The sequence below is a fragment of the Talpa occidentalis genome, unplaced genomic scaffold (assembly GCF_014898055.3).
Source record: "Talpa occidentalis isolate TD23 unplaced genomic scaffold, MPIMG_talOcc4v2.1 talOcc4.4, whole genome shotgun sequence".
Taxonomy (NCBI): domain Eukaryota; kingdom Metazoa; phylum Chordata; class Mammalia; order Eulipotyphla; family Talpidae; genus Talpa; species Talpa occidentalis.
Genome location: NW_023604295.1, coordinates 49,982,633 through 50,126,811, shown reverse-complemented (window position 1 = coordinate 50,126,811; position 144,179 = coordinate 49,982,633). Strand labels below are relative to the sequence as shown.

The following is a 144,179-nucleotide window of genomic DNA, read 5'->3' as shown; positions in this document are numbered from 1 at the left end:
ATGTGGTTTTGATTTGCGTTACCCTGATGATAAGGGATGTTGAACATTTTTTCATATGCCTGTTCACCATTTGCATTTCCTCTTTGGAGAAATGTCTTTAAGTTCTTCTGCCCATTTCTTGACTGAATTGTTTAATTGTTTATGTTGAATCATGCGAGTTCTTTACATATATTTGTGATCAGTCCCTTATCAGTTGAGTGGAGTGCAAAGGTTTTTTCTCAATCAGTGGGGTGTCTCTCTGTTTTGGTTAATGTCTCTTTTGCTGTACAGAAGCTTTTCAGTTTGATGTAATCCCAGGTGTTTATCTTTTCCTTGGCTATCTTTGCTTTGGGTGATGAGTCTTTAAAGATATTACTGAGATGTATGTCTTGTAGTGTTTTATCTATATTTTCTTCTATATATTTCAGGGTTTCACGTCTTATGTCCAGTTCTCTTATCCATTTTGAGTTGATTTTTGTGCACAGTCAGAGGTAGTGGTCTAGTTTCATTTTTTTGCGTGTGGTGGGCCAGTTTTCCCTGCACCATTTATTGAACAAACTGTCTGTGTTCCACTGCATGTTCTTTGGTCCTTTGTCCATTCACAGCAATGTGGATGGAGCTAGAAGGAATTATGCTCAGTGAAATAAGCCAGAAGGAAAAAGAAAAATATTGGATGCTTTCACTTATAGCAGGAATATAGAGGAACCAAATAAGACATCAGTGTAAAAAAATAATAACAGTACAAAACACAACAAAGCAAAAACAGACAATTATAAATCAGAGACATCCTTCAGGGGAGGAGGCGGGAGAGGGATCAGAGGGAGGGAGGGAGGAGCACAGGGGACTGAGGTGATGGTGCACGGGTGCATTGGTGAAGGAAATTCTTTGGGGACTACACCTGAGGGGGTGGGGGAAGCAAATATTGTTTAAAAATGAACAGTGATGTAAAAAAATAATAAAAAAAGAAAAAAGACAAAATTGTAAAAAGAAAGGACCGAATAGCAAATGTCTCACTTTCAATATTTTTGAAATGTGTATCTATTATATATACATATATATGTTAATTTCATTTATGTAACTTTTTGCTTGCTGGCTTTCTATCTTGCTTATAATTTTCTTAACTCCTAAGTAGTCCCCTCAACCGCTGCAATAATTTGGTTGAACCAGAGAATCCACACACTTCACACTGGGTGTGAATGGACCAAGTCAAGCTCGTATAGAACAAAAACAATTTTTAATTCAAGTACATAAATGGAATTGGGCTGAGTGTTTTTCCAAAGGGAAATGAGAACAAGAGAAGGCTTGAGAGCAGGAACCAGAGGAGAACAAAAATAGAAAGGAGCACAAAGTTCAGTGGACTCAAGTCGAACAGGATGTTGGATTAAGTGACTGAGGAGATTCAGGCCACGCATAACGGGGAGACCCTTCAGGTTTTCAGTTTCCTGGGCCCCATCTATGACTTGGTGAACATAAGACACAATACAGGGATGATGGGGTGGGAGGAGGGAGTAGGATCAAAACAAGGGGGGTGGAAATTGTACGGGGACTATAACCATGACAAAAATGCATACATTGTGCAAAAATGAAAAATGATGTAAAAAATATATAAAATAACATAAAAATAAATAAAATTTAAAAAGTCAGGTTATTTCTAATTTGTGCATCTTTGAATAACCAAAGCATACAAGAGCTTGAAGAAGCCACTGCATTTTCCGAATATGAAAAAATCAAAAAGGCTACCTTGTTATGTTGTGCAGGCTGTGGGTCTACTTGCTGGAGATCTGAAATTGCTACCCACTTGTTGCCAATGTGTGACAGATTGAATGATTGTTTTAACTTCTCCATCTCTAAAACTGAGACACATTGAGCTCACTCTTACAACAAAGGAAGGCAAAAGCATATAAAGCTATTTGAGCATTTTGGTAGGTATCAACAATACCGCACAACATGAGTTCCACATTCCATTTATTTAACCTATATAAGTATGCTACCTTTTGCCCACTTTCATTGGTTTCCCAAAGTGTGTGCCTATTAGGAGGGATATAAACTTGATAGCTCTCTTCTCTCCTATTTCTTAAATTAACCAAATGATCCCTACAGTAGTTTGAGGAGGGTGGGGCAGGTGGATTAAAATATTAATCTGTTAATAATTCAGATTCTCAGGCCCCATTCTATACCAGTGGAATCATAACATTTGAATTGTGAAGTCTGCTTATCTGGTTTTTAACAGGCACCCCAGGAGATGAGCAATGAAGTTTAAGAACTACTGCTGTGGATTGTAATCCTTTAAAATAGAAACAGAAATACATTCATTATAGTAGCCTTTTCAGTGTATTGAATATAATAGGTGGTCAAATATGATCTATAGTAAACAAAGGCATGAAGAAAGGAATTATTTCATCTTTGATCCTTCTGGTGCATGTTTTCATAATCAGGAGCCTTAGCAGACTGTGTATAGGGTGGGGGGAAGAAAGCTTTAAGCTATACCCCCTGATGAGGAGAGATCTTTATATACAGGAAATGCCCCATTCAAAATGATCCAGAAGGGCTTTCAAGAAAAGCCTCTAGGGAGCTAATTAAAGTGCTAGAGGCAGACAGGCTGCTGAATTAGGTCTTTGGTGGGTCTCTGAACTCAGGGGTAAAAATCATAGACTGGGAATAGCCATGAAAAGCCTAGAGGCTGGGAGCTATATGCTGGTAACAAAAGATTAGGCAACAGAACCTGAGCAGTAAACTGGTATCTAGAAGGTATAAGGCAGCCATATGTCCAATTTCTAGAAAGCACTAAATCTCTATCTAAAGCAAGAGAGATAACTATAAAAATCCAAAGAAAAATACAAAGAATTTGAGATCAATTGAAAAATAATTCTATATACAAATGTATATACATACATATATCCACAAGACTTTCTAGCATATAAAAATTATGTAGATTTAGGACTCAGAGAAATTATGAGGCACTAAGATTTAGACTTAAAATTGTAAGGGTAAGGCAAGTTAAATCCTCCCATGTGAACTTATACCTTATTCTGGAGCTTGAAGCTGTGCAGATCTATTGCCTGGAATCCTTCTGTTTTCTTTTTTTTTTTTTTTTTTAATTAATAAATTTTATTTTTATATTCCCCATACAATTGCAATCCCCCCATTCTGACCCCAATCCCTCCCTCCCGCCCCCCTTGTTTTGTGAATAAAATTTCCTTTACACCCACAAAAAAAAAATTAAGATTTGTTCATAACCTTTAATCTTGAAGTATGTTGCTGATGTCATCCCCCCAAAAAAAGATAGATAGTAAAAAGATGTGTTTGAGAGGTTCAGTATAAAGGCTTATTTGTGTCTGATTGGTTTACATGAGGACTTGTGAAATAAGTTTCATCTTTAAAACAAAAATTTCATAAAGACTGAAAGAGTTGAATGATCTATTTTTATTAAATGTTAATAAAATTTTCAAGAGAATTTTGTTTTTTAAAAAAAAAAATAAAGCAAGAGAGAAAACTGGAACTTGGAACACTTCTGAATCTACCTTTAGTGAACCTTGGGTGATGGGGCAGGGGTAGTATGGGGCCAGTAGTGCAGCAGAAGGGAAGAAGTTAAGTGAAAAACTCGATGCTGTTGGCTCCCTAGTTGTAATATGACTTTCCCTATTTGTGGGTTGGTCCCTTTGAACAAACACTTACCGTTTCTGCAAGGCAAAGTGAAAATGGGCCTCCCTGATGTTAATTGTTACAAATTGCTCCTTATGATGATCATATAATCACATTTTCTGTGCTAATATTGTTATTTTTTAAGCCAAATTGTAGTGTTACCCCTAGTGAACTGTGTTCCATGCTGTTATCCCACATGTCCTCACATGCTTTAATATTTACCAAATACAGAAATGCTTTTCCTGCTTGTAGTTAGGTAGAAGCTTTATACAAACCAATGTAGCGGGAAGAATTTAGGAAATTCTTCTAAGAGTTAAGTGTAGCTGTATGCAAATGGCAGGGGACCGTGGCAGTCGGACCACACGTATTGCTTCATCCATCCCTTTGCAAAGCATTGTAGGAGTCCAGTAAGGGTGAATGATGTAATTACTCTGAAACAGGCAATAGACTCCCAACTTCCTTCATCCACCTGCTACTAGATCCTCCTTGACTTCAGATCTCTAATGCCTTCCAATACCATTAGAGAAACCCTAGAAAGGAGTAGATCTTCCCCAGAATTCCTTTAACATGCCCAGTCTTGTAGAAACCACACAGATCACACTCATACTGCCAAATAAAGCAGCAAATCCTTCTAATTAGAAAGGCCAATTAAAGAATTCAAAGGGAAATAGTGAATTCCTTATGGAAGGGGAAGGGTGTTTTCTCTTCTTTCAATAAAACATTAGTCATCTGTGTGGTATTATCCCAGGATAAGTGCCCTCAAGATCTCTCATGACCAGCATTATGACAGAGAGTGAGTCATCTAGGACTCAACCACACAGCCTGAGAAAGGACAATCTCCTTTTCTCTGTTTATCTAGGGTTCAGAAATTTTTGGTCAGTCTTCTGAACCAATTTTTTGCATGGTTTTCTAATAGATGGGAGTTAGTAAGGTGGATAAGTTAAGCAAACTATTGGTATTACCTGCTGGCAGTGAGTAAAATAAAACTAGAAGTAACTGGTGCATCAACCCATCTAAGGAATGGCTTCCTGACTGGGAGCTTAAGGAGATGCTTCCTATTGGCCCCATTTAGGTTCTCTGATAGGAAAAAATTACTAATTTGTCTTGTGAGGGAGCTGCAATGGAAATACATCCATTTGACATATTAGAATGATGCCGACCACTGTCTTTTTTTTTTTTAATTAATAAATTTTATTTTTATATTCCTCATACATTTGCAATCCCCCCATTCTGACCCCAATCCCTCCCCTCCCGCCCCCCTCACCCCCAAAAAGTGTCTCTGGTTCATAGTTTTTGTTGATTTTGATTTTCACTTTCTTATAGTTATTCATTTTCCTGGTCCCTTATTTAAGTATTCTAGATTCCTGCTATGAGTGAGACCATCCGGTATTTTTCTTTTTCTTTTTGGCTTATTTCGCTGAGCATGATCCCTTCCAGCGCCATCCATGTTGCTGCAAATGGCATGTGTTTATCTTTTTTGAATGCTGAGTAATATTCCATGGTATATATGTACCACATCTTCTTGATCCAGTCATCTATTTTTGGGCATTTGGGCTGTTTCCAAAGCTTAGCTATTGTAAATAGTGCTGCTATAAACATAGGGGTGCAGGTGTTCTTTGGAATTGATGTTTCTGTGTCCTTTGGGTAAATACCTAGGAGTGGAATTGCTGGATCCTGTGGAAGCTCTATGTTTAGTCACTGTCTTTGTTTTTTAAAGATTTATTTCATTTATGCATACAAGAACTGGGGTGTAGGCCTGAGGTGGGAGTGGTGAGAGGATTCACCAGAGACAGAGTAGGTCGCAGAACAGGCGGATCCACTGAAATACACTGCTGAGGGGAGCAGTAGGCGAGACAGGAGAGGTCTGTTGCGCCATGTGGGAAACTCCCTGGCCGGGGATCAAACTCATGCTGCAGTGGCTGCGGCTAGCTTCATAGTGCTGTTTCTTAACCCATTGTGCCACCAGGGAGGCCCTGACCTCTGTCTTTGATCCACTTTTATACTAGCTAATAAGATTTTTGAGCAGTTTACTGGGTACTAGACTCTGGTCTACACACTTTCCCTGAATTCTCTCCTTTCATCCTCACAAATTTTATATTTACATACTCTATAATCTTCTTTTGAAAGGTGATAAAAATGGAGGCCTAGAGAGGTTAAGTAATTTAGCTAAGGAAAGTCTAGTGAGCAGCAGAGAGAGGGCTTGTGCCTGGGCAGTGGGATGCCCAGCAGGTTCTCCTAATTAGCTAATGCACTATGCTACCTTGGATGGGAATACCTTTGCCAAGTGTTTGTAATATAAGGTCATATCCACGCATAAAATATTCTTCTTATTATTATTATAGCCCCCAGTACCCTGATTCACTGAGATGATGTAATAGACCTATCAGAATTTAGACATGAGAAAATATGAAACATATCAACATATTTCTAATGATAATGTATCTAAGTTCAGTCATTAAGGAATAGAATATTTGGTTGTGATTTCATCTCATTTTCATTTTATCTATAAAAACTAATCTAGACTCATTAGACCTATCCCCTACTGAAAATTAAAGAATGTATGATTCAAAATAGCAAGAAAGAAAAGAAATATAAGCAAAGCAGTTTGTAACATTATTTAATGCTTTCCTAAATCACTTGAATGATTCTGTATGAAGACAAATGATATGCCCTTCTTTGAAACAAATTTGTTTGTTTCCTTGATTCTGAGATTTGATTTTTTCACATCTTGATGTTTTTGAAATTAGTAGCTACCTTATAATCAATAAGAACATGTAATGTCGAATTCTTTATCCTCCTTCCACTTTCCACAAAGCCACTATTAAAACTATGCTGCATCTTAAAACAGGAGAAACACAGTACTTTGCATTTTATTAAGATTTATAACACCAAACCAATCACTATAGATTGCCCACTGTTTTGCTTGATGGATACATTTAACTTTCCCCAAAATGGCACTTCAGACATAACAGAAGAAACACTGAATAATCTTTTAAAGCATGTATTTTAAGATCTAATAGCGCCTCTACACTTGGGATTCTTTTTTTTTTTTTTGTCTAATTCTTTATTGTGGACTGCAAGAGATTCATCAGTGATCAGAGTACATATACTCTTTTTTTTTTTTTTAAGATTTTATTTTATTTATTTTTACAAGCACTGGGTACAGTCAGAAGCACAGGAGGGTGAGAGAATTCACCAGAGCCAGAGCGGGGAACAGAACAGGCAGACTGACGAAGAAATACACTGCTGAGGGGAGCAGTGGGCGGCAGGAGAGGTCTGCGCGCCATGTGGGACCCTCGCCCGGTGTCCGGGGATCGAACCGGAACTGCATAGGTTGCCGGCAGCCTCGCAACCCAGCACTCAACCGCTGTGCCACCGGGGAGGCCCCTACACTTGGGATCCTCAGTGCCATTCCTCCACTAAAAGAGACTAGAGCTCATTTTAGAGCTGGGGGAGAGAAAAACTATAAAATGAGCTTAGAACATCTGACTGTGCTCCAAAGTAAGGAAATGTTGGAAAAATGAAGAAGTCAGACAAAAGGACAGAAGCGCCAACTTGAAAGAGCTTCTGACCAAAACTGTAACAATTTGTGCTTTGAAATGGTGAATTATGATGATTTATAATAACCCATTGAAAAAATAAGAATCCATGAGTCCATATAGGTAACAAATAAATAGATAAATAAGCAATCAGGGAGAAGGGGAAGCTCTTCTTAGAGAAGAATCTTAAATAATGAATGAAGAAAGATTGATAGAAATTAAAAATCACTACCTTACAGTCATCCACAGTAATCAAATAAGAATCATATGTGATGTTATATTGATTGGCCACAGTTTGATAAGGAAAACATATTTGTATAGTCTCTAAATATCTCTCCCACAGATTTCTTGTTAATACAAAGGGGGAAATGGTACTCTTACAATGGAAAATCTGACATGGAGCGCCTCAACCAAGTGATCAAAGTTCATATCACCAGCAATGGGACAGCCTGATGCCATATACCTCCTGATGGGAAGCCTGGAAGGACACAGCATGTTTTTTTTTTTAAATAAGCCTCTTTTTTTGTGGGGAGGGGGGTTGCTGACAGGAGAGGTCTGCTGTGCCATGTGGGAATCTCCCTGGCCATTTGGGAATGGAACCGGCGCTGCAGAGGCTGCAGACAGCTTCGCGGCACTGTTCTCAACCTGCTGCGCCACCGGGGAGGCCCAGGACACAGCATTTTTCACACACTGTACCTGCTGAAAATGCAAAACCTGCATGGGAACATGAAGAAATATCAAACATACTCCACACAGCTGGTTGGTGTTCTTTTAAAAAGGTCAATATCATAAAAGACAATGAGAGCCTGAGAAACTGTTCCAGATTAAAGGAAACTAATGAAACATGACATCTAAATGAAATGTGTTACTTTGGGCTCAATTCTGAATTGGGGAATGAGTTGGAGAGGATTGCCATGATGGACGTTAGTGAGACAATCAGTAAAATTTGATAATGAACCTCCTATTAGGTAATAGTGCTGTGTGCGTAGTAAATGTCCAAATTAAATCATTGCCCTACGTTTACATAGGAACGTGCCCTTATGGACCGATATAAAGAACCCATAAAACTCCACAAAAACAAAAGAAATAATCACATCAAAAATGGGTAGAAGAACTAAACATATATTTCTCCAACGAAGGTATACGGACTGCAGAAAGGCACATGAAAAAATGTTCACCATCACTTATCAAGGAAATGCAAATCAAGACTACAATGAAATACCAGCTTATACCTGTGATAATGGCCCATATCAAAAAACAACAAGGGTGTAGAGAAAAGGGAACCAACCCTCCAATACTGCTGTTGGCATTGCAGACTGGTTCAGCCTTTATGGAAAGCAGTATGGAGAGGTCTCAAAACATTAAAAATGGATTCTCCTTATGACCCAGAAATTCCACTCCTAGGCATCTACCCAAAAAACTCAAAAACACTAATTTGAAAAGAAACTTGCACTCCCATGTTTATTACAGCACTATTTACTATAGCTAAGTTATGGAAACAACTTAAATAGTGTCCCAAACAGATTGAGTGGGTCAAGAAGATGATACACACACACACACACACACACACACACACACACACACACACACACACACTGGAATATTCCTCAGCAATCACAAAAGACAAACTCATGCCATTTTCTGCAACATGGACAGAGCTGGGAGGGATAATGCTAAGTGAAATCAGTCAGGAGAAAGATAAATACTGCCTGGTGTCATTAATATGTGGAATATAGGGTAAATAAGCTAAAAGTCAGATAAAGATAAGCTTAAAAACTAATCCTTAAAAGCTGACTATAGAACTGACACACCCAGATGGGTGAGAGGATGGAAGAGGAGTAAGAACAAAGAGGGAAGGAAACACAATGGACTGTGGTGTGTGGCTGTTGGTGACTTGGTGGTGGGTACACGACAGTGGCAATGCTGATGGGAGTATCCAAATATTACCTCAATTAAAAATAATTAAAAAAAGAAGATGCTCTTGTTCTTAAAATTGTAGTAGTTGGGGGTAAAAAGGCATGATTTTTACAGCATACTCAAATGATTCAGGACCATATCTATAATGTGGAAAGAGAAAGTGAGAGAAAGCAAATGTAGCAAATGTGTTAACAATAGTAAAGTTGGATTAAGAAAATATATGAGTTATTTATATTCTTAAAACTTCTGTAAACCTAAAATGATTTTAAAACGTAAGTTAAATTAAATCTATTTGTGTTCTGTTTAGTGTTTTTTTTTTTTTTTAAGATTTATTTATTTATTTATACAAGCACTGGGTACAGTCAAAAGTGCGGGAGGGTGAGAAAATTCACCAGAGCCAGAGCGGGGAGCAGAACAGGCAGAAGGACTGAAGCACACTGCCGAGGGGAACAGCAGGCGCAGCAGGAGAGGTCTGCGTGCCATGTGAGACCCTCGCCCGTGGCCGGGAATCGAACTGGCACTGCCGAGGCTGCGGGCAGCTTCGCAGCCCAGTGCTCAACCGCTGCGCCACCGGGGAGGCCCTGTTTAGTGTTTTTAAGTAACTTCTGAAGCATTTGTGTTAATGGATCTTTGAGAAACTGAGCTAGAAATTTGTAGTAAAAAAGTAATAACTAAACTTAATGTGTAAGTTGATGATCAGCCTTAGGTTTTAGAACAGATTCTTATGTAATGAAAAGCTGTTAGTGGAAGAAAATTCTATTTAGAAAGATCACATAACATAGTACCTTGGGGTCTTGTTGTGTGATTGTTCTTAATACCTGCTTTTGGAAGTTAAAAAAACAACATCTTGAAATATAAAGAATTTATACAGTAAACAACAACTAGAATATTAATGACAAAATCACTAAGCAAAATAGAGTCAAGTTCCTGTTGCAGACATTTGATAATAAGCCAATACATTGAAAAACAGAATGTAAATCCTAGAATGTTTTTGACTTTTGGATGTGCAGGGGAAATTTTCCTACCCTTCTGAGTTCTCAGGCTGGTGAAGCCAACAAATTAACATCAGACAAATTAGTAGGAGTAAAAGAACAAATTTATTTATATATATATGGAAATTTTATATGGATTCTAGAGTAAATGGGACAGACCAAGCATTTCTTATTCTTAAGCTAATGAGACAGGGGTCTGGGGCAATAAGATGAGAGAAAGGGACTTACATGATGAGGAAAGGCTGATTCAATATGAAACTAGGTGTTCTAGATGTATGTCCTATTTTAATATGTTTCTCCAATAAAAAGATTATTTCTGGGTAATCTTCATTCTTTAAGTTACTGACCTTAGCTCCACACCAAAGTGACAGGGATTGGTGAAAACCTGCTCTGGACATCTTGGGAAAAGATCTATGTGAACATTTTTTTTTGGGGGGGGGTCTATCCTTCAGTGTGTAAGAAAACATTTGGATTGATTGTTTTATAAGCATCCAGAACCAGAATTAAATTAAATACATGGATGATGGTATTTTAAGTGTCTTACTGCAGCATACATTTATATTTCTTAAGCTTTTTTTTTTTTAAGATTTTTTTTTAAATTTATTTATACAAGCACTGGGTACAGTCAGAAGCACGGGAGGGTGAGAGAATTCACCAGAGCCAGAGTGGGGAGCAGAACAGGCAGAAGGACCGAAGCACAATGCTGAGGGGAGCAGCGGGCGGCAGGAGAGGTCTGCGCGCCATGTGGGACCCTCCTCTGGTGGCCGGGTAGCAGCCAGGGATCGAACTGGCGCTGCAGAGACTGTGGGCAGCCTCACAACCCAGCGCTCAACCGCTGCGCCACCGGGGAGGCCCTGTATTTCTTAAGCTTTTATACTGTATAGACCTCCAAGTAGCCTATAACTTCCTATACTATCTTCTGCTTAATTTTTTGCATGCCATCATTTATTGTTTTTATATATTACTTCTTGTTCACTGTTTAACTCTGCTCTCACGATAAAGCTTTATTTCAAAGGAGAAAGCAAAATTGGCTGTAGCATGCACTATGGTATAGGTCCTTGATTATTCGTGATGATAGTCCAGGGAACCATCTAAAGATACTATCATTAACTTGTGAATGTTACCTGACATGTGCAAAAGTTGCAAAATAGTTTACTTTGGAAGTCAAATCTACAGAACACTGAGAAAATGTCATTGGCTCCTAGTGCTTAGAGGACATGACTTGCTCTATCTGGTACATGTTTCAAGGTCACACTCGTTTTTAACTCAGATCTTGCAAAACCAATGCTGGCATATGCAGGAACACCTTCACACTTTCCTTTGGTTATTGCTCATACCAGTGATTATGATAGGTATCTCTGGGGTCTTCGAAACAACTGACTTTTCTTTTTTAAAACCATATAAAGGTAAGAGTATAGAAAAGTATTCCCCTCCCACCCTCTTGGTAAAACCAAATAAATCCATCTAAAGTAGCAGATTTCTTATTCTAATCTCTAAATCTTAAGAACTCAAAATACTTTGTTGAATAATGAGGTTGATGTTGACACAGGCATTGAGAGCCATAGTTACAAACTCATCAGTCCATGACAGGTTATTGAATAGAATATGGGAAGTATTGTGCTAGCAGCTCTGGGGGAAATACAGTTAAAATAAATTTTGCATTTCTGGAGCTCAGCTCCACTTGGCAGATGATATATTCACAAAGTTAGCTGCAGCACATGTAATATATTCTGAGGGTGCTGGCAGTAGTGGAGGATTGTGACCAGTGAGTAGCAGGGCCACCCGTCCGTGCTGTATATCTCTGAACCCAGTTATATTATTAAGGGAAAGTCAAAGACCACTGATTACCAGCCCTGGAAGGAGCCCGCTATTACCACAAATGAGAAAACGAGACTCAGAGAGGTTGTTACTTGATAAGAAGGAATGTTACAATTCAAGCATCCTACTTCTGATATGAACAGAAAATTTTTCTTAGTCTGGTTTCTTAAAGAAGCTGGGGTGGTGGCAAAAGGAGTCTGGGGGTATGGGACACACTTCCAGAATGGTCTCTCTTTTATTATAATTATGACACTTAATCATTTACAAACTCATTTTTCTAATTGTAAAACTGAGTATAATACGATAGGCTTTGCATCTCATACCTGGTGGGTTGGTTAGCAGAAACATGTGAAACTGAGTGAAATTACTTTCAAAATAATTAAGTGCTATAAAAATGTAGAGAATTATTAATAGCATCTGACATTTATTAAGTACTTATTATGTGCCAGACATTGTGCTGACACTTAATATTCATTACCTCAGTTAACCCTTCTGCAACACTCTGAGGTAGATACTATTATCAACATCTCACTGAGAAAGAAACCAAGGTTTATAGTGATTAATTGCATAAGAGTAATTGCATAATTGCAGAGAGATCTCAGGCTCAGGCAACCTGATTCAAGAGTCCATATATAATCACTCTTTTTGCCAGCTCTCGATTATGGGAAAAGCCAAAATGGATGAGTGATCACGGTCTACAACTGGACCACAGTAAATTCTGCTTTTGCTGGGCAAACAAGGAGTGCCAGGAGATGGTAATTCCTGAGGAAAAGAGCATTTCTTGGGAGACTCATGACATCCCTTCCTCTCATGTATGCACAGGCATGCACACTTCAGCCCTTGGTGTTTAACCAAGCTAATTTCAAACTAATATTCAAGGCTCACAATGAAGATACTGATTAATCTATTAGCTGCCCTTGGTAACAAGCTCAGGAATTATTGCTTCAACTGCTCTTTTCCTGTTCAGAAGCCCAACAGGGCAGCTCCACGTGTTCTTCATTGCCCTGGATTCAATGGAAACCTCTGAGTGAACCAGGCCACTCTGAGACAGTGCTTGAGCCAAACAAAGAGAAGCTGGAAAGGCAGCAGCTGATTCATAGGGATTTTGGCTTCTGTTTATAAAGGTGAATAAGTACTGCTCTCACTCTCAAGTTTCTTTAAAAAGCCTGAAGCCCAGAGCAAAAGGTGAGATGACACTTGCAAATAGAACCTCGGTGGAAATGTACAGGTGACTTATGTATTGTGCTGGAGGAGGGAGGAGAGAGCAGACTGAAAGCTGACTGAGAGAGAGGGGGCTTTATGATTATTGTTGGGGTGGCAACATTTCCAGCTCTGATGGAGACTGACACCAAGAAAGCTTCTCACATTCAGAGTTCCTCTATCCTCAACTGTAAGATCTCCTCCTTCCAGGCCTCAAAAGAATCTAGACATCTTTCAGAAGTGTGCAGTGACCAGAGAAGTAACTAGAGATGAAGTAACTAGAGTTACTGTGCAATTAGATAACTGCCTCAATGCTATCCAGTCTGGAAGAGAAATCTCAGAAGATTCTTTTCAGTCTAGAACAACAAAAGCTCATCACCCATGATACTCTGCTTTGCCCATATCCCTAACCTTCCTAATGCCTGTTGAATAACTAAGGGAACAGAGGTGATGGAAGTGGATTGGGGTCCTCTGACTTCCCTCATACAAGCCAGGAGGCCTCCCAAGCTGCCCTGAAGCCTGCCGCCCTTAATTGGCTGTGTGTCAGGCATTGTATTAGGCACTCAATGTAGATTGTTTTAGGTAATCCTCACACATTCCTAAGAAATAGATGTTACTATCTTTTACAAGTTTGGAGATAAATCTCAAATAGATTAATGACATACATTAGGGCACACAGATACAGGAAATGAAGATCAGGGTTAGAACACATTTTGTCTAATTCCAGAGCTTGAGCACTCATCCATACAGCTTACTGCTGAACTGCCATGCTTTGAAGATGTCTCAAGCAAGATACTGAAAAGGAAATTTGATTGTGATGATCTCAGGTTGTGTGCACGTGTGCATGCATGTGCACACTTATGTGTAGTGTAGGCAAACATGGTGTGTGTAAGCACACACATTTTGATTGCCTTTTTTGTCTCTTTTGCCCACATTCCCACTTCTCTGTAGCTCATATGTATCTCTACTTACCTTGGAAGTTTTCTTATTCTCCATGTTCTTGACAACTGTCTAAGAAGTTCACTCACATACATGTGTCAGAAACTTAGCAATTTAACTCGGCCTTGAATATTTACATTTTAAGGAGAAATAAAGAAAGAATGACGCACTGATAAAAATGTGCCAGTCCTTCAAGCAGCAGTGGATCCAGATGTTTTCAGAAAGAAGGGAAAATGATATTCGGGGAACATAAATCCCCATCTCTGGCACAGAATGAGTGGCATAAAAACTCAGGCTATCATCAGAAGCGCATGTATTAGAAGCGGAAGAGCAGACTGGCCTGCTGCTACCTGAGATTGCCCAAATAAAAACAGAATCCTCATGGGGCCTAAGGAAGAGAGATCTCTCCATGGCTCTGTGACACACACCAGGCAGGGCTGATCTGCAAGGACTGAGCAAGGTGAGCACGTAGTCACCCCTGGCGATGATGTGGGGGCCTGCTGCCCGCACAACACTCCCAGGTCAGGTAGGCTCAGCCTCTCTCTCTGCCTGTGCCAGCCATTCCATGGCAGTCTGATGTTTTGGTTCAGGGCTTCTGTGAAAAGCCAGTCCTACAAGTCTTATAGCTTACAGAAAACATCCTTTCTACTCTCTCTTTCACTGTAGAAATGCAGGCACCACATAGGAGAGGGAGTGATGAAGGTTAGGGGACAACTAGAGTATTACCATGGTAACATTCTTTCCTGACATCATTTTTTTCTCCAGTCCAAACCCAACCTTAAAGCTCCTTTTTAGAGCTAAAGCCCTGTGCACAGAAGACCACGCAGAGTGCATGTCATATATCACATCAATTGGTCCGTCCCTCTGCCTCCAGTACATATGTTCTCGATGTGAGTCTAAGTGTGTGTTTGCCTATTCTCTTCTGTTAAATAGACCTAGTCTTGTTATTTTTCCCTTTTACCAAGCACACATTCCTCCCTAAATTGAATATAACAAGCCCTATAAGGACTAGAATTTTTGATAATGTTGTCAACTGCTGTATTCTAAGTGCCTAGAACTGTGCCTTCACATAATAGAGGCTCAGAAAACATTTGCCTAATAAGAAAAATAATGAATAAATAGGTTTCTCAGAAAGTATCTACTTTCATTTTAATATCTTCAGACACCCATCAACATAAAGTCAAATGTTACTAGAGGTTACTAGAGAAGTATTCAAAATTCCCCTTCGTGGGACAGAATCTCAGCCATGTTAGTTGCTTGCTAAGGTCAAAGCACAGGACAGGGGTTAACAAGCCTGGGAAGTCAGTTACCTTCCATGGATCCTTTACCCCAGATCTTCACTACCTTAGCTTCTGAGGTTCTGATCAGAGTCATAAAGCTAGCATGTAGTCTGCTCATTCATTTACTGAGTGAGAGCTGGTACACAGGTTCCAGGTACTGCAGCCTCAGCAGTGACCAAAACATAGACAAGGAGCATATAGTCTAGTGCTGCCATTTACAAAGAAGGGGTTTCCTCAATAAGATCGTCCTGACTCATTATTTATGGAAGATATTTGGCTAGTTGTATAACCAAGAGGTCATATTTTGTCTAATAACAAACATCTCACAGATGACTGAGGTGGAGAGGATACCACCCATTAATCTTTCATTCTTTGGTGCAACTAATTGGGAGGTGACTGAGGATTTGATTTAAAAGAACAAGAAAGATGCTTCTGATGGGTGGCTAGCATTGAAATTTCGGAAAAACAGAAGATGGCCAGAGGGCAGATGCTGAGGCATTCAAGCAAGTGAAAATGCAATACCCCTAACTTTGTGATGTGAATTTGTTTCTTACTGACAAGAAAGCAAATGTGAGAGCAAATCCTACTTCAACCTTTCCTTAGTTCCTGGTCTGGACAAATTCCCTAACCTCAATAAACCTCTATCCTCACTTGCAAAAATGGGAGAATGATATTATTACTCTCATACAGTATTTTGTGATGTCCAAGATCCTAGGTCATTGTGGGAGTTTGACAATGAAAATTATGCTGAACTACTGAAGAATAAGAGGGAGCAGAGATGGAAGGAAGATAAAAAATCCTCCAAAAATAAACCTTAGTCCTGAATTTTGCTCAAACAAAATTTTGTTCCTGCTCTAAGAAACCAAATATTAATATGACTTAAGAGATAATAGGTCTCACACTCTATTTCTGTCTATCCTGTTACAGTAGTGATATTTGAGCTTTAGAATACAAGTCACTCCATCAAGCCTGAGAAACTCACAGGTAGTAGATTTGGGACAAGACCCAGGGATCTATATTTTAAAATGATAACTAAAGTTAGGTCTTTTCATGAATGATGGATCTGTGGATCCTACTTTGAAAATTCTACCAAGGACTGCAAGGTAAGGATTATCTAAACAAATCCAGGACACAGAAGTAGCAATGCATCACAAACAGAAAGTGTAGGCACAGGTTAATATTAGCGTGTAGTAGTAATTATATTTGAAAGAAACCTGATTCAGGATCACATCTAAAATATATGGCTTGATGGACAGAGGCCCTGCTATTTTACAAACTCAATAAAGTGGCTATCAGTTTGTTTTTCTCTATGTGATTGAAAGCCCAAAGATAATCCCAAACATATATTGGTAGTCAGATGGTAATCTGATTGTAGATGAGAATTTTATCTCAATGATTCAGACTCATGTAGTTGACCGTAATCCCTAAGACTTCACAACAATTCTAGGCTTAAGTAAGTTATTTCTGTAATCAAGTAACTATTCACAAATAACCTATTTCACAAAATTAGAAAGAAGACAGGAAATAAGCAAGAGCAGACTGCCATAAGTAGCACATTTCCATGTAGATAATTGCTAAGGACTATCTCTTCTCAGAATGTCAATATAACCAAAGGAATCTATGTAGGAAAAAAGAACAGGAGCAATTATAATAATGAAGACAATTGTTTTTGAGTAGAAAGAAAATCTTATAGCCCAAAATAGAGTTAGTCAGGTCTCTTTAGTAGTGAGGGGATATCAGTTAAATAAAAGCTTACTGGCTGTGCATTGCCATTTAATTCTAAATTAAGATGTGTTCAAGACGAATGTAGTTTGTGTCCCAAGGATGCCAACATACCCAGTTGAATAGTGAAAAAATCAAATCCATCAGGATTGTGTTTTCTACATCCCCGTCTTGCAGGCCTTTTTTCTCTACCACATTACAACATGTATTTATTTTTTGCTTTAATTCATGAATTCTCCTTCAAAGGAAAAGGAAACTTGGAATGACGTTGTCATAGATGTGGGAGATTACATGGTGGCATCCCCTGAACCATACCTATTGCTATTCAGTCCCCCTCCTACAAAGATGTATGAATTAGTCGATGGTTTGGTCAATGAGATATTAGCAAGTATGACTCAGGAAGATGCTTGATAAATATTTGCATGTTGACAATTATCTTTTGGAGTGCTCAATTTTGGAAGTCAGCTGCTATGTTATAAGGAAGCTCAGTGTTGACTACTAAATAATCAGAAGACAAGTAGAAAGAGGCCCTGGAGGACCATTGGACATTTCAGTTCCAGCTGAATGCAACTCCCAGCATTCAGCTCAGGGTAGCCATTTGAGTCAAGGCAGCTCCAACACATGCAGCAGAAGAATGCTCAGCTGAGCTAGTCAACTCAAAGAATTGTGAGAAATAACAGAAAATTGATATTTTGAAGCCACTGGTAGGGAGTGACAGTTATGAAGCAACATATAGTCAACATAGAACTTAGCATCTAAAAGTAGAGTGCTACTGTAGCAAAAACCTAAAGCATATGACACTGGATTGCTTTCAAGGGTATCTAGGATTTATTTGTATTCAAGGATAATGAGATCAACAGATCAGATGATTGTCATTAAAAAGATACCTTGTTAATCAGTTATCAAGAGGGAAAAACACCACACTATGCAGGACCACAGATCTGTCGGGAAGCAGGAGTAAGTGCAAAGTGTAGAAAACAGCCTTTATTGTGGCTTTTGTGAGACAGAATGAGCAAGGCAGGTAATCATGCTAAGCAGGTTTAGCAATGAATAATTTCAGTAGGTTTGGGGGTATAAGGAATCGTCTTGAATTGTACAATAACTGGCTGTGGGAGTTATAAGAGAGCTCCGTAAATAAGGTAGTTGAAGGGTTTGGGATCTGAATTGGTCTGTCTGCATATGGAAGATGTGCCTGTGGGGACAGTCCTTTGCTATCTCTAAGAATTAGCTAGGCTTGGGAGGGACAGTCTCTCTTGGATCAGCAAGGCTATAAGATATCAAACCACCATGAAATACAGAAGATAAAAAAAAAATGATCAATGCAGGACTTAAGACTAGATGGAAGAGAAAACCTAGAAAAACAGAGAGAAGCATGAGAAAGTACCATTGTTAGTGAACAAAAAGAACAGAACCTCAGGAGACCCCCAAATCTTGGACTCTCCAAATGGGTCCACCATCCATTGCATAAAGACAAAACATACTTAGTGTGTAAGACCTTCAACCGAAGGGAACTTTAATAGAATTAGTGTGCAATAGAGAGAAGAGAAAAAGAGTAATCATTTCTAAAAATACCCCAAGTTACCCATCTTCTGATGGGAAAATGCCCAGCCAAACAGGGCTGGTCCAAAGTGGGGCTACTGAGGCTCAAAATCTTGACACAAGTCTAAATAAGGCACCTTCTGATGGAGAACTGTAGGAAAGGGGCAGAAGGGGTCAAGCAAGTTTGGAAGTAAAGGAGCATATCAAACTAGAAGTCAAGATAAAGGCTGCCATTGTCACCCTCCCCACAGATCCTAACTCACGTCTCTTCTAAGTGTCTCCTGCCATGATCCCCAAGTCCCTGGAGCAAGCGCAAGGCTGAGAAGCAAGCGTGGCTTCTTCTTCGTATGTCGTGGCTCCATGTTTCTCCCCCAAGTCTTCTCTCCTTACTCTTTCTCTCCCAAGTCCTTTTTAGTTTCTCCTCCATGCTCAGCTCCACCTTCCTTAGGTTGGGCAGGGAACCTGGAACCTCCCCTTTCTATGTGATTGTGCTGTTACACTATTCAGTTTTCAAGCAGAATTTAGAGGCAATATTTCCAACTCTGAATTTTGGGGGTTAGATAATATAACTGTTTCTCATTTCCAGTCTCTCAAGTAAGCAAAATAAGGTAAGAATTTCTCTTAAGAATAAAAATCATCTCCAACATAGTATCAGTAAAATAAATCTGAGGGTAAATATCAAAGCAAGGCTGCAGCTCTCCCCTTTATAGATAGATTTATGGAAGAGTGAATGCAATGCTTCATAGATCCCCTAGCCTAGACAAAATCACTTCTGAAAATCTTGTTTGTTTTACCACAGCTCACTTATTCTCAATTCTAAATAGGGAGAAACCTGTATCATGATATTTTGGGGTGTGGACTTTTGTCTAATAGAATGAATTTTAAGATATATATATATATATATATATATATCTTTATAAAGTCCTCTGCATTTGTCTGAGAGGAACAGGCCAACATGAAAAGAGGTCTTTGTGTCTCCTTACTATCAGCAAGAAACAGTCCGAGAGGGGCCTCCCCGGTGGCGCAGTGGTTGAGCCCTGGGTTGCGAAGCTGCCTGCAGCCTCTGCAGCACTGGTTCGATCACCTGCCACTGGTGAGGGTCCCACATGGTGCGACAGACCTCTCCTGCCGTGCCCGCTGCTCCTCCCAGAAGTGTATTTTGTCAGTCTGCCTGTTCTGCTCCCCGCTCTGGCTCTGGTGAATTCTCTCACCCTCCTGCACTTCTGACTGTACCCAGTGCTTGTATAAATAAATAAATAAATCTTTAAAAAAATCATTAAAAAAAAAGAAAGAAAGAAACAGTCTGAGAGACAGTCAGTTGCAAGCATAAGTCATTATTTCAGAAAGCGGAGCCAAAAACTCAAAAAGTAGAAACAAGTACCCAGGGAATCAAAGTCAAGGAGACTGATGGATTAATGAACCCCTTCCACGGAATACAGCAAATGTTTCCTTTTCCAAAATAAAGGCCTGTAAGGATTATAGAATTGCTATGGAGCAGTTATATACTCTCTGCCTCCTCCCCCTGCTGCCAGTTTTGGAAAGGTCCTGTCAGTGAATGTTATCCTTTCTTATTCTCACCATTGAATGTTGGCTGTATGGGGCAGATAAATCTTGTGATTTTTTTTTTTTTAAGATTTATTTATTTATGCATATAAGAACTAGGGTATAAGCCAGAGGTGTGGTGAGTGAGAGGATTCACCAGAGACAAAGTGGGGAACAGAATAGGCAGGTGTACTGAAATACACTGCTGAGGGGAGCAGTGGGTGAGCCAGGAGAGGTCTATGCACCATGTGGGCAGCTCCCTGGGCAGGGATCGAATTTGTGCTGCAGTAGCTGCGGATAGCTTCAGAGGTTCACCTTAACCCCTTGTGCCATCAGGGAGGCCAAGTCTTGTGATCTAAGGAACCAGTCCCATTGAAGCTCATCTATACCTAAAACTGATTTAGATGTCAAAATGCCATAATGGAATGATAGCATGTGGGTCTTGGAAAAGAGGGTCTCGCCTATATTCTGAATATAGGAGAGACAGAAAGAACATTGAGGGTCAAAAGGCAGACTGACCCTTATGTTGCAGTGGGAGGGTCCCAGTGATACATGCTTGAAGTACATGTCTATGTTATACTCTCCCACAGTATCTCTGGAATTGGTCATGTAAACTTTTTAAACAATGAGATTTTAGCAAAATGATGGAAGCAGAGGTATGATAAGTATTTCTATGCTAGGGCTTGACCTCTCAGTAAGCACCCTCTTGAAAACCCTATTCCATACTGTTAAAGAGCTCAGATTACACAATTGAATATGGAGAAGCTACGTGGAGAGAAGCCATTTTGGATGTTCCTCTAGTTGAACTATCAGCTAAATATAACCACATGAGTGATCTCAGTAACATCTGGTGGAAAAGGAAAACTGCCTTGTTGAGTCAATCAGCTCACAGAATCATGAGAAATGATTAAATCATTGGTTTAAGTAAAGGATCGGCAAACTACCACCTGCAGGCTAAATTTGGCCAACCACTGTTTGTAAATAAAGTTTTATTGAAATACAGCCATGACCATTTCTTTATATATCATCTGTGTTTGCTTTTGTACTGTAATGACAGAAACCATATGGTCTACAAAACTACAATGTTTACTACACAGACATCGCAAAAAAATGTCTCTGCCCTGTTTTAAGTCACCAACTTCAGCAGTGGTTTGTTATGCAGCAGTAAATAAATGAAATGTGTGGCTAGAGAAAAGTATAAGTTTGGACTGAAAGTATGTGTGACAACAAGAGAAGAGGCCAGAAGAAGAGAAGTAAAGATAGAAGAGAGGACAAAACACTAGAGAAAAAGATGAGATGTAAGGAGGAGAGTTGATGAAAAGAATGGGAAGACTAGAGAAAAGGATGAAAGGAATAGGTTTCTTGTGGAGTGAATAGTATAGACAAGAGCAGTGTTTGAATCTTGGAATTCTTTGTCTACTAGCTATGCAGTCATATATTTTTTTGTAGGATCAATCAGAGCTAGCTGTAAGCACAACATATATTTTCCCTTAATCTGCTGGAAAACTATGATTACATTAAGTATAAATATGCTCAGCTAAAATACTAGTGACCCCAGGTGAGCTTCAACAAGTAGTGTTCATGTGTCTTAGTTCCTTTCGGCATCTGTAACAAACACTGTCAACTGGGTGACGATAAATAACAAAAATTTATTTCTCACGATTCTGGAGGCTAAAAATCCCAAGATGAAAGCACCAGCAGATTTGGTGTCTGGTGAGACCCCCACCTTCTGGTTTATAAGATGTCATATTCTAGTTGTAACCTCACAGGGAAAAAAGCATTTTTTAAGGATACTAATTTCATTCTTGTGTGCGTTTTCCAGCCAACGAGCTGATGTGGACACCAACCTGAAAGCTCTGAATCTCCTTGTTCAACAGTTTTCATAACTCAGTCTCCAGTACTACCTCCTCTCCCCCTACAGAGTTTGGGGGTTTTGGGCTTAGTGTTCTGATCTCCAGTCACTTGCATGGTCCTGGTAACTATCAAGCCAATCTGAGGCATCTCATTAGCATAAACTCAGATGTGATCAAGAGGAGCTTCTTATGAAAAACGAGACATTTGTATCATATAGAAGGTCTGTACCAGAAACTGAGAAAAAGATCAGATACATATCTTGTTATACTATACCCCCCTTTCCTTTTGTTCCTCTAGCTAACACTGGCAATGACATATACACAAAATCTAGTGTATGTTCCTAAACTGGTGATGAGAGGAATACAAACGTCACAAAATCCTCAACTCTGACTCAATTTTCAAACACTGCTGATAATCCTTGATAAAAGTTGAAAGTTACATGTTCTTCCCTGTCTGACATTTCTACCTAAAGAGTCCAGGTTTTTCCCAGACAGATGGAAGAACATTTTTTATGGAGACGAGTATAAAGTTCCTTAATCTGGGCTAGTCTACCTTTACAGAGATGGATTTGTGAAAGATGGATCATCTGTTTAAGAAGCTTGCTAAGACTTGTTAAACCTTTCAGAGTCTTTGACATCTTTGAATAGCCCAGTTCAAGGCAGAAAAAAAAAAATGTGATTTCTATCCACGTGGCGATCAACTGCCCTTTAGATTATGGAGATGATTGCTTAGGTTCATGTGGACTAAAGATAAGAGGAAATCTATCCATCAGGACAAAGGTTTGAGTCAGCTTTGCTGCCACTATATTTGTACTCTCCAACAGAGACAACATCAGAAAGTCTAAGATTTTGAGACTAAAATAGCCTCTTTGAGTTTGTTAAAGCTACTCAGGGAGTGTCCCAAATCATGTTTCTGTCTAAAGTGCACTCTTGCTCACATATCCAGAGCCCACCCTCCTGACTGTCTGTCTGGAACTTTGTCTTCGACTTCAAGTACCCCAATAGCAGCTGCTTTCCCTGACCCCTATCACACCCTCACCTGCCCACCATTAATCCTTATAATCAGTTCTCTGCTCCAATTGGTTGGTCCTGACCTCACCTGACCTCAGCTACCATCTGTTCCTATAGCATAGCCTGCAGCTCGTGCCCACAGTATCTGTAATCTGGTTATTGTAGCGAGTCCCCCACCACTGCAATTTAACTGATAATTGTCAAGAAAAAATAAAATAGCACGAATCCACATACATATACTCATGCATATGCACATTCACAATACACACACATGTGCACACACAAGCTTAATGCTCAAAGCTTCTGCAAGTGTTAAAAAGCTAATCCCTGGGAAATAAGGATGATTCTGATCCTTTTTGTTAATATTTTTGAGAGAGCAATAATTTTGATATAAAATTTCCCTTCAGTGAAAATTCTTCAAGGAAACAAAAGCTTCATAATATTATTTTCTTTGCCCACATTTACCAAAGTATTTATTCAATTATGATAATTTCAGTAAGGAAATCACTAAAAAAGAGATCAGTCTTTTTTTTCTCAAATGCACACAAAAAGCAACTGTTAGACTGCTAAATACTCAGCTTTTGACTGATGAAATGTTGGGTAGGCTCAGCCTCTAAAAACTAAGAAGTCCAAAGTAATGGCAAAACTTAGCAGAATATGACCACTATAGAAAGAGAGGAAAATTAAAGCTGGATGTACAGTTAAGTAGATTCCAGAGAAAAAATAAATTCATTTGTAAGATATGACCATGCTATACTTAGAACAGATCCAGAAATACATAAACAGAGCCATAGATGAACTAAGTATCTAGTTAAATGCTTAAAAATCCTATGTATCTACTAAATTTCCGGGTATATATAAAATATAATTTATACTAATATTCTGTTTAATGCTTTTGAAAAATGTAAGGTGAACTGGAAGCCTTATAGTTCGGTGGCAGAAAAAACTGAAAGACAAGAAAATAGGCTTTTCAATATGGCATAATAAAAAAGCAAAGGTGTTAAATGAATGACTAAATATTGAAGTGCCGATTGCTTTAAAAATCTGTTACTAAGAATATAAATTGAAGAAAGTAGACAAATGAATAGCAGAGAGCAACTGGAGGTAGACACTTGGATAGTAGTCAGAGTGGAGTCAGTGCATCTAGACCACAAAAGGCATAAAATCTAGGAGGCAACACACACTGGCAGGTCTTGTCTGTGCAGCTTTACTGAACTGACCCAAAACACTGTCAATTTGTTTTATTTTGTTTTCTGCCATCATAATGGATAGTTACTGAGCCATTGATTGTATCGTTGTGCAGTTGGTTGGATTTGGTCATTAAGATGGATGAAATGATTGAACCAAGTGTTTCATGGTCTGGTGGTCATGGTCACCTTAACGACCCAGCTGTATTGACTGCAGAAACCTGACCACCGTGCATTCTCTTCATCTCTAATTGATATATTCTTATAATCCTTGTACTACCCTTATAGCTCTTTCTATGCCGTCTCTATCTTTTGAGTCTCAGAAAACTTAGTTGCGCTAAAGAAGATCTAAAATTAATACAAACCAACAATGTAACTATATTAAGACATACAAATCTGTAAACATATTGTAGATAATGAATTCATGAACACCACCTACTTCTGAAATGCATTTTAAAAAAGCTGCAAGACAAACTTTTCCTATGGAATTATTAAATTAAGGTTCGTATATCCTGACATGCCTTTGTCCATCCCCCAACCCAATATAATTTTAGGTCAAATCTTAAGGGTAAATTGGATTCTGGCAACTGTATAGTGTAATGCTCTGATATCCTGACTTATTCCTACTGAAAACCTATAGGCTTGATTCTGTCTCCCATTCTGGAGCAGTGTTGATGGAGTCTGGTGAGACCTTGAATTAAATCCTGACCTGAGACCTGACATCTGAAAATTTAACTATCATTCTTTGATTTGCTTCATACCTCTTGCTTTTCTTTATGTCATTTGCTGGCTTTCAGAAGCAGGCATTGAATTTCCAGGTTTAGCTCCAGGTGCCTGGGTAGCCTGAGCCCTAGTACCACCTCTGATATTGGCTGTGTCCATATTGTCTTATTTCTAAGTTCTTCCTTCTTGGTTTGCCATCACCCATCCAGAGACAGTCATTCCCTCCTGATGACCAGAGCCCCAGTCTGCTCTGGAGTATATCTGAGGGCCTGGATCCCACCTGGCATGTGTCAGCTCCCCACTCCAGGAACTGGAGCCTTGCCCAAACACAGCCTTCTGGCAGGGAACCTGCAACATATGGGCATATCTCCCAGTATCATGACTGCCACCTGCCTGGCTCCCAAGGGCTCACTCACTGCTGTGGCCTGTCCTACTGGATTGGACCTTATGCCCAAGATGCTTGAATGGTGCCCAAGCTTGTTCTATGATTTCTGGCTGGGCTTTGTGCCTTTCTGGGGCTAACTGCACTCCTCCTTGGTTCCTGCTCCACTTACCCCATGTCTCTAACATCTTTCTCATACCTAGTAAAGGGAATATCTAGCCCTTGGGGGCCAAGAAGCTAGGATTTCTAACATTGTCTTAAATGCTAACTAGTTGTTTTGACTTTTTCAATCTCAGTTATCAAAACTGTAAAAGCTGGTTTTTTTTGTTTGTTCTTTTGTTTTCTTTTTTAGTGCTGATCTGTCTTTTAGTTCTGATCTTCTTTAATTCTATAAAATAACTGGAGATTTGATTTAGAGGCGTGAAGACATTGTAAAGTGAGCATGTGTACATTTGATGAGAAATGTTTCCAATAAGATGACTCAAAGCCCAAATTACACATTCTGATTTGGTTCTATTTAGTATTATATTCAAGATCTAGAAATAAGAGTAAGCAGAATGCTAGTAAAAATTACAAATTATACACAGTTTTGAGTTATCATCACGGTAAAGACAAAATAATATGAATGGGCTTAAAGTGGTTAAAAATGAGTAAGGAAGATTAGGTTTTTACCTATAAAAATACTAATAACCATGGCAGGGAAACAGATTATTTAAAACACATCTGTGCAAGTAGGAAGGGCAGTGGAAATATTATCCAAATGATCCAGAGAGAAGTCTGGTAAAATTTTTGAATTAAGAACACAATGAAGTAAGATAAAAACCAATGTTGATTGGGGAACTCAGTGATAACTCAGACCTCAGACCTGACCTTAACTCCTAAGGCAAACAGGAGCTGGTTTCCAACTGCCTTCCCTTTTTCTCCCACTATAGAGGCTTAAAAAATAAATTTAAAAAGCAAGATGCTTACTTTTCTATTCAGTTCAGTTCTGGTCAATAAAGACATAGGACAAAACCTGCAGGGAGGATTCTGGGAAAGCTCTTAGTTATAAAAACCTGTTACTTGGGTCTCCCTGGTGGCTCAAGGGGTTAAGTCTCAGCACTGTTAAGCTATATCCAGCCACTGTGGCATGAGTTCAATCCTCAGCCAGTGAGCTAACCCACATGAATCCTTTCACCCACCCCACACCTCTGGCCTACACCCCAGCTCTTATATACATAAATAAATAAAAATGTTTTTTTTTTAAAAAAACAAACATATATAAAGGGACAGATGTCAGTGCAGACCCTTCCCCTCATACCTGTCTGGAAAGTATTCTTAATACTCTATTTTATCACCAGAAGCAATATACATAGAGAAGTTAGAGAGGGGAGCATTTAAAAGTAGCCAAGATGAAGAAAGAAACTGTGCACCTAATGACTCTGTCCTCAAGAAAAATGGATGCACCACCACAGTTCTTGTAGATTACAGCTCAGATTTTATTTTTTGAGTCATCATTAATTGAGTTTAGTTAGTTACTGATAGCTTGAAAACCTTCCTGATACAACCCTTTTGTCCCTGGTTTTATATCAGCACATATGTACACATTAATATATATATATATATACACATATACCCCCAACAATGGTGACTTATATAAATAGCAGAGTTGTATCTATAGTATCATTTCTAGTGCAGGAGAATTGGATTTGGAAAATGCTTATTTTTGTTTTTAAAAACTTAAATGAAGAGAACAAACTTTACCACATGAACTGAATATAATGTTGGCCCATTTCTCTATAGCTGAGTGTTGAAATTCTGCTTTGAGAATATAGATGAAAAAGTGCTGATCCCAACAAGCCAGCATCAGTTCACCAAAAACAACTCAGGAATTCTACATATCCTTCTTTGATTGGGGAATAAAATATTAAAGAAAGTTATTCATGAAGTGAAAATACATTTGGTTACCTAGGCTGTGCAGAGCCATGTGTTAAGAACTAGAAACACAGAGATCAGTAAAATGTAATTCTTTCTTTCAGAAAGTCTTTGTTAGTTTCCATGGAATGATGGAAACAGAGGGCCTCCCCTGGTGGCGCAGTGGTTGAGCGCTGGGCTGCAAGGCTGCCTGCAGCCTCTGCAGCGCCAGTTCGTTCCCCGGCCGCCGGCGAGGGCCCCACAAAAAAAAAAAAAAAAAAGAATGATGGAAATAGACAAGTAGATTAATACTGTCAATAACATGTGATAAGTGCTTGCCAGAGGCCTGCACAGGAAAGAATAGTAACATATAAGAAATGGTTACTTGAGGGATGTGGTCATGGTTCATATAAGAGTTTATTTTAGCTGTTACTTGGAAGGATGAGAATTTTATCATTAAATAGTAGGGGGGATTATTCTGTGAACTGAATTCAGTGCATGTAAATGTATAGAGATAATTAAGGCGCAGACCTTCGCAATGCAGTGAATTATGAACAATGCAGTGAATTAGGTGCTTAGGGATATCGATATCATTGAAGAGGTAGTGTGAGGGTTGTGTGAGGGTGAGACATATGGACTTCTTCCTGTATTTAACGGGGAGTGGCTGGAAAATTAGTAGATAGAAGACATTCATGATCTGTCAGTATTGTTTTAAATGAGGTAGAGGATCAATTAAAGAATTGAGAGACCTCAGGCAAGGGAGATAACTGGAAAACTATCACACAAAAAATAATCAGACGAGAAAGGAGAATTTAAAATACTAACAATGAAAGGGTTTCATGACTTCGTGAATGTGGGAAATGAAGAAGAAGGTGTTACCAGCATATTTTTGGCCTGGAAAAGTGGGTGAATGGCAGTATATAAACCAGAATAGGGATTCTAAGAGGAGGTGCACATTTTGGTGAGAGAAAGAGGTGGGAAGATGAGATGCTCATTTTGGGAGCGTGAATCATGCATATGGAGATCTGCATTTGTAGCAAGAAATTCCAACAAGCTCTGAACTGAAATATAAAATTGGGAGTCATACAGAAAGATGTGGTGGTTGTGGTGAAAGCTGTGGGCAGTGCTGACAATGCCCAGGCAAGTAGTGATTAAGAAAGAGAAATCTGACAGAAAGAAATAGAAGGCATCTAGAGATGGAGAAGGAAAATTATGTGAGTGAGAAATCCTTGAAACAAAGATCAAAGGAAAGGAAAGGAAAAACAAAACAGGAGTGTTTAGTCTTGAAGCTACAGAGAAGCCTTGGAAGGTAAGAAATAAAAGAGAAGAGAGAAAGACAGTGTGTATTTGTGTGTATGAGAGAGGGGAGAGAGAGTGTGCACGCACAGCTGTAAGAGCTATGAGATTCCTAGTAGCCTAATGAAAGCCAATGATTGGTGAGCACAAAAGACAAATTGCCAAGAACTGAGAACTGAAGAGGAGATGAAGTAAAGATGGAGGACAGAGAGATACAGTAAGCTACAGAGGTAGTGTTGAAGGAGGATCTTTTATTTATTAAGAGATGAAAGAAGTTAGTTTTTTTAAAAGATGAGACTAAGGAGTCATTTGAGAGGAAGACAATGATACAAGAAGGAATAGGGGGGCCAACTTCTCTGAGGAATTATGAAAAGATGATATTCCATATATGCAGGAGAAATTTACATCTCCACTTTGCCAGGTTCATGGTGCAAATAAGTCTGAAAGTGGCAAAGCAGCAAGTGGGTTGAGTTCCTCCCTGAATGCATCTGCTTTCTAAGTGGGAGCAAGGTCACGGTATTGGTCCTCTACTAAGAATAAAGGAGACAATGGAATAATAAGCACAGGGAAAGTGAAAATTTTGAAATATTCGGTGATCCAAATAGGAAAAATAGCAGGTAGAGAAATGAAGATTTTCAGGCACTGTCTATGTTATTGTGTATACTGGCAGCTGGGGTGGTGGGGAAGGTATAAGGAGAAGCAGATTGAAAAGACAAAAGGTAGTGAGTTTAACTGATGAATCCTGGGGAAAGTGATCACCTTTGCTTAGGAGCAGTATAATCTTTTTCTCTGATATGAGAAAGGAGAAAGCGAGGGCTTTTGGAATTCAGTCATGCATTTCATAAATAATCTCTTGAGAATCTTATGGACAAAGTGGAGAAATTTGGATTGGATACAAAGGTAACTCAGCAGACAAATAATATCTTGTTGAATCAATGTTGATTAATGGGCTGATGCTTGTATGGAGGGGAGAATTCTATTTGCATGGCCAAGGATTCTGTCCTTGGCCCTGTCCTGTCTGGCTTTTTTTTTTTTTTAAACTCAATGCCTTTGACAGAGATATATAAGACTTGCTCATCAAATGTGTAGTTGACATGAAGCCAGAAGTTCATAAAGATGACAGAAATGTGGGATGACAGAATTAGGATCTAAAGAGTTATTGACAGGGTAAAATGATTAGTTGGATGTAATAAGGCAAAAAATGAACAAGAATATATACACACAATGCTTTACCTGGATGAAAAAAAATTAACAAGATTAGACAACTTCTCAAAGGTGTGGAGGGTATTTAGTTTAGCAGGTCACATATAAATGTTTCAAAATTTTAGTTGGAAGAAATAAGTGGTACACTAGAGTGACTATATGAGATTTTATAAAGTAATTATTAAATTTTCAGGAATTTTATGAACTATTAAAATTTCAAGAACTAAAACACAGCCATTATTTAAAAATAAACAATAAAAAATAAACAAACATACAATATATTAAAAAAGCAAAAGTATTGAGTACTCAAAATACATCACTTTCTAATTATGTTATTTAACTTATCTGTACATTTGAGGTTATGTTTATTGTGTCTATTGTTGGATTATAGATACTATAGAATGTTGTTATGATGTGCATGTCATTCCAGCTTTGCATTTATTAATGCTACACTGGTTGAAATAGGCCATGGTGGAAGTGTTTACACCATGGAAATTGGCAAATACAGTATATCATATCATCCCCTCTGCCCCTGGAAAGCCAGTTATTAAATATTTACCAGCACACCACTATGGGATAGGTTCATAAGCAACTGGAATGGAAGTGAGACACACACACACACACACACACACACACACACACACACAGCTTTAGCAGTTCAATGATGCATTAATTGATTTAACATCTAAAATTGTGGCTGTGATTTATTCCTTCTTACTTCAAATATAATTATTGGCTAAGGATATTTTAAGGATATAGATAAGCTATAATATGGTGAAAAGACTCAAAATCTTGTTAACTGAAGAATAGGCCAAGAGATGCTTGGTGTATAGAAGACTTGGGGCAGATGAATGAATGAGATGTATTTAAACACTTACTGAAATAATATATGAAAGGAATATTATTTGTCACAGGCCCAAGGCATACAAACAGGACTAAAATGCAAGACTTATAGGGAGAAACATATCTGTTTTCACAGAAAATAATATCCCAACAGTTGTCAAAAATTAAAAATGAAAAGTTTTAGAAGCAACATGTCTTGCTTCAAGCCAGGATGCCTCAACATTTGGTAACATCAAATGGTGAACTTGGCCAGATGACCTGTGAGGTGTTATCCAACTTCTTTGAAGTTCAGGGGCATGGAATTCAAATGACTGAAGACACACAGAGCCCAATTTCTGTGAAACTGACTACTTGAAGACATTAAGAAGGAGCCTATATCCTCATTTTCCATAAGACCATTAAACATATCCTCTCTGATAAAGGCCCTCTCTGATAAAGGCCAACATATCCTTTCTGATAAAGGCTAACCTGAGAGAAAGGGAGTCCTAATATATCAGCTACTTGGAATGACATGAGCGACTCCCTCACTTAAAAAAAAGTAAACAAAGTCTTGGGGCCATCAGTCAGTGGTATGGCGATAGGCAATGTGACATTTATGAATGTCAATTAAATAATTTTAATTTTTGAATGTTGTATAGTTTAAAGAAATGGATTTAAAAGGTAAGCTAATATCATCTTCTAGTACTCAACTTTTATATGTCGATTAAAGAGACTGTGGTGTGGACTGAAGTATAGAGCAGTTGCTGAGATAGACAGCTTGCAGATAATCAGATGGGAGTGTTTTACTCAACAAGGAATCCTCAGAAGCATAAATGGTGGAATATTTTGTTGAATTTCAGACAAGTTTGAGATTTTGAGCTGGAGAAAGGAATAAAAAACTTGGAAATAGAAAACTGAATAATCGGCAGAGGAATTTGGAAGATTAACAGGTATTAAAAGGATTTTAAAGGAAGATCAGATGAGGATTATTGGGACTATATATATCAAAGTCTTAGGGACAGTGTATGGGGAAGGCTGTTCAAGAAAATTCTGAGGACAAGTGTACATTAGATACCCCTGGTGAGTTTTATCTGCCTTCACTGGAAAATTCTAATGTAAAGAAGGGTATACTTGGACTTCAGACAGAAGTAACAAGCTCGTTAAACAAACAAAAAGCCTAAGTTCCAGATTGACAGAATGAGTGTGGAATGGGGAATGGAAACAAGAGGGAAAATAAGCCAGATCAGATCAGAGAGCAACAAGAGAAGTTGCTCTCATTGAATTAGGATTGAAAATTAATAATGTTTAAGTGAAATCTGTTGATACTAAGATGAGCAAATGAAATAATGCGAAGCTATACATCTGAAATGTCTTTTACCATACACTATAATATATAGTATGTGAACCTTCCACTACCAACTCAATCTCTAGAAAACAGTGCAATTTAGAAAAAGGTATAATAACATCCTTGCAAAAGAAGTCTTACACAATAGAAGGTGATGAGTTTAGGGGTGCAGTCTTTGGAGAATAATTCCTCATGAGGTGGCCATCAGCATTTAATGAAACTCAAATAGGGAACTTCTCACTTAGAGCCCACCAGGAAGGCTGCATTTTGTAATTTCTCTAAGCCATGTGCTTTCCAGAAGAAAATTTCAAATGGGACATATTAAGGATATGACTGGGGATGGTGAGAAACAACCAAGTCTGTGGAGAACAGACTGAAACAATTGGGGGTCCTGAAAACCAGTGTTTGAAATTTCAAATAGCTTTTCTCCCCTCTTTTTCCCTTCTTCATTTCCTCTTTTCTTCGCTCCTGTCTGCCTTCTTTCCCTCTCTTCCATTCTCCTAGTTTTCTTTAACTATTTACTGAAGACTTAATGCCTCTGTACTCAATACCAGAAGCCAGAAGCAGATTTACCAAGATGCTAATTTGACTTTAGCTTCAGGGCCCTTTATTTTCATGGATCATATGCCACATATTGGTAGACTGGTATACAATTTGAAATAGTAAGAGATTTAAAGAGCAACACATCAAACTTCTATCTCTTTCCACTCTAACCTTGCTTCTGCAATACTTTATCCCCTCATGTCTGGGTGTGTTAAATGGCTGTGGGCAGTTGTGGAAAACAGGTAAGATGAGGCTGTGTTGGTGTTGCGTTTTGATTGGACTGAATGGGTATTTTTATGTGGGTTCTCAAGGGGTTTGTGTAAAGCTAAGTTATTGCTAGCCATCCAGAGCTTCAAGGAATATGGTCTGTCAATTCGCTGGGAATGGCCACCCAAAGTGCAGGACAAGAGGTTGAATTTCAGTATAAACATCATGTGCTACCAGAGTCAAGTGGTAAATTTGAGAAACAAAGGTTGAAAGGCACAAAGCCAGAAGCTAGCTCATGGGGAATTCTTCCTGTCATTAGCTGAATAAAATTTTAAGTGGGAGATTTAGTTCTCACCAAAGCTAAAGTTCTTTTTCTATAAGGAATAGATTTGATAATAACTATATAACTCAATTATAAATGTATCATACATTCTTTCTCTTTCTATAGCAATTTATTTGAGATAAAATTTCTCAGAATTCCTCTATCTTTGTTTTACTGCTAGTAACCTACACAAATATTACATATACAGATGAACTCTTATGTTTTAATCCTTCCAACTATTAATAATAATAAAAAAAAACAAATCCAATCAACTCTATTAGAGGAAAGACTAAATTATATTTCTATTCTTCTTCAGACTATTATATTACAAAGTCGTTACCATCCAAAATGATGATTAAAGAACTTGCAGCCCCTCTTTCCCCCATGCAGGAATTATGGGCATGTTTCAGGCAGTTATTTAAAAACATTTTTCTAAATTTTGTGATGTTGGTGGCATATATGAATTTTGAAACATATAAATTGTTCTGATTTCTTATCCCAAATAAATATACTTTCATATTTAACTTGTATTCCTTTTCTTAGAGAAGACCACCCCTGTCCCAATCATGAAAGATTTAGGTCCCATAAAATCTATACATTCTTCTGCTGAAAACACCAGAAACAAATAAAAAGGACCAAGACTTGGTGTTTGTCATCCAGAGATGTGCATTCCAAGGAGGAGGTAAGCTGGTAAACAAACTATTAAAGTACTTCCAGGATAATGGAAAAGAACCATGTGAGAAGTTCAGTGATTCCTTCAATGACTAAATCAAGAAATGCTCTAATTTTAGCCTCTGATGGCATGCTGATTGTGGATGTTGATGTCATCTGATGGAATTTTTCACATCAACTACTTAATAACCTATATTTTATTAGCAACTGAATTAGATTTATTCAATTAATCACAAACATCCTCAGTAACTGTGTGAAGTTGTGTCTTAGTTAATCAGCTACATCCCTTTTACCTCCTCTTTTGGTGCCACTAACACATGGTCCCCGCCCTGAGATTTCCTTTTTCTAGGATGTTGTCCACTTAAAGATGCAGAAGACCTCCAAGGTGTGTTGGAAGGAGGAACTCTGAAAAGATAGATGGAAGTTGGAGGATTCTAAAAATCATTAAGGTCCTGGCTTCAGACTCTTGTCTGGCTGAGAAAGCAGGATAAATATGCCATTGAGGCCATACTGAAATGCTCTGAGCCTAATTTATATGGTGATATCATATCATAAAGGCTTGCCTTTCCCTGGAACTGGATGCAGCCATATCTGCCTGGAAGCCTTTGGCAGACTTAGAAAACTTCTGAGTCTTTCTTATAACCTGATCCTTTGTTTCACTTGAACATTAGAATGCTTCCATAAAATGAGCACTTACAAAACTGACTCATCACCTCCCTCAAAGTACTAGATCCTTCTCTAGACTTATTCATGTCTGAGTTCTATATTCTCATTCTCCAGATTGCCCAGTTTCAATCTTCAAATCACTTTTGGTTCTTCCATTTTTTTTCTTTCCCCAAATATTCTGAGGTAAATGAGACTAAATATATAAGTCACAAAGAGTGTGATACCTGGAACATATTAGACACTCAACGAGTGATAGTGTTTCTTTTCTTCCACCTTCCTTTCCTGATTCATATTAGGACAATTCCATGTTCCTCTCACTGGGCCCCAGTGTATTCTTCTCCCCATTCCTTATTATATAGCATGACTGCAGGCATTCTCTGAAATGTTCCTACTCATAAATCATATGTGTAATCCCCTGTAGTGGGTTGACTAGTATTCCCCATAAAGTTATAGCTAAATTAAAACCCCTCTAAATCCTGACTTGACTTGGGAAAAGGGTCTTTGTAGATGTTATTAATTTAAGGATTTCATGATGAGTTCATCCTGGATTTAGAGTGAGGCCTACATTCAAAGACAGGTGACCTGATAAAAAGAGGGGAAAACCATCTGAAGATGGAGGCAAAGATTGGAGTGTTGCATCTTCAAATCAAGGAATGGCAAAGATTGCCCCCAACCACCAGAATCTAGGAGAAAGGAATGGAATGGATTTCCCCCCCTCCCAGAGTCTCCAAAGGAACTAACCCTACCAACACTTTGAATTTTGATTTTCAGAAATGTGAAACAACAAATTTCTGCTTTTAAGCTATCAAATTTGTAAAAATTTGTCCTGATAGTCCTAGAACACCGATACAATCACTTTGCTTCACCGTTCAGTTTCTTTCTGATTTGAATATATCCTTCTTCGGTCCTCTTTTAACTACTCTCCTTTACAACTTTCCCTCTTACTACGGTCCCTTAATCATGCAGTGATTATTTGTGCTTTTGCCTTTTTAAATGTGATCCCTCCCCTTCAGTAAGACTCATTGTGTCTCTCTGTTTGTTTAAATCATTATTATGAAATGAAATTCCTACCCTAATCCATGGTAATTTCTTTCCTAGTCTGAATTCTTACAACACACATTTGGTGCTAACTCATGTTTTGTTCAAGCAACATTTGTTTTTTGTTTTTTGTTTTTTTTTTCATGTGTGTTTGTATCTCCTTGAGGGCCGGATGTTTTGCATCTAGTAATGATAGAGAGGACAGGTGCTATAAACTGAATCATGCACCCTCCCCCAAGACATATACCTGTAATCCCCAGTACTCAGAATTTGGCTGTGTTTGGAGATAGGATTTAGGGTTAAGTGAGCTCATATGAATAGGCTATAATCCAAAATAACTGCTATCCTTTAAGAAGAGGAAATCTGGACACATGGCAACCTCAAGGGCACATATGCACAGTGCAATAGCCATGTTAAAAGACAATAAGAGAATGGTTGTCTGTAAACCAAGGAGAGAGGCCTGAAATAGGCACCTCTGTTATGACCCTCAGACTTAACTAACCCTGCTATCCCCTTGATCTTTTCCTTCTAGCCTCCATAAATGTAAGAAAATAAATCCTTGTTCTTTAACAATTACCCAATCTGTGCTTAATGGCAACCCCGGGACACTAATATGACAGAATCCAACAGAGCCCTTAGGAAAGTTCAGTAGTGTGTGGGTTTATTATCAAAACAATATCACTTTAGGGCCTCCCCGGTGGCGCAGCGGTTGAGCGCTGGGTTGCGAAGCTGCGCGCGGCCTCTGCGGCGCCGGTTCGATCCCCGGCTGCTCCCCGGCCACCGGAGGAGGGTCCCACATGGCGCGCAGACCTCTCCTGCCGCCCGCTGCTCCCCTCAGCAGTGTACTTCGGTCCTTCTGCCTGCTCTGCTCCCTGCTCTGGCTCTGGTGAATTCTCTCGCCCTCCCGCGCTTCTGACTGTACCCAGTGCATGTATAAACAAAAAACAAACAAAGAAACCAGCAAACAAATAAATAAAGCATGCCTCTATAAAAAAAAAAAAAAAAAAAAAAAAACAATATCACTTTAGTATGAAGTTTAAAGAGAGCTAAGAATTATATATACTGGGACCTAACCTCCACCACTCTTCACCTTCTTCTGGAAAATATATTCTTGCCTAATATATACTCAGGAAGCTACCTCACAGTGTCATGAGTTAATCTGCTAATCTAACATTATATGATATTCAACACACTCTGAGACTAAAGTCTTGGCATTTTCTAGGTTTGGGTATAAGGAAATAATTGGCTGGTGGGGATCGGGACAACACTGCTTATTTAACTTATTTTATTGATTGATTGAGTGCCAAGATCACATCACTGCATGCTTTCTTCTACCTCACTCTTGTACCAACCCATCACCTTCTTTACTTAGATGAAAGAAAAATGTGTTGGAATTGGTTCTGTATTCTAACTCAATTTACAATCTTGAGTTCTCTTTGGGGAAGTAATTTTTATTTATTTTTTTAAGATTTATTTTATTTATTTATACATACAAGGGGTATAGGTCAGATGTGAGGGGGGTGGGGTTGATGAGAGGATTCACCTGAGACAGAATGAGATGCACAACAGGCAGACTGACTGAAATCCACTGCTGAGGGGAGCAGCAGGTGAGACAGGAGAGGTCTGCTGCGCCATGTGGGTCAGCTCCCTGGCTTGGGATCAAACTTACACTGCAGTGGCTAGTGACAGCTTGATAGTGCTGAGACTTTAACCCCTGTGCTGCCAGGGAGGCCCTGGGAGTAATTTTTGGAGGGTAATTTACGGAATTTAGTATGTCCAGGGGAAGGCTTGCAAAATGGTGAGAGTCCTATATACTAAACCACCTGAGGGTCATTGAAGTAGCTGATGTTTGGTCAGAAATCTACAGAGGGGCCTCCCTGGTGGCACAGGGGTTAAGATGCAACCTATGAAGCTGTCCGCAGCCTCCACAGCCTCTGCAGCTGCCAGGGTTCGATACCCCAGCCGGCCAGGGAGCAACCCACATGGCGCAGCAGACTTCTCCTGACTTGCCCACTGATCCCCTCAGCAGTGTCTTTCAGTCAGTCTACCTGTTCTGTTCCCCACTCTGACTCTGGTGAATCCTCTCACCCCCCCCCACACCTCTGGCCTGTACCCCAGCTCTTGTATGCATAAATAAATAAATCTTTAAAAAAAAAGAAAGAAGGGCCTCCCCAGTGGCACAGCGGTTGAGCGCTGGGTTGCGAAGCTGCCCGCAGCCTCTGCAGCGCCAGTTCGATCCCTGGCTGCTGGGTGAGGGTCCCACATGGCGCACAGACCTCTCCTGCCTCCCACTGCTCCCCTCAGCAGTGTGCTTCATCGGTCTGCCTGTTCTGTTCCCCGCTCTGGCTCTGGTGAATTCTCTCACCCTCCCGCGTTTCTGACTGTACCCAGTGCTTGTATAAATAAATAAATAAATAAATAAACAAATAAACAAATAAATAAATAAATCTTAAAAAAAAAAAAAAGAAATTTACAGAGGGCTCACTATTGCATGAGGGTATCAGCTCATTCTCCATGGTTCTTAAGGTAGGAGTTGACCTAACAATGGACCTTTTGGAATGCCAATTTTATTTCAACGCAAAATTTTCACTACAGTAGTGCCATCTCCTAAGAACCAGAAGTAGTGAGATGTTGAGGCTCATTGAGTAGTGATATAGCTTACTGGTTAAGAGAGTTTTGGGGTCCTAGCTTTACTTCTTATTAACTGTGTGCCCTACACATGTAACTTTAGTAACCCCATCACAATGGATGAAAGATTGCACCTACTTCATTTTGAATATTAGATAAAATTATGCATGAGGAAACTGATGTTAAGAAAGGTGATTTAACATAGCTAGTTACAAAGTTGGTCCATGCCTTTGTCTGGTTTTGAGCTCCAGGCTGTCTCAGACTTCATTATGCCATGCTGTTTCCAGGTTTCATTCTATCAATAGTAAAATAAAGATACAACTGGGAAGATGGAGGAAAGGCACTGGGGAAGAAAGGAGTTGGCCCCTTTCTGTGACCAACTGTGTTGCTTTAAGTTTGATTACATTGCTGAAGAAGTGATCTTCTCAAAAAGCTATACTGTTTAAATACCAAAAGAAGTTATTTCTCTGCCTTTGGTCCCAGTCTTCACCCTATCTGCTTCCTCTATCACATCCCAGTCCCTCGCAGGCCAGGTAGGATGCTGCAAAATCCAAAAAGGAATGTCTCTAACAATGTCCTTTCTTATCCATTTTTTTTGCCCTTTTCTACCATTTAAATTCATGGAGCTGCTTTTGAAAAGTTAACTAACTGACCTGACTCATTACAGCATTAAAAAAAAGATTAAGCTCAGAATCTAATATTATTTTTTAATCATCAAATATGAAAACTAAGAAACAAACCGAGAGGGGTAAATAACCAAATACGACTGGATTGGAAGTAGGTCATGCTCAGGCAGACCTCTGGGGATAAGTTATGACCATTCCCCCTGGGTAGCTCTCTGAGCCAGTCCAGTCTGAAATGGGAATACTTTAAATTTTGTTAAGATGTATTAAGCACCTATTAAGCTCAGTGATCCTGATAATATATGTGATAATAAGCTGTCTGGTTGACACCTATTAATTTGGCTTGTGTCTAGGCAGGACTAGAAAGAACACAACCTGTTTAATTGGGGAGGCTTGTCATCACTAATGAACAACAAGAAATAGTTTGAAAAGTTCTTTGAGATACTCACTTGAAAATGTCACCAACATTTCAGAAAAGTACAGTATCTGAGGTATAAAGATACATAAGAAGAGTGGTTCCTTGGTGCTTTGCATACATTATATTGTTTGGCTCGCACATGTTTATAATAATAGACATTATTATACCTATTTAACAGATTAGAAAATTAGTGGCAGAGAGGTTCAGTAACATTCTCAAGATCACACTGTATTATTTATCTAAAAATTATATTCTATTATGTACCCAGCATTTTTAGTAAAATTAGAAGAAACCCTATTTTCAAATAGCTGTGTATGCATTAAGAAAAAAATTACCATGTGATTTTTAGCTATGGATGCTATTTCCTAAATACTAGTTATTATTTCTTAACTCAAGTGCTTAGATGTTTAAAATACTATATATTTTGGGCCTCCATGGTGGCTCAACAGGTTAAGACACAACCTATGAGGCTCGCTGCAGCCACTGCAGCATGAGTTCGATCCCCAGCCAGGGAGTTACCCACATGGCGCAGCAGACCTCTACTGTCTGGCCCGCTGCTCCCCTCAGCAGTGTATTTCAGCATCCTATTCTGTTCCCCACTCTTGTCTCTGGTGAATCCTCTCACCCCCCACAACTCTGGCCTGTTCCCCAGTTCTTATATGAATAAATAAATAAATCTTTAAAAAATAAAAAAAATTAAAAATTAAAAAAATACTATATATTCACATAGATTCTTCAAGGATATATGAGCATATATATAAGATGTGTTTGCATATATCTAAGTTGATGTATGTATTTATTTTAGGTTATAGGAATACTGAAGACAGAATATGTAGTCTATGATATTTACATACTATTTTTTGATAGAACTTAACTCTAATAATTATTAGCTTTGTATAAAATCTAAGTAGTAGATATAACATATTGTATAGATATGATGACTCATTAGGAATAGCTGTTCTTGGCTTTTAAGATAGTGGGAAATAGAAGAGTTAGTAAGGAAATATAACCAATCCTCAAAATTCTCTTCCCTAAAACAAATTCCACGCAATCTCTTGAACTGGCTGGAATATCCTTCTCTGCCCCCACCCCACCATCCTCTCACTGCAGTGGGAAAGTCGGTGGGTAATTGGGTCCAGATTGGAGATGTTTAAATATTCATGAGGCTGGCAGGGGACTGGGAGGGGGTGGCTATCTAGAATGGGGTTGGGGGCTGGGGGAAGTGAGTAGTCACTGAAAGCTGGGGAACAATTCTAAGAAAGAGAGGGAGAGACGGGGAAGAGAAAGGTCGAGTCTTGGGGGGTAAGGGGGAGAGAAGCAAGAGGAGAGACCGGGGTGGGGGGCAGAAAAGAGAGAGCGAGAGAGAAGAGCAGAGCTAGGAGCGAGCATGTGCGATGAGCAATAGCTGTGGACCTTACAGTCGCTGCTAACTGCCCTGGTGTGTGTGAGGGAGAGAGAGGGAGGGAGGGAGGGAGAGCGAGCGCGCTAGCGCGAGAGAGCGAGTGAGCAAGCGAGCAGAAAAGAGGTGGAGAGGGGGGGAATAAGAAAGAGAGCAGGAAAGGAGAGGAGGCAGGAAGAAGGCAAGGGACGTTACAACCATGCTGTGCTGTATGAGAAGAACCAAACAGGTAGAGCTAAAGATTTTTACTTCTTGCTGTTGTGAAATGACCAGAGTGCAATATTTCTCTGTAAAGGCAGAAACAATATTTTAACTGCTTCTGCACTGGCCATGGTGCTCGCGTTTCTTTAGCATATGGTAACTGATGGTTGCAGCCCAGCTTTTATTCTGTTCTGTCTTTCATGCTCTGGTTTTGGAATGTAGCTACTAATTAGGATGAGCTTAGGAAAAAAAAATACGCCTATTTGACTAGAAATAAGATTTTTTTGTTGTTATTAGTAAATGCTCAGCAACGTTTAACATCTCTGGCTTTGCGGGTGTGTATACAGAAAGGGGTGTGGGGGAAAAGATGTGGGCTCTACCTATGAGGTGGGAAGATAATCTTCTATAATATTTGCAAAAAGGGGGATTGAAGGAATAATATTCAGTAAATGAGTAATGCTTGATCTGTCGTACAATTTTATCACATGTGCTGCGGAAGAAGCCTGATTTCATACATGCATGAGCTTCAGATGAGCGCAGGTATTCATGGAAAAACATGTGAAGGCTTTATTTATTTATTTTTCAATGAATGAATGAATGAATGAAACCGTGATTTGGGGGATTTACCAAAAAATAGAAAGAGAATCTCAAGACAACGGGGGCTGGGGAGGGGGCGCACGAAATTGGGCGAGTTGAAGGGGTAAAATCCCCTTAACCAAGATCCATAGCCGATTGTGCACCAGCTGGTCGGTGGAGAGGGTGGACCACGCCCCTAGGAGCTTTGAGCTCCGACGGGATGGGAGAGACTAGCCTAGTATTACCTGTTGGAAATCAGGTCTTTTTTCTTCTTCCCTTCCATTGCATCTTTCCTGGGATTGCCAGTGACCAGAGATGGGCTGACATACAGGATAATAAGCATGCTGACTCATTTTATCAGGAAGAGGGGGACATACACGATTAGCAAGAATTCGAGTTCCCTCACACCCTCCCCCACTGCCCAGGTTTTTCTTCCATTTCAAATTGCTCACTTATTTCTTGAAAGACGTTTTAGAAACTTGATTGGGGTGAGGGAGGGGAGCAATGACGAATGGGGTATTCCACAGCCACCGACAGAGCCCTGGCATTCTCCAGATGAAGCTTTCAAACATTTATTGGAACACGTTTGAGTGATTTTGGTGAAGGTTAAGGAGAAAATGGGTGTAGGGTATGGGTGATAGTGTGCTTGTGCGTATGGATGCGTGCCTGTGAGAGAGGAGAGAGTCTTGTTTAAAAAAAAAATCCCTCTGTGGAGTGATTACCTTAGTAGTGGGGTGCAATCCATAGGATTTGGGCATTTTTCCTGTGCAGGAATTGGATATTGGGCAATTTGTAATACACTCGCTGAATCCAAAGGGGGTGGAGGAGAGTGGAGAAGAAACAGTCTGCCAGCTTTGCACATTTAGCCAGTGCCCTGGAAGGAGGGGTGGGGGTGAAGATGAAGGAGCAGGGAGAGGAAGAGGAAGGGAGAGAGAAGCAGAATGTTGGAAGAGTGGTGGGGAGGAAGACATAAATAAATAAATAAATAAATAAATAAATAAATAAATAAATAAATAAGTGATCAAGTCACAGGCGCCTGGATTTTGTGTGTGGCATGTATAGGTGTGTTTGGCAGAAGGTTTGGGAGTCTTACAGTAGAGATCTTCCCTAAACTGCTCTATGCTTCTTGAGATTGTTGCTTCCATTGACTCATATTTCAAACCAGGACAATTTCCTCTCCTTATCTTCCTTCATTTTAATACATAAATGCAATAGATACAGGTGTCTGGGTTAAGCTCACTCTCAAAAAAATGTTCTGCGATTGCCCCATTGGTGAGCTGGGTAGATAAAATTTAGGAAGGCGGAGCCCCTAAGGAAGTCTAAGCTATTCATTAAAAAAGCTTTAATTTCGGAAAGAAAAATATTATGGCTTACAACTTTTTGCCACCATATGTATACATATTCATGTATCTACACACCTTCTTTGACAAAGGAAACCAAACTTGATTTTTAGAAAGGAAGTTTAAGCTAAAGGAATTCTCTTCCCAAAAGGGGACTGCTGCCTTCACTCAGATTCTAACAGCCCCCAAGCATTCTTTTGGATGTGCAAAAATGATGAAGCTAAAATTGTGCTTTTAGAGTTGCAGAAATTCACGTGAATGTGCATGGCATCTGTAAACTTCATGTGTAACAGCCATGCATGTACTCATGTACTCTGTATGGTTTCCACATGCCTGCATGCGTTTTAGCATAATTTACATTGAAGGGACAAAATGGGAATGTATAGAAATTGTTTTGTCCATGTATTTGATACATGCATACTCTTGTGTGAAATTGCCATGTTCCCTATTGACCACTCTTGTGTATCATTCATGTAAGACAGTATTTAAGATACCATTAAATCAGGCTGAAGGAAATGGTGTATTCGGGGCGTGGGCTCACCATTACCCTGCCTGGCATTCACATAGCATGACTACTTAAGTCTCACACAGGTTGCCTGCTTGTGGGTGAAATGTTCCTATATCATTCATGGCAAAATCCGATTGTGTTTATCCTTCCTCTGACATCTATTCATCATCCTACTCTTGAATAGGGAATAAAACAAGGGCAAAAACCTGCAAAGGTCTAAACTCTGCCACACCCATGAAATCCAGCAGAAACGTGGGAGGGGTCTGCAGGGACTGCACTTCCTTCCTCTTCCACTTGAGCTGCATAAAGAAGCAGTCTTGGATTTCTCACTTGTAATACATTGCCAATGGGTGAGAAAAAGCATAAATGGTTTTTATTAGCCAGTAATTATCACTATAGATTACCATAGCAGGAAGAAGAGAATGGGGCTGAGATGGAGACGAGAAGATGATAAGGAGTGGTCAAAGGAGGACTAAAATAAAAGAATCCCTGAGACTGTATTGGTTTATGATTTTCAAATATCTTGGGGCTAACTTTAAATAGCTTAATTACCATGCCTATTGCAGATGATGAAAAACTTGCAAGATGTGATCGCTTTCCACGGAGCAAGAAAACTGGGAGGCATTTCCTTTGTTTAAAAATAAAAGGACTTTAATTTGTAATGAAGTGTAAAGAATACCAATGCAAGCAAGTATCCCTTGGACCACCCCCATCCCTCAGCCCCACCAAAACCTCCCTATTTCCTCATACAACAGATAATTGTTATCTTAGAGAGTGTGATCTGTGGTTTAGAATTCCAACCTCGATGCTCCTTTCCCTTGCAGTGCTGGAGAGGTGTAGGATGCCGCGTGCTGCTTGGTGCAGACGTTCCTCCCTGGTGTTAAATTGGATTCCTCCTAAATCTCGCTGAGCCACACCCAGTGTCACCCAGAGAAGAAGTGCATTAATTTAATGGAGGCATTCTACTTAATATAGTAGAAGTTTTATGTTTTAAAAATGATTTCCTCCACATATTTCCAGATTTAAGCTGGAAAAGAAATAATTTAAAGGACTTTTTTTTTTTCCCTCCCTACCAAATTGTCTGGACTTGCAGAGAACCTTAAAAATTCATGGTGAATCTGGAAATGTGTTGTCTCTTGTGACTAATTCATTCTACCCTCTGCCGGGGCGCACACACAATGAGCCCCGCCGACACCCCCCCACATACTGTAACTCTGAACCCCGCCCCAGCCCAGGCGGAAGCCACCGGGGATAGGAAATGTAGGGTTAATTTTTGCTCTTGCTGAGCTGGCAAAACTACAGAAACCACTTTTCATGTTTCATACTAAAGGGCAGTGCTCCTGTTCACTGAGAGGGTTAGTAGCTAAGAGTCTCCTTTGCTTCTATTTTAGTGAAATTATCTGGAGTGAGCCTGGGGCTGATTAATCTGCATACTTCGGTTTTACCTGGCTCCAGGAGGAAGGAGGGGTTCATATATTAACCAAACGTTCCCATCTTCGTGTTGATAAAGTAAGACAAGTCTAAAATCTTCCTCTATTAAATGAACCTTTCAAAGGTAGCATTTAACCATTCACTTTCTGATTCTCTGTCATAGAAGCTTCCAGGCAAACCAAAAGGTCCGTAGTCAATTAAAAAGGTGATTGTGGGCGGGAATGCTCCCTTTTGAATTTCCAAGTGAGGTCAGGTTACATCCGCACCCTTTTACTGTAGACATCATAACATTCCCTGTAGTGTTAGGAAGAGCACTGTACTGTGAGCCCTATGGCATAAATAGTACATGCTGTTTACTAAGTGATTTTGAATGAATCACATAATCTTGGGCTTCAGTTTTGTCTTACAGGATTCTCACTAAAACGCCAAAAACAAATGAACAAATAAAAATCCCACCCTTTTTACCGTAAAGGGTTTTTGTAGGGATTAAACAAAATGAATGTGGGGGTATAAAATGATCAGTACAAATGTAAGAACATTTTTCTCTCCTAATTTCACAATGGGAGGCTTGGCTTGGAATTACCAGTGTTTCAAGAATTTTCCAGTGCCTACCATTTTTTTTTTCCACAAGCAAGTAGTCCCATCAAGTCATAGTTGATCATAGCTGACTCCTGTGTTCTTTCTCCTTCAGTCCTATTTTTGTTTCTAGAATCTCGTTCCATCATGCCCTACTCTCTCCTGAGTGCTCATCTTCTTGTACTATATTATAACTCCTTTCCCCACAGCTTGTGTGTGCTCTCATCTCTTCCATCTTAAAGGACCCTCTCTTGACTCTATTTCCCCATCTCTCTAGTGCTGTCTCAAACCCTTTTTAGAACAAAGTCCCTAAAAATACTCTGCACAATCACTTTCTTCCCTTTATCATTCCCCATTCACTATTCCGTCTACTTTCATAAGGCTTCCATCTTATAATTTCATTGAAAAATATCTCAAAAAACGATACCAGAAACAGTGACTCATCCTTTTATGCTTTGATATCTTTCTGGAATTTTTTATTGTTGTTGATTCCTCTTCTTGAAACTCCTTCTTCACTTGGCCCCCATGAAATCTCTCCTCACTTTTTTTCCCTCTCAGGTATTTCCTTTTCAGTCTTCTTTGTTAGCTTCCTCCACTCTCTTCCCAAAATATCACTTATCTCCTAGTTCATGGTCCATTTCTCATTCCACACACTAACCTAGGTGATCTCATCTATGTCCAGAGTTTTCACCACCTGTGTGATTTCTTAATCTATAGATTGGATCTCTCTCCAGAGTTCCTGATCTATAGATAGTTCAGTCTAGGTATTTCAGAGATATCCACCATCATTATGTACAAGACCAAACTCTGTTTTTTTCTGGTTTGCACCACATTTAGTCTTCCTCTAAATCCCCAACCTTATGCTCCAACACTATTCAGCTCCAAGCTCTATGAATCTCCACATAATCCTGAATGTAGTCTTTTCTTTCCGTCCCTATATACAGCCTCTAAATCCTTTGATTCTAGTTAAAATGACTTAATCCATCCTCTTCTTTTCAACTCCATCTTAATAACTTGGAGAAATTCATCACTTCTCATCTGGACAATGGCAATAGTTTCTTATGTGGATGTCCTACCTCCCTCTTGTTCTCCTTCAATTCTTCTTGCAAACAACACAACACTCAGTTTTACCTATCATCAATTTGGTCATGTTAAGTTTCTTGTTGAAATCCTTTGATGGTTCCATATAACTAAGTTAAAATACAAACTCCTCAGCATGATTGACATGATCCAATCTAGCCTACTTTTCCAGTGGCATCCTTGAATGCTTCATAATATGACATCAATATGTAAGTCCTAGGTGTCTCTGCTCATACTGTATTCTCTATGCATATTTTACTTTTAACTTAGAATGTTCCTATCTGCTCTGCAATGACTAGCTCGTTGAAGCCATTGTTGACTCCCCTAAGTTTTCTTCTATCTTCTTTGTGACTCTACATTTTTATATCATTTTTTATACTATATGGCATTTTTCACATACTGGTGTCCATACTATAAGCTGTTTAAGGGAAAGGGTGAATTATTAATTCTGTTTTCCATCTCCAGTGTCTACTGCACTGATACTATGTATGGCTGGGGTATCTGGTTTTAACTGTGGATAATTTATGTCTGTTAGATGAATGTGGAACCAGGTTATAGTCTAATCATAAATTGTGTTATATTTAAATGGATGGAAATACTAGTAAAGCCACCTATAGATGCCAATCTATTGGTATCAACGTTTGAAGTGAAACTGATCATATTGACTTAAAGACATATTATTGACTTAAAGACATGACAACCATAAGTTGTAATGAAAACAGGTACAAAATGAACCAATTTATATTGTGTTAACTGGTATAAACTGCCATAATTGTCACTATCTGGAAATCTTTTTTTCAATAATTCTCTTCCCCCACCATGCAGCATGCCAGCCCCACCCTTGAGGTTAAAAGAGCTCCAGGTTAGAAACAGTGATCTAGTCTTAGATCTTCTGTGCCCTTCCTTTTGGAACCCAAGTGCTTAAACTTGCTGCTTTGATTAAGATGATTCCAAATAAGTCTTAACTTTATCTCGCTCTAATTTTAGTTGATTAATTAATCACATAAATCACTTTCAGAAATGCATGTAGTGTTGTCCTGTGCTCAAGGGTCTGTATTCAAGAATTAATTTTACTTTCATCTGTATTTCTTACCTTCCTACTGAGATATACACATAATAATATTCCACAAAGAGAAATCTTTCATGAGGTTAAGGAAGGTTGAATGGTAAATGGTCCCTCAACTGTCTATTAAATGAATCAGGAACAAATCAATTATGTCTCTCTTAGGTTTGAATAGTGTAAGGAATTTGGATTCTGAAGTAGGCCCATTGTGACCAATATAGGGCAAATTGCAACCACAGCTTTCCATGAAAATATTCTTTGCCAGACTCTAAGTAGTATATTTTCTCTCACTGACTTGGCACAGGCTTGAGAAGAGCAGTAAGACAAAATTATTTATAGGTGAAGTTTGCCTTCCACTACTAAAGTTGGGTAGTGTTGCTCAGTCTCCACACTCTCTTATGCATCTTGTTCATTGCTCCAATCTCTTTCATGTTGAGTTTTCTACTTCTTACCCCTTCCATCAGATCCAAATGGAGTTGTTCTTATTCAATAATACCAATTCTTACTCATGTTTAGAGGGTGAGATCTGGAAAGGAGACCTTTAAGAAAAAGCTTGTCACTGCCAACTTTCCAAATATGTTTTAGATAAAACAGAAATTTTAAGCTATGTGACACATAGTAGCTTCACCATGAAAATTATTTATTGAAGGAATTGAAGTAGGAAAGGAGGGATCATCTTGATGGGCCATTAGGGGGAGTTCAGGGACTGGCTATTCCAGTGCACCTATTCAGGGCTGACTTTGGTGAATAAATGCACATTCAGTTCCATTGGCCCTTCTCACAGGGTGGTTGTGATTAGAGTTACAGTTCTCTCTCTTGTCTGCTTAGGTCAAAATGGCATACTTGCAGTAAGTTTGAGTTATAATATTAGTGTGTGACCTTTCAGATTTCCTACGCTTAATTATACACAGATCTTATTTTTCTAGATGTTGTTTGTTTAATGTCCTGTTTCATGTCTTTGTAGTGGAGTAGACCCTTCCCCTGGGTTCTAGACCTGGCTCTGCCAAATGCTTATCGTGTGAGCTTGGGTAAGTAGCTTAATCTTTCTGAGCATCAGTTTATTCATCTATAGAGTGGGCAGGCACATAAAAAGAATACTTGAAATTTGGACTTTCCTTTTTAACTAGGCTGGTGAGGCTCAAATAAAACAATAAAAACAAAAACACTTTGCAATGTGTTTTTCAAATGTAAAGTATTAATTCATCAAAGAATTTCACATATTGAAACCTAAAGTATTCATGGTTCTATGCAAAGATGGAACCCTTACTCTCTGTCTAGAATATACTTATTTTTCATTCCCATCTCTCCTATTCTCTACAGAGTCAATAATACCCAGGCAAGTGGATGGAGACAGAGTATATCAATTTTTTTTTGGAAAACCTCAATGACAGAATTTAAATAAGCAAATATTCACATTATCATGAGACTCCTAGAATCAGTTCAAATGCATTATAAATAGTTACTATTTTTCCTTTTTCCTTTTTCTGTTTTAGTTTTTTCTTTACATATACATCTTCTTCATTTGCTAGGTAGACTGCTTCTCCCCCATGACTATCCCCACCCCTTCTTCCCTCCAAACTGGGTTCTCAGCACTAAGAGTAGCAGGCATGCTGTGCTCACATCCATCACATGAGGGCTCAGTCTGGTAGAAAAGTAGGGCAGGAATATGAGGCTGGTTAGAAGTCTGAAAATGTGGATGCAGCCTGGCTGAGAAGAGCACACTTCCAAGATTATCACCTTACTCACCTTACTCCATTTCCATGCAACTTCATGGTCTTCTCAATGCATCAGGAATTAGCCTTAATCAGAAAAAGTCATAAACAATCCTGAACCTTTTCCAGCTCAACTATAAATGCCAACTATAAATAATCTAAGCTCTCATGATCTTTGAAAGGTATTTTTCTGTTCTCACATGACCCAGGTTGATTGGGATTAGTTACCAATTTAATTTAAAAAATATTAAATTCTTATACAAGCAGTGGAATTTTACAATGCAAAGAATCTGATTTCTTAATAAATGGATAATAACTTGAAATTTTTTTAAGTGTAATTTATATCAAGTTTGTCTAAGAGAGTCTACGTTTCCTAGAAGCCAAAGTCTAACAAAGAAAAATCAATATCAAGCATAGTTGGAAATATAATTCTATGTGAAGAACTTATATACAGTTGAAATATACATTAGCACACATCATCATGTTCAATATTAAAAAACTGTAAGATGTTCCTCTAAACTCAGGAATAAAACTAGGGTTTCCATTCTCAATTCTTCTATTGAACATAGTTTTGGAAATGCTCACCTAGAGCATTGAGGAAAGATAAACAAGTAAAAGACATCCAAGTCAGAAAAGAAGTAAAATTCTCATTATTTATAGATGATGTGATCTTATATATAGAAGAGTCTCATCTCCCTACAAAATCTCTTAAAATTTATAAGTAAATTCAATAAAGGAAAAAAAAATAACTAGAATTTCAACATAAGCTGGTGACAGATAGAAACAATGGTTTCTTTGATTATATTTAATTTATTCTACTGTATATTATCACCTTTAATCCTTCACTCTTGCAACCTCTCGGTCTCTGTCTACAAGATACACACACACACACTTCTACTTTTTATGTATCCTTTGATTGGCCACAAGTAATAGAAACTGAGAGTCTATAAAACAGCTCTATTGAAAGGGAACTGGAGATCGCATGAAATTAAGAAGTTTAAAAGATAAGTTTATAGGAATCAGACATCTAAGAACTTCAACAACAGATTCATAGACTTCCCAAAGCCCTTCATTTAAAAGACTTAGTTTCTCACCCATTCCAAAGAACACCTGCACCCCTATGTTTATAGCAGCACTATTTACAATAGCTAAGCTTTGGAAACAGCCCAAATGCCCAAATATAGATGACTGGATTAAGAAGATGTGGTACATATATACCATGGAATATTACTCAGCATTCAAAAAAGATAAACACATGCAATTTGCAGCAACATGGATGGCGCTGGAAGGGATCATGCTCAGCGAAATAAGCCAAAAAGAAAAAGAAAAATACTGGATGGTCTCACTCATAGCAGGAATCTAGAAAACTTAAATAAGGGACCAGAAAAATGAATAACTATAAGAAAGCGAAAATCAAAATCAACAAAAAACTATGAACCAGAGACACTTTTTGAGGGGTGAGGGGTGGGAGGGGAGGGATTGGGGTCAGAATGGGGGGGTTGCAATTGTATGGGGAATATAAAAATAAAATTTATTATTTAAAAAATAAATAAATAAATAAATAAATAAAAGACTTAGTTTCTAACCCCAGCTTTCTCTCACATTTAAAAAAAAAAATAAAATAAAAGACTTAGTTTCTAACCCCAGCTTTCTCTCACATTTAAAATACTAAACATAAAATTCCAGATGAAATATTAAAATATGAGATATTGCACATACACACACACACACAGACTAATGAATCTGATTGATCTTGTGTGGGTTGCTAGTTAGTGTTGAACCAGTCATCTATGATCTGAGGAAATATCAAGTAATATGGTTTTGACATAATTTCTGGGAACACACATATGTGAACTGACTAAATAAACTGACTTAAAGTCCCCTGCATATATACCTATATGTCCGTCATAGAGTAGCTACTCAGTCAAGAGGGGCTTACTTATGTGGGATAGGCCTCGATTTTTTTCTCCTTTGGTTGTTTTCAATTTGGCCTGTATTCCTTAATATTATTGGTAGAGTTATCATCCTGGTGATTCTAGAAGAAAGCAGTAACCACACAGATCATTGATCTTATGAACTATTATGCCTAAAGAAAGGTTAGAGAAAAATCTCCCCATCTGAAATTGATAGGCACTGGGTTCTCACTGTCTCCCAGAAGCTTAACTCTGACAGGTACCACCTGTCAAAGAGGAATACCACCTACCATCTATTCTTGCTAGTTTGGCACAGTGTAGTTTTGCTCTACCTTTTGTTTTTTAATTTGTAGAATCTGTTTCTGTAAAAATATTGGGCAAGAAAGGGTAAAACTTGTCCCTTAGATTTATGTTAAAAAAATGGTCTCCTTGATATTAGTCATTTCATTTTGATTGTTCTTGAATTAATTCCAGCAATAATCATCATATTTTTCTATTTTTAGCAAATTGGCACTTTCTAAAATATTGAGCTGTTATCACCATATGCACCAGTTTACTCTAAATGTAGAATTTGGTAATTAGCCTTACATCCCTTATTTGTAATTCCAGATCCAGTAACTATTTAAAAATGTTATTTTTAAGTGAAAACTTGAAAGACTCTAATATCTGCCCATTAATGACTATGTGAAAGAGCTAGATGAGAGAAAGGAAAAATAAACGAGATCCTCTCCAAAGGTTAAGTAAGCTCAGGAATTGGCAGCTTTCCTAAATGGCTTCAAAACTCTTAGTCAGCACAAGTCACCTAGGGGCTAGACTAGACTAGGAACTGTTAAAATACGAATCCTCTTCCTACTCTTTTATTCAGAAACCAGTTTACCTGCTTGGAGTCTAAACTCCAAGTAAAATCTTCTCTTAATCTCCAAACTGGAATCTGTAACAGCTATTTCCAAAGGAGAGCAGGATCAATTGTTTCCATTATTTACAAATTTTTAAAATCAAGACAGAATTTTTTTAAAGAAAATTCCTGTCTCTAAATAACTCAAAACTAGATTTCTAGTACATACTGTATGGAGAGCTTTCCACTTTGACTATCTAACTCTTACAAGATCTAATGGGGAAAGAGAAATAGGAAGTAAATATATATTGGCTGAACATTGCATCTCAAAATCCTTTCTCTTTAAATCAGTGGAAAAAAAAAAATGGTATTTGATTTGAGAGATGTCATAGAATAGCCAGGCTTTGTAAGTGATCTTTTGTCAACTTCCCCCATTTCATCTTCACCTAAATATTTGGAAAATTTTTCTTCCACAGTTGTTTTAATATTTCCAAACATTTCTGAGATTTTTCAAAAGAAAGTAGAGAATAATTTACCTCACTTTGAAAAATTCAAATCTGATTTGGGGGGTTGATTCATTCAGACCTCATTTTTTTTCTCAAGAGTATGTCCTTTAGCAATCTTTCTTTAACCCTTGCATCTCAAGGACTTGTTTCCTCAATGAAAGAGAAGGTGATCCCATTTTCTTTATCATCTGGGAATGCTGTTTTGGGGAATTACATTAGTATTCAATATTCATTTGAATAAATTTTTCACAGTGATCTTAATTCAGTGTTCTTTGTGGCTCTAACTGCCTTTGATTGAAAGATGCAGGGTGATAATGTTTAATAACGCTGCCAGATTTTTACTCTGCACTGATGGACAGTTAACTGGAGAGTTATATAAAAACATTACTAAGACCTAATTTCTTTCATATTCTTTCTTCCATCTTGAACTTCATACCTTGCCCTTCTGAGGTGACACAAGAAGAGAGGAGGAAATGAAGATTACTATAATTGAAAAGGGAGGAAGAGTTATAAAATAGAATTACTCAACTTGGAATTGGGCCATAACCCTTGAGTAAAACCTGTCATGGGAACATTAATGACCACAGATGGCTCAGATCTCACTTCTAACTGTCACCTGCAATGTAAGCCCAAGAACAAGACAATTCAGGAAAGAATCCAAGAAGTTTGGGCACTAGTGTACTTAAACACACTTATGCCAAATTCGGTTTTTGTCTTCACTTAGTAGGAAGAAACTTGATTCTTAAAGAAAACATTGACTTTGCCATCACAGGTATTCTATTTATGTTAGACCACAACTTTTAGTAATTAAGGCCTTTCTGATTTTCCTACATTATTATTTTAGTGTCATGAAACTGATTGGCTTGTGTACAAACTGATGCTTAATTTATTAAATATATCTTATTAAGTTATATTTTATTCAAATTTATTGAACTTGGATACATCCATGAAAAACCAAACTATAAGAACCGTAGGAAAATCAACAGGAAAGTAACTTTCCTATTAATTTAAGATTTTCAGATATTAAAAGTATTATTTTTCCTTTGCTGTCATTTTAAATATTAGTTTGATAATATTAAACTATCTTCTCACTATATAAGATTTCTCACTACACCACTCTTGACAATATAATTTGGTGATACCAGCACATTCCCAGTTTCCCAGCTCCTAATTAACATAACTGACTACTCTTCGTTCTCTCATGAAAGCCATAATGTCCAGTACCAAATTCTATGTGCAGTGCCGTTTTTATGTCTGCTAGCCTTACATTCTTCCACCAGCAATTTAGAGAGATATTTTAGAGAGAACCAAGCCCTAATTTGGCCACAAGACTCCAAAGATGATAATTATATGTAGTAAATTGACCTCTTTCTTGTGCATCTGGACAGATGCTAATTACATACCATCCTTGTGAAAATAAACAGTCACAGTCCTGCAGTTCAGATGAAAAGCCCCAGGTTAAGTATTCAACAGCATCCCTGCTTCTTTTATCACCTTTACCACTGCCTGCTATTAGTCTTTCACATTTCCCCCAAAATTTCAAAATTTCAGTGATTTTTTTTTTTTTGTCCAGAGGGTTTATTCTAATTCATTTATTTGAGAGTTTTTTCAAAGCTCCTCAGAATCTCATGCCAACCTCTTGTTTTTGCTTTATCCCGTACTGATTGTCATTGGCAAGGCTTGTGAATTTAAGCAAATTTAATCTCTCTGGGTTGTCATTTTCTTTTATAAAAACAAAAGTAATGAACTCAGTTGTCCTTTAGGCTTTACAACTTATAAAATAAGATGTTTTATAGCAAACTCTTCCTCAACTTTTAACATTTAGCCTCAGTCAGACTTAGTATGACTAAGTATTAGTTTTCCTGTGCTTTTGTTCATTGTTGTTCCCACTGCTTGGAAAGACCCCTTATTGTCCAGCTCAGTCTCACCCACCACTGAGGCCTGAATAAAGTTATCTCATTTGTGAAGACTTCCTCTCTCCAATAATTTTCTGTGACTGCTTCCACTCTTAGATCCTCAAGCTCACAAATGAATTGTTCCCTCCCTTTTTCATTCATTTAACTTGATGACCCAGTGTATGTACCTGATTTCCCCTTAATAATTTGTAACTTCTTTGAAGGTAAGGTTTCAAGTTCTGTGCCTGACTCAGAAACACATGTTGGTTGATATATTGATATCTACTTTGTGAGAACTCTGCATTAGACTCTGAGAGTATATGCAGGCCAAACGTAAGGCTTCATAACCTCTCGGAAACACAGGTAAATGATCTTGCATGACTTCTTTGAGGTATCTGAAACCATGAAACATACTTCTATTTAGAATCTTTACTCTTGGCTTCCCTGACTCCTCTTTTCTGCTGGTTGTCATGTCTTACCTCTCTGGTAGTACCCATTCTTTTTTTTTTTTCTTCTCTCCTCTTTCTATTCAATCTCTGAAAAGAGGATGTCACCCAGGCTTTTGTCCTTATTATTACTTGTTCTTAATCAACAGAAGTTCCATGAATAATCTAAATCCATGTCCACAACTCTCAAATGGACTAAAGAGTTACAAATTCTCTAGGCTCCCTCTTTGAATATTATTCTTAGAATCTAGAGTTTATATCTAACTGTCCATTGGAAATATTTTTCTGTGATGCTCAGGAGTCCCAGTCCCAATATGTTCTAAAAATAAGTCACTATGCCTTGTTCCCAAATCTCTTTCCCTTTCTCATCCAGTTGGTTAAATGGAAATTGAACTTGATTGATCCCCCCCATCTTCCTTTTATTGTTAGATGTTCTATTTTTTCCTTATTTCTATAAATAAAAACAAAACAAAGAGCAATCCTTTCACTTTTCCTTTTCCCTGACCCTCAACCTCAAAAATATGCCTTGACTGTATCCGCTATTCTCCACTTCGACCGTCATCTCTGATCCAGATGCCTCATGGAGACTGACTCCAATAGCCTTTCCTCCTAGTCTCCCTTCATTACCCTCAACCCTTTATAGTCATTCCCGTCTTAGAAGCCAGAGTGATCTTTTTTAAAGTGTCTATCATCCCGTGTATTTACCCACTTAAAAACCTTTGAAAACTTTCCATTCCACATAGAATTAAAACCAAACTCATTATTACCAAGACTAATAAATTTCTACATGATCTAGGATTCCCCTCTCTCTCTGACTTCTTATAACTTTGTCCCTTTTTGTCACTGGCATCCTTTTCAGTTTTTAAAACACGTGAAGAACATTGCCTCCTTAAAGTCTTTGTATATGTATCTTCCTCTACCAGGAATGGTGTCTCTCTGGCTCTTTGCTTAAGAGACCTTCCGTGACAAATCCATATAAGTAGAGTCCAGGTCTCTCTCTCTCTGTGGGGTGTGTGTGTGTGTGTTTTTTTAACACATCATTAACACATCACCCTACTTCCTTTATTTGCTGTAAGAATTGCTCTCGATTATTCAAAAAATGTCCCTTGTTAATCTTCTGGTCCCGATTTACTTCTTCAAACTTCAAAATTCATCCCTTTTCACATCCTACATTACATCCTGTAATTACTATGGAACTAACCCATAGTAATTCATGCCTTCTTTTCTAGACATTGTTCCTTTTGCATGGAATACATTTCTAGTTTATTCCCACAATGTCACTACAGTTGTTTTCCTACTTGTGGAGATTCCATGAACTTCCAGGCAGATATGATGATCTCACTTGTGCTGATATTGTGTCCAGGACACACCTCTACTACAATATCCAACAGACTTTATTATAAATATTTGTTCACATGTCTGTTTCTTTCCTATTCTATAAACTCCTTTAGGGTAGGAATCATGTTTCATTTATTGCTTCTGTGTAACTCTAGTTCAATATTCTGCACATAATAGGCTCCATTTGAACAAATGGAGTCCATGCAAATAGACAAATGTAAATGTGTAGTGAGTAATATGTGATGGCAAATGTTGCCCAGTTTCCACTGATCAATCATGACACCTACCCACTCTGGCACATTTTATAATTGGGCACCTAATAGATATCTCACACAGAGCTCAGACCACAGAGACTTGGATTTCACCCAAGTGGTGGCAGCTGGTTGTTACAGCAAACAGCAGTCACCATCTTGAAAGTATAGAGCTACTTTATCATGGACAGAAAGATAACTGCAGCTTATGATCTGGTTAAGGGTGAGTAGCAGTTTACTGAATGGTATATTGTAAATGAGCTTTAGTCTTGACTCAGTAAGAGTCAAGTCTGGTGCTAAATAGTTCTAACATTAAAACTGGTGTCTCTAAGACTGTTCCCTCTGGAGCCCTTTAGAGGCTTCATATCTTCCCTCTTTGTCAGTGCTCTGACTTGTAATTGCATGTACACACACTCTCCCTCACTCTCTTTCTAATAGGAAAAATTATACACTGTGTTATTTAATTATTGTTGTTTTTCCTGGGCTCTCTCTATATGCTATGGGAACTTCCATCTGTCTGATACTGTACTTAGACCCAAACTGATAAATAAAAGATACTAGTAGATTTTTCTGTGGAGAATGAAGAAAAAATGACCAGGTAATCATTGACTTGCCAACATATAAGTTGTGTCTCTTTTACATCAAACACAAAAAAGTATGATTCCTTCTGGAGAGTGGAACTGAGAAAAATGGGCTTCCCCCTGGAATTCCAGAGAGAGAGATTTTTTCAAATTAGTATGTTCATTTTTGAAGAATACGTATGAGGATCAAAACGGGAGAAGACTAGTTTATGGTTATTAGGTAGTTAGGCCATTTTGAGCTAAAAGTAAATAACATAGAAATTAAGCACACCTTTTTGGTCTGTATAGGGAACTTAAACACTGTCTTAGATTTATTCCTCCAGGAAGTGGGAGTCTCAGCTTCAAGCTGCTAACTTGCCAAACAAACTTTTAAAATACATTTCTTTTATAGATTGGGGTAATGTGATTCTAAAATCAAATTGGGAAGGGCCAAAAGAATATAATTTTCCTATGTAGGGGATGGATGAGCATAAGGAAGGCAAGATGAAGCAGACTTCAGTTAAAAAAAAATGAGTCACTTTTCTCAGTTGTACATTTTTTATTTTGGTAATTATGTGGGAGGTGAAAAAGATGTATGAGTAGTTTGGGTTTCTGAGAAAGTATGAAAGAAGCAAGTATTCAACATTGGAGAGAGTGGTTTGGTAAGATATAGTGGAACTTTGGAAGATCTACCAAACATGGGTAGAACCCTTAGAGTCATTTCTAGAATTCATTCTCCAGCTCATCAATGTAGCCGTAGATCCTTTGCTTCCACTTTCCCAGACTTTTCAATAGGCCATTTTCTCAACAGAACCCTTTTAGGAGTAGAAAACTCATTTCATGTCAAGGTGCTGGACTTCTCAATTGATGTATAACCAGAAACACTGAGGTTTCAGACAACTATAAATTTTAAGATACCCATAATCTTATAACTCTCCAGGAAATGTCAGCAAATTTGGGTAGTTTTTATTAAAACAAATGATCATCAAATAGTCTGGAACTTTCTTAGTTTTCTTTGAATTCCAATGGAGAGTTAACAGGTCAGGTCAAACCCGCAAGAAGATTTAATAGTGGGTTAATGAAAGTTGGGGATCAAAAATATCTTGGCATTCTCTATACATACTAGCTTGTATTACATTCTACCATTAAGTGATGATAAAATGCTCTTACCTTCATTGTGCCAAACCACTATTAAAAAATCACTTCCTTTATAAAACCATTTAAGACATTTCCACATTCTTCATCAAATTCCATATCACAAACATTATAGGAATCTCCCTAGTAATTTCCCCTCCCCTGTAGAGTTTATATGAATCTGTGTGTTTATATATGCATATATACATATAAATTCATATGTAGAAGAGAGGACAATGCATATAAGTAGAAAATATGAATGTTTATATATATGTACACACATATATATAAATATATATGTACACATATATATATAAGCTTATATATGTTTTATATGTTTTCTACTTATAAGCATAGTACTCTTCTGTTTCCGCAGATGGTTCGTAAGTTTCATTCCTGAGTTTTCCTTTCTAGATTTTTCAACTAACTATACAATACTTGCAATCCTGGTGCAGTATAATTTACTAGCAACCTTTTTAGTTAATTGTCAAGAGAAAAGTTGTCATCCTCTTTCACTATATGCCTGGTAGTGATAATTATCACTGATTAGTAAAGCTAAAGGGACTTCAGAGATAATCTAGATTTTTAAACTTCTTTGTAGCCACAGAAATATTTGTCTTAGATAGTTCTCAGAACCCAAATACAAAAAAAAGGTGCTGCTGTGTCTACAACAGAGTTTGTTGCCTGGTCAATCAAGTCCCCTTCTTTCTCCCCTGAGGCCCCTCTAAGAAGTTCAGGGAACTGAGTTTGGGAAAACACTGATCTACATCCAATCCTTCATGGTACAGAGGTGGAGAAGTTCTCACTCAGTCACTCTAGTTCAGAAAGGGCTAAGCTGGAATTTCTTCCCATGTCATTGCTACTCCCTCTAAAGAGATGAAAGAAGATCATGCTCTCTATTTTTGCATGTGCACATGCCTCATTCCCTAACTATTCTAAATTTACGAAGTTAGCATTTATAGGGTTCTTTCACAAATATAGACTAGAAATTGTTGACTCGTTCATCTTATTTTTTTATTAGTCTTTTCCATCAGGACGAGTTTGGGGAGACAATACATTCTGCATATATTATTGGAAGCCTTTTATTCATCAAAAAAGCGGTTATTCATCATCTCCTGGGACAGATACTATGCTCAGCTCTAGAAATATAGAAATATTTTTTCAAAGGCTAATCAAGACATATTTTTTAAAAAAAAAACAACTTTCTATTTTTTTAAATTTTTTAAAAAGATTTATTTATTTATACAAGCAGTGGGTACAGTCAAAAGCACAGGAAGGTGAGAGAATTCACCAGAGCCAGAGCAGGGAGCAGAGCAGGCAGATTGAAGAAGTACACTGCTGAGGGGAGCAGCGGGTGCCAGGAGAGGTCTGAGCGCCATGTGGGACCCTCTCCTGGGGGCTGGGGATCAAAATGGCGCTGCAGAGGCTGTGGGCAGCCCCGCAACCCAGCGTGCTCAACCGCTGTACCACTGGGAAGGCCCAAAAAAAAAAAAACAACTTTCTACCCTCTAGTCTCTTGTAGTATTGTATAGCAGACCTATGGGTGTCTGTTTAGAAATTTTTTCTCCAGAATTTTCTCTTAGATAACTCTGTTAATCTCAGATGTATTTTTCTAATTGCTCAGGGGTGTTTCCCATTAGAGGAACATTCTAGTCTTGCTTATGGTATAGATGTGACTCTCCAACAAACCTTATTCTCAGTGAATAAGAGAACATTCATAAGTAGTGAAACATTAATACCACAACCCCAAAGGATTTTTAAAGATTAAATGTATTAATAACTATAAGATATTTAGAACTATTCTTAGCATAGGAAGCACATACTGTTAGCTATTACTTGTTATTACTGCGCTGTTGATGATGATGATGATGTTGTATGAATGTTAAATGAATCGTATGTCTAAGTATCTTTTGTTAGGAATTCTTTTTTTTTTTTTTTTTTTGGTGGGACCCTCGCTGTCAGCTGGGCAATGAACCAGTGCCGCAGAGGCTGCGGGCAGCCTCGCAGCCCAGCGCTCAACCGCTGCGCCACCAGGGGAGGCCCTTGTTAGGAATCTTAAAGGACTAATTTCTGGATTTATAGTAGAGTATGTATGCGTGTGTGTATACATGTCTGTGATTTAATCAGCATAGAGTTGGTTAACTGAGAAATAAGATTAAAGCCATTGATTAAAATTTTGTATGCTGTGCTCTCAATACTTTTTAGGATGTAAATATATATATATAGTTAGCTATAGCTTTATCAATATATCTACCTATTGGTTCTTAAAGTCTGTGACTCAGGCATATAATTAACCTATCTTATGGATGTGACTAATAAAGTAGGAAATGATAAGTTGAACCTGCCTCACATTGAGAAGGTGAAGTGGCCTACAACAGCCAGATAATTGTAATGTGAGCAACTTAAGACTAGATGAACCAGTTTGAATGTTTAAGAAATGATGTAAAGATGTGTGGTGATGATAAATATCCTCAGTGGCGGTGGCTTCTGGGGTCTAGGAGCTGTGGTGTTCACAGACACATGTCCTGTCCACTCAGTGACCTCACCTTGTTTCTTTGATCCAGCTTTCCTACCTATTTTTTGAGGCTAATTCTCTGGCCTACCCATCAAACATGGAGGCTCTGATAGTCTTCTCATCCAGTCTAGCTTCTCTTGCTTACCCCGAAGAATCTCACTGATACAACTCTAACTGAATAAATTAGCTCTAAGTTACTTATATATTTCATCTGTATTATTGTAACAGCCTCCGGGAATTTGTGCTCACCCTCCATTCTGCCTGAAATGCTTTGCTCACACCTAATCTCCTGACTTGCTCCCTTACTTCCTCAGAGCCTTGCTCAAATATTATCTGTTTAGATTTCATCAAGGAAACTTTCTAGCTTCACTCTATATAAGGCAGCTCTCCATCCCCACACTCCCTTTCTGTCCCTTTAGTCTCATTTTCTGTCTAGTCCTTTTGTTCATCCAAGACATTTATTTATTGTAATCTGTTCACACCAGTGACATCCAACTCCATGAGGGCTCCCTGACTTTTTTAGTTACTAATTTTTCCTGGAATCTGTTACAGTGCCTGGAACATACTGGATTGCTCAAAAAATATTTTTTGAATGGAAGAATTTAAATTCTATTCCAATGCAGCATAACAATGAGCTAAAAATGTGCTTTAGCTAATACATCCATTCACCTTCCTGCACATCCTCCTTGATTTCTGCCCCTCATGCTTGACCAGTAGTATCCAGTGTGTTTCTTTCCTGTCAGTCCAAGAGATGTGATGCAGTGGATTTCCTAAGGGTAATGAAAGAATTGGTCCCGCCTACCACTACACAATGCTTATTTATTTATTTCTCCTTTTACATTTTAATTGTTTAAATATTTGGGGAGGATTTTCCTGCTGTGGTAAATTTATACTCATTAAATTGTCAACTGTGACTTTATTATTTATTTATTTATCACAGGCGCCTTAAGGGGGAAATGCTTGCTTTTGCCACTGGCACCATCTGGCTTTGACTGATTATGGTCTTTTACCTGATAGTCTTTGGACAGGACTATCAGGGTGATAAATGGGTGAGAGAGGGAGGAGTTCTAACACTGGTTGAGAAAGGATAACAAACCTGTAGCAATAAGTCAGACACCGTGAGGCATTCCAAACACTGAATAAGATGGAACATCCACCGCAGGTCTTATTTGCATTCCAGGTTAATCTTCAAAGAGTCAACATGGCAAAAACAAAACAAGATAAAAATAGCAAGATCTTCCAGAAATCGTTTAAATTGTAAGGCAATGAAGAAAAATCCTTTATGGTTACTGTATGTGCCATGATTTTGTGTACTTATTTTTGCAGGTACAACCTCTGTGTGTAATTTTCCTCAGTAGCAGGGAGATATATATATGGATTTAAAAAAAAAAAAACAAAAAACTTTTCAGCAGCTTCTAAGATATTCTAAGAGAAAATTTGATTTATGTGAATTGAAAAGTAAGTGTGTAATGGCAAATAGCATAATTGCCAGACACTAGTTTCTGTGGTTATCAGAATGTTTTTCTGAATCAAAACCTAATTCCCCTGGCATTCTCAAATTCCAAGGCTTTGTCCAGAAAGAAGGGAGGTGAAAGTTCTACTAATAGAAGGTGTCTTCAGAATATTTGGATTCATCTGACAATCTTGTTGAGGCAGGGAGCCTGAATAAACTACTATTAAATCTTTAATCCTTTCCCAGAGAGATATTTTTAAGCATGTCTGGCCCCTATATTATTTTGTGTGGCTGGCCCCTATATTATTTTGATTTTTTTGATAGGTCACCTATTGATTTCATAATATCTCAGAGTTAGAGGGGGTTTTTAGAGGTCACCTTGTCTGATTCATTTATTCACTAGGAAATACTTATTGAGTACCTACTATAAACTAAAGAATTCAGACTGAAAATATTAATCAGATATGGTTGACACCTCTACTGAATGCGTATATTCCTCTTCATGACATTTTAGGCTGGAGTTCAACTTTTGCTTGAATATCTCTAACATTTTTTGTGTGGTTCTTATTCATTTGCAACACTCCTCAAATGAATGAAAAACTGGTTAACCTCACTTAAAAGGGTAGTGAGGCCCAACCAAAACTTTGCTTAGTCCTCATCATTAAAAGTCAGATGCAGAGATCAAAGTAGAATCCTTGAAGCTCTAAACAGTTAATTTAGTAAACTCTTCACCTTTGTCTTCTTATCTTGGGCCCTGTCAAACTTTACCTGGCCATTCTCCCTGCCCACCCAGAGATGGAAGATATATACCAAATTTGCAAGCCAATGAGTGTTAGTATTTTGTCGTCACCAAGAAATCTCAAAACTTCTGAATGTATTTCAGAATACTTCCTATATTATTGAATGAAAACTTATCAGTTCATTTTCATTTTGCTTGCATAGAAAAATCAAGCTGTGGAATAAATCCAAAGTATAAGAATGAAATTTCTATGCCTATAAAATTCCTAGAAATATCCCAAGAAAAACATGTCTTTAAGAATTTTAACACTGACCTTGGCAAGAATTATGACATTAAGAGTTCCTGCAAAATGAAAAATAAAATGCATACATACACACAAAGCCAAAACACTGCAATTTTAAAGATTTTTAAGATTTCTAGTTTGTGTCTAAAGCAATATTCAATTGTCATTTATTAGAACTTGATTTAATGATAATTTTACTTTATCTGATGTGGTATGATCCTGTATCTCTGAATCACATACAGTAGTAAACCAACTATAAGAATAGAACAATTGCAGAAAAATGGATTAAAGACCTTACTCATTAAAACATAAATAAAATTTAAACTATGCATAAATAAATAAAATTTAATATATACTTCTGAAATCATCATCTTTTCAGATTCTTCTAATAGCCCCTCACTGTCAGGGTCCAGAAACTCAGGGCCAAGGGTAAGTCAGCCTTAGATAAACAGATTGTCTGGCCTAGGCCACCAATCTGTCCAACATTTGTGACCTATAAAGATTTTTTCTGCAGACAGCTCTACTTATGCCAACTGTTTATACGTGCAGTGGAAACTTACAAAGCTGTCATTTCTCAGGTTTGCTTTGCTTATGCAACTAATTACTACTGTTCTGGGACATTCCTTTTCTTTTTCCTTTTGCTTTTTCTTGGAACAAGAAAGCTCAATTAACCCATGCCTTTTAGCCAAAGATAGAAGTTAAAGGAGAAGACCTCAAGATTATAGCATTCAAGCTTTGCACAATATGTCTTGGTGATGTAGCAAGAACACAGGGTGGTTGCTATAGGTGGAGATTCAGAATTGGTCTTATGAGAGAAAGGAATGAATGCTTCAGATCATCCTGAACAAATATATGTATGCAGGAGTGCATGGAAAGTCTGAAGACAGGAAGATAAGAAATTATTGTTTAAAAAAATAAGGTAAAAATGAGGAAATAAAACCTTCGTGCTAACATTGGAATTGAAATGTGAAGCTAATTGCAGACCTTTTGAGAAAATTGGATTATGTTCAATGCCTAGGTGACATAAAGAAAAGTGTCTGTCAATACCTATGGTCTGTGACCCACCTTTGGCTGACCAGGTGACATCTTGTAAGGCAGTGTGACAAAATAAATCGCAGAAGCAGCCCCTGCTTTACCCTGGGAACTTCTGCAGACCTGCTTGCTTTTCATTTTCATTTCCCTAATTCTCAGATTGCTAGCTCTGTAGCCCAGCTTTATTTTCAACCTCTGATTCCTTGAGGTGGGCTCTATCAGCTATTCCTTCTTGACCTTCAAGATTGGGGCTCCCCTGCTCACTGGACTCTCAGCCCTGTTCTCAGCCATGAACACCATCTCTCACATTGAACTCCCTCACTCTCGTTCAAATCCACTGAATCCTAAAAGTCATGCCAGTCCCCCCTAATTTGTCCTGTGAAGGGTAGAGAAGTGAAATATGATGGTAAGATTTCCAGCTTATTTGGTGAAGTAGCAATATTTTTTCCAGAATTGATATACTTGAAAGGAAGAATTGGTTTGGTAAGGGCAAAATGGTTTTGATTTCCATCATGGTCAGTTTGAGTGGTGCATCCAGAAAAAAATTCCTAATTGGAGATTTAGAAATGGAGGGAGAGGAGACAGGTGCAAGTGGCTCAAAGGGTGATTGAAAATTTGCTCATCTTCATGGACTTCAGCTGAGGAAAAAAAATTAGGCTGAAACACTCCAGGAAGGGTCTTATTCTCCCTTCAATGGCAGAAGATATTTCATTAAAAGAAACAAATCAGTTTACATACCGAATCCGAGAACCTGGTAAGGGGAAAGCTCTAAAATAAAATGGTCAACTTTATTATAACAGTGACCAAGAGCATGAGAATGGAAAATAGACCAGTGACTATTGGAGGACCATAGGTAACCTCTGAGTGACAATTTAGTAGAGTGAGAGAATGGAAGCCAGCTTGTAGGGACTTGGGAGGAGATTGGGGTGGAAAAATACAGGCAATTGGCAGGGGCTACACTTTCAAGAAATTTGGCACTGAACAGAGGAAGAGAAATGTGATTGTAGTTAAAGGGTGCTATTTTCAAGCTAGAGAGAAACCTATGCTTCAGCAGAGAGAAGAATAGAAAAGGGCAGACTGAAAGGCTAACAGGAAATAAATGTGACATCAAAGAAGGGATGGTTCAAATGTTTAGATTTCAAGAAGGTTGCATATGGAGAAATGATACCACTTTGACATAGGAAGAAAAAAAGAGGATGAAAGATTTTTTTTTTTTTGAATTGGGATGGTGCATATTCAGGGATTCTATTAAAATGCACACCCTTTTCCTTTTTCTTCTCAGAGAAGAACTTTGGTCGGATGGTCAGGGTAAAAATGGGGAAACAAAAGCCATCAGAGGAGCTAACTAAGTGGTCTCAGGTGGTTTACAGTTCACTTGACTTTGTATCCCCTGGAGAAGCTTTTAAAAATGAAGGTTTCGGGAGCAGAGACATCATTTACAAGCTCTGCAGGTGAACCTTAGCAAATTCAGGAGCTAGTGTATCACTGGGAATGAAGTCATTTTGAACACTTATTTTTTTTTCTTTGAATTTCCTTTCAGTCCATTAAGTGTGTACTTCAGGTAGGAATCTAGGGTCTCTTTCTCTGTCTGGGTTCCCTTCCCTTTCCCTTTATTCCCATTTTCTATCCCTTTGTCTCTCCTTCTCCACATCAGTTCCATCTTCGACTTGGGATAGGACATTAGATCTTTATGGCTTTTTATATTGCACTATATTCTACAGGGTCATTAGCCATGCGCTCCACAGCCCATTCAAAGCTGTACATGTACTGACAGTAGATCAAAGACCTTTGCTTGCTAACCCTGACCCCCATCTTGTAGCACAATTTTGATTTTATTAATATATTTGAAAAATGTCACTGTTTCTTAATCCAGTCTTACTTTTTGCAATGAGTTAAAGGAGAAAGAAAAAGTGTTTGGAGAAAATAAAATTCAAATCTGTCAACCTGGGATACATTTTATTGTTTAGAGCCCATATGTCAGGAGGCTCACAAGAGGGAATCATAGAGGGGATCATAGGCATTAGTGGTGGAGTTTTGTGAATCATAGCATTACAAGTTCACTGCCAAGTGAGTTTCTCTCTTTCTCCCATCCTCCCTCCCTCCAACCCCCTCCTCCCCCCTTTCTTACACACACACACACACACACACAAGAGTTATTGCATTATTTTGCTTACAAAGTTAGACTTGGTGTTTGCAAATTATCTTATCAGTTTTTAGTTTGGCTATTTGGTTTATTGGAATTTTTTATTTGTTTGGCAGAAAAAAAACTTTTCACAAGTTACTGAGTGTGAGGGAGTCAACATGAATGCAAGAACATTGAACTGGAACTTTTCATCAACAGTAAAATTCTAAACTAATTTCATATGTAAATTCTCTATTTTTCTTTCCTCCTCTTTCATTTTATCTGCATTCATTCATCCATTTTCTTTTCTTTGCATTCCATTTTATTTACCAACATATTTTTAATTCTCCATTTGCTTCTACCAATAGCCCAATGTATTCAAAAGAGTATAGTAATTCCCTCTTTTTTACCTGGCTGTTGCTTTTCATAAATGCAAATAATCTTTCCTCTCCCCACTGTTCTAAATTGTGCTCTTTGGGCTCCCTTCGGTTCCATTTTCAAAAACTATTCTTGGTCTTCACTTAACATTTTCACTGCACTGGATTCTGCTGGCCACTCCTAGGGCTTCTTTCTTCTCTTTGCTGCTGTTCTGGTTCTACTTAATTCTTACCCCCCTTGCCAGACTGGCTTTCACTAGATCAACTTTCAGCTTTTGTCTCCTAAATATGGTCCCTAGAATAAGAGCTTAGTCTTTCTCACCCTTTGTCTCTAATTTTCTTCATCAGAAATCTTATCCACTTTCATAGCTTTCCATAAATCCATTTTCCATAAATGACTCAAGTTTATATTTCCTATACTAAAATGTTTCTTATTGAATAGCTCTAGTTGAATGCCCTTTTCAAATGTACAAAATTGAAACTGAGTCCTTTCTCCAAAAATCTCTCTCCACTTTGATTTCTCCTTTGAATTCTTCCAGTCTCAGTAGTGATTTTTCTCTTCAATTTCTGAAGCACAAATTAACTGTATACCATTTAATTCTGAATGTATGTTACTATATGTCAATTTTTCTTTCATTGTATTTTCTTGTTACCACATCTAACTATTTTGAGGGTAAGAATTGTATTTTCTATACCTCTTTATTCCTGATTCTGATCTAGCATTTAAAAACTGATTTTAATTGTTAAGATGTTTCAACTAAGTTGCTAATATTTTGCAAAAATCTCTCATTGCATTCAATTTTTAAAAGATTGACACATTTTGATGAAATTTAGTACATATGAAGATTTAAATGGGGTTCAGAGAACCATCTTGCGAAAACATGACTGTTAATAAATTTATTGGTAAGGGAATTTCTCTAACATTACTAACAATGGAGCCTATACAATTTTATACATGTTTGCCCTGAATGTGTCCTGCTATTCAGAACCTCTAATAAACAAAAGCTACTAGTCAAAAAATTAATGAGCCAAGTAGAAGCATCTAATATTAGGTTATTTTAAGCAGACACCCAAATGAGAGGTAACTCTGAACTAGGAATCCAAAACTAGATTGTTTACCTCATTATGGAGAATACAAACATCAGGATATACATATATATATATATATATATATATATAAAAAATACAGATTCTTAAAATTAATGAGTGGAAAAGATTTGATCAGTATTTCAAACCCCTTTGTTAGAGAAATTTGACACACCTATGAATCTTAGCTTTGAATCCCCAACTTGCCCTAGAGTTTGGGTAATTCCATCCAAATGTAAATATGCTGTTATATTAAAAATAATATTTTACCTTGTTCATGTTTAATGGATTTTCCCATGAACTAGATATTTTACATTTGAAATTTAAATAATAGTCCCAAGAATAGGGAGGAAATATTTCTTTCCATTTATACCCTGTCCATTCCTCCCTCTATCCCAGATCCAGCATAGATAAGCATTTATTTATGGCTTCTATGACAAGATAATTCTGCCATTCTTTTTTTTTTTTTTTTAAATTTATTTTTATTTATTTATACAAGCACTGGATACAGTCAGAAGCGCGGGAGGGTGAGAGAATTCACCAGAGCCAGAGCGGGGAGCAGAGCAGGCAGAAGGACTGAAGTACACTGCTGAGGGGAGCAGCGGGCGGCAGGAGAGGTCTGCGCACCATGTGGGACCCTCCTCTGGTGGCCGGGGAGCAGCTGGGGATCGAACCGGTGCTGCAGAGGCTGCGGGCAGCTTCGCAACCCAGCGCTCACCCGCTGCGCCACCGGGGAGGCCCAATTCTGCCATTCTTAAAGTTGAAAAAAGCTCAACTGACTTTCAATGGTTTGAGGTTTCCTGCTATGGTGTAAAATAGTTTATATTATTATTTTCAATTTGGATTTTAATTTAATCTGGCCATATATGTATAAAATAGAATTGGCACTCAGAGTTTAGTACCAAGTGATTAAAATATTGACTATTATATTCATTTTTACTATGACCATAATCAAGTCACATACTTGTTCACTTACACACCTACAGTGGATGAAACAGCAAATTACAAGAATTTATCTGAAAAGTTCTCTTTTGGAGAAAGATACTTGGGAAATACAAAGCCCTTACTGAAGGGTCAGTTCTTTCTGGGAAGATCTGAGAAAATAACAAGCAAACTCAACACTATTTCAGCACATCTCTCCTAGTTTTGTTTTGTTTTGTTTTTTTAAGCCTAGTTTACTTGAACACTAAGTTTCTGAGTTAAAGGACTCCTTCAGCAAAATCTGCCTTCTGAGGAGAAGGCACACAGTCACACTCTCAGAAAGGCAGACTGGACAAATTTGTTTTTTCCCTCCAGTGAAAATTGCTCAAATTGCTTGAGAAAGAGACACAATATGATGTTTATCTCTGTTTACAGATGTTTAACCAGTACCCCTTCAGAGGGTCATGTGTCTACAAACAGCATCATGGTAATTATATCCACTGCTGCAAAGAACAGATGTGTAAATTGGTGGTTTCTGGGGGGAAAATAATACCAAGTCCACTTTCCAGAAATGTACACAGTGCAACGCAGCTGTACCATTCTGTGGGGAGGTCTCTCTAGTGTCTATAAGTGGATGGTCTTGCATTTAAAGAATACAGAAGTCCAGGGCCACCTAGAAAATGATTCACATTATTTGACATGTTTAACAATTCCTTGCGATAGCAGACAAATTCCATATCCAAAGAACATAATAACAAATATTGATACTAAAAAATTTCCAGGTAAGAAATATGTATTGAGTACAGAGTGAAGTTAGGAAAAAGTGGAACTAGGAATTAGGAGGTCTGATGTTCCATATACCTCCCAGGTCTGTGCATCTGAGATATAAAAAAGACTTCAGTGAGGCTAGATGGCATCAAGCTGATCAAACTTTTGACTTGTGGACACCTAAATTCACCACTGCAGGCTCTGGTAGGAATCAAGGTCCCAAGTCCTTCTGAAAACTAGAATCAGTAATTCCTTCTTTTAGGAGTCTCTGTTACCTTGGATATAACTAGAAGAATTGGATGAAATCATTTAACCAATGAATTTATTGTATTAAAGTTACATGTTTTTCCTTAGATGGATGTTTATGCAAATGTATGGAAATCTGTATAATCCCTGAAATTAAAACAAAACATTAACCAAGCAAGATAAAAATGTTGATTTGGAATAGCCAATTGGAATGGCCTGTTATCAAAAATGCATGTGTCACTAAGAGCTTCACTAACTTCTCTATATAATCTCTTTACCTTGTAAACTATGTCACACATTGTGTGTACAATGTTATACAGTTAACTAGTGTTTGCCTGAAGAATGAGATTTATCCAGGATGGGGGCTATCTGTACCTTTACCAAACTTTGCAGAAGACTATTATGGATCCTGTAAATTAGTAATGTGATAAACATTGGAAATTTATTTACCTTTACATTGTATACTATCAATACAATATGCAATGGGACAGAAATATTTTTTGAGGTTATATTTTCCTGCTGTCATGATTCCATGCAAACTCTCCAGGAGCACCAATTCATGTCTTTTTGGTGGATATGTAATAAAGGAACAATCTAGTTTCTTATCTGGATCTTTCAGTCCCAGAACGGAAGGATAATAAGGGAGACTGCCAATTGCCTTAGGCCAAAGCTACCTTTTGACACCAAGGATCTAACTAAGTTATCTACTTAGTCCTAAATTTAGCCTTCTTATCTCTGTGGTTCTTGGGAATCTAACAAAAACACTGGATGGGGGAGGGTTAGTCTCAGCTCTATCACTGATTGACTTAGTTTCCCTGACCATGAAATGACATGCTTTGACCGTCTCTTCTAGGCCTCAAGTCTCATATTCAGTGTGTCTATGCATGTTGGAATTCAGAGCAGGGATTCTTAGCTATTGTTTTGGGATAGCTCCAATTGTCTCTGGCATTAGGTTTGAAACAGAAAATTCTGACCATTGCTTTTTGGTGGCAGATTTTTCCAGAGGTGTATGAAAAGATTTTCCCTGTATCCCAACATATGATGTAGACATTTTTGATAAAATCATGGAAGCTATTTCCAAATAGGAGTGTGGCTCAGGTTATTGATATCGCTGTGATCTAGGGAGCATGTTGGTCTAAGCCCAGGAGGACACTGAAAGTGCTTTTCGCATGCTCTGCTCTGCAGCTCTATACCAGCTCCCCTCAGCCAGCATCACGGGAGGAGACCCCAGTCTGACTTACACAGCACCCATGTGGTAAAATACAAATGCCGGGATTGGAAACTTCTAATATAGGTGAAACAGCACTTTTTTGATAGTCAAAAGTTTGTTTGGCAGGAAATCATTTAATCTACCCTAAATCTCAGTTTTGTAATAATAGAAAGAAACATCATCTGTCTTTTCCCATATCCCAGAAAGTAAAAGTGTTGGTATCTTAGTGGAATAGCCTCTTAGAAAACGGCTTCTTAGAAAAGTAAGCAATTGATGTTACAAATGGATTGCATTTAAAAATTGTTAAATTGAAACTTAAAGTGCTTTTTTCTCACAACAATAATATAAACTGTTCTCGGGATTTCCAGACCTGTCTATAAAATTCAGGTCGGTCCTAAATGTAACTGAAATTCTGTACATTTGCAGGGGAAATTTATTTACTGAAAAAATATTTTTTTAATCCTTGTTTATTTTTTCACCATTTAGGATTTCTCCCCTCAGGTGCAATCATAGTTTTCCCACCACCAAGGTGCCCAAACACCTTCACTGCACTCCCCCAGGCTCTCCTTCCCACTGTTCTCTACTCTCCCCCATCCCCTTCTCTCCATCTCCCTTTATGAGAGTCTAAGAACTAAGGTCTGCTTTTAAGGTGCAAAGGAAATTTAGGAGAAAACAAGAAAGTTAGTGAATTTTGGAAGCAAGAGAGCCTGTTTTTAAATGTCTAATTTTACTTGGGGAAAAAATAGACAAAATGTCCTGTCTCTGGTCTATAGATGTTATGCTAGCCCCATTCGACTGAATGAAATTACAGTAAAGCGCTTGTTTATCAGGTTTCTTTTGGTCATAATGGGATTCTCATGAGGAAAGAAGACAGGGATGGGTAGAAAGGGAATTTCCAATGCTAATTAGGCAAAAGTTAGGGTTGAGGGTAAGACTGGGAGAAAATAAAGAAAAAGTGTTAAAGAGGGAATGAATGGTTTATGTGAGCAGAGGATGACCTAAAGCAGAAGTGTTGAGAGGTAAGTTGTTTAGTTCCAAGGAGAAACACTTATTGGTATGTTTACCCCTTCTTGCACCAGGCAGCAGAAAAGAACACTGGGTAAGAGATTCTGTCACTTATCCATAGTTACCACCAGATGGCAAAATTGATCCAAAGCCCCTTGGGCATTGGTCACTTTATAAGGAGGAGTGAAAAAATGCGCATCACTGAGTAATTCATTCTTTTATTCCACAAGTATTTATTGAGAGCCCACTGTTCTATGAACTGTGCTAGGAACTGATGTGGAAAAGGTGACCCTGACTAAATCCCTACCCACAGTGAACTTACAGTTTAGTGGAGGCTAATCAGATACAAGACTGAGCCTAGAATATTGGTTAGTATTCTTTGTATGTGCTGAGGTTTTCTCCTTTAGTGACTTGCCCCAGTATCAGCCCAGATAAAGTCAAGATTGCCTCCTGTTTCTTTTCCCCATTAACCTGTCCACACCTCTCTTGGTAGTGCCTTCCAACTTCCCTTGAGAGCCTTGGGCCTCTTGTTTTCAAATGTTTTTCTTGTCTAGGTGATCTGTATTAGTCTGATTAATCAGAGAGGGTGTGTTACAGAATTCCTCATCTCTGATATCTTTTGCATTTTAGGTGTTTGTTGTTTTGTTTTTCTATTCCACAAGGCAGCAGCCTAGTTACATTGAACCATTTTGAGTAATCATACCTCTGCATTTCTTAGGGAAGTGCGGACATTCAATAAGAAATAATCCTGTAAAGGAACTACATTGCATACTACTTCAGATTCAGGATCTATGATATGGATACTATGGATAAATGACCCTGAAGTCCATTCTTAGACCACCCCAGATTTAAAATATATATACAGATGTATGTATATACATACATGTCTACACAGAGTTGTTTGTTTTAAAGAACTGGCACAAATCGGGCATCCCTGGTGGGGCAAGGGATTAAGCACCCCACTATGGAGCAATCCGCAGCCTCTGCAGCACGAGTTCAATCCCCAGCCGGCCAGGGAGCAACCCACATGGCAAAGCAGACCTCTTCCTGTCTCGCCCACTGCTCCCCTGAACAGTGTATTTCAGTCAGTCTGCCTGTTCTGTTCCCCACTCTGTCTCTGGTGAATCCTCTCACTCCCCTCCCCCCCCCCCCCCGCATCTCTGGCCTGTACCCCAGTTCTTGTATGCATAAATATTAAAAAAAAAAAAAGAACTGGCACAAATCGTGGGAGTTTGTGGAACAACACGATATAACAGCACAGAGGGTATAAAGCAAACTTTTCATTTTTCCTGGGCAGGGCTGGTTCTGGCTGGTGTCTCCCACCTCTCCAGCGCAGACAACCGACCGCTCGGTCGCCCTCGGCGAGATGGGCCTTTGTCTCCCGCCCCCTCCCCCTGCATTTGGACTCCGGTTGGTTTCCGTTCCCCAGCCCTTCTTCACGTCGCTTTTTCTGCCTCCCTTAGGCGTTCCCTCCAGCCTCTTTCCAGGGTGATCTCATCCCTTTGTTTCCGCTCGGCTGCCACCAGGCACCCGCTCCCTGCGCCCCCACCTCCCGGCGGGCTCGGGGCTGGGCGGCGGGCGCGGCGGGCGGGGCCGCTGGGGCGCGCGAGGCGGGGTCCGGGCTCCGGGGGCGGGGCCTCCACTCGGCCGCCCCGAGAGCCGCTGGGCACGCTTCCTCCGACGCCCCAAACCTGGGGGAGGCTTCTTGCTCCTCCGGGACACCGTGGGGTTTGTTTTATTTTAACCAGCCTCCACGAACTCTTGCTTGGGAGATTATTGCTTCTTTTAGTGGCTGGAGACGAAAGCATCAGCCTCTGCCCGGGGACTGTCCATGGTGGAGATGCAGAAAGGGGCATGGCCAGGGGCTCCCTCCTTCCCCCCTCATTAGCTTGCGGGCCTTCACCTCCCGCCCGCGGTAGCAGCCTGCTTCCTGGGACTGAGCCCTCTGTCACCGCCAGTTTACACAGAGGGTGGTGAAGGAAGACTTGAGAGCGCTGGCTCACTTGGAAATCTCATTCTGGCCTCTGTTGGTCTTCCCTTGCTTGGGGCCTGCAAAGAGCACATTATCATTCCTTGGGCTTTTGGTTCCTGTTTTGCAGCAGAAGAGGAGATACAGCAGCAAGCAGGAAAGTTTATGTCAGCAGAAGACCTTGGGGAAAACAAAACAAAACAGGAATTCCTTGTCATTGGAGTATAGGAGAGGGGAGAAAGCCAGCTGAAGTCTAAGCCTGAGACAATGAGCCTTAACTTAAAAAAAGGGGAGGGAGAGGTTCTAGGTTTCCTGAGCTTTCCATTTCTAGACCTGACAATGATGAGGAGTAAATGAAGCAGATGAGAAGTGAGCTGATTTCTGTGGGTGTGGCCAAATTTAGATTTGGTGTGAGATTTTTTCATGGCACCAGCATGTATTTGTTTACTCAATGATATGTATTGAACATTGACTACTTTGTGATGGGCTTTGTTGCCAACTGTAAAGTACTTCAGGTGGCTTGGGAAGGAAGTCAAAAGGAAGAGAAGTAAAGGGCAGAGGTTACAGGCCTCAGGCTACTTAGGCCCTGGGTGCATCCTGGGCACTAGACTTTAGAGACTAGAGGCCAGAGAGGAATGCAGACGCTGCAGGAAGATCTACCACAGTTGTTAGTGAGCAGGGTAGGAAGTCCGTTGGAGCTGGGGCTTTCTCTGTTTCCTGACCTCTTTTTCTTGCTTAAATAGGTTGAAACCAACTGTGGCAATGGATGAGTAATTTCTATGTCTTCTTAATTTTTACTAGTTTAGTCCCCCGGACTCTCCCCCCGGCCCCCAAACACACACACACTAGGACAGTAGTTTTTATTCAGATTTTTCCACGCAGACTGACAACTTGGCTTTAAAAATTGCCAGGTAAGGTGTTCTTTTACAATGCTAGATCCTCAGGAAAGTTTGGGGGGAGATGGGATGGTGTAGCTTTAAGCTGACTGTTGAGTCACATGTTCCTGTGTTCTTCAAGGGTTTCAAGTAGTTGGTTAGTGGAAGGAGGTTCTCCTGAAGAGGGCAGTCACTTACTAGTTCGCATAGGTATATTCATGAAGTCAGCCTGTACTGTGCAGTTAACACATGGGACGCTGGCCTGTAGACAAATTCTGTGCTTTCTCAGATTGGTGATCCCCTCTAGGGACTGGCTGGCACTTTTGAGAAAGATCTTAGTCTTATGATATGTTTAATATACAACATAACTAATTGTAGAAGGTCAATTAACCATGTGGGGGAGAGAGAGACCCATCCATCCCAGTTAGTAGGATTAGATGACAAGTAAATGTCTGTGCTTTCTTTTCTTCTAGAGGAATAGAAAAATAGCACATATGTAAATTTGCATACAATTAGGACTTTGATATTTTGAATGTTTGAATCTTAAATCACCTAGTCAGCTTTCCAAATGTACAGACACAGAGAGCAAAGCCCAGAGAAATGCAGAGTCTTCCATAAAGTTGCAGACAGGTTGGGATGCAAGTCAGGTTTATGGCCTTGGCTTGATTACTAATCCAGAGCTTTTGCTACTTTACCTGCTGCTTATTTCTCCAAACTTCACAATAGAGGCACCTCTGGTATGTACTTTTTTTTTTAAAGAGGTTTTCTAAAGGAACTGTGGATTTTCCAGGGCAGAGATGTTCAGTCTGACTGTTGTAGGTCAGTACATTTCATGCTGGAATGTGCAAAAGATTTATTAAAATGCAGATCCCATTCAGTGAAACTGGAGTAGGGTGAGAGGACATTGCCATCGAGCTCCCGGTGGTGCAGATGCTGCTGGTCTAACTGTTGATCAGCAGGACTGGGAAAAGCATTTTTTCTTGCTTTTTTTTTTTCTCACTGACAGAACAGCGCTGGGGATTTAAGGAGCCTTTTTTTCTTCTGTTACCAGGTCACTGTGCTCCCTCAGCTAATCTGCCTTTCACTGCTCTGTCCTCACCCAGTCCTGAGATTGTTAGAAACTGTCCCTAGGGACAGGTATCTTCAGCTGGAGGGTGTGATCTTTTGTCTAGTGACATAGCACCATAAAACTTGGTTCCACAAAACCTTTTCACACATAAGCAACTTGCTCAACTCTGCTGGTAAAAAAAAAAATCTTTTTTTTTCTCTCACACACTGTCCTCCCAGCTGCAGCTCATTTCTCTCCTTCTGGGAGAGCAGCTGGCAAGCTGCTAGCTCACAGGCCTGGCCCTTCAGCTGGGGCTCAGCAAGTCTTTTTGTGCATTTTCCTACTGCTCAATTCCGCCTGCACTTCTTCTCCAGCTGCAGGCAATGCCCCATCAGTCTAAGTGCCTCTGTGCACCGTCTGAGCTGAACAAGCCTGTCAGCGACAGCAGGGCAGAGGGCCTTCTGCGACAAGCCGGCTTCCTGTCACCATTTCTCACTTTCTGGAGGGCTCCTGTCTCAGAATTGCCTCTGCCCTGGCTATTTAAGTTGTCCTGTGGGCTCATTTTCAGTCTCTATTATTATGAGCTGTTCTCAGGAAAGAAACAACACTTAATCGAAACTGTCATACACATTCTCCTGACATTTATTAAGGCCTTTCCATGTGAAACAGTGATAGGGAGGCTGTAGAGTGGCAGAGGATGAGCTCTGGCAGGGGATACTAATTAAAAATGGAACCTCCCTAAGTACTAATTTCCTCATGTATAAAAATAATAAAATGACCCCGCCACGACATATAATAATACCTAGCTCATACATTTGTCATGAGATTTTCCATGCAAGACACTTAGCTCAGTGTCTGGCACAAGGTAATCAATAAATGTTAGCGTCTATTATTAATGACTATTAATATAACTACAAAAAGAAAAAAAAAGACAATATTCTTATCCTCAAGGAGTTTATAGGATAATGGAGAGTTTGGGGGATGAGTATACTAATAACTACAATGTTAAAAAAAAAAATACAACCATGGCTGCAGTGGAGTTAAGTGTAAAGGTATCTCCTGCCTCAGGTATTTGCAAACTATAGCCTGTGGTCTAAGAGCAGTTTTTACATTTTTATATTGCTGACAAAAAATCAAGAATAATGATATCTTGTGACGTCTTTAAAATATGAAATTCAAATGTCACTATTCATAAATAAAATTTTATTGGAACATAGCCATACTCATTCATTTACATAGCATCTCTAGCTTATTTCATGCTGCAATGAGAGCTGAATACTTATGACAGAAACTATGTGGCTCAGAAAACCAAAGATACTAATGGATCCCACTATTTGCCGAGAAAGCTTGCTTACCCTTGGGGTTTTGCATTTAGGGCAATGCAAGCAAGGCTCCAACCAAGGAGGAGAGTTCGGGGATGAGTTGTAAAGGGCCTGTGGGGTTCCAGCCAGTGCACAGGACAGAACAATGTTTGTAAGTGAGGTCACAGAGCTCAGGAGTGAGGAAAACATCAGTGAGCAGCATGTGGATCTACTTGAGGTGACAAAGTAAAGTGTGTGCCCAAAAGAGAAGTACAAAGGGCATCTGGGCCCATTCCAAGAATTTCTCAAATGCTAAAATAAGTGTATTTCCTTAGTTTTATAAGCAATAGAAATATATAAAGGTTTTTATTGGGAGGGCAGGTTTAGAAGGAGCGGGCATGATATAAAACCATAACACTATTTTAGTTCAACTTGATAAAATAGGTAGCAAAGAATGGAAGACAGACCAATTAAGAGAGATTCTATTGTGTTAACTTTCAGTGCCTGCTTGAAACCTTAAAATAAGGGTAAAATGCTTTGAGATGGAATTTCAGAATTTTGGCAAAAGGAAAGTTTTGTCTAGGTCTTCCCTGTAGACCCTCTCCACCACCCTCAGACTCCTCCATTGTTACCTGGACACTCCATAGTGATTTAGAACTGTTGTATGTTTCTTGGATGCACAACAGACTAATGGACTGATGTACAATCATAGGGGCTGCAGAAGTATCAGCAGCTTTATTTTGTTAAGCTCCCTGGACTTTGATAAGAATTTTAACTTTTAGTTCAGCCTAGGGAGAAATTAGGGAATTATTCTAGTCTAGAGCTATGAATTTACCCAACCACGGAGAATGATGGTTATTAGATTGCCCTGGGAATCTTTTATTCCTAGTTTTAGATCTAGTCCCGAGCTGCCACAGGAATACAGGAGAAATTACTGACTTGTGATGAGTAACACAGAACTGTGAGAAATTTGCCTTATCCACCTTCTGGAACTCTCCAGTCTGGGATGGTCTACCAGGTTTCCTCATGTTTACATCTGTAAAACTACTAATTTTTGCAGTTTCAATGTACAGAGCTCAGATTGGGCACTCTGTGGCTCCTTAGGTCATGGGCATTGCTTATGAGGGGGGTATGGCATATTCATATCTCATAGTTGTCTGTATATTAAGAAGAAAGGAATTTTCATTGACCTCAAGGCCACAGAATCAGACTTAATATCTCATTTTTACCCAATTTTGTCTAAATTGTTTTGATCAGGTTATCATAAATTCCTGGATGGAATTTCAAAAACAGATAAAAGGTAATTTTCTCCCTTCGCATCCCAAAGAGTGCCCTTTTGCTGCTTGTACAAAGTGGAAGGTGTGCTGGTTATCTGTACCCTGGTATTCATTGTCACTAAATCCTCCAACGAGCTGTGGGGCATAATAGTGTGTGTGTGTTTTTTTTTTTTTTTAAATAATATAATCAGAGCAACAAGTATGACTTACATGGAATATTCTAGATGGATTTCCCCATCTGGCTCACTGCAACTGTGAGAGAAAAAAGTAACAGAAATAGTTGGTTCAAGGAAAAGGTAATGTTTAATTCAGGAACTCTAGCTGGATTTAAATCCTCAGACTAGGGAATAAATCACAAGACCTGCTCTTTACCACCTGCTCCACCGCTTCCTTCTGATAAGAATGCATAAGGGTGCCTCCAGTTTATTCATCTGCTTCTTTCATTTAATTAAATAGCTATAATTCCTGACCTGAGGCTCTCCCTCTCCTACTTCTCTCAGTATTGCTTTCTGTGCTCTCTGATATTTTTCTCTCTCCTGCTTTCAGAATTAATAGGAAACCTGATCTCTGAGTTGTTCTCAGCATCTCAAGTGTGAATCTTCCTGTCAAAATCTTCGCAAGGAAAATGAGTCACAGCATCACCTGGGTGATGAGGTCACATACCACAGTCTCTACTTTAAAACTTTATTTGTACTATTTTGTTGTTCAGAGATTTTGAAAGGGGAAGATGAAATTAGGGTGGCAGGTGGCAGTTCTGAAATTTGGTCCTTTAGATACCTGAACTAGACCAGCACTGACATTGACAAAATCCTGCTCTGAATTCTTCTACCTTCTATGCTTTTTACATTGCCCAGAGGCCTTGAAGGAAAACCTGCTGAGTAGATGACACAGACTTCCTAGGATCATTTTACCTGACATCTAACCTGTACAAATTTTTTGAGTTTAAATCTAGGCTTTGCCACTTACTAGTGATTTGAGCAAGTTACTTAGTGTCACTGTACCTCAGTCCCTTCCTCTGTGAAATGGAAGTATCCTTTGCATAGTGTTGTTAGCATTAAATTTGTCAATATATATACTTTATTTTTGTATCTATGTATATTAAACATATAATAAAATGCTTCGAAGGGCATTTGACACATAGTATTTTATAATTTTTCAATTTATTATTAGAATTATTTTCTCCAGGGGTCTAAGGATATTTCACAAATCTTTACCTTTAAATGAGTTTTGTGATTTTTTTTGATAGGGCATTTATTATTTTTATTAAATGTGCATAGTTCTGAAAAATCTCTTCCTGTGCTTTATGAGGGAAAAGAAAAACATAAAGTATTTATCAAATAATGCACCCCATTCCTATTCTCCAGAAAGTAGCAATTTTTGCTTCATTTGTATTGTCTTTGTCCAGGCAATTTTTTATTGAATTCTTAATTTATAAATACTATTTTCTTTCAACCTCAAGAAAGTTCTGCACAGTAGGTATGGTATTAGGATTCCAAAATGAGGAATGAAAATAGTGAATTCTACAGAAATTAATAATTTATTCCACATCATACATATACAATGCCTGCGCCAGGATCTGAACTCAAATTTCTTGACCCTGAAGTCATGTCAAAGGAAACAATCAATGCCTGGTGACCTAGAGAGAAGGAGATGCCAAAATGGAAGGAAGGGGTAAGAAAGAATGACAAGGACAATAACAACATGAGCAAATTTCGACTGAGTTATCATTTGCAGGTTTTTTTGGGATCATGTATATTTGCTCTTAAACCATCCGGCAGCTTAAGAATAGAAATGCAATTAAAATGGAAGTCTACTTGACCTCAAATTGCAGTCCTTTTATCAGACATCACTTCCCTTCCCTCAAAAAAACAGTCAATATTTACCCACATATGGGAAGTACAACATATTAAAGTCATAAATAAAATGTACTTGCTCTTTTTTTCCTAAGATTTTTTTCAAGCAGTTATAAATGAGAAATTACTTACATGATGATTGATGTAAAACATAAAGACAAGCACAAGTTATTGCTGATAAATAGCAATTTGTCTGCAAAATCATCCCACCAGAAATCTCATATAAATAAGCATACTGTAAAAAGCATACTTGAATTGCAAGTACAGTATCAAGAAAATCACCTAACTCCCACCCCAAACATTTTTTTTGCCCCTAATCCCTCCTAGGTAGAGATTCTGGAGACATTTCCATCATAAATCCTGAAATATATACAAATTCTATTCATTAAAGACTGTTCCAAATAACCTTAGTGTTGATATTAAGATTGTTACTTATTCAATGAAACTTTCTTCATGTTGAGTTTTGAATTCTCAGAGTGAATTGTCTGGTAGATTCCTTAAATGTAGGTGAGTTGGAGACTCAGGCTTACATTCCACTACTATTTGTGGGGTTTTCTTTTTATTATTATTGTATTATATATATTTTTTACATCATTTTTCATTTTTGCACAATGTATGCATGTTCATCTTGTTATATTCCCCATACAATTTCCGGCCCCCCTTTTTGACCCTAATCCCTCCTCCCCTGACCTCCTCCCCCAGTGTGTCTCTGGTTTATAGTTGCTTGTTTTCTGTCTGTTTCAGTTTCTTATGAACAAGGACCCTTACCCAGACTATTTCACTATAATTCCTTGAGGAACAATTTTATGAAGATGAAAGTACTTCATAACCTGTAATAGAAAAATTCAAGCTACTGTCTTTTTTTATTAGCCAACTGGAGCCCCAAGTTCTCCATCTCCCATCATCTAGGCCTTGTGATGGCATGCGTGGAGCCCTGCTAGATATTAGGTAGAGTGATCTCACAGGAGATTTCCCAACTATTCAAAAAGAGTGTATCAATAGAGCTGGAAATCCAAATCATGATGATCCTTTTTCCTTAGGACCAGATGCTCCTAACTCCACAGAATCTTCACAGAATCTCCACAGATGCATATGCATCCACAGCTTTTACCAGACATGAGTATTATATTACTATGTATGAGCAAATCGAGTTGCACTCGGAATCTTCACAGGCAATTATTTTACTCGCTATGTAAGGAATATAGCTAGGTCAATGGGACAGATATGTGAAATCATAGCTAAATAAGATTTTTTTTGGGGGGGGGCACATGGGGAGATGTCAAATGAAGGGCATATATTTTGAGAATGAATAGACTTAAGTGAATTTGCATCACCAAGACGCTGTATCCTGTGGAGGTTTAGAGATGGATAAAGTGAATTCCTATGTGTTAAATGTTAGAAGAATGGGATTGGGATTTACCCTTGACATTGTAAACAGATTTGTCTCTTTACCAAGGATAAGACACAAGTAGATTGAGTATTGTAACTTGTTTTAGACAATTTTCAGTTTATCTCTTTGAGGATAGATAGATCAGTAATACCATAGAGGGAATTCTACTCTCCCTTCCCTTTGTGATTTATCTATTAAAGTACCTTAACTTTTAATCTAGTGATAATGTAGAAATCACTGTAAGATGATAATGATGATGATGAGAAAAATATAATAACTATCCCTATTTAAATATAAACAACATGCCAGAGACTATACTAAATACTTTACATACATGAACTCCCTTATTCCTCATGATAACCTAAGGGGTAGCTCTGTTACTCCCCTATTTTACAGTCAAGAAAACTGAGACTGATTTGCCCAAGGTCAAGTGGCAATTAAGTGGCAAAGCTTAGGTGCAAACCTGCATAGTTCTAACTCTGACACCCCCGCTCTCACACGCTGGAGTAGAGTGGCTTCCTATCTTTTCAGAAGCACTGGGCCAGAAGTAGGAGTAAGAGTGGATTCTGTCATTTTGAAGTTAGATTACATGGGACTCCTTCCTGGCTCCTCAGTTACCTCACTTGTAAACCAGACACAGTGATCTTTCCTCAAATGTTCTGAATTGGAATACTATGTATCCTGTACACTCATCCTAGGTATAAAAGCAGTTAAGAATGTGACTGCAAGGGAGTGGCTTTTGAAGATCCCCAGCATGAATTTCCCAGCTTGGAGAAAGGGCATCCAGGCAGTTAGCTGGGTGCTGACCATCTATATGCTCCGGTCATTGACAGTGTGGCATAGAGCCACTCATATCTATCAATAAATATTTCTGTGGTGTCAATAACACACCAGCACTATTTTAGATGCAACGGTGAGGATTGTACAAAACTGACGAGATTCCTGCTCTTAGAAAGTTTATAGTCCAAGGAAAGATTCTGTAAATAATGCAATAAAAAGGTATGTCACGTGATTGTGAACATGAAGAGGGAAAAGCAAGTGGTGTCACCACCAGCAATGTTATTTGGGGAAGGTTTTATTTCAGAGTAAGTGAGAAAGATTTCTCTCATTCTTTTATTCATTGAATGAAGTTTATCTGGTACTATGGACTTACAAAAAAGGTTTGATTAACAAAAATCAATAACCACTGTGTGATATAGTAGAACAATATGGGAATATAATTAAGTATGTATGTCCATGTCTTATATTCTTGAGCATCCAACAAGAGATATTTTATGATAGCCTATCTAAAAGGAGGTCGATTTTCTGCCAAGTACCATGGACATGGACTTCTTTTCCTGCTGATTGTCTCTCAGGACCTCCTGCAGCTACTTGGGACTGTGGTTTGCTTTTGGGAACTTAACTGGGAGAAATTCACTTGTGATGGTGGTACAAGGGGCTTTGTGCAGGTGGCAGCTTTTCTGTCTTTTTCCAGATGTATAGGTTGCCTGCTGTTCTTCTTTCTGCACTTGCTAGCAGAAGAAGCCAAACTGTCCCTGTCATGATTTTAGCCTTTATAGCTGCGTGATGGGGAGTCCTTCCCTTTTGTTCTTGTTCAGTGGCCATTGTAACATAGAGACCTTTCCAATAGCAGGATGCAGGTTTTCCCTCACCTTGCCCACATATCCCTCTGTGTATGCCACTTGAAAGGTAGTGGAAAGACAGTGAACACTTATACAAGCAGTGAACACATGCAGAATTCATGAACTGCAATTGGCAGTGCTCATTAGAAAGTTCTCCCACTGCTCAAAAAGTGGAACCCCTTCCTCTTAGAGCTGACACTTGGCAGGTAATTGCTAAGGCATTAGTGACTTTGACCCTTGAATCAGTAATGTGACTTATAGTCATGTCTATCATGCCCAAAAGTTTCCTGAAAAAGTTTAGTCAAATTATTCTGTCCAGCCTGTATGAACTAGTATACATATGTACCTCATCTCAACCCCAAGTTCTTTCAGAGCTGGTTTAAGGAAGGGAAGGGGGTCCTTCTTTGAATAACTATAATAACTAGCCATCCCTAGTTTATAGCCTTATATCCTAAGGCTCATTATGCAGATTTAGTATAAATAGAGGGTTGAGGAGAGTCTCCAACAATATCCCATGAATATTTTCACTTATGTTATTAAAGGAGAAACAGATAAATGACATATATTTGAAAAATAATTTGAAAAATAATTTGATTTGACTAGCTAATCTATAGAAAAGATGATTTAAGTCAGTCATTTTTAATCTTAGATTTATTGACATTTCTAAGTATTTTAAAATTATTGCCATTATAAATGTCACTTCTATAGTTTTGTGACTTCTCTCCTTGTTTGACCTCTACTCATTCATTTCTATAATTGGTTTTTGTGTTCAACTTTATCAAATGAAATCAATTATTCATTTAGGTATTGTGGAGACATATACTTAGTTAGATGACTTTGAAGTCATCATTGGGAAATCATGGCTTTTAAAGATGACAAAATGAAAACTGGATTTTATAATCTTTCCAAAATGGCACTAGTTGATATTTTCCAATTTTGGATTCATTCAGCAAATATCAACTAAACATCTACAAAGAGACAGACAGCTACCATTCTAGAAACTGGAGATCCAGCTGTGAGTAAAATAGGCAAGGTCTTTCATTTGCTGACTTTTGTCTGTTGGAAGATGCCAATTATAATGTCTTCTTTGCTCCTCTATGTGTCTTTGTAGGACAAATATACATAAAATAAAAGCTATTTTGGTAGAGTGGAAACTGAGTTCCCCAATGGTACTTTAAATGGAGTTGAATGTGCCACCTCATTCATTTGGAAGAAGCCAGACTACACATGTCAAATAAATAATATAAGAAATTGATATGAGACCCATATCTTGATTACCAACTATTATCTGAAAAGTTAATTTTACTATTCCACTTTCTAGTAGAGGAGACTTAGTTTTCTTGTATAATCGGTCAATCAGTTTAGTCTCTGGAGCTATAACAATGTGCTACTTTGTTCATTGGAAGGGGTGAGTTCCCTCATTACCACTCAAGCAGAATTTGCAAGCTCACACTTGCTGTCTCACAGTGCCCTAGAGAATTGCTCTAACATCATTTATGTGTGTTTTCACCTACTCAGGAACTGTAAAAGACTTCTCTCTGGATGAAAAATCATAGTTTAAATCATGATGACAATTGTTGGCAAAAGCACAATGGCTTCATTGCTACTACCTGCAAACTGTCCCCAACCCATCAGACCCTTAGTTTGATTTTCAAACCAGGACCCTCTGTGTCCCAGTTGTGCTTATTCATCTTTTAAATGACACATTGAACTGAAGACATTTCAGGTTGGCTCATCCTTCCCTTTCTTTTCTATGGGGGCATTTCACTGGACTTTTGATCTTCAACTAAGTTCAAATAAAGTACATAAGCTCCATGGTGAACTCCTTTCATAATTAGAGAGTTTCCCTAAAGTTTATGCTCAACTGTGCTTAAAATCAACTGTGATTAAAAATAGAATGAAATTTCCTCATGTGAATTTCACCTCAATACATGAACAAAAAATAAAGCGAATCATATGTAGGTATTTGTCAGATTCATATATATTCATCAATACTTTATTCTGGTCCTTTTATGGACTCTGTCAGATTCTGATAGGTGTGAAAACTGTAGCGTGTTAGTGAAAACTTTTCTTTGGATATTTCTGGCCCTTCGATTTTGTTTCTCAGAAATATCTTTGGCTCAATAAAATTGAAAACTTTTTTTTTTAAGTTTTTTTTTTATTTATACAAGGACTGGGTACAGGTCAGAGGCACTGGAGGGTGAGAGAATTCACCAGAAACAGAGCGGGGAGCAGAACAGGCAAACGGACCAAAGACACTGCTGAGGGGAGCAATGGGAGAGACAGGGGAGGTCTGCTGTGCCATGTGGGTATCTCCCTGGCTGGCCAGGAATTGAACCTGTGCTGCAGAGGCTGCAGTGCTCAACCCACTGTGCCACTGGGGAGGTCCAAAACTGAAAACATTTTGGTTTACTAAAGATGTCTATAAAGGAAAAATTGGTGTGCCTCAATTTTTTTCAAGCATTTAAAACTCATTCTTGTTTTTTAACAATTAAAGTATTATAATGTAGCATCTATAGCTGGTATAGAGGCTACAGGTCGAAGTTTTTCTGTTCTTGGAAGGTTGAAATAGTCCTATAGTCACTGGGAAAAGTAAAATGAATAGCAGTATCTCAGTTAAATGTTATTATGTTAGTTTTGAAAGTTAGGCATCCTCAGATTTGTGCACAAAACTTTTTTGTAACATAGTGAATACAAATGTTTGGACATCTTTAGAATGACTTCTAAGTTTTCTATTTTCCTCTCCTCAGAGGGAAAGGAAAGTATTACTCAGAGCAACAATGGTATTAAATATTTCTTATCTTTAGCTTTCTTACCTGTGACTCTTATATCTGATGAAAATGTCCTTTTTCCTTTGTCCTTTTACCTCATGGATTTAGAAATTTGACCAGATCCCATTAAGTTTGTATAATGGTACTCTCTATTAGGAACAATATTCAGTCAAGATTTCAGTGTTTGTTTGAGAAATAAAGATTTAACATATTTTGGTTTACTTTAATACTTCATAAATTGAGTTCCCAAACAAATTGATTAGTAAATACACTAAGTAATAGCAATAAAGTTTACTGAAAAAGGAATGACAACTCATACTAATGTTCTTGTTACATACACTGCATTGGAATGTCCTCTGCAGTTAATTCCCAGATAGAAAAATTGCCCTGTAAAAATGAGAGAATTTTAAAATTCCCTCCGCAGACACTGGAACTCAGTACAAAGCATATTTGTGGCAAAGTTCAGTTTAAAAAATAAATCTATCTTAATGAGACATAAGAACTGACTCTTCAGCCTTTAAAACCAGTTTCTGGTTTTTTCTCTTTTACTGGTTCTCCATCTACAAATCACACATTAGACTATTGACAAGATGGGTATAAGATCAGTATCTACCCTGAATTTCTGGGAAATCATTGTCAAAGTATTATGAGAACCCTGAGTGGGGAGAGACAGTATCTGTTAGCTTACTAACACATCTATTATGCACATGGGCAGTCACTTTGTTATACAAGTAAAGAAATGAGAATGTTGACATGATGATGTGTGGATTATCTGATCCAAAAAAGGTTAAGCTATTCCAGGTTAATACTACAATAAAATTGGACCTGGGAAGGGTAGGAGGGGTGAAAAGCCAGACTTCAAATGCAAGTTAGGTCACTGACTGACTGAGTCTGAATTTAGGCAAGTTGCCTAAATTTTCAGGACACAAGTTTGTGTGAAAGGATTGTGCTGAATGTACAAAATGATTCTGTTTGTCTGGGCTCAAATGTTTCCCTTGTCTTAGGTAAGCTCTTTTATTTACCCTTGGGAAAAAGTCTATGCAGCCTGACACCTTGGTGTTAGCCCTCCAGCCTATCTTGGGAAATGTTCTCCTCTTATCTTGTATCTCAGCAAAACATACTCCCAGTCCAATTACTTCTCGCACTACAAAAGGAATGTCACCAGAAAATAACCTATAGTTTAAGCCATGTTAACAGAATCAGTTACAGGTAAAAAAGAAAGACACACTTGTATTGTCTGGCGCTGTCTAGCTTAAGATCCAGTTTTAACGTAAAATTTTTTGCTTTTGGATACTTCTGCTCAGTCACCTTAGTCTAGCCTCAGCTGAGGCTGGTTTCTTACCTCTCTACTCCTCCATTCTTCCCCCTCTTTCTCTTCCTATTTCTCCTTGTTTCCATTTCCCTTCTTGTCCCTCTTCCCTGCCCTCCCCCATTTCTTCTTTCTCTTTCCTTCTGACTATCTAAAAAATTTGCATTAGTTGTCTTCTACCGACCCATCTCTAAAATCCAGGTTCCCTGAAATGCTATGTTGGTAAGTGGTCCAGCACTGCTTCCTGGAGGAGCCTCTCCTGGAGGGGTACTTTGAACATCTCTTTGGATGTATCCACATATTTGGGTACCTCACTTTTATCAGATTGTATTTACTTCCCTCTCCTAATTCTGGACACTCGTGTGCCTCTCCATTCTTCCCACCCCTTCCTCTCTGTGTCTCCTATACTCATGGGTTATTCAGGTGAGGCTGGTCCTACAGTCTTGGCAACAAAATCTGGGCTGAGCCTTTCCAGTCATTTTTACATTGATTCTATCTATGTTCAGGTGCTTAAGTTCTGATCATTTGGAAAGTTTACATTGCAGGTGATCTGAGAAACTGAGAGAAGCAGAGATATTGGGGGTGGGGAGGAGTAAGAATTGAGCAACATTTCCTTTGTCCAAGTAAAGTTTCTCTCTTTATATTGCAGATTCCCAGTTTCCTTCTTTTATATTTTCCAACTTCTTAAGGGTTTCCTCTCCTTTGCTTTATGTTCTTAAAGAAAAAAACATGCTTTAAAATTGTCACTTTTTTGAGTCACTAGAGGGTCTTTTCTGCACACCTGCCCACTCTAAAATAATTGGTTTGTCTGCTTTCACAAGGAACAGTTTTTGTATTAAAGAACCACTTGGCATCAACATTGCAAGTACAGATGTCCTATCACATAAGATGGTGGCTCATTCAGAAAACTCAAAATAGAGTAAAGTAAATTAAGAACATTTGGCTCCATGCTTCATTCACAACTGTGAATTTAACAGGGTTATGCTTCCATCTCTGAGCAGAGCTCTGGAAGGGACAGCTGCTCCCGTGCCCCAGATTGTGCTGCGTGTATCCCAGTAGGAGTCATCAATGGCAGCAGGAGAGCAGGAAGGGAAGGTAGTGGTGCATCAGAGAACCGAGCAGAGTGGCAGTATGGCACTGGGAGAAGGGAAGGACACCCATCTCCAGAGGGCTTTTCCTTGGATGAACAATGAAACGCCTCCGTTGTTTGTATGAATACATGCACAGTGAACTGAGAAAGAGGAAAGACTTGTCTTGAATTTTACCAGAAAATTGTCAATCTTGCTTTCAGTTTCACATACAATTTATTTTTTAAAAAATAGTACTTTTGTACATTCACTGGCATGTTTTTTTTTTTTATTTATTTTTTTTTTTTTAATTTTTTTTTCTTTTATAGAGGCATGTTTTATTTATTTATTTGTTTGTTCGTTTGTTTCGTTTATACATGCACTGGGTACAGTCAGAAGCGCGGGAGGGTGAGAGAATTCACCAGAGCCAGAGCAGGGAGCAGAGCAGGCAGAAGGACCGAAGTACACTGCTGAGGGGAGCAGCGGGCGGCAGGAGAGGTCTGCGCGCCATGTGGGACCCTCCTCTGGTGGCCGGGGAGCAGCCGGGAATCGAACCGGCGCTGCAGAGGCTGCGGGCAGCTTCGCAACCCAGCGCTCAACCGCTGCGCCACCGGGGAGGCCCTCACTGGCATGTTAATGGACCAAAGTAGCAACAGCCCATATGTTTTTGCAAAGATCAAACAGGCCTACATCATGATCAGCAGGGTCTGGGTCATTGGGGCAGAGCTGGTATGACAGGTAGAAAACATACCATGGCTTGGCTTGCTGGGACATACTTCCTAAGTTGAAGTAAAAGCCAAGTTCAGGCCATGGTCATAACTGGGGCCAAGTGTAGAACTTAGTACATAAGTAAACACACTTTTTATAGTTATTGGCATTTTGAAGGCTGCTTCATTCACTGCTGTATTTCCCCAGTGCTTAAAGCAGTATTCACAAAAGTGAACAAAAGTTAAAGGAAAGAAGGAGGCCTATCAGTAACTGCATTGGAACACAACCGTGGTGGGTAATGGAGTTCTACAGAATATGTGTATTTGCCCACACATCTCTTTCCAAGAGTATACTTTCCATTTCTATCCTGTTTTGATTCCCATGTGGGAAAAATATTTGCAGCATATCTTATGCTGTCAATGTTGTATTCAAATGATAAAAAAAAAATTATTCTAGCTTTTTCTGTTGGTACCAAGATAGATAGTATTTTGTTGACAATAAAATAAAACTAATTTGAGGTATAAATTGCTTGGGGAATAAGAAATTTTGATTTAGCAAATATATGCGATTCTTTCAAAAGTGGAAATAGTGTTTCCATTCTTTTCCTTTTTTAACTCAAAAATAATGTCCATTTTCTGTATTCAAATTTTGAAGGGCTGGTGTGTTTATCAAAGATGATGGCCCACACACAGGGCAGAGTACATGTCATTTTGTGACCAGCATGCTGAATTGTCACATTCTAAGCAAATACCTCAAAGCCTTGGAATGCATTTGCATTTTTGCACAAAATGCTGATTGTCTAGATCTTTGCCATACTTGTTGCCCTGAATCTGTTTCCTGACTAGACTTGAAATCTTGGGAAAACAAATAGATTTTTCCATATTATTTTTTTAAAGATTGATTTATTTATGCATACAAAGAGCTGGGGTACAGGCCAGAGATGCGTGGGGGGGGGGTGAGAGGATAAACCAGAGACAGTTGGGAACACAACAGGCAGATTGACTGAAGTACACTGCTGAGGGGAACAGCGGGAGAGACAGGAGAGTTCTGCTGCCCCATGTGGGTTGCTCCCTGGCCAGCCAGGGATCAAACTCACGCTGCAGAGGCTGCGGATTGCTTCACAGTATGGTGCTTAACCCCTTGCGCCACCAGGGAGGCCCTTTTCCATATTATTTTTAAAATCATAAAGTACTACAGAGTCCCTTCAGAAACCCTGCAAAACCAATGTCTTTTAATATCACTTTGATTAAAACCTAGAGTGCACGTAAAATGAAATTGTCAAGTTACATCTAAACAGAGACTTGGTAAAGGTTTGGCAGTAGAACAACCTTGCACTGGGGAAAGAAATAGATATAAAATTATACATATACAAAATATCAATGCATTCCAAGGCTTTGAGGTATTTGTTCAGAATGTGACAAGTGGTTCTAGAAAGCCAAAAGGACACTCTTCCTCACATAAAACAATGTGTGCCCTGCTCAACTCCCTGTCATGGATTGGGAAGAGGCTTGGTTTGAATTGCCAGGGTATTTGACTTCTTAAACCCATGAGCAGAATCAATCATTCAATAAACATTTGTTGAATGCTGTGATGTGAAAGAAAAGAACATCATTCTCTGTCTCCTTTTCTCTACTAAGGTTGAAAAAAATGATGAGGACCAAAAGATCGAACAAGATGGCATCAAACCAGAAGATAAAGCTCATAAGGCCGCCACTAAAATTCAGGCGAGCTTCCGTGGACATATAACAAGGAAAAAGCTCAAAGGAGAGAAGAGTGATGCCCAAACCGCCGAGGCTGAAGCCAATGAGAAGAAGGATGAAGCCCCCCTTGCTGACGGGGTGGAGAAGAAAGAGGACGGCCCGGCGACCACTGAAGCGGCCCCAGCGGCGGGCCCCAAGTCCGAGGAGAAGGGCAAAGCAGGCGAAACTCCTTCCGAGGAGAAGAAAGTGGAGGGAGCTCCTGATGCTGCCGCTGAGAAGGCGGCCCCCCAGGCTGCTGCCCCTTCCGAGGAGAAGGCCGGCTCTGCTGAGACAGACAGTGCCACTAAAGCTTCCACTGACAACTCGCCGTCCTCCAAGGCCGAGGATGCCCCCGCCAAGGAGGAGCCTAAACAAGCCGATGTGCCTGCTGCTGTCACTGCTGCTGCTGCCGCCACCCCTGCTGCAGAGGATGCTGCCGCCAAGGGATCAGCCCAGCCCCCGACGGAGACTGCGGAGAGCAGCCGAGCCGAGGAGAAGCTAGGTGAGCACCCGCTAGGGTCAGAGGCCTGGGGTGGGCCAGGGGTCCTATTCAGAAGACAGGGTCACCCAGACCATCATGGGAGAGGGAGTAAGTGGAGAGAAGGTGTTTGGGAGGACATCAAGGGGAGCTGTGCTTCCATCTGCAAAGTGGTAGGAGGAAGGCCAACCCTGGCGACTAAGGGTCTCAAATATTTCCAAGCCTGAAAATGACACACCACCCTGTGTAACAGGCAGTTCTGGCAATTACCTTGTTAATTGAATTGGCATAAACGGTAAGGAAGTAATCCTGGTTAAAAAAATTTTTTTCTGTGTTGAATAGACTTAGTTGAATAAGTAATTACTGAGGCTATATATATTTATTAAGGATAGGAATTAGCTAATGTGAGTATCTGGCTGTAGGAAGTGCATGATATAAACAGTGGGCTCCCTGTTGACCCAAATGATCTAGTTTATGAATTGACGACAGCAAAAACATAACCTCAGACTACCTTTCCATGTCCCACAATATGTTTCTGAGCATTCTCCCTACCATCAGTTGGTGAAAAGTGAGCATTATGTGTGTGCATGCTCAGAGAATGTTAGTTGTAACATTAAGAGGGTCAAACTAATTAGGAAAATAAGTCTGTTGATGTTGCCAAGAACAAAAGAAAAAATACCAACTATAGAACATGTTTTGAATTCAAACACAAGTCATCATCTTATTATTTGAAGATACAGCTTTCTCACATATGCATAAAAACTGAGGGTGGAGAATGGTTACATAAAAGGCATTGGATTGGATTCTCTCCAGTTTGGAACTTTGAATTCAAAGTTGGAGTGTGTTCACTATTATAGCCCAACTGCCTGTGCAGAGTTAGAATAGAAAATTCCCAGAGCGAGATAAATCTCACAGACTTTGATTCCTGGAGCCTAGAACGTCCCTCAACCCAAACCTCCCATAGTGGTGAAAGAAGCCAACAATCTCTCAGGTCTTTCTCTAGTGGATTAAGACCCACGTATACCTTTCAGCACCAAAGACCCTTAAAGATAAAGTTCCTTTTGTGCTAGTTTAAAAGGTTGAATTTACTCCTTTAGAACTGGATTAATGCATAGGGTGTCCAAGAACCCAAATTTGGACTAGACCACACTGTGCCCTTGTGAAAGGACGTACTTCATGATTTGTCTAGGAAATGTTTTGTGATCTGACTGAAACATTGAAAAAGTAATCATTGGATCTTTCCCTAAGAGCCATTTCTCTAAATTATATACTATAGAATGGCAGATGATTATTCTAGATATTTTAAAATTTACTGCTTTCAAATAACCCCCAAACATCTGTGAGTAAGAAATTAATTATTGTTATTAGCATACTCTAGCTCCAAATAAATCATGCCTCTTTCTATCAACGATTCATTTTTGAACTGTGTTCTAACTACATACTTGCTCCAGACCTTGAGAAGGGAGGGTGAGAATAGTTCCCTGGAAAAGGTAAGACATGTGATAAAGAATGGGGTGTTGGTTTTAATTCACTGAGCAAAATAAACCTAGTTAACTCTTTTCCGCAAGTTGTAAGTTCTAGCCTGAGAGATGATGTCTGGAAATCACTTTGCATATTGCAGAGTACCCTATTGTGTCATTTTCATAAATCTTAGAAATGAAACATACTTTAAAAGACAGAAAATATTTTAAACTTCTCAGGCCACATATTTTAACTGGGATTTCTAAAATTACGAGCATAAAAGGAAAGAATGAGAATTTAGATGTGCACTCATGATTTGTTTTAATAAAGGACTGCTTGAATCAATGAAAAATCAAAAATACATTCTTAAGAAAATTTCATTTTATCAGCTTTCAAGTTATAATTCCAAATGAATTAATGAAGTATTTCATGTAGCACATGCTCAATAAATGTCAAATGTTGAATGCATGGAAATTGACTAGATTTAACTTACAGATAATAATGTGTTTACTCATTCATAATCCCTCCTGCAGCCTTGCTTACTCCATTCATTTGTTTGGTTACGAATGTCTGGTCAGTGAAAACAAATATGATCATGCCGTGTCCTAAGATTTACAAATTCTGATTAAAAATGTCTCAGTCTGATTTTATTATGTGCAATAAAGGTAATTGAAACTGTCAGGGAGGTTCAACATGGAGGTAAACACAAAGGGAAATTTATTTTACATTGTTTCTGAGCTTCAGCTAGGTATTGTCCTCCCAATGAGATTCTGAAATACTGTCTGTAGTTTCTTCCTGGACTATTAGCCTTGCCTGCTGTATGTGACAAGCACAAATTACTCAGATATGGGCAGTGTCATAGAATCACAGAAACTAGAGCCAGCAAGAAGATCTATTGCAGCATATCAGGTCCAAATTCCTAGGAGCCCTCAACCACATTTTCCTTTATCTCCTATTGGATTTCATTCTAATCCAGATTAAAATAACAGTATTTGCAAAACTGCTGTATAGGTTTGTACTGTTTGGAAATGTACTAGGATGATTTAGGGTTCTGTGGCTGCCTGGAGGGTGTGCAGAGAGGTAATCTGAGAGAATGTAATGGGATTGGGGGACAGAACTAATCAAAAAAGAATTCCAAGCAACAATTTCTCTTTTAATAAGAGGGTAAAAAATCTTGGACCAAATCTGATCATTGCTTATTAATGTATATGGAAATGCTTTGTAAATTATAAATATATTATTTATTTTACTTTTACTAATTATGGGTTTGTTACAGATGGATGCCATTTTCAGGAGGATCTTTGGTGTTTTGTTTACTGTTTTAAATCCTCCAACTATCTCCCCCTCTCTTTGCTTTGTCACTCTGCCTATCCATCTCTTCATTTTCCTATGACAAAAAGATTTTCAATGCCTTTCGGCTGATGATTCCTATACAGGAGGGGGAGAGTATTTAAGTTATCTCCAGAACCTGTCCCCTTTCAGCCATGAGTGAACTTTCAAGCCTTCTTTACTGCTTATGATGTTGGCATCTCCTGCTAAAAAATATTGGTTCTCAAGAAAGGAATTCTCTGCTGTTTCTTTTCCATGATATCCTGTTGATGTCTTGGAGAGGACTCCAAAATTTCTGCTGTGGCCATATTCAGTGATGTATTATTACCAAGATAACACATCCAGGCGACTGGAAATCAGAGATATTGAACGGGTGGCTGTCACAGGGTTCTGGACTGACAAAAGTACAAAGTGTCACACCTAGTGACCCTAGATTTTGGGTGTGTTGATCTTAGCTGAATTTTATTTTGTATCATTACCTCTTTCAAATTGGGGTCATCAGTAGAAGTGACCTGGGAAAGAGAGTTTTGTTTCTCATCTCTCAAATAGAGGAATTAATTCAGTGTGTTCTTATGTTTCTTCCTCCCCTCTATTCTACTTCCTTCTACCTTTCCTCCCTTTCTCTTTTCTGTCTCCACATTTTCCTTCCATCTATTCTGCCTTCCCTTTTTCCATTTATTTATATTAATTTTCTATCATGCTAGGTGTTAGGGTCCCAAAGATAAGGAAGATCTGGTTGTTGATCTTTTTTATTTAAAGATTTATTTATTTATGCATACAAGATCTGGGGTACAAGTCAGAGGTGGGGGGGGGTTGAAAGGATTCACCAGAGACAGAGTGGGGAACAAAACAGGCAGACTGAAACACACTGCTGAGGGGAGCAGCGGGTGAGTCAGGAGAGGTCTGCTGTGCCATGTGGGTATCTCCCTGGCCAGGGATCAAACTTGTGTTGCAGAGGCTGTGGATTGCTTCATAGATTGTGTCTTAACCCCTTGCACCACCAGGGAGACCCTGGTTGTTGATCTTAAGGAGTCCTCATTTGGTAGTGGTTGTGGGATGAAATTCAGGAGGTGGTCCTGAGCAATCACATTACTAATCTTTAACTCAAATTAAATTCTGCAATATTGCGTGCCAAAGTGCCATGGGACAAAATATGAAGGAGGCAGTATTTTAGAGGCTAAGAGGTAGTTTGCTACATACTATTAAAAAACTTCTATACATGTGCCTCTACAGCTAAATTATTAGCAAAAAGTAGATACAAAATGTATAATATCTACAATAATAATTATGCTAGATATTTCCAGAAAATGAAATATCTAGCATATGTTTTCAGAATGGGGGAAATTCCTTATGTACCCCAGAACAATTTTCCTAAGGTCTAAGATGATTACCCATAATATTTTTAGCTCTCTAAAGGATAGATCTACCTCCTCAGAGCTCTGTGTTAGATTTGAAATTTCCTGAGGATATTTACACTTATTTGGCAAGGTGCCTCATAAGTGGTTTTGATTTGAAATGTGGTTTCAACCACTTCCCAAATTTATACACAACTCATAAAGAGTGAAAATTTGGGATGTGAAAGTCCATAAATGCTGTCTATAAAACACGGATACCCTGTCAGATACTCAGAGGCCTGCTGCTTAACTACTGTTGATTATTAAGCTTTTATGGCTTGCTTTTATATTGCTAGAGTAATCATTTTTATTGGTTTTTTTGACAACAATTCAGTGGCATTTGATAATATTTTCCTTTCTACTTTTATATCTGAGAAGTAGGAGCAATGTAACTAGGTATTATGCTCTTAGAAACAGCCAGTGAAAAAAATTGTGATCAAACTGATAGCCCTCTAAATCCTCACCTTGACTTTAGCCCTGCAGCTCTACTTCTCTTTTTAGGTGCTATTTTTACCTCAATGCCTGCATTTTATGTTCATTTTAGCAGTTATAACAAATTCCGACTACTGTTGGGAAACACAAATCAGGACTTGTCCTGCATTCCTGGTGAGATTGAGCAGGGGAAAGAATGTTGGATTGAAATAGGAAGATCAGGAGTCTAGCTTAATATTTCTACTGGCCAGCTGTGAGATCTCAAACAAATCACTGCTTCTTTTTGGGCCTCAGTTGTGTCATCCTTAAGAGAAGAATAGTTGGTTTATAAGTTTTTTCCCCAAGATTTCAAATATTAAGTTTCTATAACAGGTAACACTTAATGAGAATGTGTTAAATGACAGACTCTGTGCTATGTGGGAATTATTCCATTTAATTGTCATAACCTTTCTGTTATAAGTACTGTAATTTCTCCTTCCCCTTTTACAGATGAGGAACCTGAGGTTTAGCAAGACTAAAACCCCTGGTCGTTGTCAGCAGCTAGCCAATGGCTGGATCAGGAGCTGAACTCTGACAGTCTGATTATAGGGGTCACTTATTAAACCCTGATACCTCAATGGACACTAGTCTGGAAGAAATGAAGACAAGTATAATATCTGAGAAACACCAGCATCATGTCTTAACCTAGAAAATACCCTCGCTTGTCTAATTGTATACTCTACACTCTTGCCCGTGAACCATCAGTAGCCCATTTACTGTTGGGCAACCAGTAATAACCATTTTCATTTACCATAATTGCCTCACAGCTCCATCACCCCAGAATTATTGGGAATATTAAACTAGTTCTGAGTCTTTGGTTTTTAGTTTGAAAGTTCTTCAAGTGTTATTTCATTAGGCCTACGAGAGCTATAAAGTTCAGTTGAGATGGATCGCTCTTAAGGGAGTAGCACTGTTTCAATCATACACACTGGGAATAAAATAAAACTCTAAATTTTCAGCTCTCAACCAGATGTAAGTCATTTTATGTTTATTATATTATATACTATATATTATTTTAGTATTGGTGAGTTCTACTCTAAAATTTTTTTTTTTTTTTTTTTTTTTTTTTATAGAGGCATGCTTTATTTATTTTGTTTGCTGGTTTGTTTGTTTGTTTTGTTTATACATGCACTGGGTACAGTCAGAAGCGCGGGAGGGCGAGAGAATTCACCAGAGCCAGAGCGGGGAGCAGAGCAGGCAGAAGGACCGAAGCACACTGCTGAGGGGAGCAGCGGGCGGCAGGAGAGGTCTGCGCGCCATGTGGGACCCTCCTCTGGTGGCCGGGGAGCAGCCGGGGATCGAACCGGCGCCGCAGAGGCCACGCGCAGCTTCGCAACCCAGCGCTCAACCGCTGCGCCACCGGGGAGGCCCTCTAAAATTTTTTTAAAGATTTATTTATTTATACAAGAACTGGGGTACAGGTCAGAGGCGTGGGAGTGTGAAAGAATTTGCCAGAGACAGAGCGGGGAGCAGAACAGGCAGCTGGACCAAAGACACTGCTGAGGGGAGCAGCGGGCGAGGCAGGAGAGGTCTGCTGCGCCATCTGGGTTTCTCCTTGGCCGGCTGGGAATCGAACTCGCGCTGCAGAGGCTGTAGACAGCTTCACAGTGCGGTGCTCAACCCGCTGTGCCACCAGGGAGGCCTTATTTTAAAATTTGGATTATGAGAATTAGTATTTTAAAAATTGCTTCATTTATCTTCCTTTTGGCAGGTGCATCTCCAAAGGACTTGATGCCTTTATGTTTATAACTCAAATAGTAAAGAACTTAATAAAAAAGGAGATATTGTACAGCAATCTTTATCTCTGCAATAAAAAGTATTATCAAAGAAAAGATAGGAGGAGGAGATGTGCTTTAAAGTCAAGAAACTCATATGTGAGGTTTATTATCCATTGTTTCATAGCTCATAGTAAATAATTTATCACTTTGTGAAAGAAGCTAATATACAGAAAGGCATGTAAGTAATTCCCCAACTTTAAAGTATTGAAATTGTATTTAGATCTGAAAATATAAACTGAAAATTATATTCTTAAAACATAAAATAATATTTTACTGCTATTAGTATATATTTCTCAAATTTTTTCTTTTTCTTTTCATACAATCTCAGAAGGATTAGAAAGAGGAGAAAAGTAGGAGTTATATTGTCAGTCCATTTAGCTAAGCATGAAAAGAGAGTTGAACATTCAATCTAATGAAATAGAAAACATTTAGTGGTCATCATTTTATTTTTGTCCTCACAATCACACCTTCATTAAATGAAGAGTTTAAAGCTTTCTATAACCAGACGTGAAAGGAACCTGATGATGATGTTTAAAGCAATATGGTATGTTTTTTAGCAAAAATAAAGAGAAGGGAAAGATTGGAAAGTGGTGTGTAATTTTGTCAAAATTCTCAGCAATGTTTGAGATTTGTGTTGTAAGAAAATGACTAAAACAGATGCTGAACTTTAGACCAATTCATATAAAAAAAAAGAAATTGGATCATTGCCTTCTTCAAAAAAGCTTTAACTAGTTATTGATCTCTCAGCAATAAAGCTGGACTCTAAGCAAATAATTTATTTCTGGGCTTATTTAAAAGAATTCTCCATAAATTGTTTTCATAAGAATAATGAATAGTATCATATTTTTAATAGATCCAATATCTTACAGGGCATACATAGTATAAATGCTCTGTATTTTCAGCAGAGCAGACTAAACCCCAAAATAAAATTTTAAAAACCTGGGTTATTATTCAGATTCTGATGATGATTTCAAATCAGCCTTTGTACTTTCTGGGTTTAGATTCAACATCTGTAAAGTAAGTGCATTCAACTAGGTCTTCTCTGCCTTTCAGCTCCATATGGCAACTATGCACTGGTATACTAAAGAGGCATCTTTGGTTTTCTTTTTTTCCTTAATTGTATCTTTTTTTTTTTTAAATTAAGGTGGTGGTATATAACATGATATAGATTCAGGATTATCATTTCTTTCAGTTGTGGGTATATGGCCTCTTATTCAACCATCTTCCCTTTACTGGAGTTCCTTATTTTTTAAGGTGATAGGGTTGGCAGCAGAGAAATCTCAAACAGGGGCAAAAAAATCTAGCATGTCAGCTCTAGGAATGTTTTTGTTATATTAGAGATGCAGGAGACTGCTCAGAAATCACAATGGGATTTTCTAGTATCATTTTATACTTGAGGTTGACACTTAACATTTGACAGTAATATTTCCTGATATGGTTGGACTCCTGCTTCATAGACCCCCTAATCTTGTCTTTGACATGGAAAACTATAGCTAGCATGGCCATAATTTACTGTCAAGAGTTTTACTTTTATCTCAGAATTTATTTTATGCCTATCTTAGTTCATTAAAGTAATTAGGGCTACTTCAAGAGTACTTACAGTCTTGGGTTCTTGTATACAGTCATTGATGTATATGACAGACAAGTGAGGTTAAAAAACTTTTAAAATTTCCTCAGTAGATTATTATTAAAACATAATAGTTATGTGGATAGGCTTAATACAACTTTTCCTAGTATTTGGAATTGGACTATCAAACATCTAGATAAAAGTTTTTGTAGATGATATATGCAAATTAGATATGATGACTCAGTAATTCTCACACATTTTTAACCTTCAAATCACAATTAGAAGATTGTGGAAGATGAAAATTTTCAGTTTGGGGCCTCCCTGGTGATGCAGGGATTAAAGTCTTAGTGCTATCAAGCTATTTCTAGTCACTGCAGCATGAGTTCGAATCCCAGCTAGGGAGCTGACTCATGTGGCCCAGCAGACCTCTTCTGTCTCCTCCATTGCTCCCCTCAACAGTGTATTTAAATAGATCCACCTGTTCTGCTCCCACTCTGTCTCTGGTGAATCCTCTTATCCCCTGCACCTCTGGCTTGCACCCCAGTTCTTGTACGCATAAATTAATAAATCTTAAAAAAAAGAATTGCCACCATTTCAAATAGAATAGCGTGAGTTGATCAAATTGAATTTTTTTAAGATTTATTTATTTATGTATACAAGAGCTGGGGTACAGACCAAAGGTGTGTGGGGGGTGGGAGGGGTGAGAGGATTCACCAGAGACAGAGTGGGGAGCAGAACAGGTGAATCTACTGAAAAGCACTGCTGAGGGGAGCAGTGGATGAGACAGGAGAGGTCTGTTGAGCCAGGTGGGTTAGCTCCCTGGCCTGGAATCCAACTCATTTTGCAGTAGCTGGTGATAGATGATAGCTTGATAACACTGTGTCTTTAACACTCCCTGCACCACCAGGGAGTCCTGGTAATGACAATTCTTAAGGTTTCTTCAGAAAGACAAAAAATTACTTGCCTTTCCTTATAAATCACACTTAATATTAATGTTTTTCCCCCCTGGTGGCACATACTTGGTCAAGTAAGATATGAGGCTAGTTTTTTGTTTTTAATTGCTTTCTAGTATGAGTTGGTAGGGTCTTTTGGCTTTTGGAATGGACCAGAAACCATTCATCTAAAATGGTCCCTTCTTACTAGCGCGTAGTGAATGTGTGTCTTTCAGAGTGAAAGTGAACAATTCATAGCCCTGCAACAATCTTCTCTTTGCCTTGAAGTATGAAAAAGTGAAGCAAATCTAAATTATATTCTTGCTTATGTACTCTATCCATAACTGTAGCATATCCTTCTGCCAACTGATAAAACACATGTATACACACACAAAGAGATTCACTATGTAGGAAAAGAACTGTCATAAAGGTTATGCCATCAGAAAATGTAGAAGAATAATGAGCTACATGTTTCATTTACTCTTCAGCCAACAAGAATTGAATAATGGCTCCGGAACAAATCTCTTTGTTTCTCTTATGTTATATATGGAAAGTAATGTTTCTTCTTTGCTGGCTATGTTAGCAGGATGTGCTTGTGAAGCTACAATGAGATGGGGATAGTTAGAAGATGGGACTCAGGCTGTGTACAGTGAAATTTATACTGTCTGAAAGTTAAAGTCTTGCTGAGGCTCATTAGGGGAAGATATTCCAGAAAGACTTCTTGGTGTAGAGGTTACCTCGGCTGAGTCTTGAAGGGAAAGATGTATCTAATGAAAAGAACTATCTTTTATTTCAAAAACTCAAGAAACCACCTTTCACTCAAATTAACATAAAAATGGTTTAATTTGAGTCATAATTCAGCAGCAACTATTGAAGAATAACCCTCAGTGGAAAAAGTAGCTCTATGTTATGTTTTGTTTATTGCTGAATCTTTTGTACCTAACCTATAATAGTGATTAGCAAATACAAGGGAATCAGTAAGTATTTGATGAATGAGTTAAGAATTAATGAACGGGGGGGCCTCCCCTGGTGGTGCAGCGGTTGAGCGCTGGTCTGTGAGGCTGCCTGCAGCGTCTGCAGCACTGGTTCGTTCCCCAGCCACCGGCGAGGGTCCCACAAAAAAAAAAAAAAAAAAAAAAAAAACTAATGAACAATGTAATTACAGTAGGGCAGGTCCTAACTGACTCAAGAGACTAGATTCTAAACTGAAAACTTGGCAGGCAAATCCTTGAGTTCTTTGGGTATGAGTTTACCATTTAAAACAAAAATGTTTTACTTAGAAGATCTCAAAATCACCAATATTTCTAACAGAGCTCAATAATGTCCAAATCATGACACATTCCAACCTTCTATGCAGATTCAAAGTGATAAGCAGGGACATACACTTATTCAGAGAACTGTGCTTCTCTCAGTCTGACTGCTATTTTGGAAGCTTAGTAAAGAAGCTTTCTAGAAAGTTTTGTTGTTACTCAGAGACTTAAGGCATAAATTACTCAGAGACTATGAAACTACTTAGGTTGGTTTCATAGACCAATGTGATCATTCCGCATTCTGTTCACAAACTCACTGAGAGCTGGAGGAAACCAAGACTGTTCTCTTCTAAACCAAGACTGCTTTCTTCTGAAAGCAGGCAATTAATTTCATCCCAGCCCCATGAGTGACCTATGTGTGACTCTTGCCAGTGTGTGACAGGCACACCTAGGGAAGGAATGATCTGCCAGATTCCTTGGCTTCTGTTCCTCATCTGACAAGCTTAAATAATCTTTGCAAGGTGTGTAAACGTCTACTGAACCTGCTGTGCCCCTCTATAGCATGAATCATTAATATCTTTCCAAACCAACAGTGTTGGAACAGAGACCAGAACACAGACTTCCCACTCCTGTTGCCTGTTGTCTTTCCCCACAATAGAATAAACATAATTGTGTACAGCTTGTGAGTCATTCAGACTTCAGACCAGAGGGGCATTAAAGAGGGGAGTTGAGTCAATTTTTTCAGCATATAAACTGTAACTTGAAGCAACTCTATAATGCATTTGCTAAAAAGACAGACAGGACACCACTTTCTGAAGCTGTCTCTAGTCCAATTTAAAAGACTAAGAAAATCCAGGGTTTAGTAATGTGGCTGCGGTATCTCCCCACTGGTCAGATCCTTTTAGCAAGAAAAATAGAAGTGATGGTATATTTTTGTTTTCCTCCTACCATATTCTTCATAAATACTGATGTTTTATCTATAGTAGGTTATAGGACAACCTGGCTTCTATTGGGAGGTATATCAATTTCATTTCTCTTGCTTATTTAAAAAAAAGAGGAAAGCAGAGAGTGAAAATGAAGTAAAATCCTGCCACTTTATCACTTGAATTCATAGCTTGAATGATTTATTTTACAAACAAATAATCTACCCGGGTACCTTATAGTATTTGCTCAAATTCTGAGAATTTGCTTAAAGTGCAATTGTAAACAAATTGAAGTGAGGCATAGAAAATAAGACTGAGTAAAATTACTACATCCATAGTTTCTGGGTATTTAAGAAAATGACAGACAAATAACTCAATAATATTTTTAGTACTTCATTTTGCAACATAATTTATAAATAAAACACTCTCTGATATTCCATCTATGGAATTTTAACATATCCCCAAAAATAAGATTTATAGAAAACCAAACCCCAAATCCATATCAAGAATTCTGAAGAATCAATCATCTTTCTTTCTCCCATTCCTAAGGAAAAGTAGGTATAGCTATTCCTGCTTAAAAGGATGGTTAAAAGAGAAATACCCTTAAGCAAAGGGTCAGTTCTCATTTAATTCCAGGAATTAACATCCTAAATGCCACTTGAATACTAACATCATACTGTGAATCAAACCAAGTGAGTGAAAGTAGATCCCATAAGTGTCCTGATAATCTTAGGTTTAGGGTTTAAGAGGCTGCAGCTTCCTCCTATAATTTCTAGTGGTCTGTACTGAAAACCACTCAAAAGCTACACACTTGAACCATTCCAGATAAATAGCCTACATAAAACTTTGCAAAGTTTACTTTTTGCTATCTGAATTATTATGGCCTGTGCCCATAGGATCTGACTTCTGCTTATCTGTCTGATAGCATTTACTACTCTACCTTTCCTTGCTCTTCCACAGCCATCCTACCTTTCCTAATGCCTCTTGAATATAAGGGTAATGTTCCTATCTCCAGGCCTTTGCTTTTGGTCTTTCCCTTTCTGTTCTTATAGCTTATCCAGTCAGCACTGTCATCTGTCACTCGATCAGAGGAGACTTCCCTGGCCATGTGACCAGAATAGCACCCCCTCTGCCGGCACCATCACTTCCTCCACATTTCCTAATTTGTTTTCTCTATGTCACTCTCAGTGCCCAAAGTGACTATATTTAGCTCCCTATAATGATTTATTCACCTATCTGTCCCTAAACTTCGCATTTCTTGAAGGCAGGCACTTGGTGTTCTTCCGCACAGCCACCTGACATTCAGAATGCAGAGCAGCGCGTGGAAGCCCCTCAGTGGGCATCCACTGATTGACTGATAGATGAATTTCACCAATGGAAAGATTTCTCTTCATAAACAGTTTGGAAAAGGAAATGAATCATTTCCTTTTTCAAATTTGAAGTCCCGCAAAAAAAAGCTAAGGTTTCTTTGAGACAAGTTCAACTTTATGGCTTATAGTCCAACTCTTTTAGACTTATAAATCAGCAACTTCCTTTCTGTGACCTACTTGTGCATATCACCCAGGCACCCAGACACTCTGAGTTTAGATGATGGTGTTTGGCTGAGAAGGAAAATTGGTGGGAGTGTGAAAAGAAGTTCAGCCCCTTAGGAGGGCTCAGGCAAGGTGTGGGTGGAAACTTTCACTGAATGGAGAAGAAAGGGTTATGATAAAGAAGGGAAGATGGGGCCTCCCTGGTGGCGCAGCGTTTGAGCGCTGGGATGTGAAGCTGCCCGCAGCCTCTGCAGCGCTGGTTCGATCCCCGGCTGCTCCCCGGCCACCGAGGGAGGGTCCCACATGGCTTGCAGACCTCTCCTGCCACCCGCTGCTCCCCTCAGCAGTGTACTTTGTCACTCTGCCTGTTCTGCTCCCCGCTCTGGCTCTGGTGAATTCTCTCACCCTCCCGCGCTTCTGACTGTACCCAGTGCTTGTATAAATAAATAAATAAATCTTTAAAAAAAGTGCTGATTCCCAGTCTAAATACTGTGCAGTCTTTGTTTAAAAAAAAAAAAAAAAAGAAGAAAGAAAGAAAGAAGGGAAGATGAATGCGATAGAAAATTGGAGACGGGAAGGGAGAACAAAAGCAGAAGAGAACCAGGAATGGGAAGTAGAAAGGCTGAGGGAGGCTGGAGAGACAGAAGAGGAAATGGAAAAGAGGACAAGGGAAACGGGAGAAAGCAGGAGGCCAGGAAACAGGCCTGGAGGAGCAGATTGACTGAGGGACCGGGGTTCCCTGTGGGGCTGCTGCTAACAGGCTTTCAGTCATGAGCAGGACAAATATACTTTCCTCTCTGGTAAAAGGATATGGTCTTTAAGGTGTTTTCCATCTCTTACATTCTCGGTGCTTACCTTCACAAAAAGCAGACCCTGAAGGGCACCCTGGCAAATGGATTTTCTTCTCTGAGCAGATCTAAGTGGCAGATGGGACCTGGCTCCCCAAGGAGGACCCCTCCCCCAGGCTCACTATTGTTAGAGCCTTCTGCAGCACCAGGCCCCAGGCCACCTCAACAAGCCCAGGGGCACAGCCTCTGCTTGCTTCCAGGAGGGGAGGGAAGACTTGAGCTTCATTAGTTATCCCACACATTTACATTTTCATACTAATAAATAAGGGATCCCAATTCACGTACCAGAGATATTTTTAATTTAGAATGCCTCACAGGGAAACAGGAGTGAAATTGGACAGTCCTGGGTTCGATCCTAGGTTTCTCACTCTGGGTTCTCATGATTGGTTTAACCCCCAATCTCTTCATTCATAAGGCCGAGCTGATTGTGCTATCCTCAAAGTGTTGTGAGGATTTAATAATGTTACATTTGTAAGGAAACTAGTATGCACTAGGTGCTCAGTGAGCATCACTATGTCTTCTTTTTCTTCTAATCATCTGAAATAAGTAGTTCTCATACTCCTCTCTCCCCATATGGAGATCCCCTGGGCAGATTTTCAAATTGGAGATGGTAAAAGCAAGGTCTGTCTTATCTTTCCCTCCACAGGTAAAATACAGTTAGTGGAAGAGATTTATTTTTTCATTAAATAAAGTTGGTTTCAATGATCCAATGTGAAGAATTTCAAAATGTATCAAGAACCACAAAAGAAAAACGTGTTACTCAATGGGCACTGCAAGAGTAGACAGGGAATTGCAACAGCTGTGGATGTTGTAGTCAGCTCTGCTCCTTGGAGGCCTGCGGTACAGGGGAAAGACCACACCTTTTGGAATTAGACCTACCTGCATTTGAATCAAAGCCCTGGTCCCTTTGCAGCCCTATGCCATGAGCCCAATATTAGTTTTATCACCCATGCAGTAATATACTCTCCTCATTGCTGGACTTGGTAGTTATTAACATTAAATAGCTCACATGTAAAATATCTACTAGGTGCTTTATTGCCATAGTAGTAGGACATAGTAAGTCCTGATAGAAGTCACTACTACTTCTGGTTCCTTTCAACTGAGGTTATTGGGAAAATTTCTTCCCTCTTGGCACTAGAGTTCTAATTTTATAAAGGAAATTAATGGACATATAGGGCATGCTTTATAGTCAGCAAGAGAGACATAATGATTTGCAGTCTCTTCTGGGACACTATTCTATTTGGCCTAACTTGTAGCTCAGCAAGATTACCAAATCCTTACATTATCAATAATGAGTGAGCCTGGCAGTCAGCCAAGGCCACCAGGTTAATTTAGGCTCCATGTAATTGGTCCCTTAGAAACTTTGATCTAGAGATTCAATAGAAAATGTCGGGGTCCCTTAAGGGAAATAAATAATATACTCTTTCTAGGTAGATACCAACTATAAACTGTCACATGTTAGATTCAAACTTGCAGTTTAGACTTAAGGGGAAACTTAAAAATCATCTAGACCTGGGAATGGGGTGGGTTTCAGTCAGACCCTTTAAGCCCCTGGAATTGTTTGCAACATGTTGTACTCTGTGTGTATATGGCTGATATGCCTGAGTATCTGTCTTTCATCAGATACTCAGCTGGGACCATGACACTAAAATTTTAAGACCGACTGTACTGGACCCATCTCCAGGAGAAGTGGTGCAGGTGTATGTTTTCATGAAAGATACTCAGGGATTGGTTCACGCATGCAGACTGTCTGTGTTCACACAATTTGTAGTATCAGACTAGAGATAAACCCATACAGATAAATGACCGTATTTCCCTTTTCTTCAGCACACCTTATTTAATAGAATGCATAATTTCCATACTACACTAACCTGGGTGGGGAGATCGATGCATAAAAGTATCTGTTATCATGGAAATTAAAATCTGGTTGAAGAAAAAAAGTTAATATCTTAAAAATAAAGGAAATCATGACTAGGAAAGAACTATGTATCTGCTTGCAAACTGCAGTCTGTGATTGCAGAGAAAAAATTCAGAGGTCAGGTTGGAGGGTCCAAAGAAAGACATGAACATCACTGGAGTATGGGTAAGGATCTGTGGCCTATTTATTAAAAGCTTTGAAGTGATCGGAGGACGCCACCCACAGCACAGTAGTGAGTAGGGTGGTTGCAGGTTTTACTTTATCATTCTACTTTTGCTCTAAGAATGGCTCTCATGTCTACAAGGTCTACACAAAGCATAATCCACACTTTAACAATATTAAGTTCAAAGATAATACTAATTTTAGTTTATTGGTTAAAGCAGATTCAATGAACCATATTTAGGTTGAGTTTTTAATCTGATGAAATGAAAAATAAAATAATTTAAGGGCAGCTTAAAAGTCAGACCTAGCCACATTAAGGTGTTCCTTTCCTATTGCATTGCTCTATCACTTGCCTGGAATCATTTCTTCGTGGAGAGTGATACCTGACTTTGCCTTCCACCAGGCTCCACGACTTGGAATGGAATTACACTGGTGCCCTCTGCTGGCTGAAGATAGGAAGTTCATCAGGAAACAATGGTGTCCTGTTCTTTGCATCACAGGGGCTGAGTCTGTGATTCTGACAGCAGCCTCCAGGCAGATACATTTAGTGCTATTTACATACAGGCCTTTCCATCAGGTGTGGTCTGGCATCATGCCTGAATTCATTAACCAGAAGGAAGAATGAGATTTTTATTGTAGGGTGGTTATAAGGTAATTTTTAAAAGTATGGCTAGAAAGCTGTCCCCTTTACTCTGACAGTTTGAGGGGTGGACACTCCTTTCAGGGAACACAATCCCATGACTCATTGTGGGTGGTGGCCATCTTGCTACAGAACAATACCTTTTGACAGACTGAGGCCATTTTTTAAATCCTGTTCAATTACTGGTTTGTCTTTTTTTTTTTTAACAGTGAGGCAAGCACATTGATATTCATTGCTGATTTCTTGGCTCAAATAATCAGAATTCATGCCATGGTTTAAATTAGATTTAGAGTGTCTATTCTGATGTTCCTGTAGTACCCTGCTCAGCTGATTTTTTGCTAGAGGTGAAAAAACATACAGTTGTAATTAAGAAAGGGGTGGGGAAGTGCTGAAAAAGAGACTGAAAAGAGAGGAGAGTTGTGAATTCTCATGTGTGCAAATTAGAAGTGAACTTCTAAAATAAATTGATATGGGGGCAGGGGACAGGGTGGATTGAAATCATCCTTTCCAAAACCCCACTTTTATTTTTTTAGGATCAATATTATGGACACAGAGGTCTGTTTTTGGTTTCCATAACAACCTGGCTTATTGAAAGACTGCAGGCTCCACAAATCCCCAATTATCAGCCTTACAGGGCTTATTAATGGAGCTGAGGATCCCAGTGAGGCCAGCAGCTCATTGCTGGCACGTGCCTGGTGGGCTGGCAGGGGAGTGGAGGAGATGGGAAGGGAAGACATGTGGTGAGACAACAGCCATTTGTCCCCCTGTCGCTCAGAGCTGGTGGGAGTGCGGTCATGCAGGGGGCTGGGTGAGCATCTCTTGAAGGCTTGAGTGGTTGTGGCTGCTGTTGCAGCAGCGCAGAAATGAAAGTGGAGATTGTTTCTCCCAACCCCACCCCAAAAGCCATCCATATGGAATAAATTCATATGAATATATCATATGCCCTCTGTGTTTATTGAACGCCTTATAATTAATTGAGGCTTCCTCAGAAAAGACATCGGTGACTCTATATTTCTAATATTAACTCAAACCTTAATTAACATGTGAAGCCAACCTAATGCATATTTGATAGCTTTGAATTACTCGAGTTTTGGTCTGGTGTTCTCTTATTAAGTCCTAACTATAGAATAACTGCATAGACAACAATCATACTGATGATGATCACAATATAGATAACATTCACCTGTCTTGTGCCAGACCCTCTGCTAAATGTTCAACATGAAGTTTCTTGTTTCAGCCCCACAATGACTGAGATGAGGGATTTTTGTCCCTTTTTACAGATAAGGGAAGAGAAGCAAGTAAACTTACACAATTTATCTTAGATCACATGACTAGTGGGTATGAATATATTTGGCTCTTATTTCTATCCCTTCTATATAATTACTCTTATTCTCCTGTTATTTAACATGGCTACTCTCAAGATAAAAATAAACAGTAAATTTATAGTAAATCCCGTGTTCTTTGATGTGGTTGAGGAGGAGAAAATTCTGATTCATCAAAAGTTTTGATTAGTAATTGCCATTCATGTCATTATTGGATTTCCAATTGGGAAAGACTCGGGATATAATAAAGTATAAATAACATTAGAAGCCTAGTAATCATAGTCAAAAATGATTCAAGACCATTATACAAATGTCAATTTTTATTGTAATGCTGAAGTGTTCGTTGATAAAGATGTCTGACAAAATGCCAGCTGAACTATTTTTTTGTGTAGCCTCTAAATATCAATACTTTAACACTGAATTTTACATATTTCAAAGTACTTTATATTAACTGCCACTTAAACTCACTGTGCTCAGAAAAAAATATTTTGGGGTCTTTCAGACTTAAAAAATATTAGTTCTCAGAAAATCTCAAACTCATTAAAACTCTGAATTACTGCATTATGTTTTGATTAAACCAGAATCTCATACCATGTAGAAAATAAAATATGACAGTCCCCTGAGGTGGTTCAATCAAAATCTGTCATAAAGCACTATGAGAGTAGATCAAGGTTGGCAGAATTTTCATCACGGTTGCTCAAACAACAATTTTCATGGTTTAGCCTATATATAGGACTCTTATTTTATTTTAAGATTTATTTATTTATTTTATACAAGAACCAGGGTACAGGCCAGATGCGTGGGAGGGTGAGCGGATTCACCAGAAACAGAGCAGGGAACAGAACAGGCAGACTGACGAAATACACTGCAGAGTGGAGCAGCGGGCAAGACAGGAGAGGTCTGCCGCGCCACATGGGCTTCTTGCCAGCTGGCCGGGATCGAACCGGCACTGCAGAGGCTATGGACAATTTCACAGCGCTGCACTCAACTGCCTGCACCACCAGGGGATTCCCAGGACTCTATCTTTTTTTTAAAGATATATTTATTTATGTGTAGAGAGCTGGGATGTAGGCCAGAGGTGCAAGGGCAGGGGGTGAGAGGATTCACCGGAGGCACAGTGGGGAGCAGAAGAGGCAGATTGACTGAAATACACTGCTGAGGGGAGCAGCGGGTGGCAGGAGAGGTCTGCTCCAGGTGGGACCCTCGCCCGGTGGCGAGGGATTGAACCAGTGCTGCAGCAGCTGCGGGCAGCTTCACAACCCAGAGCTCAACTGCTGTGCCTCCGGGGAGGCCCAGTAGTCTATATTCTTAACCAGTTGTCTGTGCTCACTGCCTCTACTTTATTTCTTCTTATTCTCTCTTAAATCTACAACAAACATACCTCCCCTCCCATGTGCCACTGAAACAACCTCACCAACGTCACAAGTGACCTCCACACCATGGAAATCCAGTGGTCTTTTCTTCTCTCTCTCTCTTTTTTTTAAGATTTATTTATTTATGCATAGAAGAACTGGGGTACAGGCCAGAGGTGTGGGAGGTGAGAGGATTCACAAGAGACAAGTGGGGAACAGGCAGATTGACTAAAATATACTGCTGGGGGGAGCAGCAGGCAAATCAGGAGAGGTCTGCTGTGCCAAGTGGGTAACTCCCTGGCCAGGGATCAAACTCATGCTGCAGTGGCTACGGCTAGCTTTATAGTTTGTGTCTTAACCCTTTGTGCCACCAGGGAGGCCCTCCAGTGGTCTTTTCTAAGGGCTCATCTTTTTTGACCTACCAACAGCATTGACAGTTTATCACTTCCTACTCTGGGAAATGCTTTTGTAAACTGCTCTGCCAGCATATTACTTATTCCTGATCTTTCTGCTAACACGCTAGCTATTCCCTTTCAATTCCATTAGCCCTTTCTCCTTCATTTCCTGCTTTGTGAATGTTGCAGGTTTGGTCTTGAACTTCCACTCCTATCTTTCTTAATTATGATGACTGCTTTGGTGATCTCTCCCAATTTATGGCTTAACCAGTGTCTACAGATAGGTCCCAGTGTCTCATCTGTAGTTCCCCATCCCAGCACCTGCATACTCTACATTACTACTTATACATCTAATAGACACCTCAAACTAAACATTTCAAAAACCAAAATCCTGTCTTTTCTCCTTGAACATGCTCCTTCTCAAATCTCCCTCCTCTCAGGACATGACAGGTGCATCTTTTCCTGAGGCCAAGGGCATCTAATTAGAATTATCCTTACCCCTTTTTTTCTTTTACACCCTTGAATCTGTCAGCAAAGTTGTCGGCTCCATCTTCAAAATATATCTAGACTTTGAGTACATTTCACATTCTCTAGCACCCATCTCATTTCAGTATAAGCCAAGTCCTTTCAATGATCTCAAAATCCTCTGGATTAACATAATCCCCATTAGGTAATCACCACTCAGATTTCATCTTCATGTATTCTCCCCTGTTTACTCCATTCTAACCAATACTGATTTCCTTGCTCCTCCAGCAACCATACATGCTTACATTTAGAGCTTTTGCACTTACTGTTACCCCTGCCTAGAACCACCCTTCTCTAGCTGCTGATTTAATTCACTCCCTAAACTTTTTCAGCTTTTATTCACATGTAGCCTTCTCAAAGAGACATTCTCTGTTTAATATTGCCACCCTATTCTCGTCCTAGGCTCTCAATTCTCCTTTCCAAAATTATGGATTTTGTTTCTTGGCTTTTACCACCAAACATGCCATACATTTCACTGATTTTTTAGTATAATATAGGCTTCATGAAGAGAGTTTTTGTTTTATTATTGTTTTGTACCCTGAGGAATCCCAAGAAACTGTAAAAGGTGGTGAATACTCAGTAGACATGGTTGATTCAATGAGTGAGAAAGAAGATACCCACTTAGTCAATCCAGAGATTCCATGAAGAAATGGCCAGATTGATCCCAAATTACTTGTACACTCAGGAAGGCTGACTCCTTCCTGACACCTAGACAGATATAATCCCTTTTCTTTTTCCTCTAGAAGTCCTTTGTTGATTCACAGGGTCTTTGCATATATTCCCATCCCTCCTAATGACTGAAAGGTGTTGGCAGCTGGACAGTGACCATATGGCAAAAGAGCACCAGATCCTGTCCCAAATCTCACTGCTTCATGTTCACTCCTTATATAGAACACAGCACAGCAGGAGAAATTGTTTTCATCTGCCTGTGCAAAGAGTATGTCTCTAAATGCAGAGAACCATTTTAGCAATTTCAAAACCACTGGGAATTCTAGACTGACTGGAATTAGATGGCAAAAACATAGCTTTGCTTAAGAGTGAGCTACCTTTCTTTCATGTTCAATCATCAAACCAAGCTCATGGAAGATTTAATGTCTAATAAAGACTCTAGTGCATTAAAATGTTCTACTCATCATAAATTATAGTTAAGGCAGCATTTACCTATTAGTAGCACTTTTTTAATAAGTTGAATTTGCCTACATGTTGATTATAATTCAGTATGATTGGAACATTTTTTTCTTTTCATACGGAGGAACCACTGCTTAAAAATCATGCAAAAGTGGCAAAATTGACACTAAATTGCTTTTATACCACACACACATACACACACAAACACATGCACACACATTCACACACACATATTCTTCCTTGGACTCTGGTTAAAAGCAACATCAATGTCTCAGGCTCATAGTTTAGTTTAACTCTCATACCATCGATAAGTTTTGCACAATTGGAAACAGTTTTGTGACCTAGATAATTCCAATAAGCCAGTAGATCTTCTATTGGATTCTAACTATGTTGGGTAGGGCTGCCTGAGCAAAGGCAAAACCCTGTAAGGCTATAGAGAAATTGGGGAGAGGGCTGCTGTGCATTAATTACCAAAGAGTCTGGAAGTCCTCAGAGCATGCTTGTGTATCGTGGAACTCAGTCAAGGAATTGTAGTTGTTAGCATGTCACTGAGGGGTACCTAAGAACGCCCACACTTACACTGAAGGATTCCAGCCATGTGCACAAGGCAAAGCAGACTCACAGCATGAAAGATCTTTAATAGAATTAGTGTGCATAGAGAGCAAAGAAGAAAGTTCCTAATAAAAGTTCCCCGATAAAACACCCAAAATTACCCATCCCATCAAATGCCCAGCCAAACAAACTCAGCCCACAGTGTAGCTGTCTCTGAGCTACAAGTCTAAGGCACCTTCTGGAGGGAATCACAGAAAGAAAGGGTGCTGAAGCAGGTGCTAGAAAACTGGTACAAAAGGAGATACCACATCAAGATAGCGGCTGTCATGCTCAGCCCCGCATGTCTCTCCCCCAAGTGTCTCTTCCATGTGTTTCCTTCCATGTCTCCTTCAAGCAGTACCAGGGGGTAAGTCGGGCCACAGGAGTGAGAGTTCTCCCTTTCCCCAGGACCTACCTGCCTTCCGTGTTAAATAATTTCACCTGGCCACTCAGCTGCCCCTTACTTAAGTAGGGCTGGAGAAAATAGTACTCCCCCCCCTTTATGGAGATGTCTCTAGCAGAGTGAACAGACATGGCAGGTCAGGGATGGGCACAAAATTACATGATGAGAAGGACTTGGGGTGGGGCCTGCAATATTATCTGAAAATCCGTATCTAAAGGGAATGTGTAGTAGGAAGGGAGCAGGGTGACAACAGGCAATTGTAAAGCTTTAAAAATCTTTGGATTGGAAACCTCTGATGGTTGGAATATATATGCAGACAGAGAGAACAAACTATATTTGTGTGATTGATGATTTGGCTCTAAACTGGTAACTCTTCATTTCTTACTCATTCTCGCAATATTCTCTCCACCGGGTTCCTTTATTTAAACAGCAGAGCAACCCTGGCATATGACAAGGGAAAATGGGAGCAGCTGGAAGGGAGGACACTTTAGGTATAAAGCGCTGTGATTAATCTTCATTGCTAAGTACTTGTAACAGTGGCAGCCGATCTGTGGACTGGAATTTCCTACTCCTGAGACTACTGGAGACAATTGTTGATCGTGTCTGTTTACCGTGGAAGGCATTAGTTTACTGAGGAAGCATTTTGGTACTGGCAGGAGGTTAATAGAAATGTAATCATTTCAACTCAGCTATTCATCTTTAGCAACCTGTGTTGTGATACTTGCTGGGTGTGGCAGCTCTGTACCTTGTAACCACAAGTCTGCCCTGCAAGAGGAAAATGGCACCGAGGCCAATGGCCCCTTTCACAAAAAGTTTTGCTTTCTCCCAATTACTCTAACAGTCTCTGAACTGCCACTCCCAACCTTCCTCCCTTTACCCCCACCGCTGTGCTCCCACCCACATCTCCTGAGAGTCATTACTCCTCAGCCCATCAGCCAAAGTTAGAGGGTTTCCATGGTTACCAGGCAGCTGGTGTCTAGACACTCTGAGAGATGCCTTGCAATTGAGCTGCAAATCTAGCTCCTATCACACACACCCCTCTCTTTCCTCCTCCTCCTTCCTCCCATTTCCTCTTTATTTACAGCAGGCATTAATGCCAACACAGGATGGAGTTTCCTTTTGACAGGCCATTAAAGGAAGGGGGGGAGAGAAGGAGGGTGAAAAGCCCAAACTTGCTGTCTTGTCATATCAGTGAAGTGAGAAAACAACTGAGGTGACAGACCCTCATCTGACTGGTTCTTTCTTCCTTGGGAAGGATTTATTTAATTAAAATATTTTAAATGAGAAAACAGTGCCACTCATCCGTGGGGACCATAAGCATCTTTATGAGTCAATAAAAGCATTTCAGGATTGGGCTTCAGCTGATGGCACTAAGTTGAGGTAGAGTCTTCACTGTCTCTGGGTAATCAATGTTATTTCTCTTGCTGTGATGCTCAGGGGAATTCCATATCTGTACGTATTACTAGATGGAAAAGAGTGGAATGCAGGCAAAGACAAGGATGGGCCTTAACAGAAACATCTATTTCTCCTGATACAGAGAAAACAGCCCTGACAGCCAGGAACTGTCCTGGCAGCCACAGATAAACTCTAGAATTCTGTTAATATAAACAACTTCATAGAATACTAACACTGGACCTTTGTGATGCTGCAAGATGAAACAAGACCACCTTCACCATGTCTGAACACAGACTGACTAGGACATGTCTAAACCAGAAAAATACCAAGCATTTCCCTAGTCTGGCTAATATGATGTTTGCCTCATCTCTCTTTCCTTCTAAAAACTATTTACTGAGATGTCCTATTGTAAAATGACCCTTGATTCACGAGCATCCTATCCAGAGCAGAGCTCTACTTTCTTAAATCCACCTCCAAATCACCTAGCACGATCGCTAAGTAGACCTTTCTAACACCTCTTACCTCGATGCCTCCTGGTCTCACAAAGCATATGTTCTCCCTAGTGGCAACATGTCAAGAAACCCAACTTTGGTAAACTACAGGTGTCTCCTGGTGCTTCTTGCCAACACCTTGGCTAGAAGGTGTTGGACATTTCAGAGAATTTCCTTCTATGTTATTATTTATCCTAAATTAACATCGATAAAAATTTCTTTTTCTCATTTTTGACCGCATACCCTAAATATTTTCAATACTCTCTTTATCCCTATATTTATTACTGCATGTCCCTGAGTCCACCACATCTCCTTCCAAGATCTCATTAAAATTAGGAAACAAAATTAACTCCTATTCTTCCCATCCCTAGTATTTTCTAGTTTTCAACAAGAAAACAGGATGGAAAAGATAGAGGCCAAGGCCACTCGATGTGTTTGAAAGCCTCTGTGCTACTCTTTGGGAATTCTCTGAGCTGGGTCAGCAGTGATGGCAAAGACAGGTGGACAGACACTAGATATCAAACATGTCCAAGAAAAATTATAGTGAGACTGTGGAACTTTTTTTTTTTTACTGTATCTTATTTAAATCTTCAGTAATGTTGTGTCCTTAGTTTCACACTTAATTGTGTCAGAGAATTTGGGAGGTAGCATTCCTAGACTAAGATAATTTAAAGAGCTCTGTATGCAGTCAAGTGAACATCAAGTCAACTTGTGCCTGAACACCAATAATTGTGCTCTCATTTGGGAAGAGTTCTATTAACTAGACTTCTGCTTGATTTGTTTTACCTGAATCTCTGCTTCCTTCATCTCATTTGTATTTTGGTTTCTCTGAGACGAAGGCCTTGTCTTATTCTCGTCTACCCTCTTTGAGAGGAGAATCTTGTTTTTGGACCTGTGATTGGGTGACACTATTGCTGGTTGACAGATTGCCCTACAAGATATTGGTCTATATATCTATATATCCACGTTGACCTTTTTCTAGTTTCTGTATTCTACCAGCCTCCAACACCTGTTGAACTCCTATTAGATTATTTTCCTTAACTTTATATGTTAGATGTTACATTCTCCTTGCCCACCTTCACTTGCTTCCATTGCCTCATGACCCCACGTCCCAGCAATATTAGTATCACTGGTCTCTCTTCTCTTTAAGTATGTAGGTTTTTCATGGTGTCAACTAGATTGATGTGTGTTGCTGAGAAAGAAGAACTAACACAAATAGATAGGTCCAGAAAGAGAGGGTTTTATACTTGGGTCACTAAATATAGGTCAATTTTTTTTATTCTTATAGTGATAGTGGCTGTGTGATATCCAGTATAGATTAAGACATAGGATTATAGCTGGTAGTAAAGTCTAGTATGTACTTTGAGCAATGTTTGGCAGTAGAAATTAGAATTTGATCTGTATGAGATGAGGCGTCATTAAATTTTGTGATAAAGAAAATAATAGATTTATAATGACATAGAGGGATAAGAATATGAGATGATAATGTAAATTTGATGGTTATCTGGTATGGAATCAGGGCAGAAGTCATTAAGATGGGTTTTCTAATTCAGAGTCCACAAAAAGAATGTAGAAATCTTGGGTAATCGGCATGGTAAGAGCAGAGAGGGAAAACTAAACCCACAATGGCAAAAGAAAAATTAGGAAACAGCAGAAATAAATCCAAGGTGCAATCTTTGTTGAAGTTAACAAAAAAGGAATATTTTAAGAAGACCAAAGATAAAAATGCAACATCAATTCAAGGGATCATTTTGTTTAGGTTATTGCAGGTTACAGCTGGGGTTATTTACAACTGGGGCTGTTTTACATGTTAGTTGAAGAGGATTTGTTTATTTGTGTGTCTAGCTTGTTTCAGAGGAACAAATGATTCTAATCTTAGCTCCTCATTCATCAGACTAAGAATGGGAAGTTGAAGGGTCTGTGCCTGGCTTTGTCAGCAGGTTCAGACAAAGGGAGAAGATCTTTGTTGAATCTTGCTACAGGTAAATAAAGGAGTCACCACAGGTCTCCTGTGGGCCTTTAAAGAGTAGACAGCAGGCCATGTAGCCATTTCCTGGAACAATAAAAAAGCAATGGGACTTGACAAACAAAAAGTTGGAGGATTTCTTAATTGTCTCTATATTCTAGAGTATAGACTCAAGTAAAAGTCAATACTGTTCAAAGAAAGAGTAGTCAATGGGGTCCTCCCCTGGTGGCGCAGTGGTTGAGCGCTGGACTGGGAAGCTGCCCACAGCCTCTGCAGCGCCGGCTTGATCCCACATGGCGTGACAGACCTTTCCTGCCGCACCCACTGCTCCCCTCAGCAGTGTATTTCGTCAGTCTGCCTGTTCTGTTCTCTGTTCTGGCTTTGGTGAATTCTTTCACCCTCCCGTGCTTCTGACTGTACCTAGTGCTTGTATAAATAGTAGTCAACAAAGTTCAAGAACAATAGTAAATGAAAAAAGAGTTATAATTTAAAACTTTTTTTAAAAGAGCACTATTAGAAAAATGGTTAGAGTCAGCTCACTGAAAAATAAAGTTGAGATAAAGGAAAGTGGCGTAATTTAGTTTATTCGTTTGTGGATTGAAGAGGAAAAGAGGAGGCTAGTAAACTTAAAGAGAGGGGCTTTTATCTTTACATTTTTGGGACAGTCTTGTACAAGAGAGAATATATTGAGCATATATATTGTTCTGTGTTATTCTAGAAGAAAGAACTCAAAGGAAAGCTCAAGAGAGGTAGAGTGTAGCTGAATGTCAGGAACTCTGAAGTTTGAGTGGGTATGGCCTGTTGAAGCAGAGATTGTCCATCTGCTAATTTTGTAGGGGATTCATTTATTAGGTGTGTCATTGCTGGAGGTCTCCAAAGCCTTATTTTATGACAAGGTTTTAGTATGCAAACTGATAAATTTGAAATAAATAGAATTTTGAAAAAGGAATGATAATTGAAGGTAGATTCTAGACCTATTGTGTGTCTTGGAACTTTATTACAAAAAGAAAATTGGGTGGAGAAAAGAAAGTCTTCAAAGGAATGATTTTTAAATGGCAGTATTATATAATGGACAGAACATATATGATTCCATAGTTCTATCACAGGTAAGCTTCAGAATCACCATGAATCTTTATTTTTTAACTGCTATTGTCCCCAAATAGCCAGAGCTATTGCATTCTTTGTCATAAAATATTAGTAAGGAAATTTGAGATCTTTGACAAAAAAGAAAAAATCAGCACAGACACAAACATTACTTTTTCCAATATAGTTCTAGTTGTGTTCCAGTGAGTGCTATTGATTCATAAAGCAATTTTTCACTCAAAGGCTGTGCCATAATTTTTCAGACCCCAGAAAGTCAAAATATACAATGAGTACAAAATGAATTGTCCCAGTAAGAGATGGGGATCACATTCATTTATCCACATGCAAGCATGTAACACAAACACCTTTTATGAAGCCTTCTTGTTACAATAATGTTTTTAAAATTAATTTCACAATTGAGTTAAAAACTCATTTTTTTTAACGTTGTGCTGCACGGTGAAGTGGAAGAGGTGCTAGATGAGGGGTATGACATGTGCTTTTATTTCTGTTTCCATAATAATGATCTCTTATGTATTTCTAGATATGACAGCATTTGTAGAAATTTAACTACTCTTGAACTTTCATTATACAGTAACTCATTAGTCATCACTGATGATAACTATTTAACGTAAGTTACTAATTTTAGTGGTCCCCATTTTTTTCCTTCTCTGCGTAAAATAATCCACTTCAGTCTGCATAATATGTTGAAGTTTGATACAACAATAATCTCCAGCCCTTATCTGCAAACCTCCAGAGTATCTAAAATTACTTCTGGTAGCCCTTAAAGCAAAACTGTATTGTGTTGATTGAGAAATGGAACAGAGGAAGGAAGAAAGGAGAGGTAGACAGAGAGGAGGGAGGAAGGAATAGATCACTTATACAGTAAAGAAAAATGTAAGTTAAAAATCAAACAGTAGAATTCATTCCTCTCCAAAGTTTGTGAGAGGCATTGTGGAATTATGGGAGGACTTGTGTGACTTTGGGCAAATCATGGAACTTTCCCTTTTTGGTCTTTCTCCCAGAGAACAAGGAGCTGAGAGCAGATAACCTCTAAGATCTCCTTTAGTTTTCATTATTTTATAATATGATGAGAAAACACAAGTCAACTCTATCACAATATACGCAGATTTTGCATTTTTCTTCTGAATTATGTGGTTTATCCATTTGCATTGATAAAATTAGCAAGACAACTGCCAAGTCTTTGGAGTTCTTTGTGCTGTGTAGATATAGCCATATGGAAAAATTAAACACAAAGATAAACAATTGTCTGGCTACCCAAACAGATCATAGCGAGTCATGGCAAGGCTGATATGACTCATAAATGTTACTTTAAATTTGTAATGTTATCCAAGCAATAGATGTTCATAAAAAAGAAAGTTTTTAGGCAGATGTAGTCACTATTAGAGTGACTTTTACCGAGTTAGATATGTCTAGTTTTGGTTTCTGTATTTTAATGCCAGAGTCAGATAATCAAATCATTTAATCAAATATCAGGCCATGGGATTTGACAAACTAGATCTGTTTTTGTTTTCAAAGACAAATGTTGAAAAGTCAAACTTTCTAATGTCATATTAACTTAATATATGCTTACTTATTATATGTTAGACATTACAAATGATTCACTGAATTTTTAAATGAAATCCATGTAACCTAGGAGATAGCTGATTAAATTTTTTAAGGTCTGACAAATACAAATTACTTCATTTTTGTAACTGAGACCAGATAAGATCTTGGGTAACTCAACAAGAAGTATATAGAAATAACTAAGGACAAATTAACTTTTGAAATTAACCGATCCCCGGTTCATACAGTGCCTAAGCAGTCTGTTTCAATAAAAGTTAAAAACTGTGTGACAGAAAAGAAGTAAATTCAATGAAAAAATTATCAACAAATATGATTAGCATGTTTGAGTTTTCCTTATCTTCTAAGGTGTGGACCTAAATAATTAATATTAAGTAAATGAGATCTTATTTTTGTAAAATTTTTAATTTCTTCCAAAAATGCAGTAGAGATAATTACAGATAATCCTTAGGCAGGAAAATACTAACATCAATCATGTTTGAACAAAAGATGTTCCAAAAGATGCATGGCATTTCTTTGTCTGGAGTTCTTTTAATAAAGTGACCATTTCCTACTGCATCTTTACTTTGTTTATTCTCCATAGTCTGCTTGAATTCTTTGCTTGAGAAAGCCAGTCTGTGACAGAGTGCAAGGTAGAAGAATTGGCCCATTGTTCCTGGGGCATTGTTCCACATAGCCCCAGGAATTTCTCCCTCAACATATGCCTTGTCCTCATGAGTGCAAGGCATCCTGGAAATGAAAAGATCTTTCTCATAATAAATCTGAATAATCTTACTGGATCTCATTGTTTTTCTTAAAGTTAAGGAATAAGAAGTTTTTGGCACATTTTAATTCTGGGATCTGATAATTATTATCCAATAAGGAAATGTTTCTTAAAAATGAAAAATAGGACCTCCCTGGTGGCACAAGGCGTTAAGAGGCAACCTATGAAGCTATCTGCAGCCACTGCAGCTCGAGTTCAATCCCCAGCCAGGGAGCTATCCACATGGCACAGCAGACCTCTCCTGACTTGCCCAATGCTCCCCTCAGCAGTGCACTTCAGTCGATCTGCCTGTTCTGTTCCCCGCTCTGTCTCTGATGAATCCTCTCACCTCCCCATACCTCTGGCCTATACCCCAGTCCTTATATAAAAAAATAAATAAATCTTAAAAAAAAAGAAAAATATATTATAAACCTAGAGAATTGCCATCCTCTCTAACTTAACTATTAAAACAAAAATGAGTACACCTCTAGGGGTAGAGAAGTGACTTGGTCTTGCCTCTTCAGTATGACAAATACACTTTTGCTACAAAATTTAGGTAATCAATGGAGTTAAGCTGCCAAATAAGGTTATTTCCTTTTGCAACCAACTGGCTACTACTTATCTGGGTATGAAATAGGGAAATCATCCTCTTCTTATGCTGAGACTATAGCAGAGAAATTCTTGCCTTTGGAGAACTTGCTGTTTAGTAGCCTTAATTTTTCATCACAAAAATCATGCCCCTCAAGTTTGGCCAACTGTCATCTTTGACCTTGAATCACTTCTGAACTTTGTCCCTTGACTTCAAAATCTTTTTTCAAAGAATTTTTTTTTTTTTAGTCTGCAAGCAAGAACTTCATAAATCAAGACTTTGTTCACATTTTTCCAGGGTTTGTGAAAAAAAAAAAGTTTCTCTGACTGTTGACTAAGTTTGGATATATGTGAGTTAGTGTACAAAGGGAGAAGATTGCACTTATTTGTCACAGAGGTGAGGAAGGTAGTGGGTGTGTGTTAGATTTTTCTCCCTCTCATTTAATGTTGATCACAAATCTATGAAGTAGGTATAAAAATTTCCTCCTTATTGGTGAAAAAATGGAGAGTAGTAAAGATCTAAATTGAGTACCTATATGTGAAAATTGTTAGCATGATGCTTGGCACATAGAACACATCACACCAATGTCTGTTCCTTTCCAGTCACTAATAATAGCCAGTGCTTACTGAGCACTTACTGAAATACTCCACTCATCATTAAGTATTTTAAATTCTTAATTAACACATTGAAATTTCATAACAACCCTATGAGGTGTACCGATAATATTCCTGATTACAGATGGGAAAATAATGCCTGCCTACCATATTGCAAGTTTTCCAGAGATTGAAGGAAGGTATTTGAAGCACTTTATAAAATTTTCAAGTTCAGAATGTAGAATGTCAAGATTTTAATCCCAACCTATAGGATTTGTTTTAAAACCTCCCATAGAGTTTAACATTCTCATCCCAGGTGGGAAATACAATTTTCCAAAGTAAAACTAAAAATCTTATTTTCCAGATAGTTAATTAAGGAATTTCTCTTCTAGGATGTTCCTGTAAAGATATAGAGAAAATTTTAATGGCAAGTGAAGGGAGAGATGCTATTGAGAATTGACTTTTGCTATTCTTTTTTGCTTTGGTAGGATATATGTAAAATATGAAATAAGCATTTTTTTTTGCTTCATTCATTAAAAACCTCTCAATATAGGAATGACTTAAATTTAGCAAAGTGGAGAAGGCAGAAGATTCTTTAGGACTCTTGCTATGAAGTTAGTTTTTAAAGGTAAATATACTGAAACTATCCTTTATTTTGAGTAAAGTCAAACTTTTCAGTTTTGGAGTAGAATCCACAAATGTATCTTCCTGGTACAATTTAAGAGTCTTACTCCAGACACTCACTCCCTTTTATTTTTCCAGTGAGAGTGTTTTAATTGTATGAATGCATTTAGGCTAGGCCTGCACTTTCCTGTTCCCCATAGATCTCCCCACTGGTTTTACCTATTGTCAGATTTTCACATTAATGTTATCTGTCTGGCCCTTTAGACAATTGAATTTGTGAAATCTATCAATAGAGAATACCCCTGAAATGTTCTCCTAGCTGGGTTCTCCTTTGCTGCTATACTGTGAAGAGAACAAGGAGATGCAGAGTTGACTCCCTGTGAGATGTGATTTTGTAATTTTATATGTATAAATATAAATGTAAATAAATATATAAGGTCACAGTATATGTGTGTATATAGATTTCTATATAATTAAATATATGCACATATACATAATTCTATAAGTAAGAGGAAAACAAACTCAACATATAGGCTAAATTGTTAAGACATCGTAGATTCTTTTTCAACTTGTCTAACTTGGGAAGCGCTAATTAATAACTCACTTTTAACTTTATCTTTTAATCAGTCAGAAACTTTACAGGACATCCTAGAAGAGAAATTCCTTAATTATCTATCTGGAAAATAAGTTTTTTAGTTTTCCTTTTGAAAATTGTATTTCCCTCCTGGGGTGAGAATCTTGAACTCTATGGGAGGTTTTAAACCAAATCCAACAGGTTGGGATTAAAATCTTGACATTCTACATTCTGAACTTGAAATTTTATAAAGTGCTTCACATACCTTCCTTCAATCTCCGGTCCCAACTTGCAATATTGGTAGGCATTATTATATACATTTTTATATATTAAGAAACTGAGGCAGGGCCTCCGTGGTGACACAGGGGTAAAAGCCTCATTGCTATCAAGCTATCACTAGCAGTGACATGAGTTCTATCCCCAGCCAGGTAACTAACCCACATGGCGCAGGAGCCCTCTCCTCTCTCATCTGCTGCTCCCCTCAGCAGTGTATTTTGGTAGATCTGCCTGTTCTGCTCCCTTCTCTGACTCCGGTGAATCCTCTCACCACCACCACCATCACCCCCACCCCCGCCACCTCTGGCCTACACCCTGGTTCTTGTATGCATAAATAAATAAAAATAAATCTTTAAAAAAAAAAGGAACTGAGGCAAAATAGGGGAAAATAGTTACTTTGAGGTCATATGACTAGGTGACAAAGTCAAGGATAGAATAAAAATCAACTTGGGTCTAGGTCTAGACTTTGAGAGATGTAGATGTGTGTGGTCTGTTCAGTTATCACTGAGACTCAGCCATGCTGTGTTTGCATTTTCTCCTTGATTAAAATCCTTTTTGTTACTCTTTGAAAACCTCAAGTAGGTAGGGTTAAAAAGAATAGGATTGTTCTTTTTTTTTTTTTTCAAAAGTGTCAGAAAGCAAGAGGTAGGGGAATCACTGAAAATTGTAATTACAACAGAATTATAATTCTGTTGATATCAAAATGGAATATACTTACTCAATGCTTTGGCAGAAACTTAAAATGTAAAACATGGTAATGCAGAGAGTAAAATATGGATCCCAGTGACCACTACAAGCCATGGTCTAGGCTTCAGATTGCCATCTGGCACATAGCTTAAGAAATGGCACATGCATTTTTGAAAGTACTTTCCTTTGAGCTTTTGAGATGATGATGCTTAACAATCAAGAAAGATGAAAATAAAAAGGAAAAAAAAGCACACCCCCTATCCCAGTGGTGACTGGTAGAGTAATTGTGGGCATGTCCCCAGGATGATAGCAGCTTCTATTTAATCAATGTTGACAAGGCTGGGGAGAGCTGGGCAGGTCCCAAGAGGTAATGTTTTACTCAGAAATCCACTCAACCTAATTTCAGTAATGTAGGGCTGTGGAGGGGCCTGGACTGGAGCCAGTAAACAGGGCCATTATTGCTCAGTGTAGGCGATGGCAGCTGGGAACACCGCCATCCCTCCAGCAGCCTTGCAGCCCGGCTGCCTGACTGAGCACGCAAGCAGCCGCTGCTGCATATGCTCCTAGTATTTGCTCACCAACAGAATGTGCAGACGTGATATTCTCACCCTTTCGAGGAAATGAATGGAATGTGAACAGGCAAGAGTTGCTTACAGAAGCTACTTCAGCAAGGATCAGAAAGACAGTTTCCTACATCTTTCAAGGACCACTGTGAAATCATCCACCCAGGCCCCCTAATTTTTTCAGGCTACCATCCCACTGTTTCAAGTGAATAGAGCAATGCCTTCTGTCTTTGTAACTGTCTTAATGTGGGCTTGATCTTTCTTAGACATGGTGGTTGTGAATCAAGAATGTAAAAATGACTAGGGTTTTTCATATTTTAAAATATGAAATTCATATTTTCATTAAAGATGTTTAATGCATTAAAAATTCATATCCTTAATTCGTGAAAGATACTCTGCTTTGCCAATGTAGAAGAAGTGGCCTGGGAGAAATTATGTCCCTTTGGGCTGAGGATGTCTTGTCTAGCTAGCTGCTTGCTACTTTTCTCTTTAGCAGCCCTCTTCCAATAAACAGTTCCTATTGCAGTAGTCATTAGCATGTAAGTTCCAAGAAAATTGACTTTGGTTTGGTGTTTTTATTGTAGTTTCTCTGCTATATTTGAATTATGTGGCACATAGCAGGACCCAGGACATTTCATTGAGTGATTAAATGAATGAAGGGTCACATTTTCCTTCCCTTTTGAAGTATTCTTCAATTTTAGAATGGCAAGAATACAACTTTATTGTCTATGATTTTAACTTTCTCTCTTTAAGTTAACACAGAAGTGATAAAACTCATGGAAGCTTCTAGTATATATGGTGATTTCTCAAAAGTCTTTGTATCCAGGAAAAGTAATATTTTCATCAGGGTTAAATTGCCAAGCGTGGCGAAAATTACAGCATATAGAATTACCAGATTCTGATATCACCAGTTCAAAATGACTAAATATAATTTTTGAGAATTTAAATATTTAATATAAATAATTATAAAAATCACCCCATTTCATTAAAATAATCCTTTTTGTCCTCTTTTGAGACAAACCACTAAACTACATCATCAGTTTTTTTGTTTCTTCATAGACATATTCTGTCTCATAATAAAAAGTTATTCTCTGCACATAACCACAAACTCCCCTCCAAGGTGAAAACCGAATTTGAGGGAAAGGCATCACTGGGCAGAACAGTAACTCTTAGTGAGGATAAGTTACTAGTCATTTGATTGATAGATATAAAATGTGATTCATTTAACCTTGATTTTCCTGTAGTATCTTAAAATAGCAGTATTAATATTAGGCTTTCATATTTACAATAAGAAAGAGTACTCTTTACAGCTAAACTATAATAGAAAAATACTGTCTACTCTTTGGCCTGCTGGATCTCAGCTGTCACATCCAGACTTCATCTGCCAGGTCTGGGTTCATTGACTCCACTCACTTGTTTGTCACTTGATATTGAAAATGTCTCCACTCTTTAGCACCTCCGGCCTCTTCTTAAGTAATAACCACCTCAGAGGGAGGTTGATCCTCTAGAAAGGAAAGTGATTATTTATGCTAATTGGATCATGTTAATTAGAGTGACCAGTTGGCCTCCACCATTCATCTATCTTTGACAACATGATGATTAATGTTTTTGTACAAAATACTGATGATAGCATGTTAACTCATATCAGCATTTGCAAATTTTGTAATTATTTCCATAAAGTGCCAAGACAAGGTCCTATATTCAAGACTATAAAGGATTCTTCTGAGGTGCTTTCACTAAGACTAGTTTTTTAGACCTTTTAAGCCCCAGTCCTTCACATACCTGTAGACTCCCTGCTCTAGTTCCTACTCTGAGCCCACCCATCCTTCTAGGGCAAACTCTAGGACGCCATGAGGAGAGGACTCTCAAAGCTTGTGCCTGGTGTCCTCCAGTCTTCACCCTATACAACTTTTCCCCTTTGCTGATTTTGCTCTTACCATTTCAGCTATAGTTAACATAGCCATGACTAGGCCTATATGCTGAGACTTGTGAGTTCTCATAGAAAATCATCGAGCCTGGGAGTAGTCTTGGGCACCTGACACAGAGTATTTGTTGGTTAGTAACAAGGTGATTTCAGGATAAATTAATTTTCTTTCCACTAGTTAATAGGCATAATAGTAAACAATCTTGTAGCATAAAATCAGTTGACTGAATTGTAAAGGGAAACCAAGCAGAAGTGTCAGAAAGCAACTCCTGATTCCTGAGAGGGGGGAAATGATTCTTTAAAAAGACACAAGGGGGCCTCCCTGGTGGCAGGTTGAGCGCAGCCCTGTGAAGCTGTCCACAGCCTCTGCAGCTCCTGTTCGATTCCCGGCCAGCCAGGGAGAAACCCACATGGTGCTGCAGACCTCTCCTGTCTTGCCCGCTGCTCCCCTCAGCAGTGTACTTTGGTCCTTCTGCCTGTTCTGCTACCTGCTCTGTCTCTGGTGAATTCTCTCACCCTCCCACGCCTCTGGCCTATATCCCAGTGCTTGTATAAATAAATAAATCTTTAAAAAAAAAAGACACAAGATTTCCTTTTTTATGCAAAGCACTCTTGCCTTATGAATAAGTATATTCAGTTGGACTGTGCTTAACTGCAGCAAACTTCATACCGCTACAATGATTGAAAGAGATTTGTAATTGTTCTCATGTAATAAGAAGTCGGGAAAAGGTGTCCAGCAATGGTGTGATCACACAATAAGTTTCTCCTATCTTCCTATATACAATTTTTATCTTCATGGACAGAAGGTAGTTGCTGCACTGGCAGGGATAGTTGGTAGCCTCAGTCATCAGGAATACGGGAAGAAAAAGGGCAAACACCTCCCCAGTGGGATCTGTCTCTATCTAATTGGCCACCACTGTGTTACATGGACAACTCTAATTCCAAGGGGAACTGGAAATTCCAGTATTTTGCATTCTAGTCTTTATAATACTAGAAATGGTGGATGAGGGGTTAGAATGGATGATCAATGATCTACATCAGGTTATCTGTCACAATTTGTTGATGGAAAAGAGATAAAATGCAGTTGTACTTTCCCTAGGTTAAGAGCCCATGTGTGGCTGGCTTGATTGTAAGGTTGAGGTTAAAAGTCCAAAAGTCCATGGTAATTTTTGTGCACTCCTTGACCCTAATAAACATCCTGGCTTCTGAGTCCATCCATATATGTGATGAGAAACATGCTGGAGATAAACTCTTCTGAATGTGGAAATTATGTTATGGGATAGCAACAGTCTCATTTTTTCTTCAATTTTTCATGAAATGGCAATGAAAAGAAGAAATGAACTGCCTTGTCATATGAACAGATGATTCAAAATAACAAGGAACTCTCCTGCACTGCTGGTGGGAGTGCAAAACGGTCCAACCACTATGGAAAGCTGTGTGGAGATTCCTCAACCTACTGAAGATAGAGCTCCCATATGATCCAACAATTCCACTCCTATTTATCACACAGAAACATTAAGTCAAAGGGGCACCTGCACCCCTATGTTTATAGCAGCACTATTTACAATAGCTAAGCTATGGAAACAACCCAAATGCCCAAAAATAGATGACTGGATCAAGAAGATGTGGTACATATACGCAAAGGAATATTACTCAGCAATCAAAAAAGATAAACTCATGCAATTTGCAGCAACATGGATGGAGCTGGAAGGGATCATGCTCAGTGAAATCAGCCAGAAAGAAAAAGAAAAGTACCAGATGGTCTCACTCATAGCAGGAATTTAGAAAACCTAAACAAGGGGCCAGGAAAAAGACTAATTATAATAAAATCAAAATCAAAATCAACAAGCACCTATAAACCAGAGATACACTATGGAGGGGAGGGAAAGGAGAGAAGGGATTAGTGTCAAAATAAGGGGGGTGGGAATTGTATGAGGAATATAACCAAAAAAAAAATGCATGCATTGTGCAAAAATGAAAAATGACGTGAGAATTATATAAAATAAAATATAAAAATACATAAAAATTAAAAAATTAAAAACCCCAAAATACTAACTCTCATTTTTCTCTGCACCCCATCTTGCTTTTTACGCAGATGCTGTAGATGAAACCAAACCTAAGGAAAGTGCCCGGCAGGATGAGGGTGAAGGAGAAGATCGTGAGGCGGACCAAGAACATGCCTGAACTTTAAGAAATGGCTTTCCACGTCCCTCCCCTCCCCTCTCCTGAACCCTGTCCCCCCACCCTCTTCTCAACTCCACTCTGAAGTTTCCCTTCCTGTCCTGCTCACGTCTGTGAGTCTGTCCTCTCCCACCCGCTAGCCCTCTTTCTCTCTGTGTGGCAAACATTTAAAAAAAAAAAAAAAGCAGGAAAGATCCCAAGTCAAACAGTGTGGCTTAAACATTTTTGTTTCTTGGTGTTGTTATGGCGAGTTTTTGGTAATGATGATCCAATCATTTTGGGAAATTCTTGCACTGTATCCAAGTTTTTTGATCTGGTGCGTGTGGCCCTGTGGGAGTCCACTTTCCTCTCTATCTCTCTCTGTTCCAAGTGTGTGTGCAATGTTCCGTTCATCTGAGGAGTCCAAAATATCAAGTGAATTCAAAACCATTTTTCTTTTCCTCCTTTTCAATGTGATGGAATGAACAAAAAGGAAAAAAAATTCAAAAATCCAGTTTGTTTTAAAAATAAATAAATACATAAATACATAAATAAATAAAGCAAATGTGCCAATTAGCGTAACTTGCGGCTCTGAGGCTCCTTTTTCAATCTGAATATTAATAAATCATGAGAGTAATCAAACCCCAGTGGCTCTGTGTTTCTGTTCTACCTTCTCATGAGTTGATTTCACACACTGAGATTTTATAGTTCATCTTCTTTCTGAGTTCCCAGTCTGACACCAACAACCTTGATAAGCAAATGGTAAGTGAAGCTAAGACTCCAGTCAGGACCAGTGGCTTCCATCTTTAATGGCATTGTTGGGTGAAGTATTAACATTAGAAACAAAGTACACAGATCAGGTGCTTAAAAAAAACAACAACCAAATTTATCATGTCACAATTCTGGACTGTAAGTGAGAAATCAAGATGTTGATAAGGTTGATTTCTTTTTTTTTTTTTTTTTTTTTTTTTTTTAAAGAGGCATGTCTTTTTATTTATGTATTTATTTATTTGTTTGTTTGTTTGTTTGTTTATACATGCATTGGGTACAGTCAGAAGCGCGGGAGGGTGAGAGAATTCACCAGAGCCAGAGCGGGGAGCAGAGCAGGCAGAAGGACCGAAGTACACTGCTGAGGGGAGCAGCGGGCGACAGGAGAGGTCTGCGCGCCATGTGGGACCCTCCTCTGGTGGCCGGGGAGCAGCCGGGGATCGAACCGGCGCTGCAGAGGCCGCGGGCAGCTTCGCAACCCAGCGCTCAACCGCTGCGCCACCAGGGAGGCCCGATAAGGTTGATTTCTTCTGAGGGCTGTTGACAAAGAATCTATTCCATATCTCTCTCCTCAGCTCATAAATGGACATCTCCCTATGCCTCTTCACGTCACCTATGGGTGTCTCTGTGTCCTAATTTCTCCTTTGTGTAAGAAGACAGTCATATTGGTGAAGGGCCCATGCTAATGAGCTCACCTTAACTTTATTACCTCTGTCAAGACTCTAATAAGTTAACATTTGGAGGTACTGGGAATTAAAATTCAACATAGGGATTAGGGATGTAGGACACAATTCAACCCATAGCAGGCATTAAGCCTTGCTTTTTATTACAATAACCTCAGTGTTTGCAGGACTCAGGAAAAGTATAGCTTAGCCAATGAAAGGTTATTCTAGGTTTTTCTAAGTTAATGAAGCATGTATTACTCTTAGGGACCCCAGGTTTTTGTTTAGATATCTATTTTAACCCATATAGTGATCTGGTCAAGTATATCTTCCATAGTTTATTAATTTCTCTTGGACTGTTTCCTACATAAAATAACCACTGGATTTTCAACTAATTGTAATCATTCTGGTTGATGGTGATACTATATAAAGAAAAGGTGTACATTTAGCTCTTCTACTGTCAGTCCTTTTCAAATGTCCTTCCAGCACCTGTTTTCCAAGTACCCAGTATTAGAAAGTAAATAATACCCATCCAAGACCAAGAAATGCCCCTAAACCTTCCTTAATTTAATCCTGGTACAAGTTCCTAAAAGAAATACCCTTTCCTGGCAATAATTCCCTTCCCTTACCAGCATGCTCCCCTCAGCTTCCTTGTCTGCCTGTAGGATTTCCTAACAAGGAAGAGAAAATTGGGTCAAAGTCTTCAAAATTTGGAGATCACAGAAATAAGTGTTCTTGAGAGGTACAACCTACTCCATGGTAACTCCTCAGCTCTCTGAAGAGCAGGTACCTCATCAGGCTTTGAAGAAAACTGATGTCACGTTAAAGATGTGTCCTCACTGGGTCAAATAATCTTTTCTTGTTACTGACACTGGTGAAATTTTTATGGGGAGAAGTGACCACAAAGAAAAAATTCAGAAAGCATCAAAAATATATTAAAAGAATTTATGAGTTTTGATTTCGTTCTGAGTTGGAGTCATTTACACAGATATTGGAGCAAGTATTTCCATATCTCAATCTCATTCATGATTGGATTAGGGGCTCATGAGGGGTGCAGTGTTGGAAAAAGGCTGGAGCCATACAGGCATACCTTGCTTAAAGAATTTTGTTTTATCTGCAAGGTTTATGTTTTTTTTGTAGGATAGATGAATGCGCTGATTTATCTTCCATACCTATATCTCAGAGCAACATCCCTATAACTTAACACAGTTCAGTTTCTTCAAGGTATAATTCTAAACTCCATCGAATGCATAGTCATAATGAAAATAGCATATGAGCCTACATTAATATTCATTGTTTAGTGGTCCGTCTTGCTAGTTGTGTCACAGTTGGGATTTTGCTTATTATGACCATTTTTATTTAGTTTATAAAGTTTAGCTTCCTCGATAGAATTTTATTTACTTTTATTTTTTTTAAGATTTATTTATTTATTTATACAAGCACTGGGTACAGTCAGAAGCGCGGGAGGGTGAGAGAATTCATCAGAGCCAGAGCAGGGAACAGAACAGGCAGACTGATGAAGTACACTGCTGAGGGGAGCAACGGGCGCAGTAGGAGAGGTCTGTGCACCATGTGGTACCCTCGCCAGTGGCCTGGGATTGAACCGATGCTACAGAGGCTGTGGGCAGCTTCGCAGCCCAGTGCTCAACCGCTGTGCCACCAGGGAGGCCCTCAATAGAATTTTAAAGGTGGAAAGGTTATAACAGAGAGGCTTATAATGATCCTTAAAAACATGCCAAGGATAACAGCAGCCCTCACACTGAAACAAAACTCTGCGATTCAAATTTATGCACAACACACACAAATTCAAAGAGATACAGGAAATATATACCACTCAAGACAGAAACAGATTCTAAATTCTGTTCATAAAGCAACAAGATCTTTAGATTCAAAAACATCTACATGTGGATTACTTTTAGAAAAATTAAAAGTAGGTGAAGGGCAAGCAAATTTCTCAGCACTGACAGGTGATTCTTTCAAATGGTAAAAAGAACATATTCTGGTCTCTAAACCCATAAATAGCAAAGCCATGGCCTAGTCTGCATGAAGTAAGGCTTTTGAAGGAATCTAAATGGGTCTGTAATACTTATTTATGTTCAGTTATGACGTAATACAATTTGAGTTTGTTTGAAGATGAAGGGATTTCTAAAATAGAAATCAAAGAAGCAACCTGATTCCTTTTTCCTCATACAGCATTTAATTCATGAGCAAACCTACTGATGTGGATTCCAGAAAAAAATGAGAATAAAACTTGTGACTGCTGCTCTAATGAAACTCTCACTTTCCTTGGTCAGTTTGAGATGATCTGATGGTCTTTTCCAGTGGTCTCTTTCCATATTCAGCTTATGAGAGATCATGGAGGGATTACCAAATTCTATCTCAACTTTATAGGGAAAAAGCATTTAGCAGCTCTCAAAAGTGTATGTTCTCCATCAGCAGCCAGCTTTAAGATATCCAGTTCTGTGGTTGGTGTGGAAGCCTGAGCAAAAGGAAAATCAGATTAATGAATGATATCCATGGGGCATTACTGAGATCATCACAAATTCTATTAACTTTTTTACCCTTCCCATACACTGTCTGTTGTCATGGAAACACAGCTTCTACTAAGCTGCCTATGAAATTAATTTAATGATTGGTGACCCTTCTAGCTAAATGTTAGGTAATGAGCATTAGAAATGTGGACTTTCCTTCTTAAAGAAGAACTCACCTTACTTTCCTGCCTAGTGGATTAAAACTCCCGCCTGCCTATCACGTGGCAAGGTCAGCATCCATACGTACTACCTGATAGAATTGCAATTTTGTACTTTCTTCCTGAAGAGAAATTCAGTCATTAGTAATGAGGACAAGATGATAGCTGTGAGAATGGTGAGCCATTACTTGCTCTTGTAGAATACTATTAATGTGGCAAGGATTTTTTGAATGTACGTGTTTCCACAAATTGGTTACTTGATTTGTTTTTGCAGGTATGTATCACTATTGGTAATTACAGCATATTTAGTGTCCCAGATGGCATCTTACTCCTTACATTTTTTATGAAGCTAGATGCCTCTCTACAAAGAAGAATGTTACTGGTTGGCATCACATCATATATGACCAGTCAATAGAAACATGGAATTTTCACAAAAGTCTTAAAATCGTTGTATTGTTTAATTACTCAAATAATACTGTTTTATTGCAACAAGGTAGAAAGCATACATTAAAAATAACATAAAAATTATTGATGATTTATAACCCAGAATTAAACATTTTAACATTTGTAGATAGAGGTTTCTATGGTCTGTCTGATGATTGGTGTGCCTACTTATCTACCGATACACACATGTATACATGTATATGAGACAAAACTGGGTGCATGTTACACATTTTGTAAACTGCTATACAATCATGGACATTTTCACACAAATTGCCAAAGTAGAGACAGAAGACTTTAAACCTTGTGGTTCCTATTGCCACTTCCTATGGCCTTATTGAAGCCTGAAGACAAAAGGAAAAACATACAATTCTATATACAGCTTCTAAAATATTATTCCATATTTTCAGTCAACTAGGAAGGTTAGAAAAAGTTCTATATAGGGTCTCCCTCGTGGTGCAAGTGGTTGAGCGCTGGACTGTGAAGATGTCTGCAGCCTCTGCAGTGTGGGTTTGATCTGGGCTGGCAGGCGAGAATCCCACATGGTGCGGCAGACCTCTTTTGTCTCGCCTGCTGCTCCCCTCAGCAGTGTATTTCATCAGTCTGCCTGTTCTGTTCCCTTCTCTATCTCTGGTGAATCCTCTCACCCTCCAGCGCATCTGGTCTGTACCCCGGTTCTTGTATAAATAAATAAATCTTTAAAAAAAAAATAAAAGTTCTATAAACAAAACTGTGATTGCCTATCAATTTCTGCATGCCCAATCTGTTGGCATACCATTGTCAGCCCTCCCAAACCCACTGTTGGGGGAACATGGGCTGCATGGCCTTGCCAGCAGAGGATGAATGGAAAGGACTCAACCATTGCACAATAAAGCAGGGGCACAAAGCAAACAGCAGCCTGTCATTATCTGAAATTTTGATTGTGTGCTGATTATAGATATTTTGTATTAATTTTTGATTTTTAAATTATTGCATTAAATATTTATCTTAACTCTTAGACTATGAAAACTATGAGGGTTATCAGCGGGGGGACAGCACGGCGGAGAGAGGAAGTGGATAGGGTAGTGGCACCAGGGCTTTGGTGGTGGGTGAGCGAAGAGTGTGCACATGTCCAGGTGTGAAACTGTATTCCCAAAACTACAGTTATGTAAGTGGCAAATCAATAAAATTTGATTAAAAACATGATTTATCTTCATGACTCGATTTCTTACTGTGACTATAAATTTTTTGCTTGAGGCAAGTGTCTCACTGGCCTCCCCCTAATCTGTCCTTGTGAGTCCCAAAGGGAACACTCAAATCACTTTCTAGATGAACTTTCTCTGATGACTGTCAGGCTGCTGTGATGATATGCAGCTTTAGTGACCCCAGGGACTGTAAGGCTTGAGGGTGGGTTGGGCCATGAAGGTCTGGGAGTTCAATATCTATCCCAAACCAGCACATAGGATTACTTGAAAGTTAACAGGATTACTTTTAGAAAGTTTCATAATCTATTAGAGAAGGTGTGAACTATGTAACACCTAGATATAGATAACATTGGGTGGGTCAAAACTGGACCTGCTGAGATGAACTAAAGAATTCATGATGTACCTAAATATCCTGAAAATATAGCAAAAACCAAACAGGAATAATACCAGGCCCATCAAGCCAAACCATGCAATGCCTAGTGGGCTTCCAAACCTGACTGTGCATGTCGGGGAAGAGCACAGGTATGAGACTAGACGTGGCGGCACTTCAAAATTCATGCTCAAGATCAACAGGACTTATAAACGGAATTATTACTAAAACTGTCCCAGAAACTCAGTACTTATTGTCAACTCACCTTGGATGTAAATTTATATTTAAACTATAGGCAAGAAGATGGACATTCCATTTGTTCTTCAGAAGGGATCTCTTTTTTTCTCTAAGAAAAAAACATGGGAAGAAGAATTATGCTTCTAAAAAATTTCTTTTCTACCATGTTGCTTCTCTGGCCTCTGCTTTCTTCCCTCCAATCCCCATCCCTCCACCTGTACCAGCTTCTCCAGTTTCAAGAGTCAGCAAGGCTCTAACTGTCACCTCCACCCAGAGAACCTACAACAGACCCACCTTAGCACCCCAGTTCCTGGTAGTCCCTGCAGTGCACCCTCTCGGAACTTCTGAATCCCAGCACCTATGAATCTGTTTCCTTTTTCTGGCTTAACCACACTGGCTGCATTAACAACTCCTGCCAGACAGAAAATTGCTTATGCATAGACATTTGTTCCAATTGGTTTTCTACCTTAGTTACCTGTGTGGAAATAATAAGCAGATACAAAATAAATGCTCCATGAATACATGAGTGAATAAACGAATAAATGGACTTTGATTCTTTTGTTTTTAAAGACTTATTTATTTGCACAAGAGCTGGGATATAGGCCAGGGGCGCAGGAGGGTGAGAGGATTCACTGGAGACAGAGCGGGGAACAGAACAGGCAGATGGACTGAAAACACTACTGAGGGGAGCAGCGGGTGAGACAGGAGAGGTCTGCTGTGCCAGATGGGTATCTCCCTGGCAGGCTGGGACCGGCGCTGCAGAGGCTGCGGACAGCTTCACAGCACTATGCTCAAGCTCAACCTGCTGTACCACCCGGGAGGCCCTGGACTTTGATTCTTGATTGACAGTCTCTACTTTCTTTTCCTTTCCTTTGGATTTGCAAACTTCCCAAAGAACTGTCAAGTTTGTAACCCAGGACCCTTGTCTAAGAACTGAGAACTTAGCATTTTTACATTTCAAACCCAATGATAAACTAGGGGCAACATTACCATATGAATCTGATATGTTTGATTAAGTCGCTAAGTGGCTGAGCGATTCCAGTCATAATGACATCCAGTAGCCCCCGCTTGCCCCACTCCTGACATTGGCCCTTTGTTATTTCATTGTTACCTTTGCACTTGTTCTTTCTGCTTGGAATGTTCGCCTCCCCCAACACATACATCCAGGAGATGGCTTTTTCAGTTCTTTTTTAAATATTACTTTCTCATTGAACCCTTCCATGACCAGCTCACTCAAAGTTTCTATCAACCTTTCCTGTGAAAATACTGCAATTAGAGATCATTCTTATATCTCTATATAATTTACTCAATTGTTTTATTTACTTTTCTTCCATCATTGGGACACAGCCTTAACAAAGGAAAGAACTTCCTATTTTTTTTAAATTTATTTATTTATGCATACAAGAGCTGGGAGGGTAGGCCAGAGATGTGGTGGGTGAGAGGATTCATCAGAGACAGAGTGGGGAGCAGAACAGGCAGATGTACTGAAATACACTGCTGAAGGGAGCAGCAGGCAAGGCAGGAGAGGTCTACAGTGCCATGTGGGTCACCTCCCTGACTGGGAGATAGAACTCATCCTGCAGAAGCTGTGCACTCAGCTTCATAATGCTGTGTCTTAACCCCTTGAGCCACCAGGGAGGCCCCCTATGTTTTATTTCTGTCTCCAAGTGCTATTTTCAGAACTTTCAGTACTATATGTTAATATCCATTTTTTGCATAAACTTGATTGAATTATACCCAGTCAAGTACAACTTAAAAAATTCCTGATATACTAGTCTTGTACACTTACCCCATCGCAGGCACCCTCTATAGTAAGCCAGCATGACACTCTCACCAGCTTCTCCAGGTTCTTGATCCCTGGGCGTTTTCACTCTGTTTGCGACACTTGCATGGTTATCTAGTTGTTCAGTGCACATAACGTATCCTCGTGTTTTCCATATTGCACAGATATTTTCAAGACTTAACTCACAAACTGAAAATATGGAGAAATGATACCAGTATGTCTACAGAGGAGGAAAACATAATAATATACAACTAAAGTCAGAAGTGATATTCAGTGATGCAGTTGATACTTTTCCCAACTGCAAATCCCGAGTGAAAGCCATAAAGCACATTTTATGCTTTGTGTTGTAGGATATTGGATGTGAACTAATCTTGAAACCATAGGTGTTTCCCTCAGAAATCTAACCTTATTTTACACCAGAAGAGCATATGGTATGAAAGTAATTATACATCTTAATAAGCACAAATCCTTTCCTATTAGCAAACTATGTTGAGCAAATATTTTTAAATATTTACTCTGTGTATATTAATGTTGTTATATAGAGTGGGTGTCTAATGAAACAAAAATTAGTATAAATTTGTTGCCTAGAGTAGAAAACAGTGTGTATATACTCATACACACATTTATATATATGCATGGATCTCTATATATGTATGAATATGTGTGTATGGATGCACATATATATATTTATTGCATACGTGTGTACATATATACATGTATATAATAATATGGTAAGACATAAAAAAAGAAAACAAAAATAAAAATAAAAATAAGAACACTGTATCTTAATAGATACAATGCAAAATCAGTTGTCACTTTTATCTGTTCTTTGGAAAAGATCCAAAGGAATTAGGAGATGGGAAGAGCTCATTTGCCAGGGCATCACTTAAAATGGAGGCTGATTGGATGGTGTAGTGACATACACCTGAGTAGGTGCCATTCTGTGCCTCTGAGTCACATACAATGTTGTAAACAGATGTTACCTCAATAAAAGAAAATTAAGTTAAAAAAATAGAGATGATAAGCTGGCATCAAAGGCCTAGTGTGTAAAGGTGCTCTATTGTATTCCCAAAAAAGGAAAGTGTTTTTTTCCCCTCTACCATTTACTTATCTTTTCCCCAAATAGTCTTTGCAAGCCCTAAGTTGAATGTTGAATATTGTATAATATTATGTTCAAATCTCACTAGGTACTTTATTTAATTAATTAATTTATTTAGTGTAGAAGAACTGGGGTGTTGGACAGAAGTGCTCAGAGGTAAGAGGATTCACCAGAGACCAAATGGGGAGCAGAACAGGCAAATCTAATGAAATACATTGCTGTGGGGAGCAGCAGGCAAGACAGGAGAGGTTTACTGTGCCATATGTGGGTTAGCTCCCTGGAGAGGATATAACTCAGGCTAGTCTGCTGAGCTATATGTAAGTTAGCTCCCAGGCCAGGGATCAAAATCAGGCTGCAGAAGTGACAGTACTGAGATTCAACCCCTACGCCACCAGGGAGGCCCCTCTTACTAACTAGCTATTTTAAAGCCATTAGTAGGGTAGCTCAGACGGTCTCATCTTCCCTAGGTACACATGCTCAGTCTTTGTTTCCTAGCTATTTTTTAGGAGCTTAGAAGCAACTCCTGGCTCTACACATTATCAGTTATTTCACAGAAATGTGTTAAGCACTTACATTGCCTTGGACACAGGGGATAACACAAGAAATTAGACATGGGCTATATAATTAAGGGGTGCAAACACAAAACAAAAATAGATGGCTGTGATGGCTGCTGTAGAGGAATAAATATGTTGTGAGAACCAGGGAGAGGTGCACCTAGATTTTAAAGAGAATAAGGAAGGTTTCCCAGAAAAGTCAGAAGAGTTATCTTAAACGATGTGAAAAGTTTGTCAAGCGAAGGAGTAGGAGAAAGATATTCCTGTCAGAGAGACAACACTAACACAGAACTAAAGATACAGAAGAGTTTGATATGATTGAAATAGCAGCAGGTATATATGTGTGTGTGTGTGTGTGTGTGTGTGTGTGTGTGTGTAAATTAGAATAGGAAACAAAAGCAGAGCAGCATGGCTAGAAAGTGATGAGTAAAGGGGAGAGTGAGATGGTCTGACTATCAGGGTAGAAAAAGTAAGGTCTTTAGGTCATTGTATCCTTGATAGGGAGATGTTACCTTACCCTAAGCAGAGTTGGAAGCCACTTGAGAACTTCAAGGAGAGAACTCAAAATGATTTGATCTATTGTATAAAAAGAGAACTCTGTAAAAAAAGAATTGAAGGGGGAAAGGAAAGGAAGTGGGAGACCAAATGAAAGATGATGGTGGACCAAATGAGACATGGAAATGGTGGTGGAGAAGGTGATGGTTAAATGTGATGTGCTGGTTAATTGATATGTCAACTTGAAAGGGTCATGTTGCCCAAATATTTGATGAGGCATTATTCTAGCATTTACAAGAGCGTGTTTGGGGATGTTACGAATATTTTAACTGGCGGTCTTTGATTTAATGAGATTGCCCTCAATAATATGGTTGGGCCTCATTCAATCAGTTGACAACCTAAATCGAAAATAAACCAAACAGATCGACTCTCCCACAAGTAAGAGAGCATTCTCCAGCAGTCAGACTTTGGACTCAAAGTAGAACGTTGGCGCTTCCTGGTTTTCTGTTCTGATGGCCTTTAGACTCAAACTGGAACATCAGCCTTTCTGGGTCTATAGCTTGACAGCCCATCCTACAGATTTCAGACTTACAGTCTCCTTATGTTATTTCTTATGCCCGTTTCCCTCACTATCTCAAAGTAGAAAGCTCCTATTTGGTAGGTTATTTATTTATTTAGGTTTGAGAATGTTCAATTTTTTTTTCCATATAAATTAATGGCTGCAGTGTTCCCAGGCCCCAGCATATGAATTTTCCAGGGATAAGAACATTCACCCACTACACCATCATTATGAATGCAGCTAACATACCACATGATATCTCTCTCCATATACTCTTACTATTGAATTGTAAGAATTCTTTGATATATCCTGAATAACCAAAGAATTCTTAAAACACAGTAGTTAGAAAATTAATGTTAATGAACCAATTAAACATGACCAAAAGATTTTAAGACATTTCACACATATAGTTAATAAAATAGTTCCAAATATTGATTTCTTTAGGAAAAATAACAATAAAAAGAAACACTAAGTATTCACATTGCTCATGTTAGAAATAGTAGTGTATATAAAAATCCTTATTATTATTTTAAGAATTTTAGGAATTCAAGAAACATATAATATGTCCCTGCCTGCATCTACATTGTCCATATTCCACATTGTTACTGACTTATTACTTCAGGACCCCCTGATGTTCAAATCCCTCATGAATCTTTCTCAAGTATATTAAGAGAAACTTTTATACCTCATTCTCCGTGTACACTCAGAACTGATCATTTCCACACAACACTTAAAATCCCCCCATCCCATATCTTATTGGGGAATTTTTCAAACATCTCAAACCTTGTTTAAAGCCATATTCTAGATTTATTATAACACATTTATATTCAGTTCAAAGCTAAGAAAACTTAAGCGAATAAAACATCACCTGCAAAATGGTTCCTGTCTACTAAATCCTCCTTAACACAGGTGAGCCTTTACCTGGAACAATCTTAAGTTGTGCAAAGCAACAGCAAGCTAAATCATACTTCACTGACAAAATTTCCAGATCATTTCTAATTGCTTGGTCCTTATTTCATACTGCATCATAAGTAAAAGAAAAGGTACTAGATTTTCTGCTGATAATAAGATTTATAATGCTGACCACTGGAAATAGAAGAGAACATGACCTGACTGGAATGACCAGGTTAAATAGTTAAGAGAGTGAGAAGAGCACAAACAAAATCTAGAGACCTCTAAATATAAACTTGTTTTCTACACGTATTCTATTTACATCTCTCCCCTAGTAAGTTGCCTCATTTAGCAAATGAAAATGGAAATTTTCTAAAAAGACAAAAATCTGGGCCTCCCCAGTGGCGCAGCGGTTGAGCGCTGGGTTGCAAAGCTGCCTGCAGCCTCTGCAGAGCTGGTTCGATCCCCGGCCCCTGGGTGAGGGTCCCACATGGCGTGCAGACCTCTCCTGCCGCCCGCTGCTCCCCTCAGCAGTGTACTTTGTCTGCCTGCTCTGCTCTCCGCTCTGACTCTGGTGAATTCTCTCACCCTCCCGCGCTTCTGACTGTACCCAGTGCTTGTATAAAATAAATAAATAAATCTTAAAAATAAATAAATAAAAAACAAAAAGACAAAAATCTTCTCTTAGGTTTCTCTAAGGAGCCCACAGAAGGACACACCTGCAGGGTGTGTTATTATAAGCAGCGTTTGCCTGTACTATTATTTCAGCATCGGCCTAGACCTTCAGAAACAATCAGGTTGCATCCTTCCTCCTTCTTTTGCCTGCACCAGGAAGAGCTAACTGGCAGTTGCTGAAGCTGTGTGAGACAAACAGCTTTGCCCTCCTGCCATGGTAAGGACTTCAGCTCTGCTGATGATGGAGAAACATCTATTTCAGTGACCTAAGCAGATAGAATATCCATGACCACAAGGCAACATTCCTCTCCTCCAAACAACCACCCACTTTGGGATTTGATCATTGTAAGGAACTCCAGAGAAATAGCACAGGGAAGAAGTTATCAACTGCTAAGGGTACACTAGAATGAAATAAAAAGGGTGAAAGGAGACAGAAATTGAGGGTTGCTCTAGGGTTATGAGTCTGAGAATTTAGAAGAAATCTGCTGGCGAGGAAAACAGATGGAAATGTGAGATTGCAGGGACATTTGACATTAGATAAACAACTTGGCTATTTGCCTCTTTAAGCCCCATTTATTACTACTTAGATGGAATTGATTTCTTCATGGCAAATATTGACTCATCTTTCAAAAGCCCCAGCTAAAATGTCACCCATGTGGAGAAATCTTTCAGACACTCCCCAGGCTTCTAGTTGCCTCACCAGGACCCATAAAGTATGCAGTGCTCACACTGTTCATGCTGCTATAATATTTCCCATCCTGTAATTTGCTGCTCACACATTTTCTCTTTCATTTGGACCAGTGAATCAATATAGTGAAAAGAACATTGTTTTTGGAACAAAGATCTGGTTCCTGCCCTGTTGCCATAATATAGAGACTTGACAAATGAGTAGGTTACATGTAATATGAGATAGTGACAATGTTGTAGGATCATGGCAAGGATTACATCAGAAGAGCACCCCAGTATGTGGCACAAATGTGGTACTTAATTCCTAATTATCTTTTCTCTCTTTATCTCATTAAAGCCACATGAAGGAGGGATTAGGTTCTTGGATCCTGGCACAGGAATGAATGACTTGAATGAATGAATGAATTGGTCTACTATCTGTGACCCTTAGCTCTATGAAGCCACCTCTTCTGTTAGCCCTGGTGCAGTCCTTTGTCTTCTTCACTATATTGTGCGTTACTCAAAGGCAGAGGACGATTAATACCCTGTGCTTCCAGAACACTCCTACTGTTCACTGACTATGGCTGTCTGCCTTCTGGGCAGTTGCTAGGACTGTATTTCTTATTCTGTTGCGTGAGCTATGACAGAGCATGTGACTAGTTCTAGCCTTTGAGTTGTAAATAGCAGTGACTTCCTCGCAGAAACTGTTGCGTCCTGAATCTTCCAAATTTTTTAAGTCTCATACCTGGCAATACCCGAGATGGTAGAACTTGTGGCTCTGAGTAGCTCTCACTGTGGAAGGTTCTCAGGATGTGAGGGTGGAGCTTTCCTGAGTGGAATCTGGGCTATTATAAAGGAGATCCCATAGAGCTCCCTGTCCCTGCCACCAGATGATGACACACTGAGAAATAGCAAACAGCAACTTGGAAGAACCTGACTAGGCCTGCACTCTGACCTTGGATTTCCATCTCACAACTGTGAGAAATAAACATTATGTTATTGTTATAGCAACATAAACTGACTAGGATGGTTGTGAGTAGAAATTGCTCTATTTTTTCAATGACTCAAAGAAAATTCTGTAATTTAGGGAGTGTTTTATAGATTAGCTGAATCCAAGGCATCCTGTTCATTGCCTAGATCATCTCTTCCCTCAAGGAGTTCACCCAGAGATCATCAGTGGGAAAATAATTCTCATTTCTCCTACTCCAACAATGTCAGCGCGCAAAAAGAGATACTCACTTGGGGGTCAGAGTTGAGAATGACAAATGAATGGTCTGAAAAGTCAAAAGGGACTTTTACATTGTGTGGAAGTAGGTAAAGAAGGAAAGAAAAAGGCATATTTTCTGGCCTAACCAGAAGGCAGAAGGTATTGCCTGTTAGAAACCTACTGACTTAACTGGTCTTGACAGTCAAGGCCCATTAATAAAGGCTCCCTGGTCAGTTGCATGCAAGTGCCCTGCTCCCCAAGGACCATTAGAAAGAGGTCTAGGTCTGCCATAGCATATGCCTCTGTCAGGCAGGCCCTGGCTGAATGCCACTGAGATACCAGGACTGGCCATTGATGTGACCAGTGGGAAAGAAGCCTCTCACAGACGCGATTTGGAAAGAAGTTAGGAGAAGAGAGTCTCTATGAATGCAGGGAAAGCAGGTGAAGAAGAACATACAATAAAAACAAGGAACATTTAATAAGCAATTAGTCTGTGCTCACATTTGTGTACTTAGCTATATTTAAGTCTCATCGCACTACTCTGAAATGAATACTATAGCAACTGCCTCTGATTCTCAATTTCTTCATCTTGACATGGAAATAAATTATTTTCATAGCCAATCAATGTGAGAAACCAGATTTCAACCAGAAACTCTTGGACTGCAAAGGTTCATCTTTAACTGCTGAACAATATGGCCTCCTGTGCGTTTCTTTTTGAGGTAACAGGAACCCAGGATATTAAAGGTCTGGAAAAAACTGGGTGAAAGAGAAGGCTTGAGAGGAAATGGAGATTTTTGTCATGATGAGAAGAATTTTATTTTTTATTTTCTTGTTTTGCTCTAAATCACCTTAGTACCTCTGAGCATTTCACCATTCAGCCTCTTTCTCCATTTACTGAAGAAAGTACAAGGTTTAATGGAGTCCCTTGGCTTTTATCTTTGAAATATTCATGGGCCTTTAGCATTTCTTTTATGCACACCTCTCCTCCATTAGGAGAAAACCTTGGAGGAGCAAGAGGAGAGGGAGCAAGAAGAGATGTGTACATGTGTGGCCGGGGGCTACTCCCAGCTTTAAGAGTGGAAAGTGCTCATCCCCCCAAGGAGCATGTCTACTTTCCCCAGATCTGAAGGAAAGGGAGTAGAGAAATGGCATATTCTGGGAAAAGCAATTTGGCCATATCTCTACTGTGTCTGCCCTCTCCATTAGATAAGAGTCTACCACAGCTCAGAAGAATAAAGAGAAATTGCCTCCATGGAAGGGCTCGGTGAAAGTTCAGAAAACAAGAAAAGAGCATGAAATGACCTCACAGTCCTCAAAATAGCACCTGGGCATTGCTGCCTTTGAGACTCTGCTCCACCTTCAGTCCATTCTCCAGGCTCCTCTCCCGGTCATCAGATGTCACTTTTCAATCACAGGAGTAACACAGCAATCCTGGGGAAGCATAGCAGGGACCCTCAGTGATTTTACCTTGGTTTACTAAAGTGGAAGCAGAATATATATACATAAATATATATACACACATAAGTATATATACATAAGTATATATGTATACATATATATGGCTTTTAATAACAACTATATATATATATATATAGCATTTAGCACTATAAATATATAATGCTTTCATTCAACAACTATTGCCTATCTGCCCAACTTGAATCCCTTTCTAGAGCAAAGTCTAGTGCTTTTAAAAGCTGTCCTTCACAGAGTACCCATTATGTGCCAGGCACCATAATATTCTTGTCAAATAAATACAATTCTCTTTGAGAGAAAAGAACATTGAGGCTCAGAGAAATCAAACAACTTTAAGCCTCTCCTGGAAGAGCTGAGATTTGAACTCCACTCTAATTCTAAAGTGCAA

At 38.9% G+C, this 144,179-nt stretch overlaps 1 protein-coding gene across 1 annotated transcript; it reads left to right on the top strand.

Annotated features, from left to right (window-relative positions):
* Positions 1-40,357: 40,357 nt before the first annotated feature.
* On the top strand, positions 40,358-128,679 carry GAP43 (growth associated protein 43). The gene is made up of 3 exons (XM_037524580.2): positions 40,358-40,569; positions 90,290-90,893; positions 127,974-128,679. The coding sequence occupies exons 1-3, from the start codon at positions 40,540-40,542 to the stop codon at positions 128,060-128,062; spliced, it is 723 nt and encodes a 240-aa protein (XP_037380477.2). The 5' UTR covers positions 40,358-40,539; the 3' UTR covers positions 128,063-128,679.
* Positions 128,680-144,179: the final 15,500 nt, after the last annotated feature.

Excerpts from the sequence above, each read along its gene's own strand:
- GAP43 (XM_037524580.2), top strand. The coding sequence starts at position 40,540 with ATGCTGTGCTGTATGAGAAGAACCAAACAG. Across the intron at positions 40,570-90,289 it reads GTATGAGAAGAACCAAACAG|GTTGAAAAAAATGATGAGGA; the intron begins GTAGAGCTAAAG and ends TTCTCTACTAAG. Across the intron at positions 90,894-127,973 it reads CCGAGCCGAGGAGAAGCTAG|ATGCTGTAGATGAAACCAAA; the intron begins GTGAGCACCCGC and ends CTTTTTACGCAG.